This window comes from Cornus florida, unplaced genomic scaffold (genome assembly GCF_030987335.1).
Source record: "Cornus florida cultivar Cherokee Brave unplaced genomic scaffold, ASM3098733v1 CherokeeBrave_3.0.0_Hap2_Chr11, whole genome shotgun sequence".
Taxonomy (NCBI): Eukaryota; Viridiplantae; Streptophyta; class Magnoliopsida; order Cornales; family Cornaceae; genus Cornus; species Cornus florida.
Window position 1 is genome coordinate 94,038,064 of NW_026775581.1, and position 144,179 is coordinate 94,182,242.

The window sequence follows — 144,179 nt, forward strand, 5'->3', positions numbered from 1 at the left end:
ACATTTTACTTCCTAGTTCATATATGTTTAACATTTGAAAATAAAAAAAATTTCTGTTTAGCATGCAGTTTACTACATTCCTTGTATATATATATGGGTTGTTCTCTAGCTTTGAGCTACATTTTACTTCCTAGTTCAAGCTTTCTCTTCTTGCAGATTAGTTGAAACCAAGCTAGCTTATAATTAATTGTTAGGAAAATTTACATGCAAGCTTTAAACCAGCCATGCACCAACTTTCATTTAAAATTAATATGTGTTATCTCAGATATTCCAAGAAAAATGAATAAAAGATTTCCTTTATTAATTTGACACAAAAATAGTGTTTTGCACCATCATGATTTTCTTTGGCTGCTGTTTTGTTACCTCCCCTGCCCTGTTTGTTTGTTTGTTTTTTTTTTTTTTTTGAAACTTTCATTCAAATTTGATGTAGCGACGGTCTAATAGCTTGGGCTGGGTTTGCTTTTTGGTGATCATGTGGGCTTGGGCCGTCTGGCTTCTTGCTTGGGCTGTGGCCCCTCCTTTCGTAATTGTTGTTCCTGTTTTATAAATACATTTATTTAAAAAAAAAATAAAAAGGGGGCGGCTAACTCTAATCAGCAAACAGAAATCGCAGTCTAGATGAAATTAGTAGAAATTTATACAACTTCGTAGAGTAAATTAAAATGATAAGTTAATTAAACATAACCTTCCAAGACTGTACGTAGTTTAATGTGATAACATAAGGGTTCAAATCCGGAAAATTTCTCTGTATATATATAATTGTAAATTTAGTCTTATGTATGTATTGGGGTGGCAAAATGGGTCATGGTCACGGGCCACCAACCTGATAATTTAAAAATGAATATGGGTGAATCATTTTAAAATATGGGAATTGTTAATTCATATTTAACCCATTTTTATAGAGGGTTAAATGGGTTGAATATGGGTCACCCATTTTGACCCATATTTCATACATTATATAAGAGACACAGTTTTACATCATCTATTTGACTCAAATTCACCCTTCTTCCTCTCTAAAATTCTCTCATACGATCCCAAATGCTCTCTAAGATTATCTCTCATCATCCTCTTTCTCTTTATAAAATTCTTTGTAGTACTATAGTATTGCTTTGCTACATCCACAACACATATACAATGTATTCGTGTGTATTATATATATAGGAATACCCGATTTATTCATTTAATTATTTATTCTATAAAAAACTTAATAGATGATTTCATATATATATATATATATATATATTTTATGTTCATGCATGTCTAGTCATAAAATAAAATAATATAAATTTAAAGAATTTTCAAAATAAATTGGAGAATTTACAATTATCGATACATATTTTTTCAAGCTTTTATCCATCTAAAAAAAAAAACTATAATAATGAGATTATCCAAATTTAAAACATTTCTTTTTTTAAAAAACGGTTTGGTGGATGATGACGGGTTGACCCGTTTCATTTTGACCCAATTCATATTTAATTCATTACAAATGGGTTGAATATGAATTATAACCCAAATCCGACCCAACCCGACCTTTTGCCACCCTACCTTGCCTTTACATTTCAACTTTGGGCTACTCAAGTGGGATATTGTGCACTCCTTCCAGCATGTGGATTTACAAGTTAAAGGTGGAGATCAACTCACAAAGTCTGAGTTAACGAAACTCTTGTATTGCGTACGTGATAACTGACAGTTCCCGAACATTCCCAACTCCCTCAAAACGCTTCACTCTCTTCTCTCCATTTAATGTTACTTTGTGTGTGTTTTATCATCTTCAACATTTTTAGGCAGTAAGTTCAAAAAACAATAAGCTCGTGTATGTATTTATGAACAAGTTGATAGTCGCATAAACAAACTAGTACGAGTGCCACTAAATGTACATTGTGGCCCAAGGTGGACAAAGAGTGATTTAGCACAACAGGCATAAGCATAACCATCCATAGCAAGATACAAGTAAAGCCCAAACTGAAAGGCCGAACAAAATCATTATAAATAAAAGCCCAAATGGAAAGGCCCAGAACCATATTGTGAGAATAAACTTTTTAAAAATGACTAGTGTTTCTAAGAATATGGTAAGATCCATGATGTCACCTTGTTTAACTATCGGATTAGAAGATTTATTAGATAAATTTATTTGACTTTTTTACTAAATTATTTTAATTCAATAATTAAACAAGATAGGTCATAACTCTTTTCATGAAAAAATTCTCTTAGAAGCATTACTTATTTAAAATATCCTTAATATTGTCTAATTTTGAATGAAAAGTCGGAGCAATCTTGAGCCACAAGACCATTATTAACTACCCAACAAATAATATGATATTGGTGACATCTAAAAATATACATTTTGTTTAGTTTTACTGAAATATATGTTATCAAATCGCCAATACTTTATACAACTTCAATTAAAAATTATAATATATATATATATATATATATATATATATATATATATATATATTCAGGAAAAGCTCGAAATTATAAGTTTACTAAAATCACGGAATATAACAGATTGAAATATGAAAGGACAATTAATTCTCAATATGAAAATCCATCAAAGGGCATCAATAAAATAAGTTAAACTTAGAGCTAGGACTCTTAACAAAGTGATTTATTTAAAAATGTTTAATTTTCACATTGGTTGAATTAAGCAACATGATTGATTATATAATGCATTGAGAATCATTATGCATTGTGCAGATCCAAAATGCCATTTAAACTCTTATTTCAAAATATAAAATTATTTTTATTAAATTAAATAATTTTTTTAGTCAAGAAATTCAAGAAAATATCAAAATCAACTCTAGAACTCCGTTCACATGCTCAGGAAACTGCGATTCAGAGGAACTAAATGCATTGGCTCCACCAAGAAAATTTGGACTGACAATAAAGGGTTTTTGCAGATGATGCAATTGCTCTTTATGTGAAAATGAAAGAAATTGAGGTTAATCTAGATTATACAACGGTTGGGCTAATAACAACATGAACTCCAACATAAAATTTCACCAAGGTAGAGCACTGCGTTCATAGCTCTAGCATTGGTGTATGTGATTCAAGTTTGAAATTGATAATGTTTTACCCCCACCCGAAAAAACAAAAAAAAAAGTTTAAAATTGATAAGGCTATTTTTCTTTTCGTGTTTATTATTCTTTTTCTGTCAACATGAAAAACAAATTAATTATATATATGTGTTTGTATTTGCATACGTAAATGGGTCATTTGTTAGATGCAAAGGCATAATTTTATTACCCAAAAAAAAAAGGCATAATTTTTTTTTTGGGACAAGTTTAAGAACACGGGAATGTGTAGTCACTTTGTATATGAATATGAGAAGAAACAGCATGTAGTAAACGTATAACCATGGAAACTAATAAAACTCTCTTGGTGCATATGCTCCTTTTATTGTGTAATACTATGAGCGTGATCAAGTCTAAGTTCAAGCCAAATTAATCATTTTTTTTTTAATGGAATGAATTATTTAATTTAAGAATTAATTTGATATTTTGAAATAAAAATTTTGAGGATATTTTAGACTTAAACAATATTTCTTAATGTATATATAATAATAACTATTTTGCTAAATTTGTAACGACCCAAATTTACTGGATCCGAATCGCTAACCGGGTCCTTACGCGAACCCGCTGTTATGTAAGGGTACTATGGTCATTTTTCATTAAATTAATATTTTAATACCGAATAAGGGCAAAATGGTCATTTAACATAATTATGATGGTTTAAGACCCAAAATGATAAGATGGTCATTTACTAAGGTCATCCAATGATTATGATAAAGTTCGGGGATAATATGGTCATTCCCGTAATTAAGATATAATTAATATATTTTATTGGGCTATATAGTAAATATTAACAACATTAAATGTGTAATAAAGGGTAAAAGAGGGAATAAAACACACCACTAAAAAGCAAAAATACAAATATATTTTGTAACAAATATGTTGTATTACTAAACACAATTATTGTTTTATGTTTTTAAATTTTCATTTTTATTTTCTATTTTCACTCAAGAAAACAAAATCATGCTTCTGCTTTCTTAAGACTGCAAAAACAGAAAACGAAAAAGGCATTGTGGTTTGTGAAATAAAGGGTTCATGTCTTGTGCTTTGTTAGGAATTACTTATTTCGTTTATAATGCTTGGTGTAAGGGGTGGACACTTGTCCATTTACTCAAAAAGTTGTTACGTTGTTGTGTAGTGTTGCATACTTACACATTTATACGTATTTTAATTTTCATCAAGATTCGATGTAGAACAAGGATTGGGTTTAACTCTGATACTAACGGTAACAGATGGACGCTTGCTCATTAACTTAAAAACTTAAACTGTTTAAAAGTGCTGCATACTTACTCATTTATATACATTTTAATTTTTATTCAGGTTCAATGCGAGACAAATACTCCTTATCATACCTGGCCTGAAATAAAAGTACTACTGGTTTTGTGGATACGGATACTTTTTTCAGCCGTTAGGCTTTTAAATTATGAAAAAGTGTTACAAATCTTGGGACCCGAGATTTTGGATTCGGACGCCTAAAATTCATAAATCAGGCCCTAAATCAGGTTGATTTTTTAATTTCTCATTTAATAAGATTGGTAGTACGTTACAAATCAAATCAAGTAAAGTATTGACTATTACATAAATAAGTCAAGTATAATCCACTCTTCAATATCTTAACGCTCACATTTCATTTGCGTATTTATCTCTCATCCATCATTGATCACACAACACTTGTGCATGGATGAGTTAGTCACTTTCCTCGAGAGTAAATCAATAATTAATCCTTTACTCAATAGGACTCTGACCCAAATTCCAATTGGGCCAATTCCAATCCCTTCCTCGCTAGAAGTCTAATTCAATTCCCATATACACACACGCGAGGAGCATAGTCCTTGAGCGACTGTCAATTAGCAGTCACGGATGTGATTTATCGAAAACCTATCATAGTCCTTATAAGCAAAGAGTCGTATTATTAGGAAATATTTTTAAAAGACAAAATTATAATTCAAGGACTATGATAGGTTTTCGTATATATATTATAATTTTGTCTTTTAAAAATATTTCATAATAATACGACTCCTTGCTTATAAGGACTATGATAGGTTTTTGATAAATCATATCCGTGACTGCTAATTGATATATATATATCCTTTAAAATATATCTTTCAAAAATATATTTTTAATGTTTCCATAAATATAGAGAACCCATTAAAAATATAATTTTTATGTTTTACAAAAACTTAGAGAAATATTTTTTTTCTTTTCTTAATTGGTATTCACACACACATATCTCTATAAAAATTTGAACTCTTGACTTTTTTTAAAAAAATAAGAGTCTGATACCACTAGAGAAATATATTAAAAAATATTTTTTAAAGTTCCCATAAACATAGAGAAACAAGTTTGGAATTATGGGTACTTTACGATCATCGGCAGAGAAGAAAAATGAAAATTAAAAAAAGTTCAGAATAGCAGAGAAATTTCGGTAAAGAAGAGATCGAGGAGAATGATTGTATATCACAGGAGTCTCATACAAATAGAAGGAAAAAAGGAATATAGTATAAAGAGGATTGTTAATTACAGTAGCGGGTGCAACTATCCTTAGATAATCACAATTTGATTGGCTAAAAAATACAGGCTATAATTAATACATTGCTTTTATTTGTATGAAGTATTAAAATTTAATTTTGTAAGACAAAATTACCCTTTTTTTTTATTTTATTCTCTCTCCTCCCGTGTATTTGTGTGTGTGTGTGTGTATATATATATATATATATATATATATTTCTTTGTTCTTACTTTTTTTTCTTTAATTGTCTTTTTAAATTGATTCATTCTTTACTTTACTTGGTTTTTTTTTTTTTTCTTTTCAAAAATAATCATTTATCATTTGTAATTATCTATCACTTATTAAACAATTTTATCTAGTGTGACTATCTCCTTACCACTATACTTTTCTCTCGTTTTTTTACAAAATCATTCACTCTTATCATTCATAAATAATAAAAACTCAATTATACAATTACTTCAACTAAAATCCAATAAATGTAATTATTCCATCACCACTATACTTCTTTTTCCCTCTTTCTTTATTAAACCATTCACTTCTAGTTATCTTTTACAATTAAAATTCTATTATACAATTTTACTTCAAAAAAATTTTAATTCCATAATTTACTTCAATTAAATTTTACAATCTTGAAAATTCAAATGTAAAGTATAAATAAATAATATTTAATATATACAGGATCCATCAACAGTAAAAAAAAAAAAAAACTGAAAAAAGAAAGAAAAAAAGAAAAAGGAAAGAATGAATCCATTTAAAGACAACGTAAACAAAAAAAAAAAAAAAAGGTCATTTTCTAAACCCACTGATATACTTTTCTTTTAACACAAAACCATTCTCACCATATTTTTAGTTTTTATATTTATTTTTATAATTACTACCTATTGTAGCAATAAAATGTAATTACCAAAATAAAAATAGAAAAATCTTTGCTACTAGATTATTCAATTTTTATATTATTGAACACAAGTGCCCACAAATTCAACAAGGGAATTTTTCCAAATGCAACTCCTCAAAATCTAATTGAGTTAGTTTGAGAACACTGAGACATTTTAAAATTAAAATAGAAAGAATTTTGTTCAAATTTTAAATGAAACACGTAAAGAAAAATAAATTTTAATAATATATATTGATATTATCTTTCTTTAAAAGATTTTTATTTTTATTTTAGTAATTATTTTTTTAAAAAGATTTTTATTTTTATTTTGATAATTATCTTTTATGACTACTTAGGTGGTAATAATAAAATTAAAAGTGAAAGCGGTTTTGTGTTATACCACGAGACACCGGGACTCTCTCTCTCTCTTTCTATATATATATATATATATATATATATATATATATATGTATAGTGTGAAAGGTGGTGGTGGTGGAAAGTAGAGAGAGAGAGAGAGAGAGAGAGAGAGAGAGAGAGGATGGAAGAAGAAAACACAGCACGGCGTTCATGCTTGTATATATGCCTGTTGGCGGTGATTATGAGTCCAATCATATACTATGTTTTAGTGATCAAGGGGGCAGAGAAGGAACACTACATAAGTCACGGAGAGGCTGTGTTTCTCGACGATTGGGACGACTTTGAGTGTTGGTATGTGTGTGTGTATGGCACATTGGGTCTTTCTCATTAGGGCACTCCTCAACAAACCTCCTCGAATCACTCCGGAACCCAAACACTCTCAAACCCCCAATAATATTCACAAGGGTTTGACTTTATTACTTCCCTTTCCTTTTGTTTTCTTTAATTTTGTTTCAATTTTGCCACACCCACACAAAAACACACATCATGTATATCAATGATTGACTTGTCTCAGCATGTAAAATTTTTTATTGCCCTAGGTAGTTGTTTACAAATTGTTAATGATCAATTTTATGATGGGTGGTATTTTTTATTTTATTTTTGTGTGGGTGGGTGTTTTGATGCCCAACGGTGCTAATTTAGGCATCATTAGTTAGAAAATACGTTACGCATTTCAGAATCTCTGATTTTCTGATTTTAGGAGAAAGTTACACCCTAAAAAAGGGAATTAGAAAGCCCCAAATTTGATATTAACATAGAAAAGAGAGTTTCAAAAGTTACACCCAAAAATTTAATAGGAGCACGCTAATCGCTTTGTTCTGTGGGAAGTGTTTGAGAGCTTGTGTTAATGGCAGGGCCTTGACCCCAAGTGTTAATGACATTTTCTAGTGGGGATGATATATGGAATATTATGGCTTCTAGTTAGCTAGTATAGGTAGAATCAGGTTGTTTCACTAGACAAGGAGCTGGAGAGCCATACCAGGTAAATAAATTTTAATTTGTTTTATCATTTGACAAATTGATTATTAGAGTAAGCACATCCTAGACTAATATATATATATATATATATATATATATATATATATATATATATATATATATGTTTGTGTGTGTGAAGGCTGCTGTTGAACATATCATTTAAGAAACAAAAACAAATCACTAGGTCTTAGCAGTGAAGATATGGGCAACTGTCAAAATTTCTTCTCTCCAAGATCAGTCTTGCCTAACCCCTTAGAATGAGCCATTGTTCTGCCATAAATACTCCTGAACCAGAGCTTGCAATTGATCTGAAAATACCTCAGTTGTAGAAGTTGATTTTGCTTCAATTTGCCACCATGAACAATATGATCACTGATCAGCGATGTCGGAAGGTTTCGGGATCAGAAAGCCTCTACCAAAGAGAGGACAGATAAAAGTCAAGGGTACCAGTAAATATGCCTTCCATTCTTTTGTTTCTGTGCTCTCCATAGCCTCTTCGCATCACCAACATTGTAGCGAAATTTGATGGGAGGGGGGCAAATACATTAGAAATCGTCAGTCTATATCAGGCACTGTATATTTCCTACCTTCTTGATAATTGTTCATCTTCGTCTTCTATGGTGTAGTTCAGGGAGATTATATAATCAATAACAATCCAGAAAAAGCCTACAATTTCCTCTAGAAAGAAAAAGTACTGGTACTAATTTTAGTGCATAATTTCCATGATAGATTTTTTTTTGGGTAAGCAATTTCTGTGATAGACGTTGATGATTGTCATGGGTACTACATTGAAATTTACAAAACAAAAGCATCGCCTCCAAAACAAAAGCATTGCCTCCAAAATAGATTGGAATTACAATCCAATGGAGTTGCTGTGTTATGTTCTGTTTACTTATCATTTCATTTTAGAATATCTCTTAGAAGTTAGAAGGGAGGGCTCAAATTTTAGATCAGACATCATTTTAGTTATCTCAGACTGATACCCTGTATATATAGTGCATACTTAGCTTGGCCTCGGTGATAGTCTTTTATGACTCCTATGAAATCATAAATTAGGTAGGTGATACCGCATCTAATAAAATTGAACAGCTATGATTTTATTTTATTTTATATATTTATTTAACAGAAGGGGAGAACAGTATTCAACAAAAGGAGGAGTACAATAAGAAAGAAGAGCATCAAACAGCCACTGAGGCCAAATGCTCCACTCAAGATCATTACATTCAGCTTCCAGAGACTTTTTACTCAACAAGTGAGCAACATGGTTCCCTTTACGAGGGACCCAAGACACAGAGGCTCCCGCACACTCCATCAGAAGGAAGCAAATTCATGACACCGTCGATTCCTCCCTGAGCACAAGGCCTTGTGCAACAGATATACGATGGCATACTAGAAGTATTTCTGTCATGGTTCTTTCTAATTTAGGCATATCATTCATGTCTTGCACATCTCACTAGATGTCTTGCACATCTCACTAGATGTCAATTTGTTATCCTAGGGAAGTCCTCTTACAAGAAGAGGAGGCGGTCTGCATTCATCTAGACCTGATTGAGTGTTAGTAGTTACTTGAAACTTACCATTGAAACAACTTCGTCTACACAAATATATATTTCTACGGTAAAAACCGTTCTAAAAATAATTGCATGGTCTATAGAGTGGTTCAAATATTTCAATCACGTTACCTAACAGTTTTAACATCCCAGTCCAGTGATTGGAATGCATGCATATCTGTGGGACAAAATATGGTCTACGGCCTCTAGGTCCTGTTCTGTAAATTCACTTTATTTAATTTTGGTAAAAGAAAATCCACTTTGTTACGGTCAAGTAAATGATTCTCACTATATTCAGAACAATGAACAGGATCCACATCTGATATTTTTTACTTAATCCAGAGGTACCAACACTAGTTATATTATATGATATTTTGCCACACAATCTACTTACTATTTTTATTTTTTCTTAACTTTGTCCAAGTAATAACATACAATGATTTCTGTGGTCTTAAATATAGCAGAAGGGCGGGCAATATACGATTTTTGTAGCTGACCTCACATAAAGAAGGCTTTCTTGAGTTGAGTTAATAACATAAACTGATTTCAAAATAATTTGATTATAATTAAATCACTGAATTTGTAAAATTCAACCAATTAACTGTGCATGTGGTGAATTATGGCAGTGGCTCATAATTGCTCTTGCGGAATAACTTACCTAGTTTCAAACTTGGTTATAGACCTAATTGAGGGGTTGAAGTCTCTTAAATATTTTTGCATGTGTCTTAAATTTTAAATGATTGTTAATTTCAGCTTTATATTCAATTAATCATTCACTAACATAATCAATCAGCATACAGAATATTAATGGAGAACCACATGTATTTATATGAAGGGGGGTGGGGGATCTCTTTCAGGTGCAAACAATCCTTTATGACAGCTGGGAGATTCTCCAATAAGATTGAGTAGATCATCTTCTCCTAGCAAATTACAAGGGTCTTGGATAAGGCTTGCAATGGTCAGCAGAAGTTGAGGAGATTAGCGCCAATGGAGCGGAACTGGTCAGGAGGTAAGCTGGACTGATCAATATGTCGTGAATGCAGAAGCTGCTTCTTCTTCCGAAATTTTTTGTTCATTTATTTAAATATCCAGTTAATTGTGAAAACTGGTAGGTCTGTATATTGTGCTGCAAGTAGAATGGAATTGACAGGGTAGGAGGGACAGTGACGGAATGTTGTTACATTAATTGTAAGATGAGTGTGGAAATACATGGGAATTCCTTGCCTTAGTAGATTATAAAATGAGGCAATAGAAATTCACGTTCTCTCTCGTGTGTGTGTGTGTGTGTGTGTGTGTGTGTGTGTTGGGGGGGGGGGGGGGGGGGGGGCATTTCGGCCTTTCTTTTGCAGACCTTATCCTCAAATGCTTAAAGAAGAATCTGGAAATCGGGTTCTCCATATTTTCTCTCATATTTGTGGTAGTGGTGACAGTTCATACTGCGCTTATGACTCTGGGCCACGGAGGGAGTTACGATATTTTTTGTGTTAATAAAGGCGACATTTGCGTTCATAGAGATGATCGCAATGGCGTCCTACTTTATTCGTGGTTCACTTGACAGTCCATACTGCGCTTATGACTCTGGGCACGACCTCCTCTTCTTGAAGATGCACCTCCTCCCATTTCTGAAGACGTCCGTCACGTCCCACCACCTCCAGAGCTTGCCCAGCTCATACCCACCATCGACCCTTCCAACTTTCCCAGCCGGTTTCGCAAGAACATAATAACGCGCCGTGGAGCCAAGGTATATATGAGTGTGGGTGTGTGTGATTTTTTATCAGTTTTGCCATATATGGTGAGAAGAGTAAACACTTTGGTTTTATCATCAATCAGGGCCCTCTGGTGAGAAGAGTAAACACTTTTGTTTTATCATCAACCGGTTTACCTATTGTTGCATGATCATCACAAAGACTTTTGAAACCACGAATATAATTAGAAAGTGCAGAAGATCCTTTATGATGCATTAGAAGTTGTTAGTGTAAGCATAATTCACGCTTTTGTGAGGCTTGTGTGAATGCATGAGTAAGAACAACCCACACTTCTTCTGGGATGTCAAGTCCGACAACCACAACCAGAACTTCCTTGGTGAGCGTTCCAGTAATCCATCCATGGAGTAGTCGAACCAACTTTCTCCATGCAACATATTCTGATTGAGTGTAGTACCGCTCCCACTAGAATTTTCTTCGGTATTAGTTGATGTCAAATACATCTTTGGCATAGGAAGACTTTTATCAATAAAACCAAGCATATCTTGGAACTCAATAAGACTCATTATTTGGGTTTTCCAAATTAGGAAATTTAATTGAGTTAACTTAATGGAGACAAAGTTGGCGGCATTGAGAGATGATGGATAAGGGTAGTTTGATGTTGGAGGTGCCATTGATAAGAATTTGAGGTTGGAATCTTAAGAAGTTGCAGAACAATTAACACTTAACTGGTAAATAAGAGAGAATAGCACAAAAGCTCTGGGTAGTAGCTCTGATACCATGAATAACAAACTATGCACAGTCTTCACAATTGTGAACATAATTTCATACAATTCACATAATTTCCACAAAATCTGCACAGTTTTCACATAAAAAAAAAATCTATAGATAATTCATTTTAAAACGAAACAAGGAAAACCAAAATTCTTTAGAATATAGACTCAGAAAGTAATATGAGCAATTCACTCCCAATACCTTAAGCATTGCCAATGAAATCGGTTTTCATGAATAAAATAGTAGTCCTTAATTCGAAGAAAATCTGGACAGCTTTGAAAGAAAAATTTATAAAAAATTTATCTGACACCGGAATGTGGCAAATTAAATTTATTTTGAATTCTATATCATGAGAGTATAAGACTAAAATTTTTTGTAATCTTTTGATAACGGGTCATATAATTTCATAAATGTTCATTTTCAGACTATGATAAAAAACTTAGCAGCGACTACCGTTGGATTTTTAGAAATATAAATACATTGCATAAAATCATCAAAATTTACAAAAACATACTATACTGATGTGGGAACTTGCTATAAAATTTTAAGAACTGGTCTATGTCAGGAAATTAGTTTAAAAAATTTCTCAAAGTCCAATTTCTAGCAGTGACATGAAACTGGACAACAAATATTCCGGATTTTTAAAACAATATTTACATCTAAAATCATCAAATTTTTATGAGATATACTACACTGATAGGAGAAATTCCAGTAAACATTTCATTTCAATTAGAGTAACACAACCTTTAAACCAAAATTCGTTCCAAAGAAGGTTGAAATATTCACAAGGTAAGAAATTTCATCACCAAGTGAAAAAAATAAGTAAGATTCAACAAGAATATGACATGAATTCATCAACTAAAATCAAGATAACAAGAAATTTAACCACATATGAGGTTGTCCAAAACCAATAACATAATTATCATACTCTTAAGCATACTTTGACATGAATAACAACTAATTATTCACAATAATCAAGGAAATTGTGGGTTAGACACCCCTATCTCAAAAATAGCCAAAAACCCCAATTCAGCCCAAGGTCAAAATGTACCAATTGAAAATCCAAGATTGCCGAAATGTAGAGCTTAAAGAGCTCTCTAACTTTGCTAACTAGCTATTGATCAAAATCTTACTTGAACTAGATCAAAACCATGTCTAAAGCTTGTAAAACATGGTGGAAAGAAAACGAAAAGAAAAAGAAAGAAGAATGTAGAAGGTTGTGGCTGAAATGAGACGATAAGTTTGGGTTTTCTCGTCACACACTCCTTCTTATATAGCGAGAAGTTATTCAGTACCTCATAGGTACCATGTCATTGTGCTGACATGGTACCTCCATCCACTACAAACACGACATGTGTTAAAAATTAAAAAAACATTCCAAGTCAGCACAAGTTTCACAAAATAGGGAAGGTAGCAAACGGAATAGTAACTCCGTTTGAAATTTCAAAATCCCTCCACTTTTTTTTAACTCAAATTTCAAATTTTAAAAATCAGACTAGAGATTGTTTGCTCTAAAAGCTTCTCTTTCGTAATTCTCATCCTCTTTCTCTCTCCTGAATCTATCCACACACTGAAAATCATCCCAAGCTGTCCTTCATCACTAGAACACTAGCCGTGAGTAGATCATTGTGGTGGCTGACATCCCATGGCCGTGACTGTCATCGCCTTCAAAGAAAGCACCTTTGACTTCACCATGGTTGCCATATACATTGATTCTGGCAGTAGCAGACTTGGAGGCTTCACCTTTCTCCACTCAGGTGTTGTTGCTACAACCTTGTCTTTGTAGCAATGGACGGACGCCAAAAAAATGGTGTATTTTTTTAAAATTTTTATGAAATTTTTGAATTTTGTTTTTATTGTTTCTTTTGCTTCTTGCATCTTGTTCATCTATATCATCCATTAGATTCTCTACGTTAACATTTTATCTGTTTTTAACTTTTTTATTATTAATGATATCACTAACTCGGTAATTTTGTTTACTTATCAGGCTCTGTTATGAATTGAGGATGCTTCTTGTGATTGCAAATTGGTGGCTCCATTAAAGGCTTTAAGGATGGAAATAGGGAGATGAATAACAGTATCATCCTTTAACCAAAAGACAAAGAAACTTTTTAAATACTTCTATTGTCAAATTCTTGTTGGTGTTCTTGTTGGTTGTAATGAGAATGACTTTTGATGGTTTGCAATAGGACCTATAACCTATTGTTCAAATAGAAGAGAAACTATTGTAATAAGAATTTGTATTGTGATGAAAGTTTTTTGGTATGAATTTTTTTTGGAGGTAATTTTGCTTTTTCAACGCTGGATTTGGTCATGTTTCTTGGTCATGTTTGCATTCCAATCATCCCATAAATTTGTAAGAGATTCCTAAAAACATAACTCACAAAAAATAAAAAAATACATTGAAGATAATACTAGACTAAGATGTGGCATCTATTGACCACAATATCACATTGAAGCAATCTAGTAAAACTTAACTTTTGCAGTTAAAATATTCACTTGAAGAGAAGACATGGAATGAGAACTGGATTATTTGGCAACCCATACGTCATAAAAAATTACAAAGTCCAAGTAGACTTGCTACAAATGGTTGATAAGGAGCAGACTGATGAGGGCACAATTTGTTTCTAATACAAATTACTCTCAACCACAATTGAGGATAAAGTTTATTACTTTATATTGGTGCCGATTCAGAGCAGTATTGGATCTTCTTCAAGTTTATGGGCCAGTCTTGGCGGCATTGGATATGAATCAAAGTCTGAAACATGGTAGTCACCATATTTCTTTGATTATCTACCATTTGATAAGAATCCAAAAATATCCGAAGTTTATTAATGTCAACCTGAAACCACCATCTCGCCTGGACAGTTCGATCCACATTCGCGAGAACACTGCAACTCCATCCTCCTCCGTCAAGGTAGATGGGTCATCAAGGATCGGGATTCTCCGTTTCTCTATCTTTGTGAACATGAACATTCAAGCAAAAATACCCATGCTTTCTAATGGTGTTTTAGGAAAAAAATGAGGGATTTGTGAGTACTCAATGATCGAAAATGGCCGGTCGTCAAGGCTTCGGAGAGAGTTACTTACCAATTGATGTCATAACGGATGAGATTGCAAAGAATTGAAACCACGATGAAATAGAAGGTGTTGTATTTGAAGGTTGTGATAGTCACGACCATGGATGTCAGCCACAACAATGAACTATTCACAGCCATGGTGTTCCATTGATGGACAGCTTGGGATGATTTTCAGTGTATGGATAGATTCAGAAAAGAGAAAGAGTGAGAAAGAGGGTGAGAATTATGAGAGAGAAGATTTTAAAGCATATAATCTTTAGTCTGATTTTTAAAATTTGAAATTTGAGTTAAAAAAAGTGGAGGGATTTTGAAGTTTTGGACGAAGTTACTCCTCTGTTTGCTACCTTCCCTATTTTGTGAAACTTGTGTTGACATGGAATTTTTTTTTAATTTTTAACACATGTCATGTTTGTAGTGGATGGAGGTACCATGTCAGCACAATGACATGGTACCTCTAGGGTACTGAATAACTTCTCTTATATAGCGGGGGAGTTAGTGGACCTTCGGTCCCACTACTAAAAATACCAAAATGGCCTCCAAGCCCCAAATAATGTAATACATGTACACACAATACTAAGCCACATTAAATAAATTTAAATGTCCACCAATACATTAAATAAAATAAAAGAAAATATTGTCGGGAAAAATTTTCGAATACGAAAACCAACTCTGGGCCCACACAAGACCTCCGGGGCACAAAAACTAAAAATGAACCAATGGACTCTAAATACATTTATAAGAGTCCGAGAGTCGAAAAAATTGTTCAAAATGAATTTTGAAAACCCACGGCATGTATCTTCACACATAGAGAAATGAAATACATAAAATTCAAAAAAAATGCAGTAAAAATGAAAAATGGGGCCGGACCTCACAAAAGAGATGAATGAAACATCCATAGAGAAGAGATTGCATCATTCCCTCTTTTTGTTTGGTTAAATGGAAGAAAAGAGAATAAGACAATATTATTTTATTTGTTAAGAAAGAAAAAAAAAAGAAAGTGCTAATTAGAAGAAAAGTTTTTTAATCTAAAAACATTTATAATAGTCTTACCTTTCTTCTTTTGTGTCTTTCATCTATATTCGAAGGATCAAGGGTCTTCTGATTTAGTAGTATCTTCTCTACCTTCCAAAGTGAATTGTGAGGATTTGAGCCTCCGAAAGACCAAAGTGAGTGTATCAACAGTGTGTGTGTTTTTCCTTGTTTTATTTGGTATGTGTTTGATTATTGCCATCTTCCTGTATTGGTCTTTCTCATTTTGGCACTCGTCAACAAACCTCGGATTAGTTCACACCCCCAACCAAATAATATTAATAATAATGCTTTGTCTTAATTACTTTTCCTTTACTTTTGTTTCATTTTGCCACACCCTCATTATGTTCATTTTCTTGCACTATTAATTCTTTAGGATCGATTTTATGATGGGATACACATATCCTTTATTTATTTATTTATTAGTGTTTTATGATTAACACATGTCCCTTTTTAGTTTTTTATGAAAAATACATATGTAATATGGTTTCTAAGTTGTAATATAGGTAGGATCAAGTTGTTTCATTAGGCAAGGACTTGGAGAGGCATGCCAGCTAAATGGTTTGACCATAAGACAACTCGAATTAATTTTAATATGTTTTATCATTTGGCAAATTGATTATTAGACTCTAAGCACAACCTACAGTAGCATATTGTGTGTGTGTGATGTGGGTTATTAGAATGAGCCACTGTTCACTAGATGTCAATTTGATATTTAATAGAGACAATACATACCACATCTGTTCAGTGTTCGAGGCTGCCTTGTGCATGAGCATTTTGGCAGGTACTATTGTATTATGTCCATTCCACTTATAAGTTTTGTATAGACACTCATCTACTTCGAAAACAATCTTAGAACAAGACTAAACAACAAAACATAATCGATAAACTCACCCGGTGTCAAGGCCTTCCGGACTAATCTCACCAAAAGTATTTTTCATTACGAACTTTCTATCATTTTTAGAACCAAAACAATAGTTAGGAGTGGAGTGAAGAAGCAAAGAAAAAATCTTACAACAGATTTACGTCATCCAACAATAGACAATTGCAACATATTTTGTAAAGTCATTAGCATGTTCATATAAATTTTTTTTTTATTACATATAAAAAAATTAACCCCAAAAGAGTCCGAATTTTCATTTTAATATTTTTTTTAAAGGTGAGTCTATAAAAAAAATAACAATATGTTGATGCACAATATAATATTTCATGAAAACGATCTTTGTTTGGGCTAAATTTTTTATACGTTACGCTCCATATGTAAATGAATAAGTCTCAAATTTTTCTTGCAAATATCCCAAGTATTTTATTTTTTAAAAATAAAATAAGACTGTTACAACATATTTTTAGATTATTTATTTCTCTCTGGTTATGGAGGTTTGTTGCACAAATCTTAAATTTCTGAAATTCTTATTTCATAAGATTTTTGTGCATATATTATTTATAATTTTTGAATGTATGATTTGTGAGATATGAATTTTTTAAAGTTCGGATGAATTATGATTTAAATAAAAGGGCATTTTGGTCCAAGTATCCACTTTTATACCCCTTTGATAGTTGAGGGGGGTTTTCTGGTAAAAAAATAGATAGGGGTTTATTGGGAGAGAGTACAAGTCAATGGACTTTTTTTGTACTTTACTCTATTAATATATTAACGGACACTTTCAATAAATTAACAAGGATGTTAAAAAAATTAAATATATATTATATATATAAATTTTAAGACACATGTGTAATTGGGGTGGGGGCGAGGAGGGTTTATCACTAAATACCCCTCCGCCTTAAACCCGTTTCGGATTTTAAATTATTTTATTATATCCATCTCAACCCATCTAGAGAGCTATCAAATCTGTCGTATTAGGGGGGCGGGACGGAAACTCACTATGTCCGGGGAAATTGCCATCCCTAAGGCCCAACCCAGAAAAGGGCAAAAAACTGGCCCAACAAAAGATTGGTACCAAATGGCCCAAACTAAGTCATGAGACTAGATTGAGCCTGAAACCATCTAGGAGAGCACGTGGGGCATCTCACTTTCCTTTGATAAAAAATCGACCAATTGTTAAAAAAATTACTTTCCTTTATAAAATATAGTTTCTCCCAATAGTAGAAATATTACTTTCCTTTAAAAAAAGTATATAGTATCTTTTTCATTCTCACTCGTTCAGCCTAATCAAACTAAGCCAAGAGTAAATCAATTTTAATCCTTTCCTTACTAGGACTCCGACTTAATAGGACCAATTCCAATCCCTTACTCACTATAGATCCAATCGGTGCGTCACGTGTGTGTGTGTGTGTGTATATATATATATATTATGCCTCTTGTTCATTGGAAAATCTGTAGAAGATAGGAAGAAGATGGTGGGAAAAGGAGAAAACTCAGCAGCGACTTCATGCCTGTTGGCATGCGCGGCGATAGTCCTTGCGTGTCCAACAATATTTGTGTTTGAACTTATCAGGAGGGATGAGAAGATGTCTCACGACGGATGTGGTGTGTTTTTTCTTGTTTTATTTGTTTTGTTTTTGATTATTGACATCGCTATGTGTATTGCACATTGCGTCAATCTCTTTTCGGCACTCTTCAACAAAACTCGGATTACTTCACTCCCCCAACACTCTGAGTCTCACCCAAATATTCAGCCTTAAGATTACTTTCCTTTATTTTTGTTTCTCCCTCACTATCTTCTTTTTCTATTGCACACTATTAATTGTCAAGGATCCTTTTATGATGATGAACACATGTCCCTCCTTTTTAGTGTTTTATGATGGATGATACATATGTCTGTTTTTTTAATGTGTAATTGTGCTAACACACCTCACTACATGTCAATTTGATATTATCATAGAAAATACATCTCATAATATCTGATTTTAGAAAACAGACTTTTGAAGAAAAAAAAAAAAAAAAAAAACGAAAAACAAGTGAATTACAATTTACAATGTTACTCTTGAGCGGGGTAATATAGATATGATCAAGTTGTTTCACTAGGCAAATATTTGGAGAGGCATGCCAGCTAAATGGTTTGACCATAAGACAACTCCGAATTTAATTTTCATTTGTTTTATCATTTTGCAAATTGATTATTAGACTCTTACACACAACCAAGTGTGTGTGTGTTTGTGTACCTAGTGTGTGTTTGTGTGAGTAGAGGGGGTGTGCGTGTGGGGGTATTAGAATGAGCCACTGTTCACTATATGTCAATTTGATATTTAATATAGACAATACATACCGCAGTTGGCAGGTACTATTGTGTTATGTGCATTCCACTGCTAAATTTTGTATATGCACCCATCTACCTTTTTTTTTTTTTTGGTTTAATGCACTCATCTACTTCGAAACAATCTTAGAACAAGAATAAATAAAATAATCGAACTATTTTAAGATCCAAAACGAAAAAGTTTCGAAATAAAATTCTAAGATCAACAGAAGAAACGAGGTCGGGATTCGATAATCGAATCCCGAGCGAAGAGATGCGCCCTGCGCCCGGAACAAGTTAAGATAGAACAACTCCCATGCTTTATTTCTGTCCTTAGGATTTGAGTGAAGACATATATCTGAAAGCCCACTATCATGCTTTATTACTGTCTAAAACATTGCTTAGGAGTCTAGCAGAGAGAGAATCGATTCACCACATGGATGGTAGACAATTACTGCTAGTTTGTAAAGTCATTAGCATGTTCATATAGAAATTTAGAATAAAGGGTGACATTAGTTTTGTGTGAAAAATTCAATAATTACATAATGCAGTTATAAGTTCCACTACCTCCCTTTTTCTTGCTTTATCCACGTGCTCAAACTTTAGAAGTTTATTGTTTCAATAAACAGTGGTACTGGACAAAAGATTCTCTTCTCTAATATACTAGAGGCATCATAACTTGAGAAAATTGAACAGTGAATTCTATAAATATAAAAACTGGAAAGATCCATTTTTGAACCTATACAAGTGATCAGAAGTACTCCACCTAATCCAGACCAAGTTAACCCAGTGGCATGGTTGTTTGGTCCCCTGGGTGTTCAAGTTATGAGAAGTATTTCTGTCATGGTTCTTTCTAATTTAGGCATATCATTCATGTCTTGCACATCTCACTAGATGTCAATTTGATATAAAATGCAGACAATTCATCTCTTGCAGTGTTCAAGGCTTATTATGAATTTATGCCTGAACAATTGGCCGGTACTATTGTATTATGTGCACTCCACTTTTAAGTTTTCTACAACAAGAAAACGCGGAAGTACGATTGCAATTCTTCAATCTTTTGTTTTGTGAATTCAATTATTCGTGATCAGAAGTACTCCACCTGGGTGTTCAAGTTATTTGTACTCTCTAATTGTTCTATGCCATTCAAACGTACTGTCCTCTTCCATATGTTCTTTCTTTTCCTGCCCACACACTTTTTTCTTAGGCAAAAGATTTGTTATCCGATCCTAGGGAAGTCCATTCATCTAGACCTGATTGAGTGTTAGTAGTTGCTTGAAACTTACCATTGAAACAACTTCTTTTACACAAATATATATTTAATATTTGCATGGTCTATAGAGTGGTTCAAATATTTCAATCACGTTACCTTAGTGATTGGAATGCATACATATCTGTAGGACAAAATATGGTCTAGGGCCTCTTGGTCCTGTTCTGTAAATTCACTTCATTTAATTTTGGTAAAAGAAAATCCACTTTGTTATGGTCAAGTAAATGATTCTCACTATATTCAGAACAATGAACAGGATCCACATCTGATATTTTTTACTTAATCCAGAGGTACCAACACTAGTTATATTTTATGATATTTTACCACACAATCCGCATACTATTTTTATTTTTTCTTAACTTTGTCCAAGTAATAACATACAATGATTTCTGTGGTCTTAAATATAGCAGAAGGGCGGGCAAGATACGATTTTTGTAGCTGACCTCACATAAAAAAAGAAGGCTTTCTTGAGTTGAGTTAATAACATAATCAAATCACTGAATTTGTAAAATTCAACCAATTAACTGTGCATGTGGTAAATTATGGCAGTGGCTCATAATTGCTCTTGCGGAATAACCTACCTAGTTTCAAACTTGGTTATAGACCTAATTGAGGGGGGTGGAGTCTCTTAATTTTTTTTGCATGTGTCTTAAATTTTAAATGATCGTTAATTTCAGCTTTAAATTCAATTAATCATTCACTAACATATAATCAATCAGCATACAGAATATTAATGGAGAACCACATTTATTTATATGAAGGGGGGTGGGGGATCTCTTTCAGGTGCAAACAATCCCTTATGAGAAGCGAGAACAACTTATTAACTTATCAAAGCGTTTATCTCTCATCCTGTTCATGGCTATCTTTGCTTATGACAGCTGGGCATTCTCCAATAAGATTGGCTGCTGCTCAAACACTATATGACATTGCAACTAATTCCCCAAGGAAAAACCCACATGACATGATCAAGTGGCCGAAGAAATCTTCACAGAAAGCCATGAAAGCTCGCAAGTTGCTGCCGGTGAAGAAGCCCAGGCTCTCCATAAATGAGAAGAGTAATGGTCTTGGTCATGCCCACACCGTGAGAAAAGTCCCAGTAACATGGGCTGCTCGCAGATCGTGTAGATCATCTTCTCCTACCAAATTACTGAGGGACTCAGTTGTAGAACCAAAACATTATAGTCCTGACATTGTAAAGCAATCTTCTGTGATGCCACCATCCACAAGGGTCTTGGATAAGGCTTGCAATGGTCAGCAGAAGTTGAGGAGATTAGCGCCAATGGAGCGGAACTGGTCAGGAGGTAAGCTGGACTGATCAATATGTCGTGAATGCAGAAGCTGCTTCTTCTTCCGATTTTTTTTGTTCATTTATTTAAATATCCAGTTAATTGTGAAAACTGGTAGGTCTGTATATATTGTGCTGCAAGTAGAATGGAATTGTTGTAGTGTTTCATCACAGGGTAGGAGGGACAGTGACGGAATGTTGTGACATTAATTGTAAGATGAGTGTGGAAATACATGGGAATTCCTTGCCTTTGTAGATTATAAAATGAGGCAATAGAAATTCACGTTCTCTCTCTTGTGTGTGTGTGTGTTGCAAATTGCATAGATGTCAGTGTCGAAATGGTAGATGACATAGCAGGTATCACCCTTTTTATGAAGGCTTAAATGGTTGAAGTCGTTGCAGATCATGCCAAATTTCGATCAATCAGATTCACCATTTCACTCGGGTAGATGCTATATAATCTTCTATTTTCCAAACAAACGGAGCTCGCTTAACTCAACTCATTAGGCTCAGTTCATTACTTGCAATTTCACACCTCTTGCTTGCTATTATTGATTCAATTATATACTTGAAATGTTCTTGAAAAAAATTAGGGATTTAATTTGGATTCGGTTTGTTAGTTACCTCAAAAACAAAAACAGATGCAATACAAACCTTAATACATACTCCTAATCAAAGAATAATTCTTTTGATTATAAATGTGGTTCTATATTTAATCCATTTCTCATGGAGTGCTTTTGCATGTGTGAAAGAATTGGACTCTCCCTGCACACAGTGGCCGCATGAGTGGCCATGTGTCGTTACCTAATTAATCAAAATTTTAAATTGGGAGAAAACTGGGTAACTTCTTGCGTGTATGTGCCCCGGAGGTCTTTACCGTTCGATTTGCGAACCAGCTATTCAAACGAAAGAAACTCGGAATTTGTATTTTTCACTCTGTGTTTCTTTCCTTTTAAATGGTTGTCTCAATTTTCAAAATTTTGGGGCAATTCATGTGAGATCTAATGTAGATCTAATTTTTGATTCGCTAGTGGGATTCGGGCGGTCTGAGGGAACCACCACGGCTCCTCTCTTTTAGAGAATTCATACATTCCTTATCAGTGTATGAACAACTATCTCTCGAGCACAGGTTTAGTTTGGTTCAATGGGATAAATATGGTTCAATTAATTATTATTATTATTTTCTTTTGTTGTTGTTGTTGTTTACCAATGATGATGAAATATTAAAATTTTCAATTATATTTCTCAATTAGGCTTTTAAGACTAATGTGGTTTTTGATAAAATTGAAAATAAAGTACTGAAAATAAATATATTTTGAATTTTCAGCCTTTAGCATTGAGTGATAAGTGATATCTCTATCACTTAAAATTTTACCCCATTTTAAATAACATTTACCGTTTTTAGTGATATTCAAATTCATTATGAAAAGTACTTAATTAAATTTACGTTAAATCCGTTTAAAATTAAGTGCTAAATTCAAATAACAACTAAATCACATAAATGTTAAAGTTGCGTATTTTTTATACTATTTTATAGGCAAAAGAGCAAAAGACCTCCCTAAATAATACAATAGTTGCATAATGCTCCCCTGAACTATTTTTACAATCAAGTCATCCCCCTTAGCTATTAAAAGGAAGCAAAATACCCCCTTTAAGGTCATCGAAGACAACTTTCCGACCAGCTAAGTGATACAATTACTAATTCACCCTTAGTTATTAATTTATAATAAAAAAATATAAAATTCATGTATGTGAAATACCAATAATACCCTCATATTTTTATTTTATTTTTTTCCTCTTCATTCTCTCTCTACCTCTTGTCCTTCACTTACCCGAACCCATTATTGTCAACCATCCACATAGTGTAATACTCCTAATTTAACAAGGATAATTCTGGAATTTATTTAATTATTTAAATTGTGTTTTATGTGTTTAGTTGTGAATTTGTTGGTTTCATTGTTTCATTGGATTTAATTAATTATTTGAATTTTGTGACTTGTTTAAGTATTGTAAATTATTTATTCTATTTAATTCTTTAATTGTTTATTTATTGGGTTTTAATTATTTGATGAAATTGTTTTCTTTAAATAGAATTAATTATTAAATGATTTAATTAAGTAAATGAGTTTTTACGTTAGTAGGATTAATTAGGGTTTTGTTTTAGCATCATTGTTGTAGCCGACGTAGTATAGGATTGTTATATTGTGATACCCCTCGGATCCGAGACACGGGTTGATCAGGCCCAGGCCCGAGCCTGAGGGAATATCAAACAATTAATATTTTATAATGAACACGGAATACAAAATGAATTAAGAAATGAAATTAAAGCTGAAAGGAACTAAAAATAGAATCCGCAAAAATATTATAATTATTAAAATCCATCAAACCCCAAACTCCAAACCTCCCTCAGTTTACAACTCGGGAATCTATCTCTAGTGGACCGCTATTAAACATCCAAACGGAAGATAAAACAATTGTAATAAACGTCCAGAAATAAAACTAGGGAGAGAACCCTATATCGTCGGAAGAGTGAATAGAGACCTCTGCTCAGCATGAACACGTCTAAGCTTGGAACTGTCGTGTACCTGAAAAATAGAAGTGGGTCAGGCCCACGCGCAAGTTCTATACTACTACAATCCAAACAGAGGCCCGATACGCATGTACATCCTAAACAATTTAACAATAGCTAATAGTCCGTAAGTGTATATATATAGTCACACTAAAGGACTCTCACTGGACTACAGGCCGGTCTCAACCTGAATAGAGGTAATATGCTAAAAACGCACACGAAGTGGGCATGTGTACCTAAACCTAAACAGGGTACACCTCTAACCATCGTATCCAGCTATGCATCCCAATGCATATACGCTCCCTAACCGTCGATCCTGAGACTCAAGCTCATATCGAGGTACCATAATAGTAATATATTTAAAATCCATTCAAAATCCATAGTAGTGCCGCTCAACTAGCTGTTACCATGACACTACAAATCCATAGGATTTAACTTTTAGTTAATCCATTCATTAATCCAGAATAGGTAGGTTTTGGTATTTTGAAACCAAACCGTCCCTAGTATACCATCGTCCCATACCGGTGTATACTATCCAACCATCTAGCAGTTGATAATATCGGCAACTGAAGCGAATATCAACTAATTTCATACATCCAATAATTGATAACAACAGTAGTGATGTGAGCATCAATAAGTAGAGTAAACATAGTCAGTACATACGGTTACACAAAATCCGATATAATACAAAGTTTAAATATTAATAGTATTCCACATCCAGTAGTTGATATCACAGACATTTGGGGTAAATATCAATAAGGTCCACGCTCCAAAAATTGATACTAGCAGTACTAATGAAAGCATCAAAACAAAACTTTAGCAAACACATAGGCATGCTTAATCTCTAATGTTTCACAGACTCAGTAGAGTCCACATCCAGCAGTTGATATCACAATCAGTTAAGATAACCATTAACCATGTCCATTACTCCATCAGTTGATACTAAAAGTGTTGATGTAAGTAACAAGACAAAAATACAGTATGTATATATACATGCTTAGTTTTGGTTGTTTCACAAGTCCAGTTAATGTTAAATTTAAATTTAATATAAAGCAACATTAACACATCCTAAACAAATATAAACAGTTACATGCTCCTGATATAGTGTGATACAAGTTCCATTTATTATATAAGTTGCGGAGAAAAACATCAGCACAAAGAATTAACAACTTAATTCTTTCAACTCTAAAACTATATACTTATTGATTTGAATTCTCTACTGTCCAAGCCATTCCAAAGAATTTATTCCTTAGCCCTACTTTTGGAACCCTAATTCACACCCATACTTCAACCAAACCTTCCATATACAACCCTAAACACCACTGAACTCCAAAACCATGCACTGTATGAAGAAAAATACCCAAAAAACGAACATGCAGGCAATATGGAGCAAGAGCCTGCTCCAAAAAAAATGTGGAGCCGGCTCTTTACCCTTGAAGCCGGCTCCCACAGCCTTGGGAGCCGCCTCCCATCAAAGGGAGCCGGCTCTCTCCAAGGGAGAGCCGGCTCTCCCCCTCTCTGCCTCGTCTCTTCGCCCTCTATCTTCGTTTTTACGCCTCTGCTACCTCACGCCATGATTTCCGGAGACTGTAACCCACTCCCAGTACATCCCAGTTCGTGCTTAAGTCCAGTTAACATTATACACATTGTTTTAAACAGAGATTCATACAAGCAAACAATAGGTTCTTAACAGTTTTACAAAGCGTGAAAACTTACAGACCAGTTTCGGTTTAAGCACAAACAAAGAATGTTTTAATTGATCTGATTAATCCTAAAATTGTTCAAGAATGAAAAGAACACAAAACCTAAGGGAGAGAGTAAGGATAGAACTTGCCTTATGCCGACGTTCGCCTTAATTTGCCGTCGAATCCTTCGTTTGCTCTCTGTTTCCTGCCGTCTCTAAAACTACTCACAGACTTACTGTGTCGTAGTGTTATGCTAAAACCCTAGACAAACCCCTTAAATGAGTATTTATAAACCACTATAACCCTAGGCTCAATTAAACTCTAATACAAATCACTCGGCCCATTAAACAACCTAGGTTTAAAACATTGACGGCTATATAAACTATAACCCTAATGTAATACTATCTGTGTGCAACCTTCTATACTGACACGTTAAGATAGAAAAAAAATAAGGAAATTGAATCAAATAACTTCAAGTAAGACGATTAAATAATTAACTTAAGCAATTAATTCAAATAAAGCAAATTATTCAAATAAAGCAAATAATCACAATTAACCATTAAAAATTTAACTAAATAATTAATGAAATTCTAGGACTATCCTTTTAAAAATTAAAATAAAACAATAATCAAAGAATTTACAGAACACAATTAAACCAATTAAAACATTAAATAAAACAATTAATGAAAAGAAAACAATGAAACAAAATACCGAGACTATCCTTTTGAAAATTAGGGGTATTACATATATTGTCGGTTGTATAATTCACTTTCAATTAGAATTAGGGTTTAGGTTTTACTTAAGCCTATAAATATAGTATTAGACGACTACTTAGGGTTTAGAGATAAAAAAAAACCTAGTCACGACATAAAGAAAATAGAGAGAAGTTTAGAGGAGTCTGGGAGAAATTTGGGAAGCATCAAAGGGAAGAAACAGAGAGTTAGCTGGAGTTTGTTGAACGACGTCGGTGTAAGGCAAGTTTTATACTAGCTCTATCTCTTTGGCCTGTGTTCTTTGCATCTCTAACACAATCTCAGGATGGGTAAAAACTAAATTAAACTGCTTAGTTGCATGGAATTTGTTCAAAACTGGTTGTGTTTCCGATTAAGTATTTTGCATGTTTTATTCTGTTTTGTGTAACTCTTGTTCCTATTGAATTCAATTAATGAATGATGAATTTAAATTACTCTGGAATACCCTAAGACTTAGTTTTAAATTAACAAGAAACTTGGGTTGGAGGAACAAAGTTGCCGGAGTTGGAGAAGAAGTTGAACAACATGTTTTCTTTTAGGTGCATGTTAATCGTTTTTAAACTATTTTGTTTAATTCTTGTTCCCACTGAATGTGATTATTAATCAAGGAAGTTAATTAACTTTTGAACACCCAAGGACTTAATTTTCATCAGCAAGAAATTTGGTTTGAAGGATCAACACAGCCGGACACCGCCGGAATTGGAAAAATGACGCACAGGGGAAGAAGCCTGCTCTATTTCAAGTAGAGCAGGCTCAATTAAAAGATGGAGTAGGCTCTACTTTGTAGTAGAGCCGGCTCTACTTGGTGATGGAGGCGGCTCCACTCTAGGTGGAGCCGGCTCCTTCGAGGGTTTTCTTTTTTTTTTTTGGTTTTCTGCGAGACTGCTAGTTACTGTGCTTGGATTAATGGGTTTTCAGGGGCAACTAAGAGTTTAATTAGAGGTTCTCAGTGATGTTTAAATTCCTACTAAACTTCAGAAGGTATGATAATACATATTTATACTATAGAAGGTTAGTAGAAGGGACATTATGAAACTTTTAAGAAAGTTTATATGGTTGCTTTGTGCGAATGATTCAAGTTTTTAATTTTAATTTAGCAATTGAATTAGGCGTTTGATATGTAAATCATATAACAGGGGTATGGGATTAAGTCGGAATAGCAATGAAAGCTCTACTTATCTCCTCTTTTGGAATCAATCACTGATCAAATGGTAAATACTAGATACTCACTCTTTTTAGGGTTTTGCTGTAGGTTTGAAAAGTTGACCGAGAGGGAAGGAAGAAAGGAACAGAGTTGGGTACAATTGTGTCGCTTTTACCATGTGAATGTAATTTATTGGAGAAATAAATTTTTTAATAAATATTAAAATCAATACAACATCTTTAAAGATGATTTGATTCATATGAAAATCACTTCAAAATTCATTATCATGTTCAATAAATTGATATGGTCTAATTTGGACAGCATGGTTTCTATTTATCCAAACATTTAACAAGTTTTTGAAACTTATTGCATTGGTAAGTACTATTAATATCAAAAGTAGATTTATTAAAATGCTTAATGAGCATTTGTATAACCATTGCTTTGTCATGAGGATCTTCATGCGGGGCTCTGTCATTATCATTGATTTACACACTTTTAAATATGTGCAAAGGTGAGGATTATGGAGGCCATTGATATGCTGTGATGCATGAAGGTAAATATCGTTCAAAACAAAGGGATATTAATGAATGCTCTACTTATCAGCTCTATTGGAATCAATCGCTGATCGAAGGATAAATACTAGATACTCACTCTTTCTAGGGTTTTTTTGTAGGTTTGAAAATGTGACTGAGAGGGAAAGGAAGAAAGGAACAGAGTCGGATACAAATAGGTCACTTTTACCATGTGAATGTAATTTTTTTGGAGAAATAAAATATTTAATAAATATTAAAATCAGTACAATATCTTTAAAGATGATTTGATTCATAAGAAAATCACTTCAAAATTCATTATTATGTTCAATAAATTGATATGGTCTAATTTGGACAGCATGTTTTCTATTTATCCAAACATTTAACCAGTTTTTGAACCTTATTTCATTGGTAAGTACTCTTAATATCAAAAGTAGATTAATTAAAATACTGAATGAGCATTTCTATAACCATTGCTTTGTCATGAGGATCTTCATACGGGGATCTGTCATTATCATTGACTTACACCTTTTTAGATATGTGCAAAGGTGAGAATTTTGGAGGCCGTTGATATGATGTGATGCGTGAATGTAAATATCGTTCAAAATAAAGAGATGGCAATGAAAGCTCTACTTATCACCTTTATTGGAATCAATCACTGGTCGAAAGATAAATGCTAGATACTCACTCTTTTTAGGGTTTTTCTATTGGTTTGAAAAAGTGACCAAGAGGGCAATGAAGAAAGTAAGTCGGGTACAAATGGGTCACTTTTACCATGTGAATGTAATTTCTTGGAGAAATAAAATATTTAATAAATATTAAAATCGGTACAATATCTTTAAAGATGATTTTATTCATATGAAAATCAATTCAAAATTCATTATCATGTTTGATAAATTGATATGGTCTAAAGGTTGTCTAAATATTGCTTAATTTAATGTAAAGATATTTTTAAAAGATAGAATTTATAAAAGTCAGAAAAAATGAAAAATGAAAAAAGTACCACTTGAAATTCTTAGAATGTCTCCTATAAAGGCTGACCAAACCAACTGTATACGAGAAAGTACCCATTTAACAGTAAGATTACTCTCAATCGTCGTCTATTGATTGAATTAAAACAGAGAACCAACATTGCAAATCTCCAACCCTGTTTCTCTCTCCAACCTTCTTTTCTCTCTCAATAACTGCAACTTCTTCTCTCTCTTCTGCATATCTCCAACCTTCTTTTTTCTCTCTCTACAACTCCAACCTTCTTCTCTCTCTGGCTACCATCTGCATATCTGCATCAGATCTACAAAAAACTTCCCATGGCCGATCCAACTGGTCCAAACTTGGTTCTGCAATTTCTACCTGGTCCAACCGAAGTTGCCCCTCCTCTAGTCGTCAGACACGTCCCACCACCATCTCCTCCAGACTTCGGTCACGACCTACCACCAGCTCCTCCAGTCGACGGTCACGTCCCACGACCACGTCATATATATATAGATAGATATATGAATACTTGTTGCCATGGCGGCTTTTCACGTTTCCGCAAAACCTCAAAAGCCGACTGGAAAGTTAGCGGGGTCGATGGCGGGTACGAGCTGGGCAGGCTCTGGAGGTGGTGGGACATGAACGACGTCTGGAGGAGGTGTACGTGGGACGTGACCGACGACCGGAGGAGGTGGTCGTGGGAGGTGACCATCGACTGGAGGAGGTGGTGGTAGGTCGTGACCGACGTCTGGAGGTGGTGGTGGTGGGACGTGTCTGATGACTGGAGGAGGTGCAACTTCGGCTGGACGAGGTGGAAATTGCAAAACCAAGTTCGGACCAGTTGGATTGGCCATGGGATGTTTTTTGTAGATCTGATGCAGATATGCAGCTGGTAGCTAGAGAGAGAGAAGGTTGGAGTTGTAGAGAGAGAAGAGAAGGTTGGAGATATGCTGATGGTAGAGAGAGAAGAAGTTGGAGTTATAGAGAGAGAAAAGAAGGTTGGCGAGAGAAACAGGGTTGGAGATTTGCAATGTTGGTTCTCTGTTTTAATTCAATCAATAGACGAAGATTGAGAGTAATCTTACTGTTAAATGGGTACTTTCTCATATGCAGTTGATTTGGTCAGCCTTTGTAGGAGACATTCTGAGAATTTGAAGTGGCTCCTTTTTTCATTTTTCATTTTTTTAATTTTTATAAATTTTTTCTTTTAAAAATATGTTAACATTAAATCAAGCAATATTTAGACAACCTTTGTAGGAAAAGTTATCAACTCAACTAGCTTGAAAGCTATAATAAGAAAATTTTAATTTACATCTAACAAGAATAGATAGAAAAGGAACATTAATTAGAAAGATAGTAGTAGCCTTCAACTAAAGTAAAATTGCCACGGTAAAAGTAAAATTGGTGTCAAATGGCAACCAAGAATGTTACCTGAAACTGAAAGCATACCATTGGAGCTACTTTCTCCTTTGTCTACACTCGTACAAATAATTCAACAGCTTCTAATATCAATTCCAATCAATTAAGTAATGCAAATTTAAAATAAATAATAGAGATTAAAGAGATATATAAATATGAATTTCATTAAGATATATATATTTGGTCTTTAGTGTTCTTTTACACTATTATTAATTTTTTTTCAAGGTAAAACCATTTCAATTAGTCCGTTAAATTTGCATTAGAATTTTAAAGTAGTGACAGTTAACATTAAATTAAATGACAAATGCACCATTCAATTAATATTTCTCATGAGCCACCTTTACTCCCTTGTGATTATTGATTGTTTATTGTACATTTAAATTTGAATAGAAAAGAAACATTTAAATCGTGTTGCTTATGAGCCACCGAGGGTGGGGACGATGAGGGAGCTGGCTAGGGTGTGCCAGTACGTACATTGTAGTCACGTGACGGCACCGTTTCTGACAGCACACGGGACGGGGGAAGGAGTCACGTGCCCGACCGGGTCCAAGATGTTATACGAGAAGGCAACGAGCCTCTAATGTGGCAAGGAACATTGTAGTGATCATTTGAATATATACAAAATTATACCAACGGTTGGCTGACACGTGTCCCGACTCTGTTCCTCCACCTCTCGGTCAATTTTTCAAACCCACACAAAAATCCTAGAGAGAGAGAGAGAGAGAGTATCTAGTATTTTCTTGACTCTTTTCTTTACCGTATTGTGATTCATTTCCTTTCCTGTGTGTGTATATATATATATATATATATATAGGTCTTCAGACCTCTTTGATGGGGCGCATGACACACCCTTTCCTGATTCAAGGTCTGAGAGCAATGGGTAATGTGGAGGAATATGTAACAGAGGGTATTGTGAAAGTTGACATGCCTGGGATCGGGAAAGACGGTCTGGATGTAAAGGTCAAAAACAACGAAATCCACATCAAGGGAAAGGCAGAGATTGATCCTGAAGAGGTCGAGTAATGAGTATATCGCAGAGAGGATATACGCCGGCGTTAAGGCGTAGATGCTCTTCCTCCGGGCTTTTACAACACGGTTTTGGCACACTGAATCCTCATGCAGCCGCATCACACCGAATGAACCCACTTATACTAACACAATCCAATGGTCCAGATCAAGCCGCATCTAGGGCTCAGAAAAAATATATATAATAATTTAGGGCAAATCATTTCAGCCTCCCCCAATCGTTTCCATCTATATTCTCGTTCTCAGATCTGAACTAGCCCTCTCTCTCTCTCTCTCTCTCTGCAACTGCAAACTACAAAATCTAGAAGAATCAGAAGTTCAAAACCCATCTATTTCAGTTTATCTATCTGTCTGCAAGAATCAAAAGTTAAAAACCCATATCGGCATATCATTTCATATTGTTCAAAAGAATCAAAACCCGTATCTTTCAGTTTCCATCGCCCGCTGTTCCAGTTCGGGTTAGCCGTTCGCAAGCTTCAGCCGCTGGCCCGCCGTTTCCCTGAGGTAATCACCTTAATCTACATTTTATTTCAACAAAACAAATATATATATTTTTTATTTCTATAACTTCTATTTCTGTTTATTATTATTCGTTTGTTGTTGTTGCCAATTATGATTACAAGAAAATTTGAATCTGGGCATGAAAAAAGAAAAACAAAGAATCTGAATTGGAAGATTGAATCTGAAACAATTTTTTATCAACATCCAAGCTTTTTGAAGATGGAAATCTTTTCAGAACCAAAAATAAATAAATAAATAAAAAATAAATCATAACAAGAACTTTGACAAGCAAAAGTACTTAATATAGGGTAAAGCTCTAAAGTTACTTCTTGAAAATTAAAATACTTACAAAAAGCATGCTTTTGAGTGAATTCCATAGTATTGGAAGGGGCTTGCCATGAACTACCTCACACTCTGCTTCCACCAGTAGATTCTCAAATAGGATTAGTAAATTGGTCAAAAGAAGAGGTAGGGTACTGAGTGGTGAATTGTTCAGAATTAAATTGGTAATTTTTTTTTATTAATTACCCAAATAGGATTTTTTATGCCTTAATCAGTCAATTGTCTAAAGAAACATTGTTAGTTAACTAAAATTGAATTAAACAACAGTTGATTTTGGTTGATATATTTTGATTTAGCCCACAACATTGAGAAATCCTGGATGTTTTGTTTCACATGGATATATTCAATCTTTCAGCCATATTTTTATTTTCAACTTTTGGTTTTTGATTTTCTTTTGTTATTAAAATGCATAATATCAGGATATTGATTTGTTAATCTTGAAGATTATTCCTAAACTGAAGCATTGTACTTTGTTATTGGATTAATTTAACATAAGAGCTAAGTATAATATGTGCTAATCACACCTATCTGTAATCACACCTCTTTCTACGGATAGGTGTCCAACATTTTGACTGAAAGCATAATTGGGTTGGGTAGATACATGATACAGATACAGATAGTACTTAGATGGTGGTGTTTTAATTGATATGAGTGAGATTGTGAAACTTCTTCCTTACAACTTGAGTGTTTTCTTATTTTTAGGGTTAGCATCGGACCTTAACATTTAGCAAGAACAAGGTTCAAGAAACATGCCTTCTCAGTCATCCGGTAACAAACTCTTACTTTTTTTAAAATTTTAATTGGCATTTTTAGCTATTGGTTACGTTTATTTATTCATGTTTTACATACTAATTTTTTGTTTTTGTTTTTGTTTTTGTTTCTACATACATTAATATAGGTCTCTTTTTTTAAAGAAGAGAGTTGATTGGGATTGGGTGGAGTTGGCAAATATAGGTATGTTTTTTTTGCCTAGCTAATTGAATTATATAAATCCACTTACCGTTGTAGCAGTAATGTTGGTTTTAAAATGACCAATTATGATGGGAAGTCTCTTTTCAGTTTATCTTAATCAAATGTATATCTATGCAAGAGGATTATGTGATTCTAGATGACGATTCTAGATGAGGATGTTAATGTTAACGTTATGATGATGTTGACGTCAATGTTGACTCTAGTGATGACGACTGATGATGTTGATAATATGTTAATGCATTCAAATTAAGTCCAAACACTTAGAATTGAAAGAAATTTAGAGTTGAAGACATACTATTGAGCATAATGTCTAATTCTTTTAGTTACAAAAATCTTTGGTTACTTCACACACGATTTTTCAGTTCCTGAAATTCTGAAACAATGGTGTGTAATATGATTCATCTAGTTGGGCTCTTTTCTTTTTCATCTCTCTAAACTCTAATTTTATCCATGAAAATGAAAAAGAAGACTCTAGTGTTTACCGTAAATGATTTTAGATGCATATAGACCAAAAAAAAAAATGAAAGGTTTTTTAAATTTTGGGTTGGGCTAGGAAAAAAAGTTTTGGGTTTGGGTTGAGTCCGAGCCCAACTCGAACACGTTTGGGCTTTGAAATTTTCCAACTCGATTTGAGCCCAATTTGTTAATTTAAAGGCCCAAATTTTAAAATTTTCGGGCTGGGCTGGGTTAGCCCGCCAAGTTACACCCCCATTTAAATTTGTTTTGTCAATACTGGAGGCCTAGTCCATTTAGAAATGGGCCTCAAACATGTCTTTTAATTCTACTTGTTTAATAATCCTACAGCTTTGTATGTGGTTGTCGAGTTTGGTCGTGGAGATCATATATGCTGCTCTGGAACATGTGGCTAAGGAGCTTTTGGATTTTCTTTCCTGTTTCTATGGTGCGTTGAGGGTTCGTGGTGAGCACGTAGCATGACACGGACTGGATTCATGTATCGCGCTGTTGAGGGTCAGGAGAGGCTCCACTACGGATCATTGATACAATATTTCCACCTGGTCCAGTCGAAGTTGCACCTCTTCCAGACGTACCACCACCTCCAGTCGACAGTCACGTCCCACAACCACCTCCTCCGGTCGACGGTCACGTCCCACAACCATCACGTCCCACAACCACCTCCCCCGATCGATGGTCACGTCCCACAACCACCTCCTCCGGTCGTCGGTCACGTCCCACGTACACCTCCTCCAAACGTCGGTCATGTCCCACCACCTCCAGAGCCCGCCCAACTCGTACCTGCCATCGACCGCCATCGACCGTCAACTTTCCCAGTTGGCTTTTGAGGTTTCGCAGAAACGTGAAAAGCCGCCATGGCATCGAGGTATTCATATATCTATATATATATATATTTATGCCTGTATATGTGTTCTACATGCATATATTATCAAGTAAACCCACACACACACACACATACACATACACAGTATTAATTTGAAATAGGTATTTAATTTATTTATATATATTTGTGGGTATATTATGTGTCATATATATATATATATATGGGTATACGAAATTCGTGTGATCCAGAGATCGGTCTTTTCGTGAAACTGCACAGGCCATGGTACTGGGAAAAAGTAGGAAAAGGATTGATAGCTGTTTGCAGGCAGAGAGTGGTGGTAATATTACTTGTGTGGCGACGGGGAGTGGGGTCCACTCAGCACAACGACATGCACGTTGTGCACCTTGAATTCCCCCATGTATTACATAAAATCTAAATAAGAGTTGAATAATACAGTATATAGTTTTGGACTTCCTATGTGATAGTTATGGAATTAGGAGCATTGGACCGACAATCTCTATCATTTCAATTCCAACTCGAAATTTTTTATTCAATTTTACTTTTAAAACACTCATTAGCTTCCAAACATAACTTTTTTCATATATATATATATATATATATATATATATTTATATTTGTACTTAACTCACCACTTTTATCTAATTTCTACAATTATATACTATGTATCATCTAATTTCTCCATCATAAAACGCCAACGGTGGGAGTGCAATGGTCAGATGTATGATGAAAATAAAGGCAGTCCTTATTTCCCTCGTTAAGGAAGCAATATACAATGTGCCTGGTACACTATGCAGAGAGCTATCATGACCGTTTATGCCCTGTATAAGACGAACAGCTATGATGTGTCCCATGTACTTACAACACAGATAACAGACGGCAATACTACTCTTTGTTACGAGAGAGTCTTTATTAATTATTATTGGCTTTGGTTGTGGGCCTTTTTTCCAGCAATGAAGTACTGGCCCAATTCGAGATGAACAATTGGGCCATTCTTCTATTCATTCCTGGGGCTGTTTACTGGCTCCCTCTCCGGGCCTTGGTCCTGTATTTCACATGATGTATTATTTTACGGAAACAAATGGATTAAGATAATTTGGGTTAGAGATGGTTAGGGTTTCGTAGCCAGGAGGGTTAGCTACTGTGTCTGGGATAGAGAGGGTTAGCGCTTGTTTGTGGGCCTGAGAGAGTAACTAAGGAAAGATTGAGAGGGGGAGAAAATTTTGGAAGGAGTAATGGACATTTTTGGCTTGCCGGGAAACTTAACTTTTCACAAAAAGATAACCCTATTTTATAAGGGCTCATGCGGGCCTGTTGTAGAAGAATATCCTTTTAGAATGGGCCATGCGGGCCTGTTGTCGAAGAATATCCTTGCCATGCGGGCCTGTTGTAGAAAGCTCTCTCTACAAGGGATCTTTGGCCTGATGTAAAAAATGTGTTGTTAAAAGGCATGTTTTCTTGTAGTGAAGGCCCATTCAGTTAAATAATTAAATGTGCTTTTTTGTAAATACTGGAGAGGCCTAGTCCATTTAGAAATGGGCCTCAAACATGTCTTTTAATTCTAACTTGTTAAATAATCTTGCAGCTTTTTTTGGGGTTCTTGATTTTGTTCGTAAAAACCACATATGCTGCTCTGGAGCATTTCGTCAAGGACTCACATAAGATAATATTAGCTTTTGGGTTTTCTTTACTGTGTCTCTGGATTGTGTTTGACTGAATTTGCGTTGAGGGCTCGTGACATGGACACAGACTGGATTCTAGTATCGCGCTGTTGAGGGTCAGGAGAGGCTCTACTACGGATCATTGATACAATATTTAGGAATCTTCTTTGCTGTGAGGCACTTGTGTATGTCTTTGGCAGACCTGATAATGAAGGTTCAAAGGAAAAAGACTCAGCGTCACTTTTCAGTATTTCCTCTGATAGGTGTTACGATACACATGCTTCTTGTGACTCTCGGTCACAGTGGCCGCCATGGCGAGGACCCACCTGTTTGGCTTTTGGCTCATTGACATTGGCGAGGAATAGTAGCTATATGTTTACTTTGTTTAGTTGTTTATGTACATACTCTTTGAAACTCTTATATGTTTGAAGCTATTTCTTTAATTTGGTACACTGTTAGAAACTCTTATATGCATGCAACTATGACATATTATTCTGTTGTAAATGTGTGTTTGTGTGTGTTTTTTTTTTCTTTTTCCCTTTTTAAAGCTTTCTCTCATTGCCATATTTATATTAGTCGAAAACCATGATATGAAGAAAATGTCAATGAGCTCATTTTAAGTTTATCATTAATTAATAAGACTTATGATAAGTTACAAATGATATGAAATCAAGTATTGAATTCAAGGCACCAATCTCTATGGTTATAATTCAACTCCAATACAGGCAATTTGGATAATTTATTTTTTCCTAATTGGGGACTCACACACACTGCCTCCACTGACTCTTGACCTTCTTTTGAAAAGTAGGAACCTTATACCGTTAAGTTACAGGTCTGTTGGAGATAATTTTTCAATATCTCCAATTATCAAAATTTCTGTAGATTTGCAAGACTACGGGCAACACCCATGCATGTTTCTGCCATTGTTCCAAGTGATCAGAATTTCTAAACTCAAGGAAAGCTTAGGCAGATGATAATCGCAGTCTCCCCAGTATTAAGCCCTTGAACCTCTTCCTAGCAAAATTCAATACTAGGTATTATACATTCAATAAGCATCCTAGTAGCAGTACAATTTGAAAGTTTAAGCCCAAAAGGAGCAAAGTGAGAGTTTCTTTTTAATGGAAAAAAAAAATTAAAAAATGCAATAAGAATGATTAGTACTTTTTCACCTTTCAAATTAGAAAGTATGAAGATTTAAATTCTAAAGAAGCAAAATGGGTATGTGGGTATGTTTATTTTCACTAATAAAAAAAATATCTATGTGCATGCATATTTATTTATATATATAGAGAGAGAGATAGATATATGTCCAAATAGATCGATTTTGTAATTGGCTCGTTATGTTTTTTTTTTTTGGTTTTTTTTTTAGTATTAGGACTCTACCATTAGATTAGCTCACTTTTTTACGAGTGTGAAAAAGAGTTCTAATTTAAAAAGTTAGAAAGTTGTAATTTAATAGGAGTCCTAATTAATCTAAGAAAACTCACTTATTTCATGAGTCTAAAAAATAACAGAGAGAAAGAAGTGGCCATCACAAAAAATTACAACATAATGAAATAGGGGCGACTCAATATGATTTGAGACTTTTGGCAAAAATTATAAAAATGAACTTTTAATATCTAATATATTAATAGTAAACAATAATAAATAATATTTATTTAATTATTTTTTTTCCTCTCTTGTGACGGATCATTCAAGCCAAAACTGCACAAATAGGAAAAGCTTGAAAATTTTTTTTAAAAAAAACTCGGGCATTCGCTCAATACAAGCATGACAAGGCTTTGAAAAAACACAGGAGAAACGAAAATTGTCAATTGTCATTGAGAATTAAACAAACTTAAAAACATTTAGTTTTGAACTTTAAACAGCTATCAATCATAAGAGAACCTTGGAAATTCATCTCTCTCATTAACGGGCAGTGACCTAAGAGTATCAATCTCTCTTACTTTTTAAAGGAAGGTCAGAAATTTAATTCTCAAAAGAGACAAGTGTGTATGAGAACTAATTAGAAGAAAAAAAAAAAAACAAAAAAAAATTCATCTCTCTCAACAAAAAAAAATTCAACCCTCATCTACCTTCACTAATCCCACAATTACTAGTGTAATACATATTCAATAATTCATACCTGTAATGAAATAGGAGAAAAAACTTTAATCTTAGAATGAATGAATAATTTTAGTTATAATTAAGGAAGTCGATATTCACATTACCCTTTTCTACACTTGCATTTTACTTGACTCTTTTTTTTTTCCTAAACTAAATAACAAGAAAGGCCCTAAATTCATTAATGCAAAATTTGTAATACCAGAACTACCCTTTATAGCAAGAAAAAAAGAGCAAAAATTTCTTCCTCAATTAAAGAACATGAAGAGATGGAACTCTGTTTCTGTCCTATCTTTGCGTGGGTTAGGGGAAAGAAATAGCAGACCATTGATCTGGCCTAGCCCAATGGGCAATGAGTCTTCTTTAAACTTTTTAAAATATATATATAGGCTTCGGAGTAACAAATGGTCGAGCAATCTCAATCAAAGACTAGGTCCACGAGCTTCAATCAAGAAAATTCTAATCAGAATAAAGCGTGTGAGGCCCTAAGAAAACTCCAATTCAATTTTGTAGCGATCAACGCAGATGTTACCAAGTATTTTCTAAGCTTCACCTCAACCGATCCAACAAAATGGCCTTTTTAAATTGGACTTTCTTACATGTTAGGCTCCGGCCAATATCTTCCGTACCAGAGTAAGAATCTCATAATAAAATTCATCTCATCCAACATTGATTATGTTCTATATAAAAATTCAGATTCCACTCAATTCAATTAAAGCTTGGTTCAAACTCATTTGATAAACAAGCCGAATAACCCAAGTTGAAAACATGTCCATGAATTGGTATTTATGAACAAATTAGATAAGGTTTGTTATGTACATTTGTTTATTAGGAAATATTTGAATTTATAAATATATTTTTTTTTCTCCTTAGCAGTTTTGATTTTCAACTCAATTTTAAACCGGAGCTCGAGATGAGGCTCAAGATTTAGTAAATGAGTTAAAATAAGTAATATTTGAGTTGAGTTTCAAATACTTAAATTAAACTTCAACTCATTTGCAATCCTAATATTATCAATTTCAATTGAAGATAATTTTTTTCAAGATCATGTCAGGTGTGTTTGCTTGATATTTTGAAAAATAAGAATAAAAATACAAAGTAAATAATGTCAAAATTTAGACAATATCCAGTCTGCCCACTAATATCCTGGATAAAAATAGTCTTATTAGTAATATTAGGTGTGTGTTTCCACTTTGTTGTTTTTGCTTTAAGGATCGAACTGCAGCGCATGTTTTTCCAAATTTCCAAAATTATTTTATTAGATATCTAATCTTCATTAGAATGAAACTAACATAAATTAGCATATAGAAGTTTCTACTAATTAGTAGTATTTTATATCGTACAGAAAATTAGTACAGAAAATTAAGTAATGGGATCGAATTTTCTTCTGATAGAAGTCCGAAGTCAACAGTCAAAGCCGTGCAAACGCGTCTATGACAAAACAAAGTCACCCAATTATTTGTGCGTTTATAACGCGCACGCTACAAAACTCCTTTCCCATATATCACCAAACAACCACCAGTCACCACCTCCAACCACCACCACCACCACCACCACCACCACCACTCAGCCATGGCTGAGAGAAAAGAGCAGGTGAAACCCTTGGCGCCGGCAGCCTACCGGATCGACTACATCAAAAACGAAGACGAAGCCTTGTCCATGGAGCTGAAGAAATACCGCCACAAGAAATACATCAAGTGCTGCGGATGCATCGCGGCGTTATGTTTAATCCAAGTTGTGATCATATTAGTTCTTATTTTCACGGTCTTCCATATCAAAAATCCTAAGATGAGGATCAACTCTATAAGATTTGAAGGTTTGAGCAACCTTTCCAATAGGTCTGCCAACGTCACACTTATTGCTAGCGTCTCTATTAAAAACCCAAATGTGGCGTCCTTCAAATTCAGCAACGCCACCACCACTGTCTACTACCACGGCGAGATGGTGGGGGAAGCTCGGAGTCCGGCGGGGCACGTCAAGGCGAGGCGGACGCTTCGGACGAACGTCACGGTGGATATAGAGATCAAGAAAATGAAGGCAATTCCAGGGCTAACGAGTGATCTGAGTGACGAAACATTGGAGATGAGTGCCTATAGTAGAATCAGTGGGCGGGTTAAGATAACCAGTTTGATTAAGAAGGATGCTGTGGTGAAAATGAATTGCACCATGACAGTTAATGTTAGAAACCAGCAAATTCAGGATCAGAGGTGCAGGCCACATGTTTCGATATAGGATTATTATTATTATTTTTTGTTTGTTTGTACTTTAAGGATGAGATTTCCAGTTGAATATGTATAAGAGTAATGTCATGTTCTGTAAGTATGGAATTGATGTATGGGGAAAAAAAAAAAAAAAATTGTTCAATTACATACTACCGAACATGACATAAGTATATATATAGATTATTGTCAAGAGATGTAGATAAAAAGATCTATCATTTCTGGCTATAAAATAGTTTCTATTTCATGATTATTTTATTTATTTACTTTTTTTTTTGGTATAGATGATTGTATTTGTTGAATTGGGGTTCTTGTGATTTTCAGTGAAGTGGTTTATATCTGATTAATCCTTGAACAGGTTCTTGTAATATAGACGTGTTCCCCCAATTCCCATATGTGGTCTAGGATTGCCTCAGTTTCAGCCTAACCTGATAAGAAAAAGGGAACTCCCCCAATCTTCTTGGGACCACGCACCGCAAATTTTTTTCGATAATTATTCAGTGCACAACCCTGTGGTCCATTATGAATTATGAAATGTTATAAGAGTCCGAGCATCTCGTTGACGAAAAAAAAAACCAAAAAACAAAAAGGAAACTCCTTGAAAAGGTTTAAACTTCAAATCAAGATATTCAGATTGCAAAGAAGCTGTTATATGTATACATAAAGCCTCTGCACCAATTGCTTTAGCCTGCTTTAGCAAACCAAGTGGCTCATTGGTGGCTGCTGAGTCTATAAAATCCCCCTCAGATTCTCAGCTGCTTGAACTATATACATATATATTTATATATTCTCGTGTAGGTCCCAATCCTACTCGATAACATTGTATTGCAATTTGCAAACGATCCAACTTTGAAATTGTTTTGCACAAATAACTGTAAAAGATTCGCATTTGGGACATATCAATTAAAACTTAATAAATTTATAATTATATATTTAAGTGTGTTCGCTTCTTAGTATATATATATATATATATATTTGATTCGCTTCTTAGTACACTCATCAATGTGAAATGAGTGCTGAGAAGTGATCCCATAAGGCCCCAAAATAAGGTCCTCCCGCAACCATTATCTAGAAGGTTGGAATGAAAGTAAATGGGATATATCAATGTGGTACCCACTTTGAATTTAATGCACCATATATAGTCTAGCACAAGTCAATTATTATTATTTTTTCTTTCCCCACTTTCAGTCATCACCATACATGCATTTGTAAATATTGCAATACGTGTGATGCACTAACATTCTACACGTTGAAATATGAAATTTATATACGAAATTTCCTCTATAAGAGGGGATTCAGATACGGGTTTAAAATATAAACATAATGATACTTGTGGATTCATAATCTTCGTTTTAATTTTCTAGTGGGTAACTATTGGCAAGATCATACTTGCTTTAATCTGGCTTTCTACTATTATAATTTTAACTAATAAGTCAACAGTCAAATGCTTCTACTTTGAAGTTTGAACCTCCAATGATTTCATGCAACTAATCTGACATTGAAATTGTAGAAGCAGGCCCATTAGAAAACTAACGGGCTTAGGGCTAAAACTCCAGCCCAAACACTTTTTTGGTAGCCACACCGAGGCATCCAAGTTACACTTGACTTACAAATTTGGCAACTTAATTTGACACGAATGTAAATTGGACCACATAGACTTAGAAAGTTATCAAACACTTTTACTCGTGTACTCTCACTCCACCAACCAAGAGTCAAACGTAGAACTCACTCCCATTTCACTTTGATTTTAAAGGAAGTCACTACTACATGCATGTGCACTTTTTTGCAGTCGCGGTATTAATCATGATCATGATTATGATGTAACGGATTTGGATAAATATTAGTGTAAATTCATCGAACTGAATAGTTCATGAATGTATGTAAATGTATTAAATTCTTAAAAAATAATTACAAACTGAAAAATACGTCGCGTATCGATTGACACGGAAAATCAGGTATCATATACACGGTAGCATGTAGGTATGTATTGAGCTCGAATCATCTGCTGTGTATATCAGTCATAACCAAAGACGAATCCAGGAATATAGATTGAATCTATTTTTAACACATTAAAACTACTCATTTCAGTGAGATTTCAATTGTTGAAAATCAAAATAAATGTATTAAAACGTAAAAATAAATTTGTAGATTTAATGTGTTGACAAAATACGGATGCTGGTATTGGTATTGTCAACTATATATATACATATACCTGATGTGAATATAGAAGTGGGTAATTGTGATGGTTCATGCACCAGTAAATGGTTAATTTGGCAATTAACAATGCCAGCTTAAACTACGCTACCATGAATGATTAGCATAATTGCTGAACAAAACTTTCATGCATGTAACCAACTTTTTGGAAGGTTTGAGACGAGACATTGTTCAGATGTGTCAAAATGGTCCAGTAGAGAATCTTAATTAGAGATTTTTATTCGGTTGAATAAAGTCAAAACTTTGATGTTATCCAATTCATTCTGAGAATAAAAATTTCTTTGTTATGATTCTCTGTTGAACTATTTGATATAAATAGTATTGTCCTTAAAAAAATTATAATACTACGTCAGTAAAGACTAGTGAAAATGATGTGCTTGCCAAGCTGGTGATTTAGCCTTTCTTTTTTTTTTTTTCTTTTTTTTTTTTCAATTTCATGTAGAGGAAAAATAATGTTTTGTTTTGGTGTAATTAATTCACAAACAAAAACATGTTTGGTAATTATTTATTCCACACGTGTTTCCAAAATAAAGAATGAAGAAAAAAGATGCTTAGATGATTGTTAAAAAAAACAAAATGATATTTAGTTATTAAGCTCCAATAATACAAATAAGTAAAAACATTTTATTCTTGCCTTTTTAGACGGTCGAACTTTTTTAGCGAAGCAAATGGGGTACCATGCCGAAGTAACAGAATGTAAAAAAATTTGTCAAACATGCTTTTGCTTCTTGTTTTTGTTGTTGTTACCAATTTGACAACAAAAATATATATGAAAAAAAACAAAAAATAAAAATAAAAATAAAAATAAAAATTCCAAACAGACCAGTAAAGATGCGACATGCTTAGTTGAATTATTTATACGGAAGTCTGAGCACAAATGCAGATTCTTCTGCACTTCTGAAAAGTTTTACTCCGTAGTCAATTATATTGGATTGTGATATTAGGAAAAATAAAAAAAATAAAAAATAAAACTTTTAAACTAAATATGAAAGAGAAACATAGTTATTGCAGACTTATTACAAATCTCATGTTCTTTTTCCAATAACTCCAATTTGATTTGACTTAGACCCATTTTAATGAAAAAGAACATAATATTTGTGGTAAGTCCGATTTTGTTCTTGGAATTTTTCCAGGTCACACACATATTTGGAGATGATACTTCTACATATAATATAACATATCTCTTTTCACCTAAATGCGGAATTGTGCAACAGAACCTGTCTCACATGGTAATCTGTTAGTGACTCGCACCCGTCCACATAAATAGCTCTGTATTATGAGAACAATGTCAATATGATAATTTTACATAGTACTATATATGACAATCTCAGTCCATTTTCTTCTTCTTTGTTTTTTTGGTTCCAAAATATTTGTCCAAAGGAATTAAAGTACATGTATGGATACTTTTTAATTTTTCAAAAAGTTCCACAATAATTTGAGCATTTCAAAAGGGAAAAATTCACCTTTACAGGGTTAAAATAGGAAAATAGACTGATAAGTTGCAAGGGAAAGAGTATGATATCAGCTTTGGATGGATCATTTTAGATACAGAGATCTGAATCTTCTTCCATTTTCACATAAAGATAAGCTAAATAAGAACTTTACAGGCCAAATAAATTACTCAGGTGGTCATCATCACTAACATCTAACCCATACTTTCTTCTCTTTTTAAAACGTCTTTTCTTTCACGAAGAACAAGGCTTAAAGTAATAAGAATATCTGAAAAAGACTACAAACTTTTTCTCATCAACGTACACTTCTTTCTTTTTTCCCCATTTTAGGTGATCCCTACAAACTCAAGCTCCGACCACCTCAAATGTTGTCTCTTTACCTTCCTCCTGCGAAGAATCTGTTCCCAAAACAACAAAATTTAGTACTTTATATATATATATATATATATATATAAAGATTATGTACTCACATTTGAGGTGGTGTCATAACACAACTGTAAGATTGCTTTTCCATGTGACAAGGAGATTACAAGTCAGAAACGGTAAAGTTGCTTCCTTCCCAATGTGACATGAAGGTTAAGACTTAAAACGATAAGATTTCCAATGTGACATGGAGGTTAGGGTTAAAATGGTAAGATTGTTACACATGTAAGTTACAGAATAGAAACAGTGAGATTGTTACATTATCTCAATGTGACGTGGAAAGGTTAAAGGTTACAAAGATTGGTAAGATTTTAATTTGCATTATTACGTAAAGGTAATCGTAGCACCATGCATATGTATTTATATAAGGTTGCTGTATTACATAGTATAACTAATTTGGGTTAATGTTTAAATATTAGTATTAAAAAGAAAATTAAATTAAATTAAATTGAGATAATGTGAAAAATATGGTATACCTCTAGATGCTTTGAACGATTTCTTGCAGTGTAAAATGGCGCTTTGTATGCCATCTTGTTGCTGCAGCAGCGAATCGTCTCGACGTCTTGACGTAACAGGCTCCGACGCCGGCGTCGGCGCAGCCGCCACCACCGACGACGCAGATCGGCTTTTCCCTAAATGCTTACGCACCGCGCGCAGTCCCGCCGGCACACTCACCTGTTTCTGACTCTTCACATTGCACGGCGGCGATTGTCCAGAAAACCGCAGCTTCTCCCCGTACCGTTTCGAAACACGAACGTAAAGAGGTTTAACGATCTTCAAGTACCTCTGCTTCACTTCTTCAGAGAATCTCTTGTCATGATCAGAAGCCGATTTGTCGCCGGACTCTTCAATTTTTAAATTACCGGTGAGGAACTTGCTCTGTGAATCTAGATTTTGTGCCGCTTGTTTCGGAGTGCCCGGAGCAGAGACACTGAATTTCGATTTCTTGAGTTTCAACACCATGGCTCGAAACTTGGAAGCTGATTTCAGAAGAGACGCTTGAAATTGTGACTTGGAGTTTGAATCAGAACCGTTGAACTCCATCGATGAAGGCGTGAACTCAAAATCTGTCTCATCATTCTCACCGTCCGTTTCTTCGGACTCAAAATCGTCTTCTCTCTCTTCATCTCCATCCTCTACGCTGTTACTTCCCTTATCGTCTTCCTCGTCCGGTTGAGTAAACTCCAAATCAATATACGGTCCGTCATCATCGTCTTCTTCATCAGTCTTAGCCGTCTGATCATGACTCACCGTTGTTCTGACAACCGTCGTAGAAGTATTAGTGGTGTTGGTGTTGGTGTTGGTGTTGGTGGAACGCACATTTGCACCGCCGTGGAAGGCGGCGACACCACCACCTTTCCAGTGCTTGAGCAAGGTAAAAGCTTCCATATTTGGTTGGCTAGTGGAGGAGGAAGAGCCACAAACAAGTAAAGTAAGTTGGGTTGTGTCTTTTCCTTTGTTAAAAAATGAGAGAGTTTGTTTAATGGTGAAAATGGGTTGTGTCAAGCTTTATTTTTGTCTGTTTTTGGAGACGTGGTTGCAGAAATAGTGAAGACCAAGTCTGTGCGTCAGATACGACTGTACTATAATTTATAGTGAGAGAGATGGTGTAGCCACATCCATTAATAGGGAGAGAGATTGACACATATTTCTGTTATTTCTGTGAAGTCACTTTTTTAAACAGTTAAAATTGAGTAAATTTATAGTAAAATACAGTATTTTTATTTTTATTTTTATTTTTATTATTATTATTATTTTTTTACCGTATTACCATCTTCGTCCAACATTAATTGTCACCTTCAAAAAGAATCGTGACTCACATATTTGTAAGTTATGGTTTTCGGAGACGATGATTAAAATAGAGCAGAGGAAGTATTTTATTTTATTTTTTCAAAATACTTAAAAAGTTGTTTCCAATATACATATATATATATATATGTATATATATTTATCCTGGTAATGTTAGATACTACTATGTTGGTCCATGGGGAAGGGGGGAATGATGGTGGGAGTCAAACCAATAAAAACATTTGTCAATAATATATATTTTTTATATTATTATTTCATTGATTTCATTTTTGTATTAAAATTTGATGTATATTATAGGTAAATTATGATTCGTTGTATTGGTCGATATGACAAGTATCGCTTTGTTCGTAATTTTTTTTAAACGTTTGATACTGTTATATACTTACATAAAAAAGTTGATTTGACCAATTTACATCGATATTTACTTGAATTTATCAGTGAGTGACCGCGATTGCAAACTATGATATAAATGGAGTTCAAATTATCCCCATTGACATGCATTCTGTTTAATGTTGAGATGAGAGACTCGCTGATGAGTTGATCACATATTTTTCAATACACCAACACAGCAATAAATGAGACTCACTATTGTACAGATGTCAATTTTTGTTTCAATGCACCGCAAATATAGATGCACTGGAAAGAATTTTGCATTATGTAAATTTGTGTTTGTCTAAGAACTGTAATTGTAACAAATATGACATTGCTTTAGATTTCTCAAATTTTCTGACTATCTCTCGAGTCGTTGTAGGTGGAATATATTTCAATTTTAATTTTCTCTTTTTGAACGCATGTGAACAAAATTTGCTAGCGTGTCCATCAATTTTAAAATTTTAAATTACATTTCGTTAATTTGTTACACTATGTTTAACCAGTGATTCGTTCATGTATAGATTGCTAAAAATTTAGTAGTAAGATAATACAAAAAAATATGAAATTAAATCAAATAAGACAAAAAGAAAAAATTAACAATATAATTAATAAAACCTGACAAATCAAATTGAAGTGGGTTCAAATTCAGTTTAATTTGTAAATTCCCACACATCAAAATGGAACCCTAAAGCAAGCTAACAAAATCCAAATAGAGTCCCAAACATGAACTGAAGTGAAGCAGATAGATTTCCAACCATAAAGTAAATGAACATAACTTGGGTTTTGGTTAAATTGACAGTTCATAACTTTATTAGGGAGAAGGGGACAGGTTTGGTTTAATTGTGGGTTAGTGTAACGTAACCAAAGCCTAAGGTAAAGAACTAGAGGCTAAGACTTGACACTATGGTTAATGGTTAAACCCTCCAGGTCCAAGTCCGTACTTCACTTTTCTTGTTGCAGCCGAAAATAAGTGGCTACAACAATACTATAGCTTCCCATGCATAATGCCACTGACATCAAAATCATTTTCCCGCGCAAAATCACGGTGATAACTCGTACGTGTAAAAAAACACCTAAGAATTTGATCGTTTATACTTAAGTGTGGAAGGTTGATAATTATTTCATGTGGTACAATATCTTGGTGTGCACCACAAAAGATCCCAACTCAAAACTTTGTGAATAAGAACGGATTCAGAAATGCATAATAGAATTAACTAATTTATTTTGTGATGAACTAATATTTTTTTAAAAATTGGACTAAAATCATAATGCCACCGACATCAAAATCATTTTCCCGCGCCAAATCACGGTGATAGTTCGTACGTGTAGAAAACACCTAAGAATTTAATCGTTTATACTTAAGTGTGGAAGGTTGATAATTATTTCATGTGGTACAGTATCTTGGTGTGCACCACAAAAGATCCCAACTCAAAACTTTGTGAGTAAGAATGGATTTAGAAATGCATAATAGAATTAATTAATTTATTTTGAGATGAGCTAATACTTTTTTAAAAATTGGACTAAAATTACCTCTAAAATTTTTTATTTTATTTTTTTTTGGGTGGGCTCAAGTCCATCCGAACCCACCCTCCAGTCGCCCTTTTTTGTGAGTAAGATGTCACGTCAAAATGACAAAAATCAAACTATTGCTTATTTAACAAGTGAAATAACAAGTGAAACAAGTCCGAAATAGATATGCAACTTATTTAAGTTGGAAATAAAATTAGTAGTACATACTTCAAAATAATAATATCAGTATCAAGAAACAGTGAAGGTTAATTAATTTGAATTTTGAAAAATGAAGTCGATGACGTGGCAGACATGCCAAGTAGGGGTAACAAAACATTTCATTGAATGGGGTCCATAAAAGTTTTTGACCTTCAATCACCTTGAATTCAACGTAACTGGTTAATCTCAGCCGTTCCTTCCATTCTAGGGATTCGTTCATGAAAGACGGTAAAGACTCATCGCACATGAAAGAAGGTAAAGACTGCTAGGAACATGTGGTCGGGGTATGGGTATTTCTAAGTTTAAACGGGGCAGTAAAAAATGTACCACAATCTGATAGCTGTGAAAATCTGACATTTTGAGTGTTCGGATTATATAATTTAGATATTTGTATTTGTTTGTTATCAAAGGATAATAGTGCATAGTGAAAAATTATCATGTGAGCAGCCATTACATAATCTTGGTCGATTACAACTCGATAAGTTATTATATATTTTAGAAATTGCATGGTCTTGATTAATTGTAATTGGACAGTAACCAAAAATCTAAAGAGAAACATATGTATTTACATAAAGACTTGTAATTGGTCGAGATTATGTAAATTTTTTATCTTATATATAGTTAAAACTTTATGTGAAATCAAACTATTCAAAGATTGTCCCCACTGTTACAATAGTTAAGACATCGAAAAAATTATTATATGATTCCAACCAATCGCATGATGATATGTAAACAAATACATTAATTTTGAACAAATACATCAATTTGGTGTCAGTTTTATTTCACTTTTATTTGCATGTTACCATGTAATTGGTGGGACCAATGATTCCAAAACTATACTTGACGGTTGGCTACTGCTCCCCTTTGAAAAAATAGTTGGCAATTTTCATATAAGTTCTGATAATTTTGGTGCATTAATCTCTGGCCCGGCTCAAGTCCAAAATTCCAAATGTCAATCGATATCGCTGGGCTTAGTCCTTGAACCCCGGGTAGGCCCATCAGATATCTCGTAAACGGCAGTTATGTTTAAAGTCCGCAAACTCCCGAATTTCTTTTACATCTTATTTAAAGAAAGATCAAATAATACCAACTCAATTTCACTAAGTTGATGAAACGAACTTAATTGGTGTATAGCATTATTTGTACTCAGTTTGTAATACACCAAGAAGTAACCAGACCAAAGATCTCAAATCCCGTAGTTAGGCGAACTTGGGACTTTTGAGTCAATCATCATTTGATATGAAACAAATATATGTAAAATTTATTTAATTTTTATTTAGATGTTAAATGATGATTGACTTAACTATATCTATAACTTATTGATTATCACATGGCCAAATATGCTTCACCATTTATTTATTTATTCCGATAATTTCATCACTTTATTTATTTTTGTTTTTCCTATTCTACCAATATAATAGCAATACGTACAAAACAAAAAAGTTTAAATACACGGCAAAAAAAGTTCAACTCACAACCTAACTAATCATATCAACTCACAACCTAACTAATCATATCAAAGTCAATAGCTTGCTCTCACAATATCATAGATTCATAGACAATATTAGAACACTAAAGACCTTAAAAATATCTTCTTCTTTTTTTTAAAAAAAAAAAAAAAAAAAGTGTCTAACATCATTCTATTTCAAATTTGTGGAAACAAGCTTAAACCATTGTTTTGTTGGGTCATCTGTGCACCTTGGAACATCTTCAAGTGCATTTCCTAAGCAAAGACACTTTTGAGTCAAAATTGTTGAATTCGCAGAGTTCCAATCTAAACACAAGGACTTCCCTTGTCCATCTTGAGCAGCTAAATGAAAGCCGGACTTAGAAACCGGTTTCCAAAGACTCCGTTGGCTCGAGCAATTGTTCGACAGAGTCACCGGAAGCCCCTCACCGGCCACATTTAGACACCCCGTAGAACCCAATAGCCTTATGGGACTTCCATTGCCATTTCCACTGTAACTCCATCGACTCCACTTCTTGCAATCCCCGGCGAAGACATTGTTCTTGTCCACGTGAACACATAGGCCGCTCTTTGGATGATGCAGTATGAAGTAATATGGATATTTTGAATTTGGTTCTGCATTCGAAAAATGGAAATAATATATTAAAAATACAATTAATATAGTATGATGCAACGGAAATTATGAACGACCTGAAATAACAATAAGTCAGTTTTGAAATTACAAAGTTTAACTAAATGCAATGCGACTATGTTTGGCAGGCGAGTAATTGGAGTTTTGAAATTAAAATTGGTACAACTGAAAAAAAAGTATCTCACAAAATTAAACAGAAATTTTCACCAATTCCAATCCAAGACTTCAATTATATGCCGCCAAACACAGCTTACAGTTTTTTTAACTAAGAAACCTAACTGTGTAATAAGAAAACATAAAATGAAGCTCAAAATGACACTATTTTTAAAACTTACAAAAATGGAGATGAAATTTAATCACCAAAAATTACTACATAAGTGCAACGAAGTTGTGAGTAATGATTGTTGAGTTTTTCATCGGAAATGGGTTTCAGCACACACACGTTGATAGTCCAAACGGATAATAAAAGCTCCGATAATAAATTCTACATCAGTTATGTATTACGTTCGGACTAATAGGCACGAAAACAAACATAGTTTGACCATAAAAGCAATTACTTTGCGTGTATAATGCCTATGGTGTAGAAAATTTAAATTTATCCTTACTTTTTTCCTCCCAATATTCGATATTTTAGGCATTACTCAATAAATTAGTTGGTAAAGTGTCTAGCCCCGAGAGGGTCTACTCAATGTTCAAGGCTACCCTCTCCTAGTTGGCCGGGGAAAAAAATAAATTAGCCTTTTAAGTTGACTCCATGGTTTAGAAAGTATGTAGAATTGAATTGAGTGAACTATACCTTGGGTCATCTGTTTTATGAGTTGCAACCTCTGTGGAAATGAAGCATTTCTAAGATTAACCCAATCTTTATCAAACATGCCATAGGTCTCCTCCTCATTAAGTTTCCCTTGCCTGAGAATGGTGCTTCCTTGCAAAGTCCACAAAGCCCAATCAATATCTTTATCTGCCAAATATGCCAATGCACAAGTGAAATACCTGTTCTCAGCCTCATTAAGCCCTCTCTGATCAGCCCCAAATTCACTCACCCACAGAGGAAACGGGTTCAGGTTGCTGATCAAAAACCCGGTCTGCCCCACGAACCGTCCGGTCCGATTTGCACAGTACTCATTTGTTTGGTACATCCATTTATCAGTAGGGTCACCAAATGAGTACCAATGTGCCTCAAACACCAACTTGCTGGTAAAATCCACTTGAAAAGGCCTTTGCTTTAGGAAGTCGAGATTGGTGTCATAAGCTAACCCTGAAACAACCACCAACACATCTGGATTCTCTCTGTGAATTGCCATTGCACCTTGCTGCATGTACTCATACCAAACGCTTGAATTCTGTCTTGAGCCTCGTAGCTCATTTCGCAGGCTCATTCCCACAACCTATGCATACATATATATATATATATACCCAATGTCGCAAAAATTAACAGAAAAAACAGAACAAGAACATAATGATGAAGAACCGCAGAAGATTTAGGTTACATAACCAGTGAAGCTAAGGTGTACAGTATTATCAAACTCCACAGTTCGTCTATCTATTATGTCAAAATTAGATCTTATAGCAGTGACAACATTAATTAGAGGAAAATTTAATTATATAAAATGAAATTAACAAACCCCATGATTACCCTTGTAGTGTTTGGCTATTGTAGTCAAAATTTAATTATATAAAATGAAATTGACATACCCCATGATTACCCTTGTAGTGCTTGGCTATTGTAGTCAAGCCTTGCAACCAATCCTTGGGATCAAAATCCATGTCCCCAAAAAATCCATTTCCATCAGTATCAGCACAGCACCATATTGGCAGGCTAACATGGTTGTCTAGTATGACCATGACCTTGTGTTTGCCAAGCTTATCAACCACAGCTTGTTGGGCATCAATGAGTTTGAGGCTCAAAAGTTTAGGATTGTTGAGACCAACACCTGCAATAGCATCTGTTAGGTTCCATTGCTTGAGAGACTGAGCAACAGTTATGTTGGTATTGCCGGGCTTTGTGAGCATATAGGTAGCGTACGAGAGACGAACGCAATTGAACCCCATTGAAGACACATTTGCTGCAAGGACTTTGATGGGCCTCTTGTCAATGCCCTCCGGCACCATGGCGTGCAGGTGGCCGGACCAATTGGCGCAGGTCAGCTTCACGCGACGGCCGGACTTGTCCACCACCCATCTTGAGCTTGTTGACAGAGGCCATGAATGGGAGAGAGTTACAGACAGGAAGAGAAAAGTTGGGAGGATGGTGTGTGACAGGTTTTGTAATTTCATCTTGTGAAGAGACCTCAAATTGAAGCAGCAGATACAACAATGAAATTGTTATGTGTGTACAAAATTCACTGTTATTTATTAGCCTTCCAGTACTTGAGATATTTAGGGAAAACTATGTTTGGTGGGTGTAACAGAATCTTTGGTGTAACAGTAAACATCACGGACTTTTTATTCCATCCCAGATTTGTATGGTGAAAACTTTTTTTGTATTAATTATCAGCATCATTATTCATAATAGAGTAATTCAGTGAGCATGGTTGAATTTTCATTTTGCATCATCTTTTCAGATATACGGTTCATTTACACTCTTTCTACCTACTATTTTAAAAAATGTGCTCATCTCTTAAGAGGTCCTCTAACGAAGAAGAGTAATGAGCGCTCTAATTTTTTAAAGCTAGATGTATTAAATAACTAATTTGATTGTTTACACATTTCAAAAAAAAAAAAAACCTGTTTTATCCGATGATTAAATAAGGAGAGTTCATGACTCTTTTTTTACGAGTATTACTCTTTATCTAATGTTACCAATGTATAAGTATGGTCTATTTTACACACTCTCCCTACTTACTATTTTCAGAACGACCATTATCTAACGTTACCATTATATAAATACTGTTTATTTTACACACTTCTTACCCACCATTTTCAAAAAGCTTTACATATAGCCGACATCAATTTATTACTATTAGAAGACTGATACTTGAATGATATTAATATTGGCTTCTTTCGCAGGTTTAGAACAGAATTCTTAGCAAGATCAAACAATGACAAATAACCTTCATTTCTAATGTTTTGTCATATTCCTAACTACGAATCTGACATATTACTAGCAAAAATGTCTGCTTCTCTTAAAACTAAAAAAAGTCATGATATAGTTGTTGAGAGACGATTCGCTCCTCCTCCAAATTTTACCTATGGTTTTTTACCTAAGGTAACATTTGAAGTAGCGATGTAAATATGTAATTCATGTGAGTGTACAGAATTGTGTTTTAAAATAATTAGATATATTTTCAACACGTTAATAAAACCTTTAATTTTCAACTCCCCATATTGCTTAAACTTCAATTCAACATACATAAAATGTATTTTCGTTGACAAATTGATGACTTAATTTGTGAAAGCACAAGACAATATTTATCAAAGTGAGAAAACAGTTTTTTTTTTTAATTGGATTTTCTTTTAAATTTTGCTATTCATATGACAGTTTTTCAGAACACACTCAAACCAAACAAATTTTCAAATTTTGTTTTAAACATCAAAGCTAAAGAAAAAAGGGTTAACGACGACGACACTCAAACAATTGCTATATTAACAGGTATATATAAATTAGCTATTTTTTTAAACAAAGAGAAAAGTTTAATAAAGTTAACAAAACACCTCTTAACACCATCTGTACCCTGACACATAATAAAATGATTATTTTACCCTTTGACTTGTCAATTAAATTATTAAGATTTTGAAATTACAAAGTTAACCTTCTAACTAATTTTAATTAACCAAACTTGCCACATCACTATAACCGTATACATACACCGAATACATATATGTGTGTGTCTATATATATATAGAGAGAGAGAATGAGAGAAGAAGAGGGTGGTTGGCTGGTTGCCCCTGGCGGCACACCACCATAGCTACCATCACCATACCACCATATCCACTATCACCATACCACCACCTCCACCAATTCCTCTCTCTTTACCTTCTTATCTTCACAGTGCCTCCACACTCACACCCACCACATCACAGCCCCACCACCACCACCACATCACAACCCCACCACCACCACCACCACCACCACCTCATAGCCCCGCCACCACCATTTCACAACCCTGCCACCACTCCACAGCCCTTCCACACCTGCCGCCACCACCACATCACAGACCCGCCACCACTCCACAACCCTGCTACACCCGCCACCACCACTTTACAACCTCGCCGCCACCACATCACAGCCCTGCCACACCCACCACCATCCCCACTCCACAACCACACCACACCACCACTTCGAAGACTCAAACTTTACCTTCACAGTACCACCACACCCACCACCATCATCGATTACGAATTTGCAGGAGCCCTAGCCGAATTAGGGTTTTAGTTCCCCAAATGCAACACCAACCAATCTGGTCAATTCATCGAGATTCGATTGTGTACCAATTCAGGAGTATTGGTGAAGAGCTTGACGAAGATGGATTGGTGTGTGTGTATAGACAAGATTACTTGAACTACGCAAGGAGGATTGGTGAAGAGCAAAAATTTTTGGCTTTTTTTTTTTGAAGCAGAGGATAGAGAGAAACCTATTACTCCGTAGTTTAAAAGGGTAATTATGTCATATAATTTTTTTTAAAATTTTAGATTAATAATTGATACTTTATTAAAGGGTAATCTTGTCTTTTCATAAATTTTAAGGGCTTGTTTGGCTTAAATTTATGCCAAAAAGTGTAAGTGTTCAAAAAAAAATTAACCAATTTATATATGTTTGTCAATGTCGTTATAATTAATCCAATAAACTATATTTCATTTATGGCATATTAAAAGTAGCTAAAACAACCACCATTCCAACCTATTTGAACTTCTCAGAGGCACTTGAAAGCTTCCGGACAAGTTTGGCTACTGCAAAATAAATGCCGAGTACTGATTCTCACCTAATGGTTTGTAGTACATATAAAGAGGATCCAAGGCAAAATGAGTAATGCTTGGATGGCAAGTTTTGTCCTACAAATCTTATTAAAATTTGACACGTGTCTCATAATAAAAAATTAAAACACACATAATCAAATTCTCTAACCGGTATAATCCAATTAAAAATCCATTTTTTCTCTCTCTTTCTCTCTTCTTGGCTTTGCCCTTTTTGACCTTTCAGACTAAACTATTCTCTCTCCTTCAAACCCAGACAACTCTTCTACGTACCTTTCCCAATACTTTCTCTCTCTACCCATTAGTGTTGGAGTGTTGGGTTGATATTTCTTCACCCAATTATAAATGCAATATACTGTACAAATTAAATGTATACCTTTAACAATTTCAGAGATAATTTTAAGGCTTATTGTTGAGAGAGATGAAGAGGAAAAGAGAGAATGAAGAAGTTTTTAACGGATTTTTGTGTGGTGAAAACGGATTTTTGTGAGGTGGGGGGTCGAATACAGCGGCGATAGACTTCATTGCTTGTACAGGGCGGTGAAGATGGAGTCGCCGAGTTCGGACCATATGATAGTTTTGGGGCGGAGGTGGGGACTGGGAAACGGTAGCACCGGTAGGGGAGGAGAGGAGTGGTGGTAGAGACTAAGCCGGAGAGGCCATTGTTATGCTTTGAGTTCACTTTCTCTCTCTGTATATCAGGCTTGGATCTGAAAAATACAAAAAGGGAAAGCCAAAAAAAAAAAAAAAAAGGGTTTTTAATTGGATTTTATCAGGTTAGAGAATTTGATGGTGTGTTTTTTAATTTTTTATTATGGGACACGTGTCAAATTTTGATAGGGCCACGTCAAGGAAGATCCAAGCATTACTCAGGCAAAATAGAAATTGGAGCAAAAAAATTTAACCTAAAATGGTCCTCATAGCTTAATGTTTACGTATAAATGTACTTAAGGCATATATTTGCAGTCTCATAGCTTACAGTTTGGGATGTTTATGCGATCAAAGTCTCATATTTTCAAATAAAAATAAAGTTGACCAAATTAATGACGTGGGCATAAATTTTTAGTGTTCACTCTAATTTATTGTCCAAAATAACCTTTCACTTTTTGAATCAAATTACCATGTTACCCCATTTCTTTAATTCACCCAGACAAAAGCCCATAATTTTTTTTAGGTCACTGATGATTCTGTTCATGCCCGCCGCTTATCTCTTCCGGAGTCACCATTGACGGCGGCGATTGTCCTGAAAACCTCAGCTTCTCACCTCAGAAACCACAAACTACCACCACGCAACCTCCATCACCTAGTGTAACATACAAATCCACTGCTACCACCCAAAACCAAAGCAATAGAAAGTCTGAAATGATTGATGCTGAACCAGATTGTGAAACCCACAAATCCACTCCACCACCACCATCACCACCAAATCAAACCATTCAAACCATCACCATCATCGCGGACACCTTGCAGAGCCCTAATCGAACCCAACACCACCACACTCACCGATTCGGCTTGTCTGCAGAACCTAATTGAAACCCAACAACACCAAATCAAACCATCACCATCATCGCGGACACCTTGCAGAGCCCTAATCGAACCCACCACCACCATCTGCAGAACCTAATTGAAACCCAACAACACCACCATCGGTTGCTCAACCAAACTCAGCGTGGACAAATGCTTGTTGGATTCAGTGGAAATGCACAACGGGCTTCAACAGTAGAGATAAAGTAGGCTATTGCTTTGCATGGCTGGCTCTGCATCAGTGGGAGGTCCGGTGATCGATGGTGGTTTTTGAGAGCTCTGGGCATCATCCATGAACTTTAGAGAGGGAAAAAAATGAAATGATCAACAGTGATTTATTATATATATATATACCTGCTTGGTTGTGTTCATGCCCCGCCGCGCCGCCTTGGTAGTGGTGGTGGTGACTGGTTACTGAGAAAATGTTCCAAAAATGAGTGTAATGTATATATGTGATGGAAGAGAGAAGCGCAGGCGGCTGGGCATGTGTACACAATCATGCCCTAAAAAAAATTAAGGGGTTAATTTATTTTGGTGAATTAATGAAAAGGGCAGTATGGTAATTTGGTTTTAAAAGTGAAAAGGTTTTTCTTGACAACAAATTATACTGTAAAAATTTATGTCCAAATCACTAATTTCGTCAATTTCACTTTTTAGAAGCTTTATGACTTTAACTACGTAAGACTATAAATATGAGTCCATAAATACATTTATACGTAAAAATTCCTTACAGTGTCCTTTCCTCGGTAGGTAGAAAGACTAGAGACTAGACTCCAACAGCATAAGATGTAATCTCTAAATCACAAGGGAGCAATTGCGCCGAGCTCACGGACATGGAACCATGCAAGATGTAAAGTCGAAAAAACAAACACACACGTACACACTCTCAAATGAATAAATCATTCTTTACCTCATATCAATCTAAATAAGCTCAACCACTGGTCTGAGGAATTTCATAAAACCTAAATTTTTATGAAGATTGAAAGAATGAAAGAACAGAGCATAGAGAACGCCACTCACAACCCGAGGGTCTAGGTAAAGTTCTCAAAATATAAAATAGAGCCTAAACACAATGGCACTAAGAAGAAGTCTTAATAACTCAATTACTTAAACCTAATACTTGAAAAAGTGAAAACCCACCCAAACTACAGCCTATTTCATATTAGACTTGACAAGCTTGAACCACTGTTTTTGTGGATTGTCACCACAGTTTGGAACATCATTAAGATCATCATCCATGCAAAGACACTGCTGGGTGTAAACTGTTGAGTTTGAGGATGAGTCAGGGTCCCAATCCAAACACAGGGTCTTTCCTCTTCCATCTTTGGCAGCAAAATGCAGATTAGACCCCGAGACAGGCTTCCACAGACTCCTCTCACTCTTACAATCGTTCGAGAGCCTCACCGGAAGCCCCTCGCCGACAGCATTCAGGCAATAAGAAGTACCAAACAGCCCGATTGGACTCCCGTTACCACCACCATCTCCAATGTAACTCCAACGGGTCGAATAATTGCAATAGCTTACAAAAAGTTTACCCCCTCCACCAACTTGAATGCATTGGCCGCTCAGTGGATGATATAATATGTTGTACTCTGGAACTTTTGAATGTGGATCTGCATCAAGAATGAAAAAAAAAAAAAACAAATTTTTTAGTATCTTCCAACCCATCTCATATGTCGAGAAATAATAAACACGTTGTAAAAGCAAAATTAACACACACAACGTACACATTGAACCATACGATAGGACTAATAATAAAACACACACAACGTACACATTGTAAAATAGAACCATACCCTGGATCGTCTGTTTGATGAGTTGTAGCCTGACTTGCATATCTGGATTTCTAAGATTTTGCCAATCACTATCAAACATCCCATAAGTTTCATCAGTGTCAATCTGGCCTTCCCTTACCAGATAACTACCCTGCAAAGTCCACAAAGCCCAATCTAGATCCTTGTCTGCTACATAGGCCATCAAGCAGGTGATATACTTGTTATCTTTCTCGTTTTGGAAACCCTGATCAGCCCCAAACTCACTCAAGAACAGAGGGTAGGGCTTTTCGCCGCTAATGATGAAGCCACCAGATAAGTTTTGGAACTTGTCGGTGACTGTGTTACACATTACATTAGGTTGGTTCTTCCAGTCATCGTCTGAGTCACCAAATGAGTACCAATGTGCCTCGTACACCAACTTGTTACCCAAATCCACATCCAGTGGCTTTTCCTTCACAAAGCTCAGATTGGTGTCATAAGACAAGCCTGACACTAACACCAACAAATCTGGATTCGCCCCGTGAATCGCCTCCGCACCCTCTTTCATGTGCTTGTACCAATCTTCCTCGTTCTCACGCGGCCCTCGTATCTCATTTCTCATGCTCATACCAATCACCTATATACAATGTCAAAATCACATATTACACACTAATATATATATACACGTGTCAAAATCATGACCTCAAACCCTGTTCAAAGAATTAAAGTACAAACATGACCTTTGTAAAACGTCAAAAATCACATGTTACATAGTAATATACACGTAAATCTGTCAAAATCAATTCTTCGGCAACTGCTTTACCATACTTGGAACCTTAAAGGGTTATCAGATCTTACATAGTAATATAGGTAAAATGTGTCAAAATCAAATCTTTGACCAGTACTCTACTTAGACGTCAAACCCTCTTCAAAGAGTTATATAGTAATTAATACACATGTAATGTGTCAAAATCAAATCACTGACGGGAAGTACCATGTTAAAGAGAGTTGAAGTACAAATAGATTCCAAACTCAAACCTTGTCAAAATCAAATATATATATATATATATAAAATAAAATATAAAAAAGATTGGTTTGGTAGATCAACTCACAGCAGGATGGCCCTTGTAATGCTGAGCAACAGTAGTCAAGCCCTGAACCCATTCCTCGGGATGGAAATACTTGTCCCCGAAAAAGCCGTTGCCGTCGTCGAAAGAGCAGCACCACTGTGGGAGGCTGACATGGTTGTCAAGGACCACCATGATATTCTCTTTGTGAAGTGCATCAACCACAGCCTTCTGGGCATCAATGAGCTTGAGGTCGAGCATTTCAGGGTTGTAAATTTTCATGTCTCGAGTGGCATTATTGAGATTCCACTGCTCAAGAGATTGTGCCACAGTGAGGTTGCCATATTCGTCGGGCCTAGTGAGCATATAAATGGCATATGTGAGACGCACACAGTTGAAACCCATTGAAGTGATGTTAGCTGCAATTTGATTCAATGGCTTCTTCTGAAGACCTTCTGGTATCATGACATGGACATGGCCAGGCCAGTTGACACAGGTCAACTTCAACCTACTCCCTGTCTTGTCATCAACTATCCATCTATTGCTTGTTGAGAGAGGCCATGAATGACAGAGAGTTACAAAAATCAAGAACACAAAAGATAGTAGAATGCTGGTTTGTGATGAGCCTAACTTCATGTTGTCAAGAATTGATGAAGAAGACAAGAGAAAACAGAGTAATGGTACGTTTTTATATGTCAAATAATGTACATATTTATAGACCTATATGATGTATCACAATCCAAGTTGATATGGGTGAAAGTTGTTAATCTTCTATCCAAATTTTGAAATATTTCAAAGCGAGAAGTCGTTGAATAATCGAACTCTCATTTTAAAAATAGCAGTTTGGTTTTGAATGAAATTCCTACCTCACTCTAGATAGTAATTTGGATGAACTTAATATCCTATAAATCCTATTTGGTCTCAACAGATAATCAATATATGCTTACCCTTTAATCCTATTTTGTTTGCAGCTGGAAGAGTGGAAGACTGATTTTTGTGTGGTCTCAAAAAGTAATCAATATGCTATAAAATAAATATAACCATATAAAGAAGACCCTTGTTTTTTATAATTTCCGGGTTTTTTTTTTTAATCAATTCTTAATTTTTATGTTCGATTTATAATTTCATATATGCATATAAAATGGAGTTAAGGGGCACATGTTATTATTTTGTAATGAAATAATATTTAAATTTAAACAAAAAAGAAACTAAAATATATATATATGTTGATCATGATTTTAATTATTTCTTTTTGTTAGATAAGTTATAGCCCAATGATATAATAGAACCCAAGCTTAATTCAGATTATAGTTATAGTCGGACATAAATTAAAATTTTTTAACCCAAGCTTAATTCAGATTATAGTTAGAGTCGGACACAAATTAAAATATTTGAATCCGTGCTTAAGCACGGGTTGAATTAAGCTCGGGTTCAAATATTTTAATTTGTGTCCGACTCTAACTATAACGATTGTTGTAAAATCTCAAATTGGGTTCGCATTAGCCTACCCAATTTGCACAATTTACTAATTAAGACCTTGAATAATAGAACCAACAGCTTGAGAAGGATGTTTGAAAATAAAAGTTAGAATATTTCGTTTCTAACTTGTCTAACTTATTTTAAAAATATACATATATGGATATTTTATAATTGTGCTTTATTTTGTTTTCATTATTTTTCATAACACTTTGGTTGATAACAAAATTAATAATTTTTTTTTTTTTAATTTTTTTTAAATATCAATCTTGAATTTTCTTTAAGACTGTAATGAGTGAATTAGATTATTCATACCTTAACTCCGAAGTGGGGTGGGTTTGTGAATTATTTTATTTTGTTAAAAATCAGTTTGGGTAGGCCTCACTACTCTTTAAGAATACTGAGGATGCAATTTAGATTAGTCCGGTGCGGTTGGAAAAATTATTAGGAGTATGGTACTCAGGGTAGTGAGAGCCATTAAATTATGGATGTGGTGATGAGACCCACCATATTCAATGGTTGGGATGCCTTAAGATACCATACCTCCAGGATATTCAATAATTTCTCTGTGTGGTTGAAGATTTTGAGGTTTTCTTGTTTCGATGCATCCGCTATTTTTTAGTAAATGTACACCCCAATTTCAGTTGATTTTTCAAATTTATCTTTAAAGTGAGATTTGGATAAATTACAAGCGGGCCATTTAGCTTTTATTAAATTTTAGCACAATAAATCACTGATATCCTAATTTTTATGAGAGGGAAAAACATCATACAACTAAAATTATCATTTTATAAAATTTAATCAACATCCTTCAACAACTAAAAAAAGGTGATGGCCAAAAACAATGGCTCCTTTTCTTTAAAAATAATTTTGATATTTTTTATTAAATAAATAATATAACAGGATCACTTATAGAAATTAATAAATGATAATATAAATGTCATCAACAAAATGTTTGGTCATGAGCCATTTTTTTTTTCTTTTTTTTTTTTTTTACCAGTTAAGAAACATATATATATATATCCAAACATAACAATCACAATACCCCCTTTTAGGATTTGAATCTCGACCTTTTATTTTGAAGAGGAAAAAGTAGTACTGCAACTCTTGCAAAACTTAACGGGATACCGAGTAAACTTAATAAGAGCTCTTGCTCCTCACTTGCCTGAGCTGAGCCCACAATTGAACAATCTCTTCCCAATATATAGAGCTACACTGAGTTCCTCTACAACACCACCAAACCAGCCATAAAAAAAGAAAAATGTAACAAAAGCAATCACTACACTATCATTCCATAACCCTGTCCTCCATGAATTACTCTACTAAGTGGACAAAATCAAGAACAAGCATCCATCGGCACAACAATGCCCTCTCATACCACCAAGAGGTCGATTTTGTTTTACAATACGCAAATAAAAAATTTCAACTTTCGAGGTGTTTATTTGGACTTCTTTTCATCAGAAGAAGCCCTAGACCCAATTATATTGCAAACGGGTAAATCCTTTGATTGAATAAGCCTTACAGCTGGATGAACCTTGAGGTCCGCCATTAACAACTTTTGACCCACATCCAATTCACTTAGATCCACCTCAATATAGGGAGGGATGACATCTGCAGGGCAAAGGAACTTGACAGTCCTCTTGATAGTGTTCAAATAAGCTCCTGCCAAGTTTCACAAGTAACAATCAAATTAATACTCCATGGGTTTGATTAATATTTAGCTACTACAAGAGGAAAGCATAAATACATAAAAATAATGCATATGAGAACCAAAATAAATAACCTCGAAAATATTCACAGCATTGTCTATCATATTATAACAATGGGGGTGGTTGTACATTTAAAACACTGGAGCAAATGACCATCACCAAGTACCTCTTTAGCAATGAAGGCTGGGATTCGCAAGGTCTGAAGTTTGACAGAGTCTGATAGCCTAGGGAATTTATTGTTCAACTCCTAGAGGGATTGAATCAATTGATGCTTTCCCAAGGACATGGCTTTTGACAGCCAGCTTTTTTAAGGCAAAATTTTGAATTTGTGTTATCAGGATTCAATGGGATTTTTTTTTGATAAGTGATTCAATTGTGTTTTAGAAGCAATTAGCAAGTATAAGGCACCATAAATTTATCTGATTCATTAGTAAATAGTTATAGGAGAATCACCCATCTAAGATTGAGCCGCTTCAGAAATGTATAGAATTCAAACTTCGATGTTGACATCTAGATGTAGGCTTATTAGGTCAAGTCCATCACTCTCTATGTCTACTTTTGAAACTTAAAAAACAAAAAATACAAAACACAAGGTATTTGTATTTTTTATTGTTTTCACCCTCGTAATTTCATCATTTTACAATTCAATGAAGTTTCAAAATATATTTCCAATTCTCATTGTGATCAGCATGCACAGAGTTGGATATCCACCACTTTCTGCATCTTGCCAAATGTTTTGGTCCTTAGTCACTTAACTTCTGCAAGTTATTCCACTGTAAGTTCTGAAAAGTGAGCTCAATTCGGTTTGAGACCCAGTCTATTTACCTTTCCCCCATGGCCACAGTTGCATGATGACTGCATCTGATTAACTAATGGTCTCCATACATGATGATGATAGTGAAATTCCAATCCAAACCTGTAATACCCCTAATTTTCGGAACATTTATTTTAGTTAATTTATTTGTTTTATTTGATTTATGTGCTTTTAATTGTTAATTGTTATTATTTATGTGGTTAATTGTTTATTTGATTTGATAGTTTAATTGTAGATATTTTATTTGTTAGTTAGTTGATTAATTACTTGTGTAGTTAAGGTTATTTAATTTTATGATGCGTGTGAGGTGTTCTATTGCCATTACTTGTTCTTGTTTGTGTATTTAATTAACTATTGGTTTGTTTAATTAGTTACTCCTTCCGTCCTATAAAAGTTGTCCACATTGGTAATTAATTACCAATGTGGACAACTTTTATAGGACGGAGGGAGTATTTGTTTTATTTTATTTTAGTTTTAAATTAGTTGGGCTAAGTAAATGGACTATGAGTTTGGGCTTGGAAGGAGAAAGCCTTGATGATTTAAAGGCCTAGTTGGGTGGAAGACTATTGGCCCATGTGGGTATATATATATATATATAATTAAATATGTGAATATATATATATATATATATATATATATGTATATATATTTACTTTGTGTGTATTATATAATTAAATTAAATATTTGATAATCCAATTAACAATAGGACTAGGGTTATTTTGTATTATATGTGTGCGTGCGCGCGTGCGTGTGCGCGCTTATAGTTATTAGGAAGGTTTTTGTTGATACGTGAGATTTAAGAGAAGAAGAAAAAAGGCAGAGAAATAGGGAGAGATAGAAGAGGAAGAAGAAGGGGACCGGAAAAGGAAAACGAATGTGACAAAGGGTTGCCAGAGTTGGAGAAGAAGACCGGAGCAATTGTAGAGAACTTGGAGTTTGATTTTTAATCCGAAAATCACGAGGCAAGTTCTATGTTATACTATTCTCCTTAGCACCTTTAATCCATGCATTGTTAGCTTGACTTTAGGGAGTTTAAACAGAGGAGTTAAACATGTTTCTATGCAATAATCGGATTATAATTAATTTATAAATGTGTATACGTATGTATGTTTATACAGAGTTGGATCTTTCAAATTAATGTATGAAAACTTGGTTTTGATTTCTCTAATCATGTATAAGCTTTATATTAATTATGGAAATCAATTGGGACATAGATGCATGATTTAGGACCCGGAACGATGGATTTTCATACTTGAAACGGACCTATCGAACTGGTTTTACGAACCAGTGCTCGAGCATAGTGATTAGTGCTCGAGCACTATGTTGTTCGTGAACCAATGCTCAAGCACTGTACTGTGCTCGAGCACAGTACGAGTGTGCTCGAGCACTGGGGACTAGATTTCCCTAAACTTGCTCTGAATGGCCCTGAATTGATTTTATTAAGCCCTAAACACGTACTAAGGCGTCGGAAACAGTGTTCTATGATTTAATTGCATGAAATTGGTATTAAACTCATATGCTTCGAGACTTTATGTAAAAGATTAAATTAACTAATAAGTTGAATTAATCTTTTATGATATTTAAATTGTGGATTGAAATACATTAACTTGATTTATGATCTTAATTGTTGAAGTATTTATGATCTACAGACATGAACTATGGCTAGATTGTGCGTTGTATTATGGATAGATATGGTTTGGATGAGTATAAATAGAGAAAGGATTAAATCAATTAATAAGTTGTTTATTATTCTTTTATGATGCTTAAATTGCAATAATTAATGCATTAATTTGGTTTATAATTATAATCATATATATTGACGTGTTGGTGATCTAAAATATGATCATTGACCATACACGCTTGTTGTCCCGTTGATAGAGATAATATTGAGGAGACTTATGTATGCATGTATGTGTGGCGGAACCACGTGAACTGACTAATAAGTCTAAGACTCACTTATACCTTTCAGATTCGTTGCTATAGACATGATTCGTATCTGCCGGGGTATGTGGTTCGATGTTCAGAAATTCGTTGCCAGCATTTATTAGTTATGCGATTATGATAAGATTGATGAATGTTGCAGATGCCTCGATAGCCCAGTGGGTTAGTGCCTCGAACTTTGGAGTACTCGACTTCGACTCTCTGTATCTATTAATCTAACTTCTAATAAATACTTCTATAAAAAAATAAATAAATGTTAGTGGTGGGATCTTTGAGATAACTAATAAGCTAGGCTTCTTAATATTTTATGTCGTCGTTAGATATGGCTTGACATTTGATGAGTAAGTGGGCTAGCTAATAAGTCAAGACACGCTACAGTGTGCCATTGTTAGATATGGCTTCATTGATGACGTTATTATATATTTATATGAGAGCCCTGATATGAACTTGAGGTCTCGGGATCAGTGGTTAGAACTGAGGCATATATTGTCGGGGATGGGTAGCTAGATATAGGAGATGTGTGGGCCCTGGTAGAGGGGGACTCTTGACCACCTTGTGTGCGATTTTTCATGTGATACCCACTATCCGGTTGAGATAGCCCTATATTTTAGTGAGAGTCTTAATGTGTATGCGTATGTGTTTGTATCGACTATGTAGTTATTGCAGGAGTGTGGTTAAGGATGTATCGCTTATTGGTTCTCTGATTGGGTTGTAGTAGAAAGGACTTATTCGTGGATTTTGACCCACCTTTGTTATATTTTTTCAGGTGCTTATCAGTTCCAGTCTTAGAGGTTTTTCGTGCTGATCAGAGAACATCATCTTCACTCTTCTGGAGTCATTAACGTAGGATACTATCTTTGTATAGTTTACTTAGTAGACTTTGGTATCTTTACATTTCAGTTATGGGTTTTGATTAAGGGTCCATGATACAAATTCCTGAGTTGTATTATGGAGGCTTATTCCTCATGGGATTTATTGGAGTATTGGTATAAGAGAATTGAGGATTTAATAAAAATTATTTTAATTTTCTATTAAGTGAATATTTATTTATTCTTATTTCGTCTTGTATTCCGTGCTTGTTTAAATTCTTAATTGTTTTTTTATATCATCGGGTTTTCGGGTGTGGACCTGGCCAACCTACACGTGGAAATTCAGGGGTATCACAAAACCATGGTCCTAATTAACCCCAATATATAAATATACATATATTTATATCTATACCCAGTGTAATTAATAATCTTCCAAAAGAATAATTGAAAAATCACTACACCATATAAGATCAGCAATATTCCAAAATCCTCCCAAAGGCTGGTATCGTACATTTCTTTGAAAATGAACATTTTAGAAGATAGTTAAGAATTATGAAAACAAGATATTGAAGTCATAGTAGCTGGATTGGGCTTGCCAAATGAATTAGTAGCTGGATTGGGCTTGCCAAATGAATAGTTAAAAGAACCAATGGGCACTGGTTTTAGTTGCAAGGGTTGATTGCCTACAAGGTTCTCAGAAAGGCACCTGAAATATTTGCCATACATCTAACACTGGTAGATTAGTTCTGCTTTCTTGAAAAATTAGGGTGGAATATAGTTAAGTGGAAGGTGTTGGTCATTTAAGCTAAACTAGCTTTTACAAATCATAGCTGATAAATTGTTTAAGAGAGTAGTTCATCAACCATAAGCCTGCATAAATTTAAATTTAATATCTAGAATAGTGACCTAATTTGTGCTTATCCAACTATCCAAGTAAAATTAAAATTGATAGTCTTAACATAGACTCTATAAAGGAAGATTTACTAAAACCATCTCTATGCCTAGAACTTATTTAAAGCCCAGTTTCATTCTTAAAAGAGTGACATCCACAGCAAGAAGATCAATTGAGAGTTTGTGTCTGTTTCCAAGAACTACAAACACAGATCAAACAGAAGACCCTAACTGAGTGGTATGAAAATTTCTATGAAATTAGAGAGGTAATTTTGCTGCATATCATTTGAATAATTGTTTATAGATGTTTTTTTTTTTTTTTCCCTGAATGAATTGTTTATAGATGTGAGTCAACTAACCGATCAACGTTATGGGATGTATGACTTATAAATAACAGAATACCATAAACAATTTCATTATTTTCAATATATAAATTCCCAAATCATTTAGACTTTATAAAGATAAGACACAGCAAGAGCCTCAGATTCTGAGTAGCAAAAAGAATAAAAATTAAAAATTAAAAAAAAAATGAAAGAAAAGAAAAGAAAAAACACACCAAAACTTTTGCACGAAAACATATAAGAGAAGTTTCATTCTTGCCATACCTTTTCTCAGCCCAGGTGACACATCGTCTCCTATGAATACAAGAGGAACTTCAACCTTTAACAAGGCCTGAGATGGAGCCCTTATAAAGGTAACATTAAGTACCGCATCTGTACCGGCATGCAGATGAAGCTGACACAATTAGAGAAAGATAAAATCAGAATGTGGCACACTGTGGAAGAACTCAGATGATGAGACTACTTAACAATTATAAAATAATTCTTAGCACTAAATATATAAGTTAATTCTATATATAATATATATATATATATATATATGTATATATATTTCTTTGGAAAAGTAATTTACATGAAACTATGTTCAGGTAAGAACTTAAATCCGGACTTCCCCCTTTTGGGGTGGAAGATATGCCCACTCAACAACTGATGGAAAACAATATTTAAACTTTGATTTCTCTCAAAGCTTCAGAAGCTCCTAACAGAAATTTATTTTAAATCCGCATTAACTTCTCATGCACTCCATTTCAAGAATAGTGTAGGCCTGCCAAATAAACATTTCAGACCACATGATTTTGTTGTCTGACAGGCTAATAGAAATTCATCAGAATATCTGTTAACAAACAAATATATCAACGTGATTAAAGTTCCTGGGATGATGGAATGCATCAGATTATGCTCATTTTCTGTTGGTTAGAATCGTAGAACAACATATCATCACACTGTCAATTGGAAGTGTAATATAACATATCGTCACATTACATGACCACCACTGCAGCTGGAAATTCTGTGGTCACTCTGAATTTCCAACTTATGGAAACTGCACTCTGCTATTCAGAAATCATTTCCACCTTACAACTATGGCAATGTAGTCGAAGTTAACCTCTGCTCGCTCACTTCTTCCATAATACAAGAGCATGCAAGCTCACCCTAAAACCAAATGTTCCTAGCCTAAACCAACAATCTAGTATGCCAATAGCTCTAAGCTGATAAAACCATATCAAATTGAGCTGGTTTAACCATTTGGAGATGTGTATAACAACTCATGATCCTCAACTTTCCACTCCACCGCAAGTCTATGTTGTTAGTATTATTAGCTTTTCTAATAGGTCAGAAAAAGACTAAATTTTAGTTGTAGACACTGATAATAATCCAAAATACTATCAAAATTCTTAAGGCATTTCTAAGTTGACTATTACTATAATTTATTCTGATAATTCACCACAAGCCTATGTCTTAGGTCTAGAAACTGATTATGACTAAAATGTTATGTTTTGAACTAATTTTCCGCCAATTCCAATTCCAAACACCTGATTCCATGCTTTCAAAAGCCACGTAAAGAATGTCAAAATTCTTGGGAAATTTCCAAGTTATTAACTCATTTTTTATTTAAAAATAAAAATAAATCAACAATAAATTACAAAATTCATAGGTCTTCATTCAACATTTCTAACAAGAATCACAAACCTAGCCTATCAGATAAAAGAACTACACATCAAAAAGTCACAACCTAGTGTTGTTATTATATATCACATGAGAATCACAATAGTTTATGAAGTTCTTATCTATACCAAAAAAAAAATAAGAAAACGCAAATATAAACACACTTGCATATAGGAATTTGTGAAAAGATTTTTCTTTCGGCATTTTCAAATTGGCATCACAATCTTAGAGAGAAAAAGTATCACAAATCAAGTCTACAAAGAAAAAGAAAAACCATACCTTTCGCGGCAAGACCCGAACCTTCTCGATGACATTGTCGGACTCGAAATCGGACCGAACCTCAAGATCAAAGAGTCTAGAGAGGAAGAAGGACCGGCCGAGATGGTTCACGAGCTTGCGAATCTGATTGGTTTGAACAGAAATGAGACGCTTATTGCCGCCGTGTTGGCCGTCCTCCTGTTCGAAAACGATGCTGGGGACACGGCCGCGCTTCCTCTCCTTGGCGGAGATGTTCTTACCGGAGGCTTCGCGTGGGATCGCAAGGATGGTCTCGTCATATTTGGGGTCTGGTTTGGGTAAGCCTTCGAGATAGGTGAATCGTTGTTCGAAGTCGTGGATGAGAGGTGCGGCTGAAGATTGGGTGAAGTAGCGGAGATGGAGGACTCTGGTGAGTATTGGCCGGCGGCACCACATTTGGCGGTTTATAGAGAGAGAGCCACTGGACTGGTGTGGATGCAGCTGTTAGAGAGAGAAAAAGAGGAGTTTAGAAAGGGTTTACGAGGGGGAAACGAAGTGGCGGCGAGTGGGTGAGACTCGTAAGAGGGGTTTGGGGAATTTCGGAATGTTTGGACGCAGATACTGTCCCGAATTTGACTGAGATTTGTGGAATAACAAGTGTGTAAACGTGACAAGTCTAAAACTGGAACGTCCAAATTGAATTATTTATGTGATTTTAGGATTCAAGGGACCAAATTTGAGTAGTCACAATTTTAGTAAACTGGTTTGAAATTTTTTTATATGTTTGGATACGTACGCATACTATCCCAATTCCGGACGGGATTGATGGTGGAATTGAAAGTGGAAAAGAGATTCGTTTTGGATTGCTGTTAAAATTATAAAAGCACTTTTAACAGTAGAACTGTTATAAAATTGCATTTGGTGGTATATTTTATAAAGTGCTTTATATTTAAAAAAAATTTAAATTTATTTGATAATAATGTTGCTTAAAATATTTTTATTATTGAATTTACTAATAATATCCATATCCTCCGTATATTTTGTTTTAGTTATATATAATAGGGTAAAGTGCAAAAAAACCCCTTCAACTATTGACCATGTGTAATTAATTCCCCTGAACTACAATTTGCCCCCTTGAACTCTTGAATTTGGTGCAATTGACCCCCAATGTGACATCTCCGGCCAATTGGTGTAAACAAAAATAGTAAAAGACAATTTTACCCTTATAAAAGCAACCTTATGACCATGGTGACATGGAGGGGAGCTTCAATCAATGACAGACATACCCACGCTGAACCGTGCCATATAGCTTCTCCGGCAACGGCAACCCATTTCATTAACTGAGTCGTATATGCGCTATGGGTCGAGCACCTTAATCACGAAGCTTCAACAGCATCAATGGTGGTCGCGAGACAAGAACGGCAACTGGTGTGATTCAGTGCTTGCCGGTTTCTAAAATCAATTCAACCTCTTCACCGAGAACTCCCAGTCGTCCCAACACGGCTTCTGGGCAGGAGCATTCAAGACGTTCGAAAAGCCAACAAGCGGTTTCGCCTTTTCCTCACGATCTCTGTTGTGATGGTGCAAACAAAGGTCCTGCAATTGATTCCACCCGATTAAGAAAAATTAGTCGATCAAATATGCGACAAAATGGGTTCATTCGGCGATGGAGCCACTGGTTATTTCGGCGGCAGTGAAGCCAAAGCTGAAGCCGAAGAGGTGGCAGTGGCTGCGGGTTTTGATCTACACTGCGAGACAACCACCACCATGAACACCAAATCTAAACCCCAAATTGAAAGCCAAGAACGCACAACACGACCACCGGTCTTGATTTGCAGGTGGTTACCAAATCGTCCTCAATAAATCGATTTGCTGCAGTGGTGGCCACTGCTGTTCCACCCCGCCAAGCCGCGCCGTGTCGCAATCTCACAACCGAGCTTCTTCTTCCATCGCCGGTCAAACCCTCACTGGATGAGCTCTTCACAGCCGACCCCTCCATCGTGGACGAGCTCTTCATAGCCGTTCCATCCCGCCGAGCCGCGCCACGTCGCAATCTTACACCTGAGCTTCTTCTTCCATCGCCGGTCAAACCCTCACCGGACGACCTCTTCACAGTCGACCCCTCTATTGCGGACGAGCTCTTCACAGCCGACCCCTCTTGCTCGATTTTGGATTTTTTTTTGGATTGTATATTGTGTTTGGGCTTTACTTAGGCCTTGTTTGGTTGCGGCTCAAGCACTATCCGGGATTAGACAATAATAAGGGTACATGTGTCATTTGATTCACTTAGCTTAAAGGGTTGTATGGTCATTTAAAAAAATTTGAATAGTCACGTGACCGATCATGTGCGTCTTTACGGTCAAATTCAACGGACTTGTCCCCGGACGGGGTTAATTGCACCAAATTGGTTAGTTCAAGGGGGCTATATGTCAAATTAATAGATCAGGGGGGTTTTCTGCTTCATGGCCAATAGTTGAAGGGTTTTTTTTGCACTTTACCCTATATAATATGAATTCTTGCTTATCAAAGGAAAAAAACATAGAACACCAGCACTCATATTTATAAAATTCAAGTCGTATAAGATTCAAGATCCAAGTTTAGTTTTACTAATTATAGCTTGATTTTTCTCATGAATATACTAATTGTATTTTTATATGAGTTTAGTTTTAAATAAAGTTAATCGAAGAGTGAAATCCAAAAATTTTCCAATGCAACTCTAATCAAAAGTAATAATTACCCCATTTAAGAAGTTGATCTAAAAAAAGACAAGAAATAATATAAATATATATTTTGGATAAATGAAAAAAATTGAATGATTAAGGAACTAAACTCCTACTAAACTAAACTAAACTTCTAATACAACTTGAATTTGGATACTGAATTTCTAATATAAATAAATACATAAGTTTCTTAAAGGAATTGTACGACAACAACAATACTAGTAAGTTTCAATTTTCAGACAACACAATTTGGATGGTATAATATTTGTATATTTTTTTAATACTTGGGACAAAATTGTATTTATAAAAAGTAAAGAGGGATTAAATTGTTTAAAACAATATAATTTTCATAAAAAATCTACTTTTACTTAAAACACAATTTTAAAAGTTACCATTTGTAACTTCAAGTTAACGCGCTCACAGCAACTAATAAAAGTGCTTTCTAATATAGAAGCAATCCCAAACAGGTAGTCTGTGACTGGGTGTAGTCGAGGTTGGGAAATTTTGGAACGTTTGGAAATAAGCTTTAACTATTATAATTCAGGATAGGATATCCAGTTAAAAGAGAACAATTAAATTGGTTATGAGATGACAGAATTGCCCTCAGTTAGTAACTAGGATAATTGTAAACATTCGAACTGTAGGGAACCTCGCCCGCGCATATTCGTTGGATTGTTCTGTTTTGCCAATTGTCAACGGACGGTCAGTAACGCCGCTAGAAAATATAAAGAGCTCCCTGAAATTCTTCTTTCTATCGACTTGAAGCATTCACAGATGGGCGCTCAAAATAAGGTACTTTTTTGTTTTCCATGATTCCTCTGTTTGATTGCTGAGAATTTATTTTCTGTACGTGCGTATATAGGTATATAAAATTCATATCTTCAGTGTGATTTTTGATGTTGTGATTTCATTATTGTGTTTCTGTAATGAAATTAATTATGAACAACTTGGTCCACTAATTGAAATTTTAATGTGTGATAGATATAACATATAGTATTATCAGTAGGACATCTAATTCAATTCAGTGACTACCAATCCATCGTAATACAATTGTGTGTGCGTGTATACACACACACATATACACACATCATTTATTAATATACATGAGCTTAAATTTCCCAGCAGTCCACTAATTGAACTATTACATAAGAGCCCACATCAGTTCCATTTCCAGTTTTCTGTGTCTCATCTTATCTCATGTTTCTGTTCATAATTCACATTGAATTGGCAAACATATTGGTTCCTTTTCTGAGACCAAAAAAGTGAGCTGCAGGGTTGGAGGCTTAGTTATTTCCAAAAATTACAATTACTTATATGCACAATCTCACAAGCACCACTTTGCTCGATGTGGGGCCCAACCGTTCACTAACCTTTGGGGGAAGAGAGCTCATATCACCTAGGCCAATGGTACTTTTATGCAGCTCTTCTGTGTAATTAGCCGACACCTAAATATAAAACATTATAGAATTAAAAAGATAATCCGAGAAGATATTAGCATAATGTAGCACTAAATTTACTATTATTGTTACTTGTACATGTGTTGACCTTCGACATTGTTTATAGTACTTTCGGTCTTGTCTGATCAATACACATTGCCTCTCAGATATGTTTTTTTGTTTCAATTTTAGGTCTCCTATGATTCTTAGACTTGTGATGTTGAATTGTTGTATTATAGACTTGAGTCATTTCTCATTTCTCTGGAAATTTGATGTGAATTTCACCATTTACCTCTACAACTATGACTCGATATTTCGATACCAGTCTCATCTCTCTAAGGTATCTTGTTTAGGGTTCTACAAAGATTAAGCACATATATTAATTCTTTTCTTTATGATTCCGGAATGCTGTAGGTGCCACATTCATATATCCATTACATCTATGATGTTGGTGTGAGGCCTTTATAAATGACATGACTTGTCTACCATGGTAATCTATCCATTTGTGTCAATGCTTCAATTTTTGGTTCTTGAAATACCATAAGAATTTCAGTTTTTTTCCTTTTCTTTTCGTTTTTTTGGTAGTGAAAGTGGTGTTAAACACCTCAAGCCAGATATGGAACTTCCATTTATGCACCTCACTACTGCACAACCTAATTCAGCAGTTAGACATCCACGATGGGCATTTCACTGTTGTTTGAGTTGATGTAATTCAATGATTTACGAGCTAATTTAATATATTCAAAATTTCGACATTCCCTTCTTTTATCTCGGTTGTTATGGATATACATTAGCTTACCTTTTCCAGCATAACAATCTTCCCAGCTTTTTCTTCTGTTCCATTAGGCCATTTCTTCAGCTGCTATTTGATCTTACTAGTTTTCCAGATTTGTCCCCCCAACGAATGAAGATATCTTGTCGGATTTTTCCCGTATGTAATTGAGCACAACTTTGCAAGGAAATAGCTCACTTCTATGATGATACTTTGTCTTTGAATTTAACATTATTTGCATAAAACTTTTTTCTTTTCTGTCTTCTCTTTCACAAACACTTGTCATTCTGTTTTCTCATTTTCTTCGTTTTCCTAGAGCCAGAAAGATACTTGATCCAATGATCTCTTATTGATCATATAGGAGCACTGCAAGGTAACCACTTTCCTCAAGTGCCGAGACCTTCCAAGTTACTTCTTCATGTTTTTGTCTCCTCGTGAAGCTCCTTTTCCGTTTTTTTTTTTTTTTTGGGGCCATCAACTTATCTCATATTGCTATTCAAACCTGATTCTAGATTAGCCATTCTTTTTGTCTCTGTTGTTTGAAGAACAAAAAGGCAGGCTGCAAAGTTTAAATCTTATTTATTTATTTTTGTAAGTTCATGGTTTCCTTTATGCACACTCTTCTGTTCAATTAACTAACATCCACAATGGAATATTGTGGTAAAAAATAACCCCGGCACAATATATTCCCATGGTAATGACTTTGAACTTAAGCAAGTTACCAGCACATCCCTGGATGGAGATGGCATGGTAACCCTCAAACGCTTGTGGGATCCTACAAGTGTCTTCTCTAGTATGAGAGAATTTTGGCATTATAACGGCATGACAACAAGGATGTCATTCCGCTACAATGAACGTGCTATGGATTTTTTGAAAAAGCGAGTGTGTGAGATTGGTTTTAGAGAGTGAGAGTTCGTTTTAAAGCATGAATGCAACAATTACTATACATATATTGACCTTCTAGGACGGCATATCACATATATATATCTTATTGCCCCCTCTTTACATTGCCTAAAATCTGCCATCCTTTTCGTGGGTTTTGCTGTTTTTGTAGGCATTTGGTTGATGAATGCTTTTGTCACACTCCATAAGTGGGGCTGGGCATCTAAAGTATGTCTGGAAGTTGCACAATTGTTAATCCAAGGAAGAATTTGAGGGTTAGATCTACTGTTTCTTTGAGTTTTAATGCTTTATCGGTAACTAACTTTATCAAGTTTATCATTAAGTTATTGTCTTTACTTTCCCCTTTTGTTGGTTTTAGTTTAAAAGAACATGTATGGATATGTTTCCGTTCCGGACCCACAATAGAATTCCTCTTGTGGCTGTCTCATCCGAGAAATTTTTATATGATCCGGGACTACATGGTCCCAACCAATCACAACTTGACACGAAAGCACACGTGTCAGCTTATTCAGATTTTTTGCTTGCATGTCCAGTTAAGATTGGCCGGAACCATATAGTCCCGGACTATGTAATAATTTGTCGTCTAGAAGGCACATTTCTGATGCGAGAGTAAGTGGGGTGCACATCTTTGGTGACTGCACTTTCATGATTCGTTGCAAGATGTGAAATTGAGTGTGAGTGGAGATCATATTAACCATATTCAATAGGGTTGTCTTATCTTAGAATTAAGATGTGGTAACTTCTTTGATTGAGACCTTAATGCAAGTAGGCATCTTTATCTCCATCGATTTGGCTAGAGCCTAGATACCTTGCTTTCAAAAGCAAAATGATTATGCATGGCTTCTTAGTTTTCCATTATTCTTCTTATAACTTGTGAGTTTAAAGCCATTGGACCAATAGTAAAACCTTCTTTTGTGTGTGTGGTGTGTAAATGAACATAGATAGTGGGAAGGTTTGAGTTGTTGGACTAGGTATTTTTTATGTAGCAGAGTAATAATGCATGATTTAAGTAGTAAACTCCCGTTGATTTCATTTTTAAGTTGCCGATTTGATGCTCCCAAACAAGAGGAGGTGTGAAAGTGTTTTTTGAAAGACAACGGGCTTTGAACTTTAGGGGTCTATTTCTTGCACACCCCCCGAGTTAAAATTTGATCAACTGGTCTTTCTCACGAGATACAACTTTAGAGGCTATAATGAGTAAGTGTGTGATGATGTGAGGCCATTTGAGATTGAAGTTTCACTGTCAAAGTTAAATGTTATAAACTCTAGAATTTTACAATTAGCCTTATTTTAGTTACAGTATTTAAAAATTGCTAAATGTCTTTAACATGGGAGTATTGGAGAAACTGGCTTACGGAAAAATATCAAGTGCAGTAAATTTGGATTTCATAATTTGATGTTTTTTTCTCTCCCTCTCATGATAGGTGTCATATCTCGTGTTTTATAGAAGAACGTAATACATATATGTTTTACTTATTAAAAAAAAAAATACATAACACATATGTTTTATGTTTTATTTTGCAGTTTTTCTTTAACACTAAAGCCAGTTACGGTAAAGATTTTGTTGTCGCAATCATATTATATAGTAGGGAAAACGAATCTCCTGTGGAGGGATTCCAATGCCTTGTTCCCGTGTGTTATTACATGGATAGTGCAACGTAAGAGTGGTAGTTGTTGCATAAGCCATTTAACCTAATATGTGCATAGTTGGACGCAGCACATGAGAGAATTGGTTTTCTAGAGAAAACTTTGGTAGAATGGTACTGAAATATGGGAAGTCTATCATTAGTAAAATATGATGTATATTCAGGTTCAAGGCAGAGTCAGGATTTTAATTCGGAGGCATAGTGTAAAAAAAAACAAAAAAAAAAAACCATAATTTAAATAAAAGAACAAAAAAAAATTACATACTATATATATCATTCTTAAGCGCAAAAACAATAATCTTAAGAAGTAGGAGGGAATAATAATAATAATAATCATAAGAAAAAGGGAAGAAAAATGGTAACTTTGAAAGGAAAAAAAAAAAAAATTTAAGTTTGACTAAAGAAGGAAAATTTAACCTTTTTTTTTTAAGGAAATCATAAGAATATTAAGAGCAAAAGAAAAAGGAAAGATAATTTTACAATATAATTTTAAGGACTTGAATCTTCTAAGTTATTCTAAAAGTTGAATCCGTTATAGATTGATAAGTGATATTCAAAATCTATCTATTAGTTAAACCAAGTCAACCAATTTCTCCTCTTGCTCATTCCTAATGTGGGGGGGGGAGGGGGTACTGGCAATAGTAATGTTTGGAAAAGAATATATATATAGATATTGATGTAGTTAAAAAAATACAACAAAAGCCTTATATATGGAAAAGATGAGAGAAAACGTCGGTTGAGTTAAAAGAGAAACAAACATCATCGCGACTTATTTAAAATAGGAATAAAGAGGAGAGAGATGGAAGATCTTGTTTTTTTGTTGTTTTTTAGAAAATATGAGGGAGAGATAATGTGGTCGTTGTCAGAGTAATGTGAATTTTCCTTAATGGTAAATTTTTTTTATCTTAAAACAGTGCAATTTTTAAACTTTTTTTAAATTAGTTAATGTGATTTAATACAAGCAGTAGATAGATTTTAAATGTCATATATCAATCTATAAAGAATTCAACTTAAGATAACTTAGAAAATAGTTAACTCCAAATCCTAATTTTAGATATTAAAAATTGTAGTGGGCATTATATAGAAAATTTCTTATAAATATAAAAATAAATTAAAAAAGGTTATGAAATCTAATACCTAAATGTCATTACCTTGATGTGTTTATGCTAGATGTGAGGCAGACCTAATTTTGGAGGTTGTTTTCGTATTTTTACCTGTAGTATAACGTTTGTTATAAATTTAACACCTACACCAAGTAATGAATCAATTGGGAATCCAATATCTAGATCTTGAAAAATAAGCAGTTATGGATATAATTGCTCTTTTATGACCATAACAATACATATGGATAGATAAACATACAATTAAGAAGAAAAAAATATTGTATAATAAAATTTTAAAATAATAAATTTCATAAATTAATGGAGTTGAGTTGACTTGCCAATAGGTTCAATCTAATTTTCTAAACTAGAGCCAAATCAAAAGCCAATCTGGAGACTCTTCAAACATGAACACGAACAATCCAGACATTGGTTAGAATTATTATTTATCTAATTATAATATTTTAATATTTTATAAGATGGGCATGTGAATGTGTGATGATAGCCTTGCCCTTTCAGTATGGTGGGGGCAATATGTACCCTTCAATCGCTAAGATGTCATTAATGTGGTTAATGAAAATTATCATGGTATGTACCACTGTAGGGTAAACCCCTCAATCTTAGAGAAATCAAAATCTCCTTCTATTTAGAGACAGACTTCTCAGCATCCGATATTTATTTTATTAATTAATTATTTTTTATTATGTAAATAAAATTATTTTATTTTAGTAATTAATTTTGGTGAACAACACAAAACTCGTTAAACGGTGCAGAGTTAAATAAAGTCACCATCTCAACACGGTTAAAATTTATAGAAAGTAAATAAATTTAATGGGTTAAAAATAAATTAATTGTTTAAAAAAATTATAACACGACACTTCACTTTTTCTTAAGAGGCAAGGCTTTTCAAATAGGCATACAATAAGTATGACTGACCTAAGCACGTATATATAATTAATTATATACTGTATAAATTTATCTATCTGCATATAATATCTATCACCTTCGTAGCTAAGACAACAATATACTTATAAATTTCTCTCCACGTGTCCATTGATTGTGGCTGCAATTTTCGTCGTCTCACGTCAATTACATCAATTCCGTTTTTCTACGACTGTGATTTTGCCACGTGGTTGCAAGATAGCGTTAATCAGACGGATGAGTCAGTCCGTCAAATTAAACGTCCGTGCCTTGGGGCTATCAACGTACGCATCTATCTTTGGTTTCAGGTCACTCCGAACCAAGAGACTCGGTTACAGGTGCGGTCTTTTTAGTTTCAACGGTTGAGATTTAATCCATCACGTTGTTCCCATTCCACACTGAGCTGTTCTAAAACCTGTATATAGATAGATAGATACAGAGATATAGAGAGAGGAGAGAGGGTTTATAGCTGTGGTCAATTTCAGTGCGTTTCCAAACGAACGATACGATTAAGGTTTAGATCAGAGAGGTTTAGAGGCCTAGAGAGAGATGTCAGATCACGAGGAGTCTAAGATTGAATCGGTGATGGAGAAAATAACCGAGAAGTTTCACGGCGATTCGTCGTCGTCAGATTCCGACGACGACAAGTCCTCCTCGACGTTGCAGGCGAAGATCTTTCGTCTCTTCGGAAGAGAGAAGCCAGTTCACAAAGTCTTCGGCGGTGGAAAGCGTACGTTCTTAGTCTCACTCGTTTTTTTTCCTAACTTAAAATTTCAGTTTTGTAGTTTTTAATTTGTTTCGTAAATAGACATTTTGGCTTTAATTTATTTAATTTGTACTTCCGGAAGAAATTTTTTGTCGATCATCGGAAAATGTCTATTCACCTATTGCTTCCAGATATATATACATGAATAAACATAGATATACGTACATATATGCGTGTCTTTTATATAAGAATTCACTTGTACTAGTACTCGTTTTGTATTAAATATCGTAAATTTATTTTTTATTTTGTTTTACATAATAATTCTTTGATTTATTTGTTGTTAGCTGTGTTTAATAGTTATCTAGTGAAGTTGCTTTGTGTCTGTTTCATGATCTTTTGTGTGTGTGAATGTAGATCTGGTTGTTCTTGGATCCAACATGAAGTAATTAATTAATGTTTTATGAAACTCCTATTTAAAAGCAGGTCTTTCTCCATTATAAATTGTGCTGATAGGATTGGTTCTGAAAAGGTTGAACTTTTTTCTGTATAAAGTTTTGTGGGGTATGACACCTTTTTCTAAAGTTGAAACTAAACTATAGTATTACTATAAGAAATTTACTGTAATTATATTGTTTTTCCGAGTTTTAGAGGTCCTTAATAGGATATAGTTCTTGATTCTCAAGAATGTAAAATTTCAATAGCCCTTTTTGATTAAATTGGGTCCCACTTAATATACAGGGTGGTTAATTGCTGATTAGAATAGAGGTTGAACGGATATTTTGAAATGGGGACACCCAAAATCATCTGATTTATAGCTACAATCTCTCTATCTCCCTCTATATTATATGCTATATATATTATAAATATATAACACCTACATGGTGTTTTGATGCAGCGGCTGACGTGTTTCTATGGAGGAACAAGAAAATATCCGCTGGAATCTTAGGTGGAGTCACAGCCATCTGGGTTCTGTTTGATTTACTTGAATATCATTTGCTTACTCTAGTCTGCCATTGTTTGATACTTGCTCTGGCTGTCTTGTTCTTGTGGTCCAATGCGACCACCTTCATTAACAAGTAAGACATTGAGATGGCTGTCAAGTCAGCTTTGTTTCAATTCATAATGTATTTGTTTCTTAACTAAATCTCTCTTCATTGTTAGGTCTCCACCGCGTATCCCTGAAGTTAGTATTCCAGAGGAACCAATTCTGGAGTTTGCAGCTGCCTTGAGGATCGAAATAAATCGGGCATTTGCCATTCTGAGGGATATTGCATCAGGGAAAGATCTGAAGAAGTTTCTCTCTGTATGTTTGATTTCTCTCTTGTAGTTTGAATGCAAACTATGCTTTTGTGTCTACAGTTCACATTTGGTTATGCAAAACCCAATTCACAATGAACCTTGGCAGTCTTCAATTTGGCATATTGAAGATTGCAAGACATTTTGACTTTTCAGTTAGTAAAACTGAGAGAATTTTAGTAGTTATGTTGTGTTATGATTTCTATATTTGGATTTAACAATGACCATTTTTATGGGTATGTGCTGTTAATAGGTGATTGCTGGATTGTGGGTCTTGTCAATTGTGGGGAATTGTTGCAACTTCTTGACCTTGTTTTATATAGGTAATTTCAATCCCTAGTTTACAAGTGATGATCCTTTTTGGTGTTTGTTAGTTCTATCATTGATTTTTCGATTTTTTATGAACAGCTTTCGTTTTGCTCCACACGGTGCCTGTGCTGTACGAGAAATATGAGGACCAAGTGGATTCATTTGCAGAGAAGGCAATGGTTGAGATCAAGAAGCAGTACGCAGTCTTTGATGCAAAGGTTTTGAGTAAGATCCCAAGGGGACCATTGAAAAACAAGAAACATTAAGAGTGGCAGAGGAATAGCCATTGTTGGTGGATGTGTTTTCTGAAGGTAGTGTGAGTTGACCATTGTTGTCTGGAACCCTTTACTGTTTTCTTTTCGTTTTTTTGGGTTCACAATATGGATGAATTATGAAATGGATTCTGAATATGGGAACTTTATCTACATTTTTAGCTTATGCTGTAATTGTGGTGGGGGCATTTCAATGGTTATTTAATTTGAATGTTCTGTTGATATTGTTATACTGTGTTAAGAGTGCTTTGCACGTTGATGTTTTGACTAATTTTTTCCTGGAGGAAGTGATCAGGTGGGCTCAATTAGGGGATGCGATACGATTTGGGTTGCTTTCCCTTGGCAGTTTAATTAGTGTTGGGCTTGGGTGGGCTGGCTAAGTCATTTATAATGACTGAGCATATGAAATACCAAAATTACTCCTCAAATTTATCATACCATCAAAATATCAAAATTAGTTCCTAGTAATTTTTTTTATTCCTCTGGGAGGGTGCTACGTGGACTAGACCAGTGCACAACCCTGTAGCGCCAAAGTGCAGGAGGAGGAGATTCAAACTCGATACTCATATTTGGTAGTAGACTTCAGACTAGCCTAGCGGAGTCTACTCGAGGGGATTCATACTCATTTGGCAGTGGACTTTGGACTCGCGAAGGAGATTTAAACTCATATTCAGTAGCGGAGAGTTTCCGTGGAGAAACTCACATCGTTTTTTGTAATGGTTCATATTCGGTAGTGGACTTCAGACTTGCGTAGAGGAGTCTTTGTGGAGAAACTCACATCGATGCTACTCGTATTTTGTAGGGCTGACCAGGAATCGAATTGGTTCGGTTTTGAATAAAATTTAAATCAATTCAGTTCGGTTTTGAATAAAATTTAAATCAATTCAGTCCTTATGGATTGGCTAAATTTGAAACCGAACTGATTCGTGGGGGACTCAATCCGAACCAAACCGATCCGTAAAATAACAGATTAGTTCAGTTCGGTTCTCACAGATTGGGTTTTTCCAAATAGCCCAATATAATTATATTGTAGTTATAGCCCAGCCCAATATATGATTATATTTTTGTTATGGCCCAGCCCAAACAATAAATTTGTCAAAATAGTATTTTGTAACACAAATGTTAATCTAAAAAAAAACAGTAAGAAATAATATATTATAGTATACGTATAATTATATATATAATATAATTCACGGATCGGTTCGATTTTTTTAAGGTTTAATCCGTTAACCTAACTGCTCATATTATGGAACGGATTATTAATTTTTAAAACCATCACCGAACTATGAGATCAAAAAATGATCTGCTCATTGCGGATTGCTAATTTTTAAAATCATCACTGAAACATGAGATCAAAAAATCGAATTGAACCACACGGATCAATTTGGTTCGGATCAATTTGATTAATTAGCGAATTATTTGTCTCTATAGTCTCCGTGGAGAAACTCACATCGATGCTACTCATATTTTGTCTATTTTGCAATGGTCTGTAAACGTTAGAGGTGATTTGCAACATTTTTATATACTTAAAAGGGATATTTGCCATCTATTCTGTAATGGTCCTCATATATATATATATATATATATATATATATATATTTGTATGTCTGGCAAAATATCTCCTAAGGAATTTAGCAAAAACATCAAGTTGGAGGGGAATTTTTGCAGTTTACGAAAGCATTTGAGAATTCGAAGAGAGAACGCGAATGCAAGTACCACTCTTTGAGTTTAGGAAGAACAAAGCAAGGGAGGGAAAAAGACTTCCCTTTCCCTTATTTGGTTCAAAAAAAAAAAATCATATAGGGATGGCAATTTGACCCACCCCGCCCCGTTTTTGACAGTTTTGGAGGACCGTTTAGCTTATTTGAGTGAGGATGGTTTAATGTAATAAAAACTCCCGCGGGTTTGGTATAGCGTACCGCCCCGCCCCGTTTAGATAAACAAATTACTTAAATATCTTTATTTCATTAGTATATATATTTCCCAATATATATATTAAGTACCCTATATAACAATATTAAAGTAACAAATGAATTTGATTGGAAGGAAAATTGCAATGGTGATGAACTGAAGATGAGGGGAAAAAAAAAAAACACAAATCTATTTCAACAATAAATAAATTATGATCTTAAACAGGACAGAGAGAGTACCTGCGGGGACAGAGTTTTTTAATGGTTGCGTCGGCAGTGACGGAGTCGGAGTTTTTTAACGGTTACGGGGACGGATACACCCGCCCCTGTTGCCATCCCTCTCTACCTCCCAAATTAGGAAAGAGGAATGACCTTCCACCTTTTCCTTTCTCTCTCCTCCTTTTCCTTCCATTGAGACAACCCGAGTGAGACATCATCTATGCCATCTTTTTAACTTGAAAAATTATCACTTTCTCATCCCGGTTTTCATCAAGCTTGTAGGATAAAGAGTGTCTTAAAGCCCTCCTTAGTTCCCTTATTTTGCACAATACTATGTTAAAAGGGCAGACCTAATTTCCCCCACTTTTGCAGCTTTCAGTTCCTGACTTGATGCTCAATTTTTTTATAAAAATTTATAAAAAAAATAAAGAGTACTTCCGAAGGTGTTTTAAATGTCGGACATGCTGTCGGGCGGGTTTCGGGTAAACAATCCTCCTTTAGAGCTCGTTATCTCTTAATTTGAAGGAGCTTTCCATGTAGCCTGGTTTGTGAGATTGAAAAGAAAATCCACATCTTTCTTCCTTTATTTCAACCATCGGAGTAGTGATCCGGGGGTTAGGATTTGGGGGAGGGGGGGGGGCGTGTTGGCTTCTGTGTATGGGATAGCTCCTTTACTTAGAACCCCAAACGAGATCATTATGTTTTTGTGGCCATTGGAATATATCTAATTCATTAGATCTACTTCAAGGATTTGATTAAAGGTATTTATCAGTATGCAATTTTCAACTTAATTTCAACTATTATCAACAGTGAGCCTTAAAGTGAAGCAGGCTGACAAAAGCAAAACCTAAAGCAATCTAATCTCTCCAAGTTATTAATACAGCTTCTTATCTTCAAATACTTTGCACAAAATTGGATTGATATTAATTTCAATGGATTATCAGAATACACCCAGAAGATATGTTTAGTAACAAAACAAGGACAGAAAAATGAGGTGGCATTAGAATTGAACAGTCCAGTACCTGTCAACCGGATGCCATTTTTACTGCACACATCCTCAAACATGCCATGTCTGAGCTCACCCTGGAAGATTGAACTACACATGGTAGTTCATGCCCACCCCGATCAAACTGATATGAGGAATGGTCAAGGTTACAGCAGGTGCCCGGCAGTTTTTTCGTAGGAAAGAGTATGCCATATTAATTACAAACTTCTTAAAGAATGACGAATTCCTTCTTGCCTTTATACGTGAATGACCAATTATATATGCTACCCCAGCACGCTTAGCTTCCACTAACTCAGAGAGCTCTTCCTTGACATGTGAATCCATATAATCTGTATCTGGCAATTTAAACTGGACGCGTCGTCTGTGGCTCAGATGGGGCGATTCCTGCTCATACATAGACTGCAACTTCTGCAACGTGACTGACTTGCCGTTAGTCACAGTGGTTAGAAGACTTGAACTGCTACTTTCTTCGATGCCAGCACCTTCTGACATCACCAATCTTGTCCCGAACTTTTCGGATGTCCTCACAACTGCCATCCGGCCATCCACAGATCCATCTATAGTTCCAGAACCAGAACCTTCTGCTTCCAGTTTGATGAACTCTGCTAAGCACGTCACAAGATGGTTCTCAAAATCTTCTTCTTCCTTGTGGACATCTTTGTAGCCATATCGAACAATGCAACGATACATCCGGTAAGCTTTGGGTCCAATCCGACCAATCAGGTATCGTTCCTTATGGGAGACATAAGGAACAAGAACAGACTTGACACAAACGAAGATGACCACCTGGTGAATAGCTGGTAAATTGGTTACAAAATCAGAAAATATGGCTGGAACTCCAGTTGCCAACTCGGTGTAGATGAGACCAATTCCAGGAACTCTAACTATCCCAAGACTGGGACCTAATGTGAGTATCCATTTCATTGATACCTTGTTTTGCAGGTCATATAAATACTTCCGCCTGGTCCCATAGTGCCACACGTGCATAATTAACATCAAGACTGAAGAAAGCACAAGTGGGACCCAACCACCTCGAGGAATTTCCATACAAGAAGATGAGAGGTAGATGGCCTCAATTGATCCGAAGAATAAGAGAAATAAAAGGGAAATTATAAGATTCTTATGCTGTACAAAGATGATGACTAATGACATCAAACATGTTGTCACCAATGCGTCAGCGATGCATGCAATCCCTGAAATCATATACCACAAATAAATTTCAATACAAACAATGTGACAAGGGTTTTAGTATGTTTGGTTACTATTCTTCTACAGAGTAATATATAGCATATGATTAATATCTAGGCCAATACAACAACAAAAGAGGGTGGGGCTGGGTTGCAAGACCCACATTTGATAGGTGAACCAAAATAGCACCAACCAAAAATCCGAAGTGTATTGAGCATTACATATTGACCTTGATGTACATACATTGTGAGCAGTGTTATTGCAATTTGTGAGGGGTCATACATTAAGCATCCTGTACTCCAAATGTGAGTGTCCCTCTTAGGGATGTAGATGGATCGAACACTCAATTATATTGCCCAGAGTTCTACCCTACTCGCAGCTGCTTCATGCAAAAAGAGAACACCTACATAGTACTACTGATGTCTTCTTTATACAGAAGGAAGAACTTTGGAAATTCAAAATTTATGTTAGTAAATTTTCGGGGAAAAAAAATTACGGTGGTACAACACAAACGCAGATATACACACACGAAATCAACAAATATATACACAGATGAAAGGTAAAAAGTATATAAACACGCACAAACGGATACCCTTTCAGCAAGATGATTAAATAAAATTATCATGAGATCAAGTGGGTAAATAAACTTATTCATTACGTTACTTGGCTGCTTCACTGGAATTTCCCAACTCCCTAGGCAGGAAATGAACAGTTTAGGTTCTTATGAATGGAAGTTCAGGTGCAAAATTCCTTTCAAATGAAGTACCAAGTATCAGTTTCTAGTTTCAATATCATCTATGCTTATTGTTTTGGATTACACTATTTACCATTTATTGAACACTGCTTTAAATCAGCTTGCAATATATTATTCTAAACTAATCAGAAAATTCAGGGGAAAAGACTCCAAGTTATGACATAAAAAGTGTTCATACATTTATGCTACTAGACTCAGCATATATATGCACATATACACATTGAATTAGACTTCTAGATTTAAAGACTCATTTAAACAAAGAAAGCTTACCATAAGCATTTGCTATCAGGGTTGTCTTCCGAAAACCAGCAGTGACAGTCAAACAGAGAATCATAAGGATCCAGTTCATTTCTGGTATGTATGTCTGACCAATCCATTTTGATTTGTGCACAACCTTGATGCGGGGAAAACATCCTAATGCATGGCATTGTTTGACAATTGAGAATGTGGCAGAAATGACAGCTTGACTGGCAACAATGGCTGCCAGAATTGCAATCACAAATACCGGCCAAAATACTGGATCTACAAAATACAAGAACATTGATAAAATTATATATAAAGATATAAATATATATGTGTGTGCGTGTGTGTGTGGTTCCTTTATATTATTCATAAAGAGGCTCGAAGAGATATTATGGGATGCATATTTGTTCAAGAATGATAAAGGAGAAAAAACATGGGCGAATTTGGAAAAAAGCCAGTCGATATTAATGAGAAGTTTTTGAAGTGAAGAATATTGCTGCAGAATAGGTCCATTCCCTCTAAACAAAGACATGATAGATGTATCCTATCACCTCCTTAGGTGCACAATTATTGGACTCTACCGGAAATTCTGTCAAAAAGAAACCTTCAGCAGTGCTTAATGCTTGTAATACTTCACCTGGAATTGACGCATAGAAGCTTGAAGATATTGAAGAGAAGTTCTTTGAAATAAATGCAGCTTGCCCCATGAATTGAAGCACCAGACAGGGGTAAACAACACAAGAAAATGAAATCTGCAATAGCAATAAATCTTTAGAGTTTGACTTGCATTGGTGAGCCCAGTACATGAAGGGACACAAAATGACAAAACCAAATGGAACTACTGATCTAAACCACAAATATAAGCAGTAAAAGCCAATTGTTGTTGTTAGGGTAAAATTTCAGCATAAGTTTTTTTTCCCCTGAATAATTTCAGCATAAATTTCAGTTATCAAAAGAAATCATTTAGAAGTTCAGTCAACTATAGATCATGAAGAAGCTTCTTTTTCAAAAAATCAAACCACACATAATCATAATACAAGGATTGGGTTCCACCATTCCATCAATTCAGTATATCAGCAAACCAACTATAATTGTTCTTTGGAATATTTTTACTTTTTTGGTAACTAAATCTGCTTTTGCAATTCCCTAATGTTTTATTTACATTTCCTTGTTTTTTTATAATATAAAAAAAAAAGGAAAAAAAAAAAAAATGATTTTTGTATTGATATCGAGTCATCGACGTCAATTAAATGATCAATCCATCATCATTTCTCATTATTTTAGGACCTCGAGATAACATTGACATTTAGAACCTGGGAAGCAATATGATAATATTGAACTTTGAAGAGGAATAAGTGGTCCACTAGTTGTAAGATGAAAAATAATGAGTATTAATTCATCAATACTGAAGATTAATTTCTTAATAATACTTTCATCCTGAGCAACCATAAAAGAAGAAACCAATGCTTAGACCCATGTCAAAGAATCTCTAAACATTGCTGCAAGTTATAAGTATTAATGTGACTAGTAGGTTTTCTTTCATGACTTCAAACTTCAAAGCATGAATAATTGTCATATTTAGCAATCACTGGCTTCCATACCCTTATTGATGCAGTTGTGAAGTGCCCAAGGCCCAGAAACATAGATCCAGTTCCTAAAGATGACAAGAAGAACCTACGTTAGTTCAGCAACTCAATTTAAATAAATAAATAAATAAAAACGGTTAATGGACTACAACTGCGTCATTCACCGGCTGTACAAAGAAGTATTCCTCCAAGAGAAAGCCAACCATCTTTTCCAGTGTTCCTAAAGAACTTGTAAATATAATATGGAGAAAGAGCCTCATATATTCTTGGGTTCCACTCGATGATATTATAGACGCCAATAGCAGCAATACACAGCAACCATACGATTACAATTGGAGAAAACAAGAAGGCCACTCTATAGGTGCCGAAATGCTGCAAAGCAAAGAGGCCAACCAAAACGACACAAGCAATAACAACCACAATACCTGTGTAGCATGCATAAGTGTTAGCACCCTGAACAACAACAATGCTAATACAATGGCAAAAGATTTCAAGTAGAGAAACTCCGAAATTTTCCCTTCCCACTCTTCCTAGGTAGCAAGTTTATAGCATTGGCACTGATGACCAGAAAGAAAGACATGCACTGATGCCTTATCTTTTCTTTATATATATATATATATATAGTTCTATTACTGTTATTATTATTATCATTACTATTATTATTTTTGGAATAATTTCTATTACATATAATTCAAATTGGAGAGTATGCATAAAGGGATCATAGTGAAAATGCAAATGTCGATATGGATATGCAGCGAGACAAGAAAAGGTAGAACTAGAAATGAGCACGTTCATGAGACGGTTGAAGGGGCATCATTGGTGATAAAATGAGAGAAAATGATTAAGATGATTTGGATACATGGAAAACCAGTAAGTGTACACCAGTTAAAAAGAAAGGCATGCTCCACATTGAGGGTATTGCTAGGAGAAAGACAGTGGCAAAATTAACATGGTAAGCGTTACAATTGAAAAATATGATAATATGTGGTTTGATTGAGATATTGAACTAAGATAGAGCAGAATGGAAAAATAGGTTTCATCTAGCCAACCTCTGGTAGTTGGGAAAAGACTTTGTTGAGTTGAGTATGTCATGTCTAGAAAGCTTTTGTCCATTTCATATCGTAGCCTCTACCACCAAAAAAACACATTTTATATCCCTTTAAAAAATTATCAGAGCTTTTCCAAGAAATTAGAGCCATCCTTCTTTTTTACTTCAAATATTTTATGAATAAAATTTTGTTGTCCACTTCAACTTCCACGTTTCTATTATTCAAAACTCAAAAGTTTGGCTTTTGTAAAAAAAAAATAAAAAAAAAAATAAAAATGTTTAAAAAAAATGTTGATGTCACGAGATAAATCTCCCAATCATGGACCATCTCTCTCTCTCCCTCCACCCCCACACACTAAAATGCGTCTTGACTTCCTATGGTAAAATTCACGTTGAATTTGGCATCTGCAAATGAAAGGGGGTTTAAATAAAATTAGGATTTTCATGCTACCTTTGTAGAGCGGAGAGGCAGAGAAAGAAGTTAGAGATGGGATGATGGATGAGACATTCCTCTTTACCTATCAATTTGCTTCTGTCCAGAACTAGATGGAAGAGGAAAGAGAAAGAAGGATATTTATTGAATTAAATTTAAAAGGATGTTATTAAGCTCATTTATTAACTCCATGTTATATTGTGAGGGTTGTAGTAGTAAAATAATATTCAAAATCTCCTCTTCCCTTCCCTCGTACCAAACAGTGGAAGGTCTCACCACTTTCCTTGCCTTCAACTTGACCAACCAAAGGGAGAAAAAGAACCTTCCCTTCTCTAGAGATGTCTCTTCCATTCCTCCTCCTTACCCTTGCATCCACTATTAAATCTTCTACATTGTTCCCCAAGAGAATTAGCCATCATGATAATATTTTTTCCATTGTTCCCATAACTTTTGAATATGGTGGTCAAGCCTTTGATATGATTTAATTTTTGGTTCGATGTCTTAATAAGCACTTGCTTTTAAATATCATTTTTAGATTGTAAAACTGAAAAGTTCCACTCACTGTGATGCGGTCTCTCAGTTTGAACTTGCAGACCTTCAATGGATGCCAACACTGCAAAAGACCAAATATCTACTAGTGTGAGTATATTAGTAATGGAAAGACAAAGGGAATCATATGGAAATGAAACAGTTTGATCCCAAGTGGATTCTAAGAGAAGCTTGAAAAGGTAAAGACAATGTTATTACCAGAAATTGAAGGTGTGAGGACTCCATAACCAATCATTAGGCACGCACCAAGTAATGCCATAAGAAGTAAAACATTTCTAGTCTTCTTATGTTTCTCAACAAATCTTTTCAGTGGAGAGGAAGGCGTATTCCTGTTTATGTAGCCAGGTTTATGATATGTAGATATCTCCTCGTCTGCTGCTTGATGATTAGGCAGTAAACTCAATTTGACATGTCTACAAATGAGTGAATACAAAGCAATAGGTCCTCCTGTAAATAATGTGAACAAATATTTAAGCATAAAACCATCAAAGATAGAAAAGGGAAACAGACTTGTAGCATCATCTAAAAGCTTATCATCTCTTACCTTCACCATTATCATCTGCATTTAACGTAATGATCACATAGTTGAACAATGGAAGAAGCGTGAGAGTCCAAAATATCAAGGAAAATGCCCCAAATATCACATACTCATTTTGGTGATGTTGCAAGTTCCCAGAAAATGTACTTCTATAAACATAAAGAGGGGAAACGCTCAAGGCACCATACGCTAAGCCAAAGCTCTGATATGCTAAAAGGAGAACATGTTTATGTTGACTTTTACGTTCAACCTGCTTGAACAGAAACAATGTACTGCATAAATGTTATGAATCAACAATATTCCATAAATCAACTGAATCCCAACTCAGACCATGTTCACAAGCTCATTGGAAGATATATATAGGTCAATATGCTAGTTACATGAAGGGTAATTGAATAGGTTGATGCATCAAAACCATTCACAAGCAAGGACGGGAGCAACATGGGGCCCAGTGGGAGCAGCTGCCCCTGCTCGATTGTCTATTTTAACCTTGCATGCATGTTTTAGAATAAGTGCAAAATTCACCTTATAAACTTTTTTCCTTATTCTTCAAAATTATCCCACCTCTGTCCCATGAATCAATCCTTCTTTTTACCCTTCTCACTCTCAAGATCCCTTTGTAACTCTCTCCCCTCCACTCTAGAATTAAGACCTAACGTCTGTTTCCAAAAGAGTGCTGAATTAAAAACTTATCTTTTAAATTTTGACCCATAATACTGCAGGATTCCTCAAACAGTGCTCTGCTATAGCAGGCAGCATGTAATGTCTAGGTAGTTTCAATGGATACCTAACCTAAACAACAGGAAGAAAAATGTTAACTCTATTCAAGAAAGATCTATCTGCATCTAATCCTTTTCTGCAATTCAGCTAAATCTAGAGCCATAACTTCTATTCACGGGCTTTCGTCTTTTACCTCACAATTTTTCACTCTTCATTGCCTTCCACTCACCTCATTTCATTTTAAAACTGAATCAGAACATCTATGATTTGCTTAATATCCAGAAACTTTGTCCTAACTTGATTATTCATTACATTTTTCTTGTTATGCCATTCATTTATTTTAACATCCATTTTCAGTCGCATACCATAGACCACAACTGGCCTAGTTCCCAATATAAGTAGTTGTTTTGTATTGGGTTAGCGATCCTAAATCATACAACAACTAAAAAGCACTTCCCTCCACTTCTTTTTATTGTAGTTTTATTCTATGGGTAAAATTTGTTAAAATATCCTCCTCCTGATGGATAATAAAATCCAAAAGGAACACTTTTCAGCTATAATATAAAGAAAGACAAATCAGTGTTGAAAAAAGAACAAGCTGCTTAAAGGGGCTATCCATAGAACCGACTACCGAAGTTCTAAACTAACTCCTTGTAAAGAACATATCCTAAAAAAAAGGTGTAGCCAAATGAGTTCACATCTAATTACTCATCATTCTTCAAGTATCAGGAAAGAAAAAGACATCATATGCCAGAAAAAGAGAGACGCAGCAAAACAATAAATTACATGTACAAAACAACCAAAAAAAATCAACACTTCAGTTTCATTTTCAGTTATACGCACCTTAAAATTGCACATCAGTCTCCTAAGGTGATATATGTAGATAGAGTATGAACACTTCATTTTTATCAGGTGATACCTTAAAACCTTGAAATTCGTAGAAATTCAATAACTTAAGCATCACAAAACCTAAAAAGATACTTTGATTGATTGATTTTCCATCAAGATCTCGCACATGAGATGGGCATATATAGTCAATCTTTTTAACCTAATTTTAACATCAAAATTATCTGTACAAACCACATTGTCCACACGCACACAATTTCTCACAAATTTATGTAATTAGGATTTATATAAATATTCAAATCGCTCACTTTGTTGACGCAATTCAACATTTCTCGCTGTATTGATTAGATCAATTTCTCACATATTAGAAACATATATGTATTGAAATATATATATATATATATACACACACGCATGCCGAATATAGGGTTTCTAAGACCATACCATGGCTGCACAGTGAAGGCTCTGTGTCGTTTATTTTTTTCCGAGGTCAAGAGCTTCGCCAACACTGGAAGACGAGCGAATATACATGAAGATGATATATATGTATGTGTGTGTGTGTGTATGCGCTGGCATATACAAAAGGGTGAGTCGAATCAGCCAGATGTCGTAACTAATTCCAATCTCGGTATACTGTGAGAGGCTGCGTGTGGTGAAAGTGGTGAATGGGGGCCCTGATAAACTATATAGTTAATTGCGAATTTATCCCCTGATTTTTCAGAAATAACTCTTTACCACTTCAGATGAGTTATGTTATTCAACAGTAGTATTTTACATTATTATCAAAGGAATCATCCTTTGAGGGTTTAACAACTAGACTTCCCATGTAGTTATACTTAGTAAGGACATATCCAACATTATAATCGTCCAACATTATAATCGTGGAATAGATTTAACAATACTTCGATAATTGAATGTATCTCATATGAGTTGTAGCAACATCTCATTAATATGAGACATACTATTATCAGTAGTTATCAAATTTATAATTTCTTTTAAAAATATTTAAATCTTCTGTATAATTATAATATGCATCCATTGTAATATATGAATATATGTTACACACCATAAAGACATGTGCCCTGAAGAATAAGTCAATTTGACCATTTTGCCAGTTATGTACCATTTGACATCATCCATCTAAATGCCTCGAGAAAACTAATTAAAAAATCAGAACAATGTCATAAATCTTTGTTAGAATAGCATCTCAAAATCTACCCGAGATTCGATTGTAGTTGATTGGTTTATAATTTGCTTGGGAGAAGTTTGAATTCCATCCACAATCTGTTGCAATTTCATTCCATTTTGTGTTGTAATTGCTACAAAGGAATCCTTTTGTAACTATTTTGACTTCAACTTGGAGTTCTTATTCTTTCCACTTCTGATTTCCTTTCCCTTTAGAACTTTTCTTTACAAATCCTTTTCCTCTAGAAGCAAAAAGGTATTGAAGGTAAAAGAATGATGCTTAGGCTAACATGGCCGATCTTTATTTTTTCCTTTTCTGGGTAAGTGGTGGGTTGTATAAATGTGTAAAATATGTACAATGTACAAAAACAGGCATAAACCTGACCAAGAGAAGAACAGGAGTCAAAAAAAAAAAAAACCACAACCATACAAGCCAACAAACAGATCCCAGGACCAGCAAACTATCCAAAATAAATACAGATGTGGACCTGGGCCTAACCCAAAAGCTTTATAGAGAATCTAATGGAATTGAAGAACCATTTTGGCACTTAATGCTACTCGCAACGCCTTGTTGTTGTCAGGCCACTCTGCCTATTCGGGGTGGCACACTCGGACTCCTTCAAATAGAGCATTTGATGTAATACCGGATCAAGGATTAGGTCTAACACCCAATCCATATGTACCCATTTCACTTCCCATCCGGATCCAACGTGGGACAAAACTCCCGTTGTAACACTAGGTTTAATGCCTTAATACAAGAGCTAGCAGCCACTGCTGAATCTTTGAATTGCAATGAAACTAGCCTGCATCTGATTGTGTTCTGAATTACATTCAGAACTTTAGATGCTGATAGACTAGCTCTAGAATTTCTCTCTCCATATATATATACATATAAATATATACGTGGAGTACACAGAGCAGGCCAACAACAATTTGTTAATGAGAACTGAACCACTGTTACTAATCCATCCAACAACTAAATAACTCCAATTAGGAGGATAAATGTGAAAACCTCCAACACACAGTGGCAAAATTCAGCATTTGAGAAAAAGATGGGACATTGATTCTGCATCTGAGTTGCATAAAAAGCAATGGCCAATCTTCCATCAACTGACAATTAAGTTTTGTCCCGTACATGCTCGTGGAAGTATACCATTTTGATTGTTGCCAAAAAATGCTTTAAAAGTCGACGAATGTAATTGCGTTTAACGTCACGTTTGATAGAGAAGTCTGTGATTGATCCCTTGAAGAAGATGGATGCCAACTGCCATATTCTATAACAGCCTTGGAAATAATCTGTCTTAATCAAAATGACAAAAATGATAAAACCAATTAAAGTACCCAAACTGGTTAAATCAGTAATCTTCAAGTGCTAAGAATGTAATTACAAATCAATAGGCCAAAAAAAATATAAAATAAAAACTAATCATTATTTTTCATCCCAAATTGCACTGCTAATATATAAAACTTATGATGTATTGATCCTAATTACACAAGTAGTTGTATGCTGCATTTGCAGCTAACCATGTACATGAATGTGGTGAGGCAAAATGCCCAGCAGAGCTTGGTGGCGGAATCAGTATCCTGTCCATTCTTCTACTTCAATCCTGTCTCGCACAGCTGAACTTTTCAGGCAATCCCATGATTTTTCAGGAAGTGTAGGCAATCCCATGATGCATCACAGGGTGTAGAGAAAAGATATAACAGTTCCTGGGACTTCTTTCATCAGTGAGTCCAGATTCGATCATTGCCAGTTTGGTGCAAGCTTTAATATTCTGCCTCCGTGTGCCTTAAGCGTGAATAAAGCTTTTGTCACCTTCGATAATCTCACGTCAACCCTGAATATATAGTTGCTTTATCCCTTGAATATATTCCAATAATCTTATCTCATTTTTACATGTAATGTTTTTTTCTCAGCAATGCTCCAGCTCATTTAAAGGTATTTGTGAAACAGTAAAGGCATATATTACAAAACTCCTGAAGAGATATATGCCTTACAATTTATTTTATATTGAGAAGAGAGAGAAAAACGTATTTCCTCCATCTCAAACTAGTTGGGCACTTCGGGAACTGTGACTCACATTGTTGGGATGGAGGGAGAAATACGCTTCTATCATTGAGATGAGTATAGGAAAGAGAAAACAATGAAGATGAGAAATTGTAATATATTCCTCAATGTGATGATTTTAACTACTCCTATGTGCATTAGACTAAAATTTAGGCCTTTTCAGTGTTGCAAGGTAATATTCCCACATGAAGTAAGGAGGCTTCTCTAGATGAGGCCCCAACTTGTTAACCCAGTGACAATCATAGATTGAATATGATAAACTGCCTCCCAAAAACTAAAAAACATATAGATGATGCATATATGCATGAATCATCCACCCGAGTTTGTCCACTAAAATTTTGAATTTTCTTCTAATGTTGAATTATAATGACCACTACCATCACCAACACCGCCACATCCAACATGGAAAGATACTTTGAGAGAGCAAACGTGGCGGTTGAGAACCTCATAGGCCTTAATCTTTCATTGTCAGATTCTAATGCTCCATCTATGCAAAATTATTGAGGTTGGGCATCTTTTTATCCGAGTTTTTAGGTGCATCTTTTCTTCTATTATTGTTGAATTATTCTTTTGCTCTATATATCATATACTGACTTGACATACTTTCTCCTACTAGTTGCATCAACAATTGAGTCACACTCTCTTCTTTAAATCGATTTCTCCTTCTCCTATTCAATCCATCACAAAACTCAAATACCATTACTTCACTCAATCTCACCCCTGCAGCTCTGGGTGGCCTTACTAGCAAATTTTCTTCTTGTCCATTCAACTGGTTCACTTGTATTGTGCAAAGCACTTATTTGTCTTGAACAGCTTTACTATCTATTCAAGAAGGCTTGTCAACTGTCTTCTGACAACAGCTGGAAGAGTGCTTCATTGGAAAATGAATGGCAAAAAGGGTAGTTTTCACTTTCAGATCAACATTCCTTCTATTACCAAAGGTAAACTGCCGGAAACTGAGCAGCAGTCCGGCAACCAGAGCTTCTCATGGAAAGGCTCGATTAGGAATGTTTGGGAATTTTGCAAAGAGGATAGCAACAGAGTAATATTCTCATTTAAAGTGGGCCTTGCTGTTCTTCTTGTGTCTTTGCTCATACTATTCCAAGCACCTTATAATATATTTGGCACCAACATCATCTGGTCCATCCTCACTGTCGCCATCATGTTTGAATACACCGTCGGTATGTATATGCAATATATTACACATGCACATATATTCATTCTAAAGCTATAGACAGTCCTAAAATAAGGGCGTCCCATTAGTCATACCAATGCATTTTCTACAAGAAATAGATCGTGTATAACAAACATTTTTTTTTCCTAGTTCTGTATAACAAACATTTATTTACATGCACAAACAAAAGAATTCGAACATATACTGAATTATGGAAATGCATTCTACATACTACTATAATTGGTGAATTATAGCTTATGTACTTCTGGTTATATTTGGCAAAATTCACATGCACGCAAAACTAAATTCTACCATCCTGGGCATATGCAAAGCTTAACTTTATTATGGATATTTATCTCCTAAGGTGCAACATTTAATCGAGGATTTAACCGTGCACTTGGAAGCTTGCTTGCGGGGATCTTAGCCATTGCTGTTGCTCAGTTGGCCTTAAGTGCTGGTAGAGTTGCAGAACCTTTCATAATTGGTATCAGCATTTTCCTCATTGGTAAGTCACCTAAAATTTTCCAACTATAAACGAAATAATTCCAAATATTTTGTTAAGAAATCTTGTTGAATATCTTAAAGGGGCTGTCACATCTTTCATGAAGCTATGGCCATCCCTTGTGCCATATGAGTATGGGTTCAGGGTCATACTTTTCACCTACTGCTTAATCATAGTTTCTGGATATCGGATGGGCAACCCAATTAAAACATCCATGGATAGGCTCTATTCAATTGCCATCGGAGGGATTGTAGCAGTTCTAGTCAATTTGTTCATATTTCCTATATGGGCTGGTGAGCAGTTACATAAGGAGCTAGTTAATAACTTCAATTCAGTGGCTGACTCACTTGAAGGTAAACTAATTTTAGTACTTCCACTGTTCCTTTCACTTCACACAACACTACAAATATATATATATATATATATATTATAGACTATGGTTATATCCATTTATCTGCCCCAAGGTTTAAGACTGTAAGATTAGCCCTCATGGTTTCTTTAATATTTTATAGTATCTGTTATTAACATTTTTATCTGGGTAATTGCAGAATGTGTTAGGAAGTATTTGGAAGACGACGGATCAGTTCATCCAGAGTTCTCCAAGACTGTCATGGATGAGTTTCCAGATGAACCTGCTTACAGGAGATGTCGATCAACATTGAACTCCTCTTCAAAACTAGAATCCTTGGTACTTATTTGCAAGTTAATTTGGATAGTTCTGCATATTAACAGTTGTCCTTTTTCATTTATTTATTTTTTATTTTAAATTTTTTTCTGGTTCCATTTCCAGGCTAATGCAAGTAAATGGGAGCCACCGCATGGCAGGTTCAGACATTTCTTCTATCCATGGTCAGAATATGTTAAAGTTGGTGCAGTTCTACGATATTGTGCATACGAGGTTATGGCACTTCATGGTGTTCTTCATTCTGAAATTCAGGTCTGTGTTTTCTCTCTCAATAGTCTGTTTTATTACAAGGTATATATCATATGATATGATGCATCTCCATTGTCCACTTAACTGAATCAATACCCTTTCCCAACTCCCAACTGTAAGCAAAAATGCCGACAACTCAGGAATATACCAAAAGTGATGTTACAAGGTCTAGATTCCTCGGGGCAATTGGGTGAGAAAAAATACTCCTGATGGTCTAGAAAATGAGAAGTGGGAAATGGGGAAAGAATAGGTCTAAGAATCAAATAATTAGGAATCATATGGCGTGTTTGTTCTTATGCTGTGGTCTATTATTACTTTTTATAAGAGCATGTGGAACCGGAATATTTTGACTCCTTTTTTTGGGGGGGTGGGGGGGGCAACAAGGGAAACATTCCTAAATACACAACTTTTAGGTTATTCTCTGAACATAAACCACCTTCTTAATTAATTGGAATACTTTCACACCAATAGAAAGATTCTACTAGGTTTATATCCAAAAACAGAAATGGATTTTAAATGAATTGAAGCAAGCAGTCAACTTGCCAGGCTGAGTTCAAGGTACACTATCTCTCAACACAAGCATTGCGTTCTTATAGTGACTATTAACTAACCCTTCTTCTGCATATACTTGTAAGCAAGTGAGCTCTATATCTATGGCATCAACTGTTAATCAGCAACTGTAACAAATTTCAGAAGGTTACCTTAATTCCTCATCAGTCCTTGCTGCACTCAACCTGTCTTAGATGTAGCAAAAACCCCTTCATTGGTAGTTCGATGATGCCAATTTGTTGCATCTACAGCAAACTCAAGAACCTAGGCTGCAGAGCAAGACAACGAAAAATATGATAAGAGCATTAGTGCATTTTAGTCCATATGATGGTAACTGCATACCAACCTGACCTTCTGAAATTGCGAAAGTAGAAAGCACTGAGCTTCGCTTCACCTTGCACGTTTCGTTCTGTATGAGACTAAACCAAGACAAGAAAAATCAAAATATCGTGGGACTGAAATAATACTAATTTCATATATTGTAACATCCAAAATTAAAATAAACTAGATGCTACAATCATTCAGTGCTGATGAGCTAAGGAACTCGTTCTGTATATGTTTGTTCAAATATTTTCCGAATTACAATTGATATACATATCTTGTTATGTTTTTTTAGGCCCCCTACAATTTAAGAAACACGTTCCAGACAGAGATCAAAGAAGCGACAAGCCAGGCTGCAGAGCTGGTTAGATCCTTAGGCAAAGACATCAGTAACATGAAGAAAGCCCACAAAACCCCTCTTCTACTAAAAAGGGTTCACATCTCAACCGAGAGACTCCAACAAGCTATAGACATGCATTCTTATCTCCTCACATCCAATTACGACAACCTTGATAACTCCTCCAAGCCACTCCCTAAGCTCTCTCACACCCTGTCATCTACACTTTATGACCTCTCAAATCAATTTCCTGAGCTTGATAACACCACTCTTGAACAGAACTTGAATCCACCTACCCAAACCACACCATCCGGGACACTTCCACCACCACTGGCAGAGTCTTATCATGAGACAATGAGGAAACAATCAAGAAGGCTCCATTCGTGGCCATCCAGAGAAGTGGATGCTTTTGAAGAAGAGGGAGGCTTTACTGCAGACTTTATTCCCAGGATGCGGGCGCTAGAAAGCACTGCAGCACTGTCGCTTGCCACATTTACTTCATTGCTTATTGAATTTGTTGCTCGGCTCGATCACTTGGTTGAAGCAGTTGATGAGCTTGCTAAGATGGCCAGGTTCAAGCATGAGGTTCTATAAAAGAGGGGAGAACTACACATACCAAATTTGATAATACTAGTTGTGTACAAGAGATACATTGAATAAGAAAAAGAAAGATAAAATTAAAAAAAAAAAAATTAAGAAAACTGAAAGAAAAAAAAAAAAAAAAAAAATTGTAAGGAGTGACCCTGAAAATCACCATCGCGAACCAGAAATAAAGCATTAATTCTTGAAAAAGAGAGTGTTGTATTGTTTTGAGAATAACATGTTCTCAAGGTATCGGATGCTCCACATAGCTAATTAGTTCTTCAATGATACATGAATGAGACCAGTGAGCTATGTCACTCAACATTAAAGGTCATTACTTAGTGTTGCGCACACTAAGGTTTGGATACAAATCTAACCTTTGGACCTTCAGACTCGAACACCAGTTCAGAAGTTTGCCCCATCTTTTACCACTGTTCCAGTTAATGGTTCCTTTGTGATCTGGTACTGTTACATAAAAATTAATGAGATTTTGTGCTGCAATACATAAATAATTGAATATGGCTGGTACTTCCTCACCTTCCAAAGTAGAAGATTGAGAGTTCGAGTAGTTCTTTATAATGTTGAAAGAACTATTTACGTTTTTTTACTTCGTCACCCATGAGAGTAAATACCATATGGTGTATTAAGGGGAAAAAACTATATGGTGTAATACCAATTCAAAATCTAGGAGAAGCTCTTTCTAAATGCACACAAGTTAAAATGGTGATGACATGGCTGAAATTGTCATTTAAAGCAATGTCTAATTCTATGATGAGATGAAATGTTCTCAGACATCAAGGAAACCATGATACCAACGGGCCTGTGGTCTAGCGGTACAAGGCTCCTACTTTCCGAAAGGAGGTCAGGGGTTCGAACCTCAGTGGAGGCAGTGTGTGTGAGTCCCAATTAAAAAAAAAAACACATGCTAAAGCATTTACTTGTTGAAAGAAAAGGTTTAATTGATTTTCCTCTGCTAATTTTAGCTCTTATACACACACACACCCACCCACCCATATATATGGATCCAAGACTAATATAAAGGTAAAAGTAGTGTTTACTAGTATTGCAGCACACTGTCAAAGGATTTCAATGAAGAAGGTAGAAAACATCCACGATAAAGCATTAATAAACTATTAGGCGAGTTAAGGATGAACATATAAACATAACTTACGGCCTCCAATTGCTGACTGAATTCCTAGCTTTCATAATACCTTAACGAACATATCTATTTAACAGTAGAAAGACAAAAACTTGGCTATCCTTACCGGAATGGAAATCAAGTGTTGAAGTTTATAGTGTTTTTAGCCATCTTTAAGAATATCGCATTACAGTTGTTTAATGTGAACACTTAGAAGTAGACAAATAATCTCAAGTGCAAATAGTGATAGCTAATTGTATCTCCAGATAGTTTAAGAACAAGAATTATGATATCTTCACTTCCAATGCAGTCACAACTGGAAAAAAAATTCAGTCTGATGAAAGTAGAGGTCCCTTTCCCTTTTGTTCACTGCAATCTGGTGTATTCTGCAACTGGAGATTGTTGTATGCTATTTGTATCATGTTTTCCGTTCTTGAGGTTTTTACAATGCCCATAGAAAGTGGTTGACATCTATGAATTGATTTTTTCCCTCACTGAAACACAGGGATATTTACAGTCTCTAAAAATGTGGTGCTGAACCAGAAGATAACCATTGACAGCCTCCTTAATATTCCCATAGTTGTGAAGTAATAGTAGAAGTCAAGATCATGTGGTTCACAGCCTCGGTGTAACGAGCCAGGCGCTTGCCATCAGACCCAAAATCTTAATTTATCAAGTGGTGCTGCCTACTTTATAAAGTGGCTGACACTAGGGCAGAGAAGCAATTGAATGCCGGTTTATTTATTTGGAAACAATCCAAGCTTTTTCAATCAGCATGAATGAGAATTACGGCCACAAAGAATTTGATTTAGAGTTGGAAAACTTGACCTTATTTCATTACAACCACAATTTAATGTCTTCCTAAAATTTGATGGCTACATGAAGGAAAAACAATACTAGCACACAGATTTTCGGCCATGTTTGATTCTATTATTTTAAAACTGATTTTTAATAAAGTATTTACTGTTCTATGAAATTAAATTACTCTTTAATATTATTGATTGGTGATCACATATTTGTGCAATGACAAGACCTAATAGTTGGTATTATTTTTGTACACAGTAAATGCTTTCAACTCAAACCCATATGTCCTTACACTCGTTAGCCTGAGTTTCTCACCATTAAAACAAGCAATATACCTAAATTAATAATCAAATTCACATAGAGAGAGAAAAGAAGAGCATTGCAACAGGGATCTGATTAGCCAAAGCCTTATTTGTATTAACTTAGAACACCAGACAGACTGATACCACACATGGTATGCTACATTCACAAGAACCTGCTATATTTACAAGAGAAAACACCAATGACCCAGACCCCAATGGCTAACTACATACAGTCTTAGCTGATCTCTGTTTTATTGTCGCACAATGGTGATCAAAGAAAATACTCCACAAGTTCTCACCATTTAAATCAACAAATGAGAGAACAGCTTCTCATCACAAGGCCACTAAACGAATTACAGAAGCAAAGAACCACAAGCAGAAAACTTTCTGCAACTAACAAGACTAAAAGGGACATGTCGACACTACCTTACACCCATTTGCGGCTGCTTAAGCCGAGATCGGAAGTGCTGGTCAGCAGTGACATCAGACTTCCCCCATGCACCCGTCCTTCAGGGACCACAGCCGGAACTGATGATGGCCTTCCTACCCCAACTGGTGGGCGAGCTTGCTGACGTATGAATTGTTGCCCTTCGAAACCAGGGAAGCCAACTGAAGTCATGCAACTACCCTCCATCTTCATGATGTCATCATTCATATCGTCATCAGCGACCACCCCTTGCCTATTCTCAGTTACCAAAACTCCCAAAGTGGCACCCCCATGAACCCGCTTGTCCTGCACCAGGGCACCATGTGACGTGCAAAGTCCAGTCTTCCCCCTAGCAAATGAATTGCAAGGACCATCACCTACGCCGAATTCTGACCCAGGGTGGCCCCAAGAGCATCTCTTTCCTCCACCATGTGCCTTGCAAAAATCAGTGCTACCTTGAGCGCTCTTGCCACACCCTTCAAATTTGCATCTCTTGCCCCCACCATGACGGACGCAAAAGTCGGTTCGCCCCCTTGCACTCTTTGAGCAATCTGGCACAGCACACCTCTTACCACCTCCATGAGCTACACAAAAAAGAGTCCCTCCATGGACACTCTTTGGGCAAACCCCACCACCTTGAAATGAACACCTTTTCCCTCCGCCGTGGCCCTTGCAGAAAGATGTGCTTCCTTCAGCACCCTTGGTGCACCCTTCAAACGTGCACCGTTTGCCACCACCATGCGCCTTGCAGAACATTGTGCTTCCTTGAGCCCCTTTTGTACATGCTGGATACTGGCATCTGCGACCACCTCCATGGGAAATGCAGAGACCAGAGAGGCCTTCTGCACTCTTTGTGCAGTTTTCTTTCTGGCATCTCTTGCCACCGCCATGACGAATGCACAATCCAGATTTCCCTCTGGCAGCACGAGTGCAACCCTCATGACTGCATCGCCTGCCACCACCATGTGCAATACAGAAATCTGTGCGTCCTTCGGCACTCTTAGTACATCCTAGGAATTCACATCGACGACCACCACCATGGGCCTTGCAGTACACAGTTCGGCCCTCAGCTCCTTTATGGCAGCCAGATCTTTGACACCTCCGGCCACCACCATGGGCAATGCAAAGGCCAGAAGCACCTCTTGCTCCCTTTCCACATCCTTGAAACTGACATGTCTTCGAACTGCTGCGTTGCTGCTGTTGTATGATCCCAGAAGTACAGGTCGCTGAGCTTTTTGGCGGTGTTACTGCACTTGATGAGAGGTCCCGAACAATGGGAGCTGAATCGACTTCTCTGAAAGTCTGGTCAAGGAAGAAACTAGCCTGTGTCTTCGGTGAAGAAGGCAACGGATGGAAAGAATTTCCAGATAACCAACTTATTGGCATTGATCCTTCATTAACAGCCAGTGGCATCTCCGTGACATTTTGAGGTGCAGAACTTAGATGGACACTGGTGATATCAGATTCAGTAGGCCCAGTCGAGAGACTCAACTCCAGATCCACCTTGGGATGCAAATTAGACCTAGCAGCTTTCTTTGGACTGGTTATCCTTTCATTGCCAAGATGGAGTGAGAAGTCCAGCTCAAGATCCATTGATGACTCTTCGTCAGTTTCTTTGGCTGAAGACATTGTAGTGCATGCAGTAGCTGAACTCCCTTTGCTGTCTGAAGAACTGGACGAATTGCCTAGCCCAAGACACAATGAAGAACCGATTTCAGTGCCCATAGATCCATCCATCAAACCCCACTTCCTTTTAGTTCCCTTTGAAGCAAAAAAGAAAGGGACGGAAGAACCAGATGCATCCATGAACTGGTAGCTAAAAAAAAAACGACTAACCTAATTACAACTACCAAAAAAAAAAAAAAAAAAAACAGTCTGTCTGACTTCTGGGCTAAAACAAAATTAGTAATAAACAAAAAAAAACGTTAGATGTCCCTAAAAGGGTACATCCCACCACCACTTATAAATCCTGAAGTATCGAGTCTATCCATTTGCTATAGAAGTTTAATATAGATTAAAGCTTTATAATGGAGAACACTGAAGAAATATCTTCACAACTCGAATACTTCAAGATAACGTTGTGCAGCCGTTCACCCTGTTACACAGCAAATTGAATAATTAGAGAGATATTTTTGTTGTCTATAAGTAAAGAAAACCAGAATTAATGCTGTAAATATTGCACAACACAAAAACAAGTTGATGCATTCTATGTAAATATTGCAACACAGACAGATATGGTCAACAGCACAAAATAAACGATATTTAAAGAGCTTAAGCATGAGGAATCAAGTTTCACTGTATAAGTACAAGTTGGACTCTGTATGGTAAAAATCATTTCAGTAGCACCAACAAAAAGATGGCCATTTATGGGTAAAAAGTTTGCTTTCTATTCGACTATATGCAGATCACCAATGCTGCAGGGGACCAGGGGTTAGTTTCTAATTGACATAAATATCATGGGTCAGCCATAGGAAGTTGATGAATATGTGGGAGAAACAAAAAAATGTAGTATTGAAGGAATGGCCCCATGCCCCCATCCTGATAGAGTTTTTAAAATAATCCTATAAATGGCTTCTTAGGTAGCCAAATCTTGTTTTCATAGCTTCAACAATCTCAATCATCTAATAGGAAAGTAAGTATGTAAATGCATATATATACACACACATTTATATAAGAAATCGCAAGAAAACAAATGCAATAGGATTAACTCCTCCACTCAAAAGGGCCAACTATGTGCTAAACAACCTGCAAACACTGTCAGATTGACTTCGAAACAAAGACAGATTTGGAAAAAGTCAAATATTAATCGAAGGAAAACTACAAGCATAAAATTGAACTTGATATGCAACAAAAGAAGAAAAGGTCCATATACCTAGGTCAAAGCAAAGCCAAATCATAGAACAAAAAATTAATAAAGATAACAAAGATATGCAGAGGGGGTAGAAGCACATAATGAAATATTATGATAGTTGGATAGCCCCAAAAAAAAAACGAATAGAGCTGAAACTTAACAATAGCAGTGAACAACATAGTAGATCTGCACCTCTTTCAATAAAAGAACAAAAAAAAACACCATTAAATTGTAGATAAAACCAATGAAAGCAATTCAGTTTAAAAATTTTTGGCCTCTAGTTACAAGGAAAATGAATTACTCAATTCTGCCAATTAAGTGTACAAGACCTAATTGAGCTGAATTTTTTACTTTTTTCGAAATCCAAGACCATACAAAGTATAAACCCTCAGTTCTTCGCCGTTTATTTTCAGTTTCTCAGCAACCAAACGGGGCACAGGCAAAGAACAAAAACAGTAACTAGAATCAAAATTATGCAGAAATAAATCCAAATAACATGAAAGACGATATAATCACTACTCGAGAAGAATTCAAAAATAGACATAAAAAATTTATCAGAAGAAAAATTAATAAACCAATACAGATTAAAAAAATCTATGCTTTCAAATCTCAATCCCCGCAGAGTAGACACGAATCAAGACAAATCCAGAAACAGAAGATGTAAACATATTAGATATGAACGATTTACATGCACTGGTACATAAAATTCAGATTTCAATTTGGAAATGAAACAGAAGAAACAGATTATATCAAGCAATTAAAGGATTCATAAAGTAGTGTTCGAATCTGAAACAAATTCAAACATTGAGCAGAGAACGAAGGCTTCCAATTCGAGACAATGGACTGAAGAAATTACCTTCAAGAATTTGATTAGTCTATCGTACAGGTGTGTGTATATATGCAGAGGTAGGGAGAAAGATATAGATTTGAGAGAGAGGGGGAGAGAGCTAGGGATTTTGTAGCGCCGGCACAAACAAGACAGGGGAAGACAGAGAAAACGAGGAAAAGTACACATATATATAGCGCGAGATCGAGAGGGGAAGAGAGAGGACAGAGTAGGGCTAATTAGTCATTGTGCCAATTGCCATTTAATTTTTAATTTTTAATTTTATTCTTTTATGGATAACCATTGAAATTAAATTAATTGACAGAGCCCCTTAAATCAAAATTATCAAATGGTAAATGCATCTTAACTAACCAAAGTTGTCGTTTTAATGCTCATTAGTAATCAATCTAAAGGAAAAAAAAAAAAAAAAATTGATTGTGTATTGTATAATTAAAGTTATGACCTTATATACATTTTGAATCATAAAATTACATTATATACTAATAATCTCAAATAGTGGGATAATGATTTGTTGAATTTTTAAAAACTTAAAAGATGAAATTTTATACCTTTGTTTTGTTAAAACAACAAATCAATTAATTTTTGAAAAAAAAAAAAAAAAAAGACAAATCAGTTCATTCTTAGCAACAAAAAAATAAAAGTAACTTAGTTGAATTATAAAATTTCACAAAAGTTGTAATATAATGAAATCTCTTCCATATTAAAACATGGACAGTTTATTTTTAGAGCAGTATCCAACACTTAAATATGGTCAGGACACATATTGAATACTAGAATTATCCAGGTAATTATATTTGTATTTTCTGGTTTGATACGGCTAGGGGACATGATATGTTTTGGACACATGACACAACAATGATATGTTTTGGACACCTGAGACGCGAGGTGATTTTGTAATAATTATTTTTTAGAATATGAGATTTAATGCAATTTATAATATATATATATATATATATATATATATATATATATATATATATATATTGTATTATTATTATTTGAAAGTATCCAGGTCATACTGTGTCATTTTTTTTTTTTTGAGATTTGTCGTATCGCCTTGCTCGTATCATATTGTATCCCTGTCCCGTATCCGTATTGGTGCTTCCTAGTTTGGACAAAGTGTAATGAAAAAATAATAATAAATAAATGAATTAAAGGTTTTAAAATAAAAACCTAAAATGAAATTTAAAATCACTTTAATGGTGCTTAATTTTAAGTATATCTAAAATCAGTAAAATGGTGCACAATTTTCAAAATTTTCTTAAATTTCTATTGTTTAAGAAATTAAAAAGAAAACCTAAAATTAAAATCATTTTAAGAGAAAACATAATTTTTTAAAAATATTATATTAAGGGAAATTTTCATTATTATAGCATCACTTTAATAGTGCGTAATTTTCTTAGGTTTATATTTTTTTAAATCAAAAAGAAAAATAAAACCTAAAATGAAAATCATTTTAAAGAAAATTTAAATTTTTATTAAGAGATATTTTCGTCATTGTAAAATAATTCTAATGGTTAATTGGGCCTTTTATAACAATTAGATAGTTGTTACAGGAGAAAACTTGTCCCACATCGGATCCAGATGGGAAGTGACATGGGTATAAATAGGTGGATATGCAGCACTACCTAATAGTTCGAGTTTTTGGGTAAATAGACAAGCGCCCACCCGTTACAGTTGGTATCAGAGCCAAACTCAGTCCTTGATCTGGTGCCATGCCAAGCACTCGACCCAGAAGGCGTCCGGGTGAGCCACCCCAGGTAGGTAGGGTGGCTTGACCGCAACGAGGGCGTTGCGAGTTCGGGTGAGGGAGAATGTTACAGGAGAAAACTTGTCCCACATCGGATCCGGATGAAAAGTGACATGGGTATAAATAGGTGGGTATGCAGCACTACCCAATAGTTCGAGTTTTTGAGTAAATGGGCAAGTTCGAGTTTTTGAGTAAATGGGCAAGTGTCCACCCGTTACAATAGTCCATTGTGATTTTAGGTCAATTTTTTTAGCAGTCTTGTGCAAAAAATTGAAAGTGGTAGGGGGGTTTTTACGCAATTTGCCCACAAAAATATATATATTTTTAAATTAATAATTCTTTGTGATAACTAGTTAAAATGCACGTGCAGTGCACTTGAATGTAATGTATTATAACTCACAAAATTGAATTACTCACTTTAGTTTTTATCAAAATATTATGTATATCTTACCTAAAAATGCATGTATTTATTATACAACAACATTATTGAGGCATATAATATAAAAGAACATGATCAATAAATAAATGAACATGATCAATTAAAAAAAAAAAATTGAATACATTTTTAAAAAAATCACAATATATTCAATAAAATATTATGTTTCTTTCACATAAGTGCAAGATACTAAAAAATGGGCACGTTGTAACAACGTATTTGATTCTCATTATCAGTTTTTATACTTTCGTAACTACTTCTAAGACCTTGATGAACCCATTCGTATGACCAAATATTATTTGGGTTGAAAGATATCCATACCTGGATAAACAATAACAAAATATAGTATTTGGTTAGTCAAGTTAACACTCATTAAAATGTATGTTGTCAAAATCAAAATAGGATAAAAATAAAAGTGAGAACTTCATTGAACAAGATTATAAAGGTATTGATTTTTTTAATTAATAAAATTGTTAAGATCTAAACGCGCCTATATAGCTTATACTACTAACCATCTTTATATGTATGCGGTCTTATCTTTGCATAGAGTAGTGGTTTCTAATTTCGAACCCATGACTTCCAGATTGCAATGGAGTAACCTTATCGTTACGCTTACCTTTCTTAAAAAATGCACGCTATGATTAGCAATTGGCTGTGCTGGAACGGCATTAGAAATCGTCCAGTGTTCAGGAAATGTTATCTCACTCCAAGGAATCATCCTTTTTGTGGCAACATTTGATGTGTACATGTTGGTATCCCATAACGCTGTTACTCCTTTAGAATCTTTGCGTATGGCATTGGGACACATAGTATCAAGTACTTTGTAATGGATGCGATAAATAACACTTATCACTTCCGATCCAGGTAAGTAATCATACCCATAGGTTTGAACACGAAGACTAACTGCCTCATGGATGTTTTTATCTGTTAAAGATAAATTCAGACTAGGATAAACATTAAAATAAACCGGTCCATGACATAGACTGGTTTCCAGTGCACCCATCAAAGAAGGGTGGAATTTCAGACATCGAGCATCCCTAAGGGTCGCCTGAATACAAGCATCCATACCTAACAAGGTTAAAGGTTTAAAAGCAATTTGAATTAAACCTATATGGATGTACTTATATTTATGTATGTGCCTCTGAAGGTCACGGGAAGACAATAACTTAATTATTGTATCCTTAGTGCTTAATTGCATGGTTTGTTCCATGGTTTTTACAGTCCATAGATCAGTTAAATTAAGCATTCCGATTTTGTAAATGCTCTTAGCACTTACTGGAGGAATAGTCCAGCTGTTCAATTTATTTTGAACATTGGTCCATTCTACTAATTCAGTATTTTTTACCAATTCTGAATCTTGGTTGTCATGTACTCCTGAAGAGGAGGAAGATGGTTTTAACATGGCTGCTAAATATTGTTAATGCTTAAAGGTCTGTATAGGATAAATATTAGCATATTATGTAATGAACAGTAAGTTACTATTCTGTCGTCTTTCTGCTTAAGAGAGATTCTATTACTCGTCTGTCAACGATTTACTGGAAACAATACCCTGTGCAGCAATTTAATGCAAAAGTGGGTTAAACATTCCAACGCGACTTTTGGACGACCCATAATGGAATCTGGGATAAACATAAGTTGGACAGAATAGTAGTCGTATTGTTCATAACATAATTACAATAATAATCATGCTACCAGTACCTAAGAAGCATTAACAATGGAAAGTTAAGCCATCATAGCTCTGATACCAAATATTAGTTTTAATGGATTTTGTCCCCGATAGAATTGCCATTAATACTGAATTTCAACAGGATCAATATAAAGAATTCAGAAATTGGTATTTTAAAGTTTTTGACCAAAATCAATTACAACTTTTTAAAATCCAATTTTATGAATTTTTACAAGAACGCAAAATGGTTATACCTTTTGTTTCTTGGTTCTTCATGACCAATCATTCTCTTGTTAATATAAACATATTGGATGATTTTCTTAAATCATGGACCACATCTGAAGATAAGGTTTTTCACTCTGTCCATCCTCCCACTGAACATCTAATTCTGAAAAGGATTGACCCTGACAGTGGTTCCAAAGTGGAAACCAAGGCTTATAGCCAACCTAGAATAATTGATCCATCCTGTAATGCTACTAAAAAGGACATTTCTCATGTTTACAGGCAGAACAATTATACTAATGTTTGCTTACAAACGGTAGGGTCCCAGCTTGGGAGAATTGAAACAGGCATCGACACGGTATTAAATATAATTAATACTAAGTGTATTACTGTTAAAACTTCTCCTCCAGAAGCTTCCTTATCCAAAGCATTGGTGAAACCTGCATTTGAAGTTCAAGGCTTCAATCTTACACATCCTAAGAAGAATGAAGAATTTCTTACTCTTCTTACTCAGAAAATTCAAGGACTTAAACTTCAGACTTTATCCCATGATGAATCTGAAATTGGTTCTGATTCTGAAAATGTGTTACCTCATCTTGAGGTATTCCAAAATGATTTTACTCAGAGGCCTGAGTTAAACCGAATCGTCTATGATAAGAATATCCACTCTAATACAGCCCCTGCTCCGAGTAGATATTATTATCCCAGACCCACACCTCAAGATATCTTGTATGAAGAAGATTATTTCCATACACAGAAATTTTTTCATGGCAAGACTATTTATGAATGGAACATAGATGGCAAATCTGATTATCAGATTTACGAGATTATTCATCAAATATTGATGTATAGCCAAGTTTGTAAAATCAACAACAACACTGACCCAACCATTGCTAAGTTTGTCGTTGCTGGTTTTACAGGAATCCTTAAAGGATGGTGAGATAATGTCCTCACTGACATTCAGAAAGCTGAAATCTTTTCTGCCACCAAGCTTGTTAAAGATGAAGCTACTCAACAATCAGGACCTGCTCCAGATGCGGTTTATACCCTCATCACCACCATAATCCAACATTTTGTTGGCCCTGAAGGTGCTAATAGTGAATGCAGTTGTGAACTTCTACAGAATCTAAGATGTCCATCTTTAACTCATTTCTGGTGGTATAAAGATGTATTCTTGGCAAAGGTTCTCCAACTCAATGATGCAAATCATGAGCACTGGAAAGCCAAATTTGTAGATGGTTTACCAACCTTCTTTGTTGAAAGAATTAGGAAAAAGCTTAGAGATATGAATAATTGTATCTCTATCCCTTACAAAAACTATACCTATGGTGGATTAGTCAACATTGTAATCCAGGAAGGTCTAGCTCTCTGTAATGATCTGAAGTTACAATCCCAGTTAAAATCACAAAGATTAACTGGTAGAAAGGAAGTAGGTGAATTTTGTGATCAATTTGCCTACCAGACTCCCTTATCTTATCCTAAACCTAGGAAAAGAAATAAGGTTGAAAAACCTTATAAAAGGAAGTATTCCAAAAGAAAGAATTATTCAAAGGAAAAGGATAATTCTAGACAGTATACTAAGCCTAAAAGGAAATATATTCCTAAAGCAAAGGGTAAAGGAAAGCCCAAAGCTGAGGCTAAATGTTTCAAATGTGGACGTATCGGCCACTATGCAAACAAGTGCAGAACTAAGGAAAAACTCAGTAGTCTTCACATAGAAGAAGAACTGAGACTTCAATTAAGTAAATTGTTACTTAATACTAGTTCTTCTGAATCAGAATCATCAAGTGATTATGGGGATGTTGTTATGGAATTACAGTCTTCTTCTTCCTCTGAAGCAGAAATTGGAAATCCCAAATGTTCCTGTAATCCCTCTCATGATGATTATTATAAGGCAATTGTTGAGATGAATGGGTTAAGCTTAAATGTTTTGACTTCGACTCAACAATCCTTATTGGATCTTATAGATCATATCCAGGATCCTCAAATCAAGATGAAAGTCTTTGAAATAGGTTCTGCTCTGGCACGATCTAATGAGGATACGGATAATCCAGATTTTCTGAGAGCAGAAAATCATTACAGCATGAAAGAAGTTCTAAGCAGATTAGAACACCAAGGATAAAATTCTCGTCCTGCTAATCTCCCTGATCTCAGAATGGAGATTAATCTTTTAAAAGAAGAAATTCGTCAATTAAAGTCTCGTCAGACTAAGATGAATTTGGAAATTACTCTTTTAAAAGCACAATCTGCAATTACACCTTCATCATCCCAAGATGAAGTCCCTCAATCAGAAGGTACTAATTATCTTCAACTCTTGAATCAAGTTACTTACCAAAAAAGGTATATATCTATCAATTTGGTAATTAATCAGGAGTACACAATCACTAATGCAATTGCCTTAGTTGATAGTGGTGCAGACATGAACTGCATACAGGAAGGATTGGTTCCTACTCAATATTTTGAGAAAACCACTCAAGGTCTTACCAGTGCAAGTGGAGGTAAGATGCAGATTAAGTATAAACTTAATCATGTTTTCATTTGTAAAGAAGGTATTTGTCTACCATCTACTTTCTTACTCATCAGAAATATGGCACAACAGGTTATTTTGGGTACTCCCTTTTTAGCTTTAATCATGCCAATTGAGAAAATTGATTCTCATGGAATATGCTCTAATTTACATGGCCAGTCAATTACTTTCCAGTTCTTGACCCCACCAGTAAATAAGCATATCAATGCTCTTAAAGATAACATTATCTTTAAGGAAAAGCAACTGAATTATTTGCAAAAGGAGGTATCCTCCTTAGCAATTAATCAAAGATTGGTACAACCCACTGAGCAACAAAAAATTGAGTCACTCCGACAAAACTTTCTAAAGGAAATCTGTAGTGAGATTCCTAATATTTTTTGGGCCAGAAAGAAGCATATTGTTTCTTTACCCTATGAAAAGGGATTTACCGATCGCATGATTCCTTCTAAAGCTAGTCCCAGCCACATGAAAGCTGACTACTTGGAATTATGTAAAACTGAAATCAGCTCTTTAATGGCAAAGAAGCTTGTCACTACTAGCTACTCCCCCTGGAGTTGCAGAGCTTTTTATGTCAATAAAAATGCTGAAAAAGAACGAGGAATTCCTTGATTGGTTATTGATTATCGACCACTCAATCTTGCTTTGAGTTGGATCCGATACCCAATTCCCAACATCAAAGATCTTTTAGATAGGTTACAATCTGCTGTAATCTTTTCTAAATTTGATCTTAAATCTGGATATTACCAGGTACAGATTGCAGAAGAGGACAGGTACAAAACAGCTTTTTGCGTACCTTTTGGACAGTATGAATGGATAGTGATGCCATTTGGATTAAAAAATGCCCCTTCAGAATTTCAACATATTTTGAATGACATATTTAATCCTTTTACTGAATTTTCTATAGTTTATATTGATGATATTATCATATTTTCCAAATCAATCGATCAACATTATAAACACTTGAAAATTTTCAAACATGTTATTTACCGAAGTGGTTTAGTAGTTTCTGCTCCTAAACTAAAACTGTTTTTAACTAAGGTCAGATTTCTTGGTCATGAAATTTGTGATGGGAAAATTAGACCTATTAATCGCAGTATTGAGTTTACTTCTAAATTTCCAGATGAAATTAAGGATAAAACTCAGCTTCAAAGGTTTCTGGGTAGTTTGAATTATATTCGAAATCACTACAGAGATCTTGCACAGGATACAACAATTTTGTACACCAGGTTAAGGAAATCTCCTTCCCCATGGACTTTGGAACACACCAAGGCAGTTCAGAAGATTAAACTCAGAGCAAAACAAATTCCTTGCTTAGCTCTAGCCAATTCTTCATGGTTCAAAATTGTGGAAACAGATGCCTCCAATATTGGATACGGTGGTATTCTTAAACAGAAAAATCCAAACACAGGAACAGAGGAGCTTGTTCGCTTCACTTCAGGAACTTGGAAAAATGCACAATTAAATTATTCAACCATCAAAAAGGAAATTCTTTCTTTGGTTAAATGCATTTATAAATTCCAAGATGATTTAATCAATCAGAAATTCTTGTTACGCATTGATTGTAGTGCTGCTAAACAAGTACTGGAAAAAGATGTAAAGAATTTGGTCTCCAAACAGATATTTGCTGGTTGGCAAGCTGATTTATCTGCTTTTGATTTTTCTATTGAATATATTAAAGGCAGTTCTAATTATTTACCTGATTTTCTAACTCGTGAATTTTTGCAGGGCTCATGAATCCGCCCCCCCATGGGCAGGGCCGGGGTAATACTCTAAAGGCTCGTGGCAAAAACAAGGCTAAGGCCAAAGTGGTTATACCACTCACTGATGATCAATTTCCATATTTGGAGCATGTTGCTGATCTGCTCAACACACCTTCTAAAGGAAGCAACAGTACCCAGCAAAAACAACAGAAACCAACCATGAAAGAGGTTCTTGAACAAGAAACTCCATGGATACCTAATCAAAGGTATATTCAAACAGTATTGGTACTGGATTCTCAGGATGAGCAATGGATGCCAGATCCTTGGGAAGTAAAATCCAGATATTTTCAAACTTAACAATATGCTGCACCGGATGGTTGCCATAGATATATCTATGAAGCTATTTTTACTGAAACTTCCTCTGTGGAAATCAACCACACGAAGCAATTTCCGAATTCCAAAGATAGTCCTCTTACTTATAGTAAAGCTATCTTTAAGAGGCTTATACGGCCTAGTGACTGGGGATTAAATCCTAATTTGCCAAGGAAAATATCCTATGGTCACAGTTACAATTATTGGGATTATATCTCAGCTTGGACATATTCTTTCTTTTATCAAAATCCGAAGCATAAGCATTCTTGGTTCTTCAAGATATGCCCTCAATCAGTTAAGGCTGATTTCCCAAACTGGGTTATACCCTGGTGGGCTATATTTGGCCCTGATCTGGATATGTTGCCCGAATCAGTCAGACAATTATACTTGCCATGGCAACAATTTCATCCTCAATTACGGGGACAGGATAATATTCCTGTAGGAAAATCCACCCTATTGTTCTTTACTGAATTTGGAATCCCTTGGATTTGGAAATGGGATTTCCAATGTGGTTATACCACTGACAAGTTACCAGTCCTTCAGAGGATCTTTTATTACCGATGGTGGTCAGGCATGACTCAAGATCCTATCCAAGCCCTCCTCCATCAGATCAGAAAGAAAACACTGGAATACATGGATAAGATTCCAAAGTTAACTATTCCAGAACCCGAAATCTTTAACCCATTTGAACTTGTTAAAGATATGATTAGAAAACAACAACCATTAATTACCGAAGCTGATTTAATGGTTAAATGCATGGATTTTATGAGGACCAAATTTGTTAAATCTTTTGATTCCTCCACACCCACAGTAAGAGATGATGCATCCATGGTGTCAGTCTCTAGCCAGACCAGTCAAGAAGGTAATCAGTTTTCCTGTCTAGCTGGTTATGCACAAGATCCCAATGAAGATCTTATTTCTGAAGATGAGCCTACAGTAGCCGACTATTGGGACTCTCTCACCAGTCACTTGATGGACAAGATGAATCCACCTAAAAAGTAAAAGATTCCTCTTATCCTGCCGACAGAAGAAGCCAAAGAACTTTTCCCAAAAGTCTTTGGTTCTACAGTATTTCCTTCATCAGATATCCACTTCCATCCGATAAGGAGACAGAACTTAGTGGTGGGCCGACCGACTGCATTATTCCAGCACACGATCCCATGCACTATGCGGACTTCAAAATGATAATTTCAAGTCCATTTTATGTATAAATAGAGGACAAAGTTTCCCTTCAATGTATCTTTCAATTTCCTTTTCTCTCTTTTGTAATATTTCTCTGTACTAGCCTGGAAGTTCAATAAAGAAGGTTTTCTGTAAGTCTGTTTACATTATTCATAGTTCTTATTATTGCCAATAGTTCTTATTATTGTAATTATTGATCATACATCGATCCTACTAATATTTATTGAAAAAGGTTTTCTAATTCAAAAATTCACAAGTATAACAACTACATTGCCAAATAGTCTTTATTAGAAAATGCAAATAATAAGTTAGCTAAACAGGAACTGAAAAGGTAAAATAAAATAAGCATGGGAAATGAGGATAATATTACAGCTATAGAAAAAAAAAGGTCTAACCAGCTTCTTAGAAGCCCTTTTCTACTATTCCTTATGACCATTCGAGATCTTTCACGTGGCAAAGGTGAACGATTGCATTGCCAACGTTGGCCGAATTCCATTATTTTAGCATTAATTTCACGAACAGAAGAGAGAAAAGCGGGCAACTTGGTTAGCATAATTTTTTACGGCTAAACTCTACTATTGATGCTATGGCTTTTCAATGTTCATTTGTTATTGTACTTATAGTATAAGACTTTAAGATTTCCTCGGCAATATCCACATAATTGAAAACCTACTTAGATATAAACCGAGACCTGAACATTTTTCATGCGACTATAAAGTCTAATCGTCGTCTTCTATTATTAGGCTTTACTAGCCGCACGTTAAAAGGTTTCGACCGGTTATTATGGTGGTGGTTGAGCAATAAATAACCATGCCATAAAATTAAATGCATTGAGCTTTGATGGTAAATTTTCTTGTCACAACACGTGGTCACCGTCTGTTTAGTCAAGACCAATTTTTCGAGCACTTGAGCAAGTTTTAACTTCTCAATTATCGATTTAAGATATTTACATGTGTTCCATGGTGTAACCTGAGAGACATATTGAACCATACCTGTGCTTTTCTGTCTCAGTCGACCATATATCCTTATAGATTGTCTCAAGAAAGAATTCTGAAGCTTTATTATCTTGAGAACAAAATTTCAAAGTTGCCTCTCGAGGTTTCTTTCTTTGTTGACCTACGGAGTGCCCTAGGTGTTTTGAACTCGATGGTTGATTTTCGAGGTTTTTTATTGAGTTGGGAAGATAGATCTCAGGGTTTTGGACTCAAAGGTTGACCTTCGAAGCTCCTAGTTAATCTAAGAAGACACTCAGGGTTTTCTGACTTGAGTGTTAACCCTTGAGGTTTTCGGGTGTGTTCTGCGATAAGTTATAACCAACATTTTCAACGCTTAAAATTTTGACCTCTTTTAAGCAATACTTATCATGTTAAGTGATGTTTTAAAATTTTATCAAATGCATTTATTTTTAAAAACCTTGAAACAGGAGAAAATTTTGAAAATTTTGCTGAATACACACACACCCGAAAATTTATGGTACCTTATCGTAATGTACGATATTGGTTAGCCGACTTTTGAAATGGTGGTTGTCCTGGAACAAAAAAAGAGCTATTTAACCATGCACATGCCAAGCTAAGGAATGTGATTGAACGAACATTTGGAATATCAAAGGCTCGTTTTCCAATCTTGATTTTATATTTTTTTATAATTATATTTGACATTAATATTCATTGTTAAATTGATATATTTCATTAAGTGAATGTAGTTGTTTTATTAATATTTTTGTATTATAAATATAAAACTGTTATAAGTATTAGATATTAAGAGCAAAAATATAATATGTACAACTTTCATACTTCAGTTTTTGTATATAACAAACAATCTCAATGAATTCAGCGCTTAAAATTAAAACGTTATCAAACAGATTTTCAAATTAATACATTCAGTGCTTAAAGTTTCAGCGCTTAAAATTCAATATTTAAAATTTTCAGTACTTAATTTTCAATTTTATCAAACAGCACCTTAGAATTACGCGCTGAATTAAGTAAATAAACAATACCTTATTAAAGAAACTGTATATGTTCCTTTAATTTATGCAAACGTGTCAAATAATTGGGCAAACCGAACTATAATCACATCTCATTAACCTCAATATTCCTTTATTTGTTAATTTAAAGAGTTTATTTTAATGTAAAAAATTGTGTGAGATAGTTTGACGATTAGGACTGTTTTGAGAAGGGATGGCAATTTGACTTGGTTCTGCGGTTACCCGTCTCACCCTCCCCGTTTTTGGCGATTTTGGGGGACCGTTTTGCTTATTTAGATGTGGATGGTTTGAAGCAATAAAAACCCGTACAGATTTGGTGTGGGGGCTGGGGAGGTTGCCCCGCACCGCCAACCCCGTTTAGATCGGCAAATTACTTAAGTACCCTTATTTTATTAATATATATATTTCCTATTATATATTAAGTACCCCATTCAACAGTATTAAAGTAACAAATGAATTTTATTAAAGGAAAGTTACAATAGTAAAGAATTGAAGATGAGGGGAAAAAAAAAATAATAATAAAATTCATTTCAACAATAATTAAATTATGGTTTTTAATGGGGCGGGGTGGGTAACCGCGGGTAAAAATGTTAAACGGTTACGGGAATGTGTTAAAAAGTTTCCTGTTTTTACAGTTTTTGGCAAGAACGGGGGTGAAATTTTTAAACGGTTGTGGGGCACAGGAGGGTACACCCACCCGAATCCGCCCCCGTTCCCATTCCTAATTTTAACGTGGGTTAAAATGACATCAAAATAATTAAAGTTGTACAACTGTAAATAATTTTTTAATAATATATCATCAAATTAAATGTCATTATGTATAAAGAGTTGCTCAAATAATAAATCATCAAATTAAATATCAATCCGTACTACTTAGTACTTACTTGATTTGTTAATTCAAAGAATTGTTTTATTAAATAAGGAATAATATTATTGATGTGAACTAATAATAAATTAATATGTAATTTTTAATTACCAAATTAAATATGGCGGTAGATGTGGACCAATAATAAATTGACATGTAATCTTTAATTACCAAATCAAATATAGTAAGTTGATATTCATTTAATAGTAGTTTGATTACCATTTATTATTTGATAATTAAAATAAAATGTATCCATTTATTATTTGTTCACATCAATATATTGTAGATCTCATTAGTGAGTACTTAAGTATTTTTCTTAAATAAATCATCAAATTAAAATGTTTCACTTCATAAATTATTTATTTATTATTATTATTTTTTCACCATAAATTATTTATTAAATAAATCAAATTCTAATTAAAATTAATTGAGAGGTCTATCCATATATATGTATGGTTTTTACAGGACTGTATGGCCGTCACCGAAATTTCCGTCGGTTGCCCTAATCTTCGTAAAAAAAGCTGAGTTACTACCAACACGTACGCACTAACGTGGTTGTTTCTCATCATTTTCCAGTTGTCAGCAGCGGCTCGTAACCGTCCGTGGTGGCCACGTGGACCCCAGAAGGACGTTTCCTCATATTAAATATAAAAAATATTTTTAAAAACTGTGGGCCCCGCTTTTTGCGGTTCACTACTGCGGCGGTTTTTTTGTTTTCTTCTGAGCTAAACGTCAAAGTAACCGCTTGCATGCACGCTCTTAAATCGCGGCTAGAGCTGTAAAGGTTGGTTTACATCACTCCCCTGCCAGCGCGTGTGTCACACAACACCTCACATATATCTTTTGATTACAATTTTACATTTATACCCATATTTAATTCAGCTCTTGTGCTTCTCTGTTTTTTTTTTAATAATATATAATTGTTTTTTTTTAATAATATATAATTGTCTTTTTACTATAGTGTATAAATGTGATTATAGAAGCGTGATGCGTACGAGCGATTATTGGGAGTGGGGTTGTGTAGGTGGGTGTGATTTGGCGCGTGAAGTGGTGTTGATTTGTCAACCATATCTTTGTAGGTCCCGCGGGTTCCTAATAAAGTAGAAATTGACAAGCAGCCTTCTTAAAATGCGTGCAGGGACTCAAGTCCCAATATGTTTCACATTGGATCGAGTAGTCCAAATTACTACAATCACGGATCAAATTACACTCCGTCATACATGAACTTAATTATTATAGTTAATGATATTTATTTATTATATTATTATTATTCTATCTATTATTAATTATATAACTTATGTCACCAGACTCACCACACACCAACCTACCATAATTATGCAAAATGGAGTTAATTTATTTATTGTAGTATTTCTTTACCTACTATTAATCATATAACATGCGTTAGCAACTGACACCAACTTACCAAATTTGTGTAAAATGGAGGTAATTTATTTATTACTATTTTATTACTTTTAATGATATAACTCACGTCCACCAGCTTAATATAATTGTGTAAAATGGTGGTAAATTTTCAGTTTTTTATATTTTTATTTTTATATTTTAAAATGGATAATAATCAGATCATCGTTAATGAGAATTTATAACATACTCACTGTTGATATGAACCAATAATAAATGACACGTCTTATTTTAATTATCAAATTATAAATGATAATCAAATCATTATCTAATTGAATATCTACCCACCATATTTAATTTGGTCACGTAATCATTCTTAATGAGAACCTAAGTATTATCATTTTAAATCATGTGATATACTAACAGCTAACATGGCTTTAACAAAAAAAAAAAAATTATATTATTTACAAAAGATTATGAACATTACCGAATATAACAGCATATTTCTATCACGTGAGAAGATTTTAATGCTAAAATTACTAGCCTTGTATAATAATTTTTCGATCTTCTCCTTCTAGAAAAGTGTTTTCAACACTTTATTTATTTTATGTTTAAAAATAAAATATTGTGAGACTGGTTTAGAGTTAGAGTCTTCAACCTAAAACCTTGGGTTTTTTAGATTGACTACGTGACAAGTATTTCGAATTATTATTATTATTATTATTTTTATTGCAAAGTTAAAGGTTAAAGTTCTGTAAAAGGCAATCATACTAGTATGTTTATCTTTCTTTTTCTTTTTCTTCTCTCTCTTTTTTATTTATTTATAAGAAAATAAAAATATATATTTAATATTATTGCTATATTTTATTTCTTTTATTAATTGAAAGGTTGCACGGACAACTCAACCATAAAACAATTAAGGTAGTCACTTAAGCCCTCAATAGAAAAAGAGATTCTATATCTCATTATATTAATTTTATATTGCCTCTTATATTTCTTTTAATAAAATAATTTATGCTTCTTGTATTGTATTAATTATAAAATAAATACAAATTTATTTTATATTAATTATATATATATAACTAAATTATTTATGTATAGTGTATTGTAATAATTACCAAATAATAACATCTACTCTTACACTAGTCGATACAAGTTTCTTCTATTTAAGTCTTATTGATGAAAAAAAAAGAAAGTGAAAACATGAATTGGAAGTGGAGAACAATCATTTTTGTGCAAAAATAGTGACAGATTGTGTTTGCATACGTTTATGGTACCTACATTGCTTAATGATGTTTCTCATCTTTTATGTGTGTGTGTGTGTGTGTGTGTGTGTATACACACTCTGTGTGTGTATATATATATATATATGGGGTTGATCAAATGTAACTCCTTTTACATTCTCTCTATATGTACACCCACATTACCACATTCAAATTAATCCTTTACACTATTATTATGTTGTTGAAGATGAGAGATCCTTATATAAAATCTTTACTATTATGTTGCATAAATTAATTGCTTCTGAACTTGGATATATATTTTCATATTTATTGGAAGTGCACCAAACAATGTCTTCCAAATTAACCATAAAAAATAAAAAATCATTGCTTGTATGAGAAACATAGAAAGAGTAAAAAAGAGTGGCGCTTAGAGGGACTCCAAATGGACATAAGATTAATGTCAAATATTTATTAATGCAAAAGTTAAAAGAAAAAAGAAAAGAAAAAAAGAAAAAGAAAAAGAAAAAAAAGATGGTATTTTATGCTCTTGATGATCTCTCAGCCACACAATGTTGACAGCTAAGGAGCCAAAAACGACTTTACACCATCCATCACAGCCTCACCTTAAATGGGTCCTACATATTGTGTTAAAAAGATCAATCACACTCTTCTTGGCCCAACAAGAATGAACAAAAAGCTATTCAACAAAAATAAAAAATTAAAACGAACAAAAAGCTTTGTTCTTGGTTCTTGACGACAGCTTAAAAATAAATTAAGTACATTTGGTCCAATTGATATATATATATATATATTAATATATATTTTTTGTGGTTAGATCATGGTCCATGAATTAAAAAACCCAGGCAATCTTTTCAGAAATTCAATTTTTGAAAAAGATTTGACTACTTTGATTCCACATTTAGGAAATATATATTAATACCTTGATGAAAAGTATAAAAAAACTGAAAAAGGTTAGAATTGCACAATATCTAAATATCTTTGCAAATTTTAAGAAAGCACCGTTATTTAGAAGAAAATAGAGAGATTTTAGTAACTCATGATAAAAAATAATAATAATAAAAACCTTATACAAGAACTTCCAAATTTTAGGTTAAAGGTTTCAAGAATCAAGAGAGAGAGAGAGAGAGAGAGAAAAACACTTATTTAAGAAGTAGCTACATAATTGGTTATTATATATTTTGCATGACATATTGGTGTTTTTTTTTTTAGTCCCATTTTTTTCTTATAATCAGTGCTGTCGAGTCTTTGAGATTAGCTTATGAAAAAAAAAAAAAAAAAAACAAGGTCTTTGAGATTAAATTATAAATATAGTGGAATGTATATTTTGGTAAGCAAACCTACAGCAGCATATATTCTGCTCTCCTTTTCTACCATACTCTTTTCTTTAATTTCATAAAGTTGTTTGTATTTTTTTAAGTTTTTCATATACCATTCAAACACGGTTGACCCGCTTTTCTCAAATTTCGGTTAATTAAGAATATGCCTTCTAAGATTCGGTTCCTGTGATGCACATGTTATGATGTCTCATGCAATGCACGAGCTACTCATGTGACATTCTTTTAATGTCACTTTACTATTATACTACACATTTTATTAGGTTACTATCATCAATCCGCGTCGTAAGTCGAGACAAAGTTCACTTGTTTAATAAATGGTTGTTTGTTATATACTTATATTATATATATATATATATATAGCGACATTTAACACAGAGCAGGCATGAGCATATGTGCGTTAAAAGTGACCGGAGATCATTACTCCTTTTATACTTGAAAAGTGGAGGGTCTTGACTTGACGCATTTTCTCACGAGATCAGTCCTCCATGGACATTTTAAATAATTTTCTAGAGTCCGAATTTTGTAGGCCGAACGTGACATGAAGCTGTGGGCTATTTGGAGGTCAAATAGTTATATGCTTTACTACATCGTGGAATGATTAATTCTTCGAAGGATATAATAATAAATGGATTTTTTTTTTCCCTTGACAAATATGAGATAGAAAAATTATTACAATCTTTGGAAGGGAAATTTGAAAAATTGTCACAAATGATTGAATTCGTAATATTTAAGCAAAGGTGAAGAGACATCATTAATCTTTGACTTAACAAATAATAGGGTTCGAACAACATTATTTGAGGGAGACCTAGACTCGTGTACTTGTTTTGATTTTTGCAACGATTGTTTTACAGATGTGGAAAAAATTTACTTTCAAAACTATTCTATTGCTACTCCTAAGGACCCAGACACTTATCAATGGGTCAGTGATCTAGTGATATCAGTCTCTTATATCTTAAAGGAAGGTCAGGGGTTCAAGTGTGTGTGAGTATCGACTAGGGAAAAAAAAAAAAAGACCCAGTCACTTTGGTTGCATCGTACATGCTTTAAAAATAAATGCCCAAAATTTCTAATCTTGTGAGGCTTGAAAAATGTTAAATGTATGCAACTTTACATCTTAATATGTTATTATTTAGATTGACATTGGTACATAATCTAAATGGATAGCTTAATGAGAAACTCTCACCATAACATTCTCAAGGTTGAGAGTTTGAATCATCTTTAAGTGACCATAGAATTTTTTTTTTGGTAATTGTGTAATGCACGTGCTCATAGTGAATTATAAAATGTTCTAAAAAATTCAACGGTTCAAAAAAGAAAAGTGTTGATTTCTTAGACTAAACTCACTTGTAAGATTTCTTCTTATAAATTTGATTTAAATATTGACATAAAATCCTCATTGACTTGTAGCGTTTTGCATTAAACTCTCATTTTTAATTTATGAGTAAATTACACTAGCCTTACTAGATTAGTTGGAGGGTTTTTTTTTTTTTTAAATAAAAAAACCTGAATTGATTTGGTAGGGATAATTTTGGTAATAAGTTAAAAAGTAACCCTATGTTGGTTGGAGGTCTTTTTTTTTTTTTTTTTACTCAAAAAATAATAATAATATGATCATTAATTTATAGCCCATTCGATATTTATGTAGCATTGTAGATGAAATCATGAAAACATTACAAGCATGCCAGCATACTAGAATTCTAAATTCGAAATTTATGTAGATGAAAACATAACAAGCATGCCATCATTATAGAATTTAATTAATATTAATGTAACTGGTTAGGAAAAATCTACAATATGATCATAAGCACAAGAATACATGTCCCAATTGTTATGAAAATTAACAGATAAACAAATAAGAATTGAATCACTCAAAAATTGAGCCCGATGACAGAATTGTAAGGAGACTATGATAAAAAGCAAAACAAAATTACAAAGTTTAGAATGAATAACCATTGCACTCCATTATACTCTTACAGAATTAGACTTCAAAATTGTGGGTGGGTGTCATAAGAGCGAGTGCTAGATATCAAGATGGGTGATTGATTAAGAAGTCTCATGCATTATATTTGGGGAACGGGAGGGTCATTACAATTTAAGTTTATATTTAAGGTTCAACACTTGCATATTGCGTCTGGGTAGGGTGAGGGCTCTTACAATTTAAATGCTATACGTAAGCAGGTTCAACATTTTTTTATGACACAATGCGTTTTAAAACCGTCATGACCGTGAATCAACAAAACTCTAAAGTTAAGCATGCTTACTCTAGAGTAGTAGCAGGATGGTTGATCTCTTGGAAAGTCTTTGGTCTAGAGAAGCTAAAAACGAATAATATTACGTCTGGATAGGGTGATATCGGTTACAATTTACATGCCTAAAAGTTTTTATAGCAAATGCCCCTTTAAATATGAAAAAGTCTCCAACGATTTATAGAAAATCGAAATCGAAATCGAAACTGTTGAGATATAGAATTGAACTAAATCATAAAAGGCGAATTTTATTTGATTGTGAACTGCAATTCTCTTTTGATAATATTGTGAAAACAATTTGTTTAGTTGACCAAAAAAAAAAAAAATTTGTGAGAACAAACTCACTGTGGATCACGTGGATACCAAACCAAACAAGTTTGGTGACATGTTGACTATTATTATTGCTTTCCAAAAGACAAAAGCATTAATAACTCTAAGTCAAAAAACTACAATTTTCTCCAACTTGTGATTGTTTTGGTTCAATTGCTCGACTGACAATGAGTAATAGGTAACTAATTCAATATAAAGTGAAAATATAATAAATTTGCTAAAGAAAATTTTTTATTTCGTTTAAAAATGTATAATATAAAAGTTATTGTTCCATAGACAAAAAAATAAAACAGTTTCCAAATAATTAGTTTATAGACTCTAGATTAGTAGAAACTTTTATTTATTTCTTTTTGCTTAGACAATATATTTACAATTCCAGAGTCTTAACATTCATAATATAAATATTACTCTTCATATATATATATATATATATATATATATTATGGCCTGGGGAGATTTTACTGAAGTGAATAGAACATTCGTGAGGAAAGGGGATGTGCCATTTCCAAAGGAGGAGAGAGAGAGATATGTCTGCCTGGACAATAACCTTTGCGATCGACTTTTGTGATTCCTCTATAAAGTTAGTCAATGAATGGGTTAGGCCATGCCACGTCTTTGTTTCTGCCACCTCTCTTTATATTATTTATATTTCGAAATCGGACCCTGCAAAAATACTACTATGCCCAAATTTATGCTAATTTTAGAATGTCAAATGGACCATAACTGTATTTTCTTTTCTTTTCTGCTAAATGGGAACAAAAATTCAGTAACGGGTTATCTTTTTTCTTTTAATTTTTCGTAAAATCTTTAATTGCATTCAATTGATTTTATTCCATATAATATCTATTGTAAAGCATTGGCAATCTCATTATATTTGATCCAAAATTTTCTTAAAATGGTCGAACAACACTGTTTAATACTCGAACAAGCGACATAATATGGTTCCGGGTGTAAAAATTGAACACGGGTACGGGAGACTCCTTATCCATTAGGCCACCCACGGGGTTTCAAAGCCAATTAGATCCCTTTCTTCAAATACTCCTAACCAAATCGTGGGTTACACTTTAGTCTATGTTGAGGCAACCCAAAAAATATGTGTTTTTAGCATCCACTTACTTCCAACTGTCCAATACTGCTATAGAATAATATTTCACCTGAAATAGAGTCCATGAATGCTCTAAGCCCACGAACAAGTTTTTAGTTTGTGGGTCATATTGGGTTGCTTTGATGGGTTTGCTAGCACCTAGTTTGTGTTTGGACTTTGGACTACTTGATTATGGCCCAAAATCAGTAGATTGTTGTCTAGTGGATTAGGTCATCCATAACATCTTGGTAACCAAAATCATTATGTGCTTCAAAAAAAGTCTTGTTGGCCCAATTCATTTCTGTCGTTTAATTTGAAAGTGTATACGTGTACGCGCGTGTGTGTGTGTGGTGGAAAGGAATTTGTAGCACCAGCTTGTATTGTAGCAAGGGAATATAAAAAAGGTATGATGGACCACTTTACAAGTAGGCTTGGCCAAGTTAATTGAGTCTCCACGTTTCCACAAAATCGCGTAGTGGATGTGCTTTTCAAATAAAAAATATAGGTCTGGTTGGTGAGTCCCATTTGACCAAATGTTCATCACACTACTATCATTTTCATGAGCCACTTTCCATAGTGAGCTAATAGTTACAGTACTTACCAAGTCTATGAACGCTTGAAAAACAAGTTGAGCTTCGTCATCGACTTAGGTCCAATTAGTATCTCTTTTCACTTTCTAACGAAAGGCTGTGAGTTCGAGTTTTTAATTATAAGATTTTTCATATTTGTGAATGCTAGCTTGAAGAATAGGTTAAATTTGAAATTCAAATTGTATTATATGTACGTGCTTAGTCCAATTTGTTACTCTTCTTTATTTTTGACGAATGACTAAGAGTCCGAGTCTCTAATGAGACATTAATAATTGTTTTGTTATTTTACCAACCAAAAAGACTGTAAATTAGATTTAATTAGCACTTTAGCAATATAGTTTTGACCAGTGAATTAAATTAAGGTTATACTTTTGTCCATGGACCACCAGACCTTTCTTCACTTCAAGTTGTCTCTGCTCATCATTTCAAATCAATGTTTTATTTCTAACTTTCGTGTAGTCCACTCTATCTCTACAACTCACACCAATTAAATAAGGCCATCCATCTTTGATTATAAGTGTGTCATTGATCACTCAACAGTCGACACATGATAGCTATATTTATTTAATTTAGCTATATATATATATATATATATATCAATTGACTAGTGCAAGAGATTACAATTAACTTAATTCAAAAACTTATTGACACACCACAAACAAGCTTTATAAATTACATCAAATGTCTTATGATAACAGTAGAAATCAAATGAGCCCATTTTAATTCCCTCATAGAATCTGATCATAATAAACTCACACTGAATTAATATTTCTGATCCTTGTGATCACCAGCACTCATAAAACTTGATATCAACGCGAAGTCGGAAGTACACCTCACCTTCAAAGGCATCGGTCATGATGTTGGCAATTCCCCGGTGCATGAAGAAGTCTCCGGTGCCTCCCACCACCGAAATATCCCTAGTCTTCACCATGATTGGATCAGCCCCCATGAAGTTCATGCTGCCCTTGTAGTCTGTGCTGTTGAGTACAAAAGAAAACCCTAACCACGCGGTGAAGGTGTTCTTCGTGTCGTAAATGTAAAGCCCTTGAGCCCTACCAACCGGAGACGAATGAAGATTGTTGTCAAGAGTAATGGGGTCATCAAACACCACCACATTGCCAAAATGGAACTGACTGGCTAATATGGTCATGTTGGCGCCTTCCGGTGCACCTACAATGGCTGAAGTGGCATTGGCTGCATTATGGCCATTGTAGACAATGTCATGGAAGTATAGGACCAAGTGTTTGCATGGTTTATAGCTCCGATTCTTCTTCACCGGATATGCAGAAGATAAATTGAAGAGAATGAAGAAAAGAAGAAGAGAAATGGAAAATTTTGATGTCATGATCTGCTTTTTTTTTTTTTTGTAACAAGAAACAGTAATAGAATTGAAGTTAACTCAGGTACAAATATTGGATGAGTTTCTCATCACCTTATATAGGGAAGCTAGCTGATTGTATCTTATGTGGACGCAACTGTTTTAAAAGGAAAATATATATCAAGTTTGACCTAAAAGATTTTTTATCCCCACAATAATTAGGGTTGGTCTACCAACCTTCTAGTACTGTCCTAATATATAGTTGCATTAATATAGTATTGTAGGTCATTAATACCTAAATAAAACTAAATTCAAACAAATGAATGTGAAGAATATGATATTTAATCCAAAGTTTGGTGAAACTCAACTAACTGAAAATCTTGATCTTGGATAAAAGTGCTTTTCGTATTCATGACTTCCATAGACAATCATGTGGGAGTAACATTAAAATATATTATATATTGAGAGTACTTAAGAGACAAAATTCTTATAGTGGAATTTAAGTGTGTAAATAGTTGGGAAAACTCCATGATTAGCACAAAAATTAACTAATAATTCGAGATTAGAAGAGTGCTCACGAAAGCTAAGCTTGCATGGTGGCAATGAGAGGTGCGTCAACTAAAAATGAGATTAATTATATTACATTATCTTGTTTATTTGCCAAAAAGGTTTTGTCTTATGGAATTAATATTCTTTAATTTGTTTTGACCTGGGCGGTTTGATGCAGTTTGAGGCCTAAAGTGAAATTGCTAAATTAGGCCTTCTCATATTGATTATATTAATGTAATACTAATCATTTTTGTTTTAAAATTATTCTCTCTATTTAACTTGCAATGAACTTAAGAAATGAACTTAAGGATATATATATATATATATATATATATATATATATATATATATATATCTTTTAACTTAATAGATAGTGGGTAGAGTCATAAATTAGAAAGTACAAATTTTGAACAAGTATATGCAAGATAATTTAAAAGTTAAAAAAATTCAAAATGTGAAATTGTTGAGGTAAAAAAGAGAGGTAATTATAAGATTAAACTATTCTGTGAAAAAAACTTTTATTGACCAATAAAAGTACAATTGTATATATTTAGTAATTAATACAATACACTAAGCATAAATAATTTATTAAGGGTTAAGTGCATTAAACCCCCTCTGAATAATTTTCTCTTTCTCAAAATACCTCCTGAACTATTAAAAAGACACTTAACCCCCTAAACTATTCAGTTTGTTGCAAAATGTTAGTTGGCCGTTTGAAATCTAACGGAAAGAAAGGCATGTGTGTCACGTGACTTGGCAAATATTCAGAAAGACAAAAATAACCTTATAGTTATTAAATGAATATTATATATATATATATATATATATATATATATACACGCGCGCGCATCCACCCTCTCTTTCCAACCACCTTCGTTGTCTATCCATGACCATTACCTCCACTGGCGATCCATGGCTGCCACCGTCACCTCCTGCCGCCGCTGCCACTGCCACCGCTCTCTCGCTCTTACCAAGATTCTTTTTCCCTGACAACCACATCCACTACCAACCCTATCTCTTTCCAATCCACCTCTCTCTTTTTTTTTTTTTTTTTTTTTTTTTTTTTTTTTCCCTCTTTAACCTCCAACTCCGGCAATGACGAGAATAACGAAAAGGTGAAAAATCATTCAACAAAAATCGTTTGTTGCAAAGGTCAGTGTTTGGAGGGGAATTGATTGAAAGAATAACGCGTATTTTTTGGGCAGTTGCGATTGAGTTGGTTTGGTAATCCGCCACAACAGATTTTTGGGGCTTTTGTGACTAAATCTGTAGCTTTTATGATTGGGTCTTGCGGCTAACCCCAGGTTGCCAACACATTTGATAGCAGTATATAAGTTGCAGGATTATTAGGACAAAGCTTCACAAGTTTTCGCAGTAACCGCCTGACCATGAACATGGATCTGGATCGGATTAATTCTACTAGAGGGTGCGGCCGCGAATGGTGGAGCTGAGGAGAAAGAGGGTTGCTTAGTCGGCGACAAAGGCTCCATGGATTCTGGCGACCATGGCCTCCATAGATTCCGGCAGCGATCCGTCATGTGTTTGGGAGATTTGAAGAGGTTCGTGAAGAGGAGATTTATATATGTTGTGGTTAAGTGCATTAAACCCCCCTGAATAATTTTCTCTTTCTCAAAAAACCCCCCTGAACTATTAAAAAGACACTTAACCCCCTAAACTATTCAATTTGTTGCAAAATGTTAGTTGGCCGTTTGGAATCTAACGGAAAGAAAGGCATGTGTGTCACATGACTTGACAAATATTCAGAAAGAGAAAAATAACCTTATAGTTATTAAATGAATATTATATATACAAATATATAAATATATATATATATACACGTGCGCACGTCCACCCTCTCTCTCCAACCACCTTCGTTGTCTATCCATGACCATTACCTCCACTGGCGGTCCATGGCTGCCACCGTCACCTCCTGCCGCCGCTGCCACTGCCACCGCTCTCTTGCTCTTACCAAGATTCTTCTTCCCTAACAACCACATCCACTACCAACACTATCTCTCTCCAATCCACCTCTCTCTCTCTCTCTTTTTTTTTTTTTTTCCTCTTTAACCTCCAACTCCGACAATGACGAGAATGACGAAAAGGTGAAAAATCATTCAACAAAAATCGTTTGTTGCAAAGGTCAGTGTTTGGAGGGGAATTGATTGAAAGAATAACGCGTATTTTTTGGGCAGTTGCGATTGGGTTGGTTTGGTAATCCGCCACAACAGATTTTATGGGGCTTTTGTGACTAAATCTGTAACTTTTATGATTGGGTCTTGCGGCTAACCCCAAGTTGCCAACACATTTGATAACAGTATATAAGTTGCAGGATTATTAGGACAAAGCTTCACAAGCTTTCGCAGTAACCGCCTGACCATGAACATGGGTCTGGATCGGATCAGTTCTACTAGAGGGTGCGGCCGCGAACAGTGGAGCTGAGGAGAAGGAGGGTTGCTTAGTCGGCGGCAAAGGCTCCATGGATTCTGGCGACCATGGCCTCCATAGATTCTGGCAGCGATCCGTCATATGTTTAGGAGATTTGAAGAGGTTCGTGAAGAGGAGATTTATATATGTTGAAGACCCAGATATCCCACAAAGCTTGCGCCGGATGTTAGCTCCCCCACACCACTGCAATGTGCAGAGATGGAAGAGAGAGAATGAACCAAGAAGGAAGAGAGACACTGTTGCGCATCCAGGCCACTTCAGCTTTTCACGTGGGTCAATTTTAAAGTCCAGTGATTAAATGTATTTTACCATTTCTCAAATTTTGTCCACAATAAAATTATTAATGATAGGATGACTTGTCAAATTTTCATTGGATATGGAGATTACAAAGGCCACATCAGCAACTAAAGTTGGATATGTATAATGGGCAAAATGGTAATTTTAGTTTTTAGTTGACGGTTGTTTAACACCTTGGGATTAAATGCAACATTCTTATAGTTTAGGAGGTATTTTTTAGTTCAAGGGGGTTTCTTGCAATTAACTCATAGTTGAGGAGGGTTTAATGCACTTAACCCATTTATTAATATATATATATATATATATATATATATATATATATATATATATATATATATAATCGGAATAATATAAAAGAAACTTGTATTAATTAATAAAAGAATAATCTTATTTATTTGATAATTAATATAATAAAACAAAATTAATTCTTTAAAACAAATAGAACAAATATAATGAGACATGAGGCCTACGTGCCTCTTCTCCTTTTGGGGACCTAAAACAATCACCTAACAATACGATTAAAAAATATATATAATTAATGTAATGAGATATGTGCTTTTTTTTTATTGGTGACCGTAAGCCATCATCTTAATTACCTTATAATTAAGCACCTTGACTTTGAGTGACTGAATTCATGAACCAAATTAAATTAAGATTATACTAATTCTTTCAGGGGCACCACCAGCTTTTGTCCCTTGTAATTGGCATATCTCAAGATTTGCCCGGAAAGTCCAAAGATTATATAGTCTACAACCAACTTCGCGCTTGTCACATACCACATACACACCTTGACCAGCTTAGTGGGTGATCTCAAAAAGGTACTCACAAACAGTTAGGCATGTATATTTTAAAAAGTTTAATTTACTCGCCTCTTTATAAAATTTAAGCAAGAAAGTACTTTTAAAAATAAATACTGTATTAATTAAACAATAAGTACAAGAAAGCCAAGTGAAGTATATCCAAAAAGTGTTCAGCATTTCGAATGTGTATCAACCCCTATATTCCATTGTATGGGTTAGAGCTAGACTTTGAGACACAAATAAATTAATCGTTTTAATTAGTTATTTACCAAACTAATTAAGCTCGTCCTAATTAACATGTATTTTATTTTATCTTTTTCATCACTAGAACATATGCATTATAAATTATAGTTTATGATGGAAATGTTAACAATTAACCATGTATTTTTCAATATCAAGTGATCATTGTGAAGTTTAAACCATATTAGTTATCAATCATTTACTTTAAAAGGGAAAAAGATTTAACTTTAATATTTAAATTTTTTAATAAATAAAAATAATAGTAATAATTAAGAATCAAACGCACATGCAGCTACTAAAAGGTTTGGAGAGTTGGAATCTTGAGAGCAAATGATACGAACTCTCTAAATCTTGTTTGCTTCCCAAATTTGATAATGCATGTCTAGTTAATTAATTTGTACAGAGAAGATGATAAGAAACCCACCTACATAATTCAACTTGACATGGAAAAGAATAATTTTGGTTTTTGGGGATTATATATATATATATATATAGACATGTAACGTGGTTGGTGGTTTGTTTATTCTCTTATCTACAAAAATTTTCTATTCAATTTTGGCGGAAGATTGGTGGTAGTAGGTGTTGATTTAGATTTTTGTGGCTTGAGTCCAACTGACAGATGATCGACATATTATTTTGTTTGATATATATATATATAAGTCTCCTAAATAATGCACTAATCTGATTCCTCCAATTTCTTCAAATTCCAAGTTGAAATGAGACAAATGGGTCGGCAACAACCTTATTCACCATGAATTTCAATTCCGTTTTGTACATTGTTCTATCTCAATTCATTATGATTGAAGGAAGGATTCGATCCAATTCATATATGTTGGACCCATTACAAATATCAATTAGTTTTAATTTCTTCATTGATCACTTACAAATTACACATATAATGATGATTTGTTGTACTAAATCCAATCGATATGTTTATTAACACAAAAGGTGCCAATTACAATTATTTTGAAATCTTTTTATAAGTAGCTAAATTTACAGACACAGATTTTTTATTCTTAAGAAATTATGATTAAAGGAGGAAAGAAAACAATACGTAGAGTTAGGACATGCTTGGTTTGTCACTCAAAAAATAGTTTTCAAAAATTTAAAAAATAGAGAACAGTTTTCAGAGAATTATAAAAGACTGTTATCTAAAAACAAACATTTTTATAACTGAATTTTTAGAAAATAATTTTCAAAAAATTGAATCAAGTATAATTTTCAAAAAATTGAATCAAGTATAATTTTTTGTATAATTTTTTATTTTAAGTTTTTTAAAAATAAAAAATTATTTTGATAGTTACAAAACAAACCAGTCCACTTTTCTATCTTTTTTGTTTTTGTTTTTATTTTTATTTAATAAAGTCACGAGAAGAAATGATAGTCCAAGTCTACTCTGAGTGGAACCCAAAAAATGGAGATGCTTTCTTTCGGGTGGGCCCACGTTAAGGGATGATTTTACTGGGCCGGCCTTGTCAGGTCTATTCTGGTTTGACTTGGTGCTTGGATTCCACGGACATGTCCACACAAAGTCTTTATTTAAAAAAAATAAAAAACAATTACCCATTATTATTATTATTTGATATATATATACATGGATGAAAATCATGAAACAATAATGGGTAAATAGCTACCCTTCAAATAATACTAATAATGGGTAATTCAAAGATAAAAGAGGAATGTTTGAGATGTACTAAGAAATCTTGTCAAGAGAACGAAGAGCAATTTCAATGCACTGTTAATTTTAAAATATAATAGGTGGGTTTAACATGGGCTTTTCAAGGAGCTATTAAATGGGCCGTCAAAATATAATTTTGCTAAATTTTATGCCAAATATAGCACAAATTATAGTTATTGCTAGTGCTTCTGTCAAACTGAAATATATGGGTTTTGAACTTCTGATTCTTTTAGATTTTGTAGTTTGGTATTGTGCTTGTATATATATATATATATATATATATATATATATATATCAGTGTTGGTATATATGTATGTGTATATATGTTTGTGTTTATATATATATATATATATATATATATATCTCAATTAATCCAAAAGTTGCTTAAATTTCAAGACTCAGTTGGATTTGATGATTATTTTTTATTTATTTATTTTTAATAAGGCAAATAAGTTAAATAAAATACAAACACTCAAAAAAAAAAAAAAAATTGGTTGTTGAAAATTGATAGTTGGAAATAGTTGTTGAAAAATAATGGTAGTCATGTCAAACATTGATATTTTGTATGGAATGCACCATTGGAGCAGAGTTGCTAAAATATAATCATTTTGACACTGTAACTCCTCTCAAAATATAGATTTGGCATGAAAAAATGGCATTTTGCATTGGAGATAATCTAATGGTTCATTTGGCAACTATGCTTTTGCTTTGATTGAAGCAGAAGTAATGTTTCTAGTTCGAAATGTGTTCAATAATATTTAGAGGTCTGTTTGGTAACGTACATTTGTTAGATTTTTTGGAAGCAAAAATATGAAAATAATTTTGGTGAAAAAGCATGCAAGTTTGAAAAATTAAATGGCTAATTAAAAATGTCAATTTTTATTTTTATTTATTTATTTTTTATGAACAGTGCTTTTGTTATCGTGTGAAAACAACCAGAAACATCAATTTTTTGTTTCTGATTTTGGTTGTTTTTGGGAAAGCACTTGGGTACTATTCAAATTGCAGCAAACGTTACCAAAATACGCTTCTGTTATATTTGGGAGCACCGAATTGATGTTTTGAATTTAGGATCGAAGAAAGTTTAGTTCAAATTTTGCACGAGTACTAAATTTTCTCAAATTCCAAATTCAAAGCATTGATTTAATGCTGCCAAATATTTGCTTCGGTACGGTAGAAACAAAAAAAAAACACAAAGCAAAACCAGTTGCGAAAAGAGCCGAAAGTGATCAACTTGAAAATAAAGAAGCAAAATATAGACACATTACTAGGGTAACAAGGAAGAGTTACTGATTCAGCCCTTTGAGGACCACATACAAAGATTGAAGCTTATGATTGAAGTTAGAGGGATAACGTGGTCTTCTAATCAAAACTCTTATCATTTGATGGAATGGTGTGATATTAAGCTGGCACAGACTGGCCACATACAATGATCAGTACTGTATATGATTGCAATTTGTTGTTAATTTTAATTGAACAAAAGTTCTTTTGAAATTGTTGTTTACAGATGTTCTTTTGTCCTCAATAATAGTTTAGTCCTGAAAGGGCATATACAAGGTGGGGAGGGTCCTTAAAGTACGTGGTCCATGTTGTTGGAATATATACACACGCTGTGTGTGTGTATGTATATATGTATATATATATTCGATAATGGTGGAGGAGCATAGGAATGCTTAGATGGTACAATATGGCCTCAAGTTAAGAACACTGCAATTCAAGTTAGCAAAGGTAGGGTAGGGATTAGTTGATTGAAGTTGTAATAGTGCATGTTTATTTATATATTTTTGATGTTTATAATTGGGGACTTAAGTTTAAACTTTAGGTCCAAGGGAACAACATTTTTGTCAATTAAAATAGGACAAGTTGTATCCTCGTATGAATATTGGAAGTATTGGCTGAATATAATGTTTAATAGAGCTTTGTCACAATATAACAATTCGTTTGCACGTAGAACTCCAAGGAATGGCATCAAAATATCTTTTACATCCACACATTATTAACATCGTTATTGTTTACCAGTCTTATATATTATGTATCAAAATTACCAATAATATAATACCAACTATAGTTAAAGAATAATACTCCAAAATAGACATATTCTTACTTATTTGTGTCTTTCTTATATGAAGGCATAATTTTAAAAGTATTAATGCAATTAGACACACACATACGAGCGCGTGTGTGTAATATGTAAATTGAGGGCAGGGTAGAGTTATTACCGTGATAATCCAGTATTACCAGAGGAGACTTGTACCACATCTATTCGGTTAGAAGAATGATTTAGTATATATAGGTTGGGTGTTAATCTCGCCTAATAATTTAAGCTTTTAAATCAAATTGCGAAATACCCACCCGTTAATATCAACTACTAGTTAAAGAATAATACTCAATAATAACTCTCACTGAAATAGAAGTATTCTTACTTCTATGTGTCTGTCTTATATGAAGGCATAGTTTTAAAATTACTAATACAACTAGACACACACATACGAGCGCGTGTAATATGTAAATTGGAAGAGTGTTTTGTTATATGGTCCCGTCTTGGGCCCGAATTGGTAAAATTAATTCGGTATACAGTATAGTACTTCTTCCTTCTTTCATTCATTTCCTTTATTTTTAATTTTTTTTTATCGATTCTTTTTGCCAAACGGAGTGCAAAGATGGCAGCATTGAATTCTGATTCACTATTTCACACCATCTAGGCCAATATTGTATATATAATAACCCTTATCATGTAGTGTATGTATATATATATATATATATATGGGTAAAGTGCATTAAACCCCCCTAAACTATACCTCAATGAGTAAAAAACCCCCCTAAATTTCAAAATGAGCAAAAAAACCCCTTTAACTATTCAATTTGTTGCACTTTACTCATTCCGGCAACCAGCCGATCAATTTCCTTACAAGTGAGAGGCCAAATTTATATAAATGACCATACAACCCTTATCTAATTTAAAAGTCTATAATGCCCATGAAACATCATTGGACCCAAACAAGCCCTAACTAATTCACTCATTGTCTTCTTCCTCCATCGATCTGTGGTTCCTTCAATTTCAGTGTGTATCGCATCAATCTCCTCCCCTCGTTCCAAATCATTGTGTATCGCATCCCCTCTTTCCCAAAAAAAAAAAATCAAAACCCATTTATAGAAGGTTGGATTCATCCTTGCAGGCCACTCCTCTCCACTGCCGCGTTTCGTCTTCACGGCCGAGCCCTCGTCGGTCCGTCACCGCAGCTGCACCACCCCCCGTCCATCACAGCTAACATCATCCAAAGCCGAAACCGCCGAAGCTATTTTCATCCTCTCCATCGTCCGAAGCCTCCTTGATCGCCGTGAGTTCAGCCGCCGTTTAATTCCGCCAAGCTCGCCGTCGCGAGTCATTCACGGCCAAGTCAACCCTAGCCGCCAGCGATGTACAACGGTGAGATCAGGCAACCTAGGGACAACACAATAAACCCCCAAATTAGAGCGGCGAGGGCAAAGCTTGCACACAACGATCGTAAATGATTTGGGGTTCGGATTTCTTTCTCTCTGCTCTGCCAATGTGAAGCTGACAATTGGGTACAAAACCTTTTACCTTTTAATCGCTGTTCTGAAACTCATCGGTTGGATGAACCCACCGTTGCTGGGTAGGCGATGGCAATCTCGGTGGACCCTTCAGTTCTAATGTAGAAGGGTTGGTCACAAGCATCAAATGAGCTGTGTATATATATATATATATATATATATATATATATATATAAACACTGCTCCCTCTCTGCGCTCTTGTTCTTCGGATGCCGACAATATCGCCGACTAATCGAATCTCTTGTTGGTGATAAGAGGGGAAAGATAGCGAATTGCAGACGTGTGCGTGTGAGATAGGGAGATATTTGACTGTTGAGATGGTGTTAGGTTATTGCAGGTGGCGGTCATGGACTCATGAAGATTTGTATGTGTTCTTGCTTGATTGGGTTGAATTGCAGAACGACGCTGAAAATTGGTCATCAAATTTTTGTCCCAATTGTGATTTTGGGTCTCAAAGTGTAGGTGATGTTAGAGTTGATCTTTGATTCAGCGTGGTGGTGGAGAGGCAATCGGCGTCCAGATTGATTGTATGAAATGGAGAAAGAGTTGTATTTTACCATTGTTACAGACGTTAGGGCATGTTTGGTAGGGATTGGGTCCAACCATCAGTCAAGGGCATTATAGTCTTTTAAATAACTATTTCCTTCCACAGGCATTTTATTTTCTTCAGTGTGATTTTATGAAGGGTAAATTAGACTTTTCCAATTTTCGGTAGCTAGAAATGACCTGAAAAACATTCTCGGTCCTAAGACTATACCAAGACCATAGTTGAGGGGGGTTATTTGTAGTTGAAGGGAGTTAATTGCACATGGGGTATAGTTGAAGGGGGTTTATTGCACTTTACTTTATATATATATATTGATATTTTATTTATAATATAACCAATAATAGGTCTAAAAAAAATTGACATGAATATTTAAAATTTAATTTTACCCTCTCTAATATTTTCACTTGTAGCTTGCTTGGATGGATGTCTCATAAGGTAAATTTGTTGGGAAAAAGTCTGATTTTAATGTAGAAGTATAGGCTGCTTAGAACAACCAATGAACTTGTTGCTAGGTTTTTAAGGCCGAGTGAATAATATAGAATTGGACTGAAATTGGATTATAAGGCCCAATACTTGAAAAATCACTAGACAAAGTTGGGCTCAAATTTAAAAGATGAAACTTAAGAATGGTTGGCTTTAAAGAGTCTTGATAGGCGCAATGATGGTCCTTTAGCAAAGCAGGCTTGGAACTCCAAAATGATCCAAATTCACTTGGATCTCCATGGGCCATGCCCAGAATTCTTATAGATTGTCCATCCAAATTAACTTGGAACTTTTCATTTTTTTCATTCTTCAAATTGAACTCACGCTTTGTGGCGCTTCTGCTCTCACACTCTCGTTTAAATTTTTACTCTATGTGACTTAAAATTTTGAAATATAAATCAAATAAACATTAGTTTAAATTTCACAAAATTAAACCAAATAAGCATCAACATTTTTTCTACTATCAAAGATAATTTTGTATATAATATAAGATATAATGGTAAAATAGTATTTTCATATTATAAACGGGACAAAGTAACCTTTCGTCTAGAGCCCGAACACGGGCTAATTATTATTATTATTATTATTATTTAGGGAGGGGGAGATCTTTCTCTCTCTCAGTAGATTCGGCAATATTTATTCTTAATTTTTAGTGGAGGCCAAAATCAATCTGATCATAGTTGGAGTCAATAGAATTTACTCTTATGCTACGTTTGGTGTGGAGGAATGGAATGAAATGAAATATCTATTCCAACCATTCCTTTGTTTGGTATACAACTTAAAGTGAGAATGGTCATTCCATTGGAATGAAAATTCATTCCTGGGAATGAAAATTCATTTCACAACTAAACCTATAGAATAGCCATTCCATTCCCAAGTAATTTATTTTAAAAAATCGACTTCCCAAAACATCCTCACATTCCAAGTCCAAAAACCACAATTACCTTCCACCACAATCATCTCCACCTTTCACCACCACCACCACCACCACTGCTTTCCACCACCATCAACTTTCACCATTGCCCACCACTTTCCACCACTACCACCGCCACGGCCTTTCACCACCGCCGCCGCCTTTCACCACTGCTGCCTTTCACCACCGTTATCGCCACCATCATTGCCATTGCCTTTCACCACCTTCCACCACCACCGCCGCCATCGTCTTTCACTACTGCCACCACCGCTGCTATCACCTTTCACTACCACCACCACCTTCCACCACCGCCACAGCCCACCACCACCACCGCTGCCTTCCACCACCATCACAGCCACCTTTCACCACCATCACAGCCACCTTTCACCACCACCGCCGCCTTCTACAACCACCAGCAATGCCGCCATCGCCTTCTACCACCTTCCATCACCACCACATTTCACCACCACCACCATCGTCATCACCTTCCACCACCACCGCCACTTCCACTGCCTTCCACTACCACCATAGTCACACCACTATCTCCTTCCACCACAACCACCACACTACTGCCACTGCCTTCCACCAACACCACTGCCACCTTCCACCACCACTGCTGCCACCAATTTTCACCATTGCCACCACCTCCGCCTTCCCACACCACCACCTACACTACTACCATTTTCCACCATCCACCACCGCCACTGCCACCATTTAATTTTAAAAAATTATTAGAGAATATCATTTAGTTAATTTAATTTAATATATTTGTTACTAAGAGGGATGTTTTGGAGAATTCAATTAGAAATTTATTATATTTTAAATTTAAAATTGGTCCAATCAAATACTAGAATGATTATTATCATTCAATTCCTACACATTTCATATTTAACAACCAAACAATAGAATGAGAATGACTATTCTATTTCATTTCCATTCTCATTCAATTCCCACTTGCATTTCATTCCATTAGCATTATACTTTATAGTTATAAATGACAATGAGAATTCATTTTTAAAAGGAAGAAAAACCAATTCCAACATAACGTATTGGATCTTTTCTTAATCTAACATATTAATATACATGAATAAAGCAATTGGATTATAAGGCCCAAATCAATACTTGTAAAATGAGTTGACAAAGTTGGATCAAATATTAAATTGAAAGTAGCAATTGTTGACTTAAAACTTGATAGGCCCAATGACTTAAAACTCAAAACACTCCCAGTTCTACTTGGTCGGACGGAAGTGGAAGGAAAAGAAAAGGGAAGAACGGTAATGCAGAGAAATGGTATATTATGTTTGGTATAAAATTTTGAAAGAAAAAGAAAGGATATGGAGGGATACAAAATTTATAGAAGTTGTGATCGAAGTTTAGTAAGCAAATAAAATAGATCATCGCAGATGTCTCAATGCCTCTGGTAGATTTTGAAGTGCCCGATTTCAACTATCTACATCTACTAATTTAAATTTTTTTTTTTTTAAAAAATAAAATTATGGAATAGATCATTATTCAAGTTAATTCAAATTATATAAGCTATGTTTTGATTAATGAAAAAAAAAATTATTTTAATGAATTTACAGTAATATCTTTTTGTATAAATTTTGTTTTTTGTTTTTTGTTTTTTTTTTTTTGTTTTAATAAAAATAAGGGAAATTTGGTATTAAAAATGCAGTATTTTTTTTTTCTTTCCTCCCATTTTTTTTTTTTTTTGAAGGATAACAAAATTTAATATTCATGCCGTCTCTCCAAACACTAGCTTCCACACCCATTTAAGTTTTTCGTTTAAATTTCAACTCCTTTTTTTTTAATTTATTTTTATTTTTATTTTTTATTTTTAACTCAAAATTTGAAAACTCATAATTAGAAATATAAACCAAATAAACATTCTTCCAAAATTTGCACAATATACCAAATAACATTAATATTCATTCTTCCACAAACAAGGATAATTTTATATATAAAAAATTAAAAGGTAAAATAATATTTTTGTATTCTAAATGGAGCGAACAATTGTTCCACCGCGTAGCTATTTGTCAACAAAATTTACCCTGACATTGACAGATGAATTATTTATTACTTATTTTATTAAAAATAAAATAAAATAAAAAAAACTTCCAATTGTACAATCAGAGACACATCAGCTAATGAATTTGGATGGGATCACAGTCAAATTCACCACCAGGTTAGACTTGTATCAAGTATTCAAGTGACATGGGTGTTCTTTTCTTTTGTGTGTGTGTTTTTTTTTTTTTTTTTTTTGGGGAAAGTACAATGGACTTGCTTTTCCTTAAATATAGATTTGTTGAATTATTCATGAATGGGTACGTACTCGAACTTATTTTTTCGGCCTATGATTAGCTTTCCCTTTGTGGGTAATGATGCAATGGAGAGCATATTCTTCAACAATTGTTTACGTTCACGCATTGAGTTATAAAGTCAGCTTACTATAATACTAGGTTACCAACTACAATGCCCCAAAAAAAAAAACGACGCATATATATACACTTTTTATAATTTTATTAATCACTAAAAATTGTTAACCATTAAATTTGAGGCTTATTATAATTATAATTTAACTATTGTTTTAACCTCTTGAACAAGAAAGAGTGAGATATTTTAAAAAAATATTATAATATTTTCTTTGTTTATGACGGTAAGAGGGTACAATTTTTTATGCAATGACAAAGAAAGTAGTCATTAAAATTATCACCATGTGCATGATTGATTTTTCAAAGTAGACTAATTTGCTATACATTTCATTACTTGATTGTCAACTGGACAGTTGATCGAAACACACGAGCGTACACACAATACATTTCACACGCATATATTAAAAATTGGTACTCCTACAATCTTAGCTTCGCCTGAGCCATGCAAAATGAAGTAGCGTGCTCAAGATCAACACGAATGACGTAAAAAAAAAAAAAAAATTCAAGAGAATCTTATAATGCCAATCAACTCTAATTATCGACACCAAAATAAACAAATATATATATATATATATATATATATATATATATATATATTAATATTTAAAATTACAAATAGTATTTCAATACATTAATTATATAATTAAAAAATAATAATTATAAAAAAAATATAAACAGATTAGACTTAA

At 34.6% G+C, this 144,179-nt stretch overlaps 10 protein-coding genes and 1 long non-coding RNA gene across 11 annotated transcripts; 4 read left to right on the forward strand and 7 right to left on the reverse strand.

Annotated features, from left to right (window-relative positions):
* Positions 1 to 32,023: 32,023 nt before the first annotated feature.
* LOC132283633 (uncharacterized) lies at positions 32,024 to 37,126 on the forward strand. The gene is made up of 5 exons (XR_009472070.1): positions 32,024 to 32,335; positions 33,377 to 33,442; positions 33,573 to 33,628; positions 34,451 to 34,985; positions 36,547 to 37,126. It is a non-coding gene; the product is annotated as an uncharacterized LOC132283633 (long non-coding RNA).
* A 3,049-nt stretch (positions 37,127 to 40,175) lies between these two features.
* LOC132285363 (uncharacterized) lies at positions 40,176 to 41,197 on the forward strand. Its single transcript, XM_059787545.1, has one exon. The coding sequence runs from the start codon at positions 40,298 to 40,300 to the stop codon at positions 40,955 to 40,957; it is 660 nt and encodes a 219-aa protein (XP_059643528.1). The 5' UTR covers positions 40,176 to 40,297; the 3' UTR covers positions 40,958 to 41,197.
* Positions 41,198 to 44,530: 3,333 nt separating this feature from the next.
* Positions 44,531 to 46,775, reverse strand: LOC132286527 (probable membrane-associated kinase regulator 2). Its single transcript, XM_059788880.1, has 2 exons — positions 45,509 to 46,775; positions 44,531 to 45,007 (listed from the first exon to the last, which is right to left on the reverse strand). Exons 1-2 carry the CDS (start codon positions 46,419 to 46,421, stop codon positions 44,955 to 44,957), a joined length of 966 nt encoding a protein of 321 aa, XP_059644863.1. The 5' UTR covers positions 46,422 to 46,775; the 3' UTR covers positions 44,531 to 44,954.
* Positions 46,776 to 50,327: 3,552 nt separating this feature from the next.
* On the reverse strand, positions 50,328 to 53,363 carry LOC132284579 (glycosyl hydrolase 5 family protein-like). The gene is made up of 3 exons (XM_059786688.1): positions 52,736 to 53,363; positions 51,837 to 52,428; positions 50,328 to 51,024 (listed from the first exon to the last, which is right to left on the reverse strand). Exons 1-3 carry the CDS (start codon positions 53,315 to 53,317, stop codon positions 50,582 to 50,584), a joined length of 1,617 nt encoding a protein of 538 aa, XP_059642671.1. The 5' UTR covers positions 53,318 to 53,363; the 3' UTR covers positions 50,328 to 50,581.
* Positions 53,364 to 58,630: 5,267 nt separating this feature from the next.
* On the reverse strand, positions 58,631 to 60,935 carry LOC132281567 (glycosyl hydrolase 5 family protein-like). Its single transcript, XM_059783265.1, has 3 exons — positions 60,345 to 60,935; positions 59,275 to 59,869; positions 58,631 to 59,091 (listed from the first exon to the last, which is right to left on the reverse strand). The coding sequence occupies exons 1-3, from the start codon at positions 60,933 to 60,935 to the stop codon at positions 58,631 to 58,633; spliced, it is 1,647 nt and encodes a 548-aa protein (XP_059639248.1).
* Positions 60,936 to 62,907: 1,972 nt separating this feature from the next.
* On the reverse strand, positions 62,908 to 72,342 carry LOC132284574 (uncharacterized). The gene is made up of 3 exons (XM_059786683.1): positions 70,222 to 72,342; positions 68,545 to 68,674; positions 62,908 to 63,437 (listed from the first exon to the last, which is right to left on the reverse strand). The coding sequence occupies exons 1-3, from the start codon at positions 70,633 to 70,635 to the stop codon at positions 63,214 to 63,216; spliced, it is 768 nt and encodes a 255-aa protein (XP_059642666.1). The 5' UTR covers positions 70,636 to 72,342; the 3' UTR covers positions 62,908 to 63,213.
* Positions 72,343 to 80,015: 7,673 nt separating this feature from the next.
* LOC132282761 (reticulon-like protein B2) lies at positions 80,016 to 82,482 on the forward strand. Its single transcript, XM_059784544.1, has 5 exons — positions 80,016 to 80,407; positions 81,279 to 81,459; positions 81,545 to 81,686; positions 81,933 to 82,002; positions 82,088 to 82,482. The coding sequence occupies exons 1-5, from the start codon at positions 80,227 to 80,229 to the stop codon at positions 82,252 to 82,254; spliced, it is 741 nt and encodes a 246-aa protein (XP_059640527.1). The 5' UTR covers positions 80,016 to 80,226; the 3' UTR covers positions 82,255 to 82,482.
* Positions 82,483 to 85,273: 2,791 nt separating this feature from the next.
* On the reverse strand, positions 85,274 to 93,938 carry LOC132283061 (probable potassium transporter 2). The gene is made up of 9 exons (XM_059784942.1): positions 93,745 to 93,938; positions 91,741 to 91,984; positions 91,395 to 91,643; positions 91,210 to 91,260; positions 89,331 to 89,591; positions 89,182 to 89,234; positions 88,218 to 88,332; positions 87,608 to 87,859; positions 85,274 to 86,588 (listed from the first exon to the last, which is right to left on the reverse strand). Exons 1-9 carry the CDS (start codon positions 93,745 to 93,747, stop codon positions 85,486 to 85,488), a joined length of 2,331 nt encoding a protein of 776 aa, XP_059640925.1. The 5' UTR covers positions 93,748 to 93,938; the 3' UTR covers positions 85,274 to 85,485.
* A 3,201-nt stretch (positions 93,939 to 97,139) lies between these two features.
* Positions 97,140 to 101,929, forward strand: LOC132284077 (aluminum-activated malate transporter 9-like). The gene is made up of 6 exons (XM_059786142.1): positions 97,140 to 97,734; positions 98,092 to 98,232; positions 98,313 to 98,582; positions 98,778 to 98,917; positions 99,020 to 99,166; positions 100,329 to 101,929. Exons 1-6 carry the CDS (start codon positions 97,437 to 97,439, stop codon positions 100,962 to 100,964), a joined length of 1,632 nt encoding a protein of 543 aa, XP_059642125.1. The 5' UTR covers positions 97,140 to 97,436; the 3' UTR covers positions 100,965 to 101,929.
* A 1,358-nt stretch (positions 101,930 to 103,287) lies between these two features.
* On the reverse strand, positions 103,288 to 107,475 carry LOC132282822 (uncharacterized). Its single transcript, XM_059784626.1, has 2 exons — positions 107,331 to 107,475; positions 103,288 to 105,718 (listed from the first exon to the last, which is right to left on the reverse strand). The coding sequence occupies exon 2, from the start codon at positions 105,427 to 105,429 to the stop codon at positions 103,624 to 103,626; it is 1,806 nt and encodes a 601-aa protein (XP_059640609.1). The 5' UTR covers positions 105,430 to 105,718; positions 107,331 to 107,475; the 3' UTR covers positions 103,288 to 103,623.
* Positions 107,476 to 128,838: 21,363 nt separating this feature from the next.
* Positions 128,839 to 129,680, reverse strand: LOC132285874 (disease resistance response protein 206-like). Its single transcript, XM_059788108.1, has one exon. The coding sequence runs from the start codon at positions 129,558 to 129,560 to the stop codon at positions 129,000 to 129,002; it is 561 nt and encodes a 186-aa protein (XP_059644091.1). The 5' UTR covers positions 129,561 to 129,680; the 3' UTR covers positions 128,839 to 128,999.
* Positions 129,681 to 144,179: the final 14,499 nt, after the last annotated feature.

Excerpts from the sequence above, each read along its gene's own strand:
- LOC132284574 (XM_059786683.1), bottom strand. The coding sequence starts at position 70,635 with ATGTGGTGCCGCCGGCCAATACTCACCAGAGTCCTCCATCTCCGCTAC. Across the intron at positions 68,675-70,221 it reads TTCGGGTCTTGCCGCGAAAG|CTTCATCTGCATGCCGGTAC; the intron begins GTATGGTTTTTC and ends TAATTGTGTCAG. Across the intron at positions 63,438-68,544 it reads GTCACCTGGGCTGAGAAAAG|GAGCTTATTTGAACACTATC; the intron begins GTATGGCAAGAA and ends GAAACTTGGCAG.
- LOC132282822 (XM_059784626.1), bottom strand. The coding sequence starts at position 105,429 with ATGGATGCATCTGGTTCTTCCGTCCCTTTCTTTTTTGCTTCAAAGGGA.
- LOC132283061 (XM_059784942.1), bottom strand. Across the intron at positions 88,333-89,181 it reads TCACAACTGCATCAATAAGG|ATTTCATTTTCTTGTGTTGT; the intron begins GTATGGAAGCCA and ends TTGCTATTGCAG. Across the intron at positions 86,589-87,607 it reads CCTGATAGCAAATGCTTATG|GGATTGCATGCATCGCTGAC; the intron begins GTAAGCTTTCTT and ends ATATGATTTCAG.
- LOC132281567 (XM_059783265.1), bottom strand. The coding sequence starts at position 60,935 with ATGAAGTTAGGCTCATCACAAACCAGCATTCTACTATCTTTTGTGTTC. Across the intron at positions 59,870-60,344 it reads ATTACAAGGGCCATCCTGCT|GTGATTGGTATGAGCATGAG; the intron begins GTGAGTTGATCT and ends CATTGTATATAG. Across the intron at positions 59,092-59,274 it reads CATCAAACAGACGATCCAGG|ATCCACATTCAAAAGTTCCA; the intron begins GTATGGTTCTAT and ends TTCTTGATGCAG.
- LOC132282761 (XM_059784544.1), top strand. The coding sequence starts at position 80,227 with ATGTCAGATCACGAGGAGTCTAAGATTGAATCGGTGATGGAGAAAATA. Across the intron at positions 81,687-81,932 it reads ATCTGAAGAAGTTTCTCTCT|GTGATTGCTGGATTGTGGGT; the intron begins GTATGTTTGATT and ends TGCTGTTAATAG. Across the intron at positions 82,003-82,087 it reads CTTGACCTTGTTTTATATAG|CTTTCGTTTTGCTCCACACG; the intron begins GTAATTTCAATC and ends TTTTATGAACAG.
- LOC132284579 (XM_059786688.1), bottom strand. The coding sequence starts at position 53,317 with ATGAAATTACAAAACCTGTCACACACCATCCTCCCAACTTTTCTCTTC. Across the intron at positions 52,429-52,735 it reads ACTACAAGGGTAATCATGGG|GTTGTGGGAATGAGCCTGCG; the intron begins GTATGTCAATTT and ends ATGTATGCATAG. Across the intron at positions 51,025-51,836 it reads CATAAAACAGATGACCCAAG|AACCAAATTCAAAATATCCA; the intron begins GTATAGTTCACT and ends TTTCGAATGCAG.
- LOC132284077 (XM_059786142.1), top strand. The coding sequence starts at position 97,437 with ATGAATGGCAAAAAGGGTAGTTTTCACTTTCAGATCAACATTCCTTCT. Across the intron at positions 97,735-98,091 it reads CATGTTTGAATACACCGTCG|GTGCAACATTTAATCGAGGA; the intron begins GTATGTATATGC and ends TTATCTCCTAAG. Across the intron at positions 99,167-100,328 it reads TTCTTCATTCTGAAATTCAG|GCCCCCTACAATTTAAGAAA; the intron begins GTCTGTGTTTTC and ends ATGTTTTTTTAG.
- LOC132286527 (XM_059788880.1), bottom strand. The coding sequence starts at position 46,421 with ATGGAAGCTTTTACCTTGCTCAAGCACTGGAAAGGTGGTGGTGTCGCC. Across the intron at positions 45,008-45,508 it reads ATCGTTCAAAGCATCTAGAG|ATTCTTCGCAGGAGGAAGGT; the intron begins GTATACCATATT and ends TTTTGGGAACAG.
- LOC132285363 (XM_059787545.1), top strand. The coding sequence starts at position 40,298 with ATGGCTGAGAGAAAAGAGCAGGTGAAACCCTTGGCGCCGGCAGCCTAC.
- LOC132285874 (XM_059788108.1), bottom strand. The coding sequence starts at position 129,560 with ATGACATCAAAATTTTCCATTTCTCTTCTTCTTTTCTTCATTCTCTTC.